The following is a 144,179-nucleotide window of genomic DNA, read 5'->3' as shown; positions in this document are numbered from 1 at the left end:
AGTGGATTTCATTGTCTCCTTTGGCACCTTGGAACCAGTGATGATGTGGGTGGCTGGTTGAGAGCAGAAGGCAATGTCTCTGTTGGGTGGAGTGGGTTTTGGTTTAGCATTTGAAAAGCTTGTCCTTTCCGATGTGAGACCAACAGCCTGTCCTCTGGTAACTGTGTTTTAAACACTGTTCTTTTCACAGCCATTTCCCCCCAACTGGGGTTTTAATCGTGGCAAATAAAGTCTTGGATTAAAAATGATAATCCTTCAGCTCGCATGCATACGTGATAGGCACATGCACATAGAGACAGAAAGAGCAGAAGAAAAATAAAGTGGAGAACTTTGAGGCAATCTCTGAACAGTTTCTTGTTACTGTGCTTCAAGCTCACTATAGAGTCCTTTTGTAGGTAGTTCTTTCTTGTAGGTAATTCTTGCTTTTCATTGGGGCCCAGTATTCTTCATAAACCTTGCTCACTGTTGGAGACATTTCTCTCTCTTGGGGTTCTTGTGTCTTCAATGGATTCCAAAGCTGGGGAGAATGAGATGAGAGCAGACAGGAGAGAGATGTTCTCAATCCAGGAGCCAGTAGCTTTCTGTCTTCAAATTCACTGTGGCGAGTTCAAAACCTGCAACAGCCAGTTAGTCATGTGACTCAAATAAAAGCACAATACTGCAGATGCTATATTATAATTATTTATTACAGTCATGTGACTAAACTAGTCTGACCACGTCTTCTGTGTGTCGGGAGCAGGGACTGGTTCCTTTGTGCCAACACTGTCTGCTAGTTTGCAAAAATATATTTTCCAGGCTAGGGGCCTGGAAATTTCTTGTAATAGGCCCTCTTTTCCCAGCAACAATTTGAAGTTTAACGTGCATGTGGTGAAATTAATGTGCCTCATTCTTGGCTGGTGGGGGCCTGCATGACAATGTATATATATATTTGTAAATGTTAGCCTTGTTTGGGAAAGAAATCTTCAAAGGATGCAGAGGGGGGACCAGATCCCTGAGATATGAATACTTTTACACTTATTTTTGTCCCCCATTTATCCTTATTTGTGTTCAATTACTTGGAACTGCCATTATCCCGTGTGGGCTAGCCTACAGTGATCTGTTAAAAGAATAAGCAATACCCTTTGTGAGTGAAAGTGCAGGCCTTGATGTTCAAGATCCTAATAAGACACTAATTCCTTGACCTCTTCATTTTAGTGCAATCACTTCACAGGTGTAGGACAGCATTGATTCTGTATGTTCACTCAATAGATTTATCCAAAACAAAATCCCTTCAAAGTAGCAAAAATGCCAAGAATGTCTTAACAGTATATGAGACCCTATCAAATTCAGTTTTGCACTATGTGTAAATTAACCAGCAGAGAAAGCAAGTGTTGAAGCACTTTAACATTTCTAGTGTCTTCCACACACACTGTTCCAGTGTCCTTTCCCAATATGAATCTATGTGCTGTGATGAGGAGGGTCTTTATGGAGCTCATTACCCTGGTTTCGGGAGGCCAATGTATTTTCTTTCCTCCTCCTATCCATCACTTGGTGCCCTGTAAAGGATTTACTAATCAGACACAATTACAGAAAGCCACTCACAATTAAAAAGGTTCAGAATCTGGGCTTTGCCAACAACAATAGACACAGATATTAAAGGAAATCATCTGAGTTATTTGTGACATTTTCTAAGTGTACATTTTTGTAAATATTTTCCATATTCCTTTTATATTATGTAATTTGTTTTAAAAAGTTACTAAAATAAATTTCATTGCATAAATGTTTCGTGATTTTATTTTGAAATGGAAGCAAAGTTCTGGTATGATGTGTGTACTTCATATATAAATAATGTTACTTCACTGCCCATAATTACTGCCATCTGCATGTTTCATGAATTGAGAGCTCACCTACTTGAATGAGACCATCTGACCTTTATTGATAGCCGTATCCTCGAAACCAAGGCCAGTGACTGGGTAACAGCAGTGTTACCATGTTTTTACAACAGCTGATCAAAACAGAGTAACAAAACCACATACACTTCAATAGCCTAGTCGCTGGTTTGCATTCTTCATATGCAAGGTCTTTGTTTTTCCTCCTGATTTGTACCAGTTTTCCCCAGTACGAATTTTTTTATTATTTTATTATTGATCATCAGCTGGAAAATGACACTGGGCATATCCACAGACTATTTGTTCTGGTCAGTATGACTTCCAACATCAGCCCACACCTCCAACCCCCACTGCCCTCCCCGCCCCGACCATCCTCCATTTCAGTGTAAGAGTCAAAAGGATATTCACCGAAATGGTGGTCTGAACAATTTGATTTACAACTTCTTGTGTGGCCACTTCCACATTCCCTATTTTATATTGTTTGCCCCATCCCATGCTGGAATGTCTGGAATTTTTTTGCTGTTGCCTATGGTATCTCCTCAGTTTTCCTTGTATCCCAGTCTTCTCTCCTTCCCAAATTCTATGTGTAATAAAAACAAGAAATGCTGGAACCACTCAGCAGGTCTCGCAGCATCTGTGGAAAGAGAAGGAGAGTTAACGTTTCGGGTCAGTGACCCTTCTATGTGTATCTATTTATCTCTATCACCACTAGCTTGAAAAAGAAAGCAGCTAAAATGGCCACCACAATTTGCATTGAAATATCTCACATACCAGTGTAGCGAGGAAGAGACGAATATCTGATGAATTTCCCACCAGAACAATGGCTTGCGAATTTTGAATGAGCTCTGCCTTACCTCCATTAACAAGACATTCAAAGCCATCTTGGAACATTAACACTGTTGGAGACTAACTTCAAAGGGTAAACACTGAAACAGTGGGGCCTTGAGAGATTGGAATCCAGACATGATCTAACGAAATTACAAAAGAGAGAAAACATTGGACAGTCATGACATGACAGTCTTTCCATCTGTGTGAAAACTGGCAGTTTCTTTTCACCACGGGAGACAAGCACCTGCTTTTGACCAGTGCAGATGCAAGTAGTGGGTCTGTCTGTCTCTCTCTCTCTCCAGGTAGCGCTGTAAATTCAAACCCTGCCTGGGGCTGTAAAACACCCAAGTTTATCATTGCTGCAGACAGAGACTTTGAACTCTGCGGGGTGCCCGCATTCAGCTGCGGCTGCAAAAGCCCCGCGATATTTCGCACAGGGGCTCATTAGCATCACTGCGATGAGCCGTCCCCTGCCCCCCATATTACGTGGGGAGAGACGGGAATCTGGCACAGTGAGGAACCTGTTGATAGCTGTGCAGCAGGTGCTGGGGCCCTATTTAAAGCGTCCTTGCACCTGCTTCCTGACAGTTGTCCAAGAAGTACTTAGCTCTCTGTTGAAGACTGGGGCTGCTGTCAATCTGGCAACAAAGCAGAAAGTGCTGGAGAAACCCAGCATGTCAGGCAGCATCTGTGGAGAGAGAAGCAGAGTTAACGTTTCAGGTCAGTGACCCTTCAGAACTGGCAAATATTAGAAATGTGAAAGGTTATAAGCAAGTAAAGCGGGGGTGGGGCAAGAGATAACCAAGGAGAAGGTGTAGATAGGACAATGTCACAGAATAGCTGACCAGAAGGTCGTGGAGCAAAGGCAAACTATATGTTAATCGTGTGTTGAAAGACAAAGCATTAGTACAGATAGGATGTTAACGGACTGAAAATTGAACAGCCACAAGTACCAACAAGAAAAAAAACGGTGGGGAAGCAAACTGAACTGAGATGAAAAAAAATAAAATGAACACAAAAAAAAAAATGTAAAAAAGAAAAAGAAAAAATAACTGAAAATAAAAGTAAAATGGGGGGCCCGTCACGCTCTGAAATTATTGAACTCAATTTTCAGGCCGGCATGCTGTCGTGTGCCTAATCATTAAATGAGATGCTGTTCCTCGAGCTTGCGTTGATGTTCACTGAAACACTGCAGCATCCCAGGACAGATGTGAGCATGAGAGCAGGGGGGAGTGTTGAAATGGCAAGCAATAAGAAGGTCGGGGTCCTGCTTGCGGACGGAGCAGAGGTGTTCCGCAAAACGGTCACCCAGTCTGCTTTCGGTCTCTCTGATGTGGAGAAGACCACACTGTGAGCAGCGAATACTACATTGAAAGAAGTACAAGTAAATCGCTGCTTCACGTGAAAGGAGGGTTTGGGGCCTTGGATAGTGAGGAGAGAGGAGATGGGCAGGTATTGCACCTCCTGCGATTGCAGGGGAGGTGCCGTGGGAAGGGGATGAGGTGGTGGGGGTAATGGAGGAGTGGACCAGGGTGTCACGGAGGAAACAATACCGTTGGAATGCTGACAGGGGAAGATGCCTTTGGTAGTGGCATCATGCTGGAGGTGGCAGAAATGGCAGAGGATGATCCTTCGGATATGGAGGGTGATGGGGTGGAAAGTGAGAACAAGGGGAACCCTGTCGCGGTTCTGGGAGGGAGGGGAAGGTGTGAGGATAGAGGTGCGGGAAATGGGCCGGATACGGTTGAGGGCCCTGTCAACCACAGGGGGGGAATCCTCGGTTGAAGAAAAAGGAAGACATATCAGAAGCGCTGTCATGGAAGGCAGCATCATCAGAGCATATGCGTCGGAGACGGAGAAACTGGGAGAATGGAATGGAGTCCTGACAGGAGGCGGCGAGTGAAGAAGTGTAGTCAAGGTAGCTGTGGATATTAGTGAATAGCCTATCCCCAGAAATAGAGATAGAGAAGTCGAGGAAGGGAAGGGAAGCGTCGGAGATGGACCATGTAAAGGTGAGAGAAGGGTGGAAATTAGAAGCAAAGTTGATAAAGTTTTCCAGTTCGGGGCGGGGGCAGGAAACAGCACCAGTACAGTCATCAATATACCGGAAAAAGAGGTGGGGGAGGGGACCTGAGTAGGACTGGAACAAGGAATGTTCGACATATCCCATAAAAAGACAGGCATAACTAGGACCCATGCGGTACCCATAGCAACACCTTTTATTTGAAGGAAGTGAGTGGAGTTGAAGGAGAAGTTGTTCAATGTGAGAACAAGTTCAGCCAGGCGGAGGAGGATGGGGACTGGTTGGGCCTGTGTTCAGGAAGAAGCGGAGACCCCTCAAACCGTCCTGGTGGGGGATGGAGGTGTAGAGAGATTGGACGTCCATAGTGAAGAGGAGGCGGTTGGGGCCAGGAAACTGGAAATTGTCAAAATGAGGTGGGGCATCAGAAGAGTCACGGATGTAGGTGGGAAGAGACTGGACCAGCGGAGAAAAGATAGTCAAGATAGGAAGAAATAAGTTCAGTGGGGCAGGAGCAGGCTGACACAATGGGTCTGCCGGTACAGTCCTGTTTGTGGATTTTGGGAAGGAGGTAGAAGCGGCCTGTCCGGGGTTGTGGTGCTTTGAGGTTGGATGCTGTAGAGGGAAGATCTCCAGAGGAGATGAGGTCAGTGACAGTCCTGTGGACAGTAGCTTGATGTTCGGTGGTGGGGTCATGGTCCAGAGGGAGGTATAAAGAACTGTCTGAGAGTTGGCGCTGAGCCTCTGCAAGGCCGAGGTCGGTATGCCACACAACAGCAGCACCACCTTTGTCTGCAGGTTTGATGACCACGTCAGGGTTAGACCTGAGAGAACGGAGTGCCTCTGGTTCAGAGGGGGACAGGTTAGAGTGAGTGAGAGGGGCAGAGAAATTGAGGTGACCAATGTCTCACCGACAGTTTTCAAAGAAAAGATCAAGAGTGGGTTTGAGGCCGCGGAGGGGTCCCGGTAGAGGGAGAATGCTGGAGGCAGATGAATGGGTCTACTGATCGGGGTAAGGATTCCTGGTCAAAGAAGTGAGCCCGGAGGCAGAGGCGACAGAAGACGAGCGCAATGTCATGCCCAATGCGAATTTCATTGAAGTGGGGGCGTAAGGGGATAAAACTGAGTCCTTGCTGAGTACAGAATGTTCAGCATCAGAGAGAGGGAGGTCAGAGAGTATAGTGACTGCACGGCAAGGGGTCAGATCAGAAGGGGTGGGGTCAGAGGGAAGTGAAGGGGAAGAAGGATCTGGAGGGGCATTAGGCCCCATAGTACAGAGTTTTAAGATGTTCTTTACACTTTTTAATCCACACTAGGGGTAGGTTGAGGTTTTTAGTCAACATTCTCACTTATTAATGATGTTGTCGGTCCTCAGTGTCCTCATAGTCCAAGGAGGAATGCTGTTGATGTCTCTCCTCATCATGCCAGACCTGGCCCCTATTGGGTGCGTAGTTGTGCAGGGCATCACCCTATCCGTACAGGCATTGGAAAAGCTCTTTCAGCATGCCAATCTCCTGCTCAATGGCAGCTCTTTTAGCTCAGTGACTGGCATTGTATCTCTCCTCTGCAGCAGTGGTGGGGTCTCTCACTGGTGTCAGGAGCCATGTCTACAAGGGATAGCCCTTATCTCCAAGAAGCCACCCCTCCATTTGAGCCAGTTCAGTGAACAGAGGCGGCAGCTGGGACTGGTGCAGGTCTCAGGTGTCATGGCAGCTGTCTGTGAAGCAGGCACAGGTTTTCATGAAGCATCTCTGGTGATCACTTACCAGCTTCACCCAGATTGAGACGATTCCTTTAATGATGACATCTGCAGGTGGTAGCCTGGCAGGAGGCCTGATGGCCACATGGGTGCAGTCTCTAAACCCTCAAACCTTTGGTTATCTGGCAATGGTGGCGAAACTGGTGACCCTCTGGGACTAGCTGTGAGAGTCTGTCCTGAAGTGGACATACTCACTGGCCCTCCAGTGCAGGGCATTGGTGACCTCCCTGATGCAGCGGTGCACTGCTGACTGTGTGACCCCACAAAGGTCTCTGGTAGGCCCCTGAAAAGCTGCAAAGGCGTCAAGCTTGAGAACCGCTGCCATGATGAGGAACAATGACATGGGATTTCCACCAAAGCCCATGGGCTGCAGATCATGCTTGATCAGGGCACAGAGACATGTCACCACCTTCTCTACACGCACAAACTCCTCTGACACTGGTACTCTGACATCTGATGGCATGTCATGTGGGGCCTGTAGATGCACGGCAATCGTAAAGGCGAGCTCCCCTTGGGGGTTGCTGCTCACGACCGGGGGCCTCTACATGGATCGCACCTGCCTGTTGATTTTGCCTCTGGTGCAAACAGATACTCAAGAGCAGAGGATCACACAATGTAAGATGAGCCATTCCTATTTCCAGGGCAGGGATTGGTGTTGACGGGTACATCAGGTGCTTTCATGGATCAACTATGTGGCATGGCATGGCATTGCCCAGCTTGGCCAACACTCAGAGTGGTACAGCTTGACCACATCAAGATTTTCCAGTTGCATTGATTGCCCCCACCATCCATATAAGCCTAATGCTCCCTACCCTTTCTGGCACCCTGCCCACACACAGGGTGACTGGAGTGCCATTGCTCCTTCACAAACAGAAACAGACGCAGTGCGTACACTGTTTACGGAGGGAGGGTCGCACTGAGGTCCCCCCACTGCTATTAAGATGCGGCGGCCTTTCTCGACGTCATGGGTCAAGGCAGGCCTCACCCCGCAGAACTTTGCCAGTCCGTGTGCCGCAACCTGTGGCATTGAGGGGCTGATAAAATTTAGCCCTTTATTCTTTTATTTGTCTGGACTCTAATCCAACCAATCTATTTTTCTTCAGTCTGTAGCCTATTCGTGTGTGTGTGTGCATGCGTGTGTCTGTATGTGTGTGAAAGTTGGAGCATAGTTTATTATTTTACTTAGATCGGGTTTTGATTTGAAGTATAATAAACTGACTCTTTCTTGTTCAAACTCAAGAAAACCTGTCCAGTTGGTTCTTTTATGATCATAGTACCTAAAAGGGTTAAACACTCATTGAATTGGGAGGCACACCTACTGCTTAAAAGAAAAACCCTGTTGCCATCAAGCAAGGAGAGGGACAAGAGGGGAGCCATTCGACCCCTCCTCACCTGATCAAAACAAGAGTTTTTTTTAAAAGTTTGATACAATCTTCCCATCTAACAAATCCAAATGAGTGACTTTCCCTCAAATAAGATTGGAAGGAAAATATTTTAAAAACGAGGAATAATTAGTAAGTAACTGAATGAATTGATTTTGCTTAGTATTTGTAACATTGTATTCTTTCTGCCATACTCTAGCTCCATCTCTCTTTCTCTCGCTCCCTCTAATTTTCAACCATTAAGAAGTGACTACGAGGCTGGTTGAGCAATGTTTCACTTTATCAGCTTCAGAACCATTTCTTTCAAAGCCAGGAAATCCTCCCATGTCCTGCAAGTGGTGGATTTCGGGATTCAAGACCTACTTGCTTGCTATGGGGATTGACAGCCAAGATGTAGCAGCGATTCACAAGAAAGCGATCCTGTACATTGTGAGCAGAAAGACAGCGCATATTCAAGCAGCTCACAGAAGGTACGTCTACGTTTGATACAGCAGTAAGTGCTCTTGAAAAATACTGCGGGCCAAAGAAAAGTGTGATGATAGAGCCAGTTACATTCCACCAGAGATCGCAGAGACATGGTGAGTCCATTAAACACTACGGGCAGCATTGCAGCAATAGGCATCTACATGTAAATTTGGCACACTAAGCAATGAACTAATTTGTGACCAATTAATTGAAAAGGCTTCAATTCCATGAATTAGGGAATGCCTCCTCATGGAGGATGATGATTTAACCTTGGAAAACACCACAACCTTGGCAGTCCAAATCGAATCTGCCATGTTAGATTCAAAGAGGTTACACAAACATGCATCCTTCGACTCAGGGTTGCAGACACAGCTTCTCCAACCAGTTTCAGTGCAGGGGTTAACACAAAGAGACTTTAACAACCTCATCAAAGGTGTCCCATCAAGGTCAGTTACCTTCAAAACTGTGCCCATATTGTGGAAATGCTCATCAAGTCACAAGACCATGTCCCACTCGAGGGAAAAAGTGTAATTCATGTTTAAAGTGGAACCATTTTGCAAAGATTTGAAGGTCGTCAAAGAAAAAGACATCATCAATTCGACACGTGGGGGGAGTCTCTTCGTGAGAGTGAGGTATAACATGTATATACCATCACAAAAAGTAAAGCACCAGGTCATTTTAAGGAGAGCTCAGTCGAGATCGCAGCCATCCCTTTGTCATTTCTTATTGATGTTGGCGTGAAAGTATTTTATTTTGAGTGACAAACTCGATAATCAGTATTTTTTGCAATTCTCTCTCACTCCTTCAACAGACACACATCAAGCTTATGACTACACCATCATTTCAGTTTTGGAAATGATCACAGTTTCAGTACGCTGTACAAATATCACCCTAGACAGGTTCATTTTCTCTGTAGCCAAAGGCCGAAACCTTATGGGGTAAACCTTTTCAATAGGCTTGGATTCAAGCTTAAAGGTCCCGCTGCAGCACACATTAACAGGATTGATGATGCAGATTATACACACCAGTATCCTTCCTTATTTACTGGATTTGGGAAGATCAAGGGGTACTGTCATGTTCCTTGCATTGACACATTCAATCAACCAGTTTCACAACATTTGAGGCAGTTGCCGTTTGCAATCCATGCTGAAGTGTCACAGGAGCTGAAACGACTAGGAACAGATGACATCATTGACTAAATCGATTCATCGCTGTGGATATCAAATCTAGTCATTCAACAAAGAAAAAATGGCAAAATTAGACTATTCATTGACCTTAAGGCGGTCAATAAAGCTATCATACCAGAAAAGTAACCACTTCCTACAATTCAAGAACTGTCAGCATCATTTCATGCCTCCACAATCCTCACAAAGCTTGATATGCAAGGGAGTTATCTTCAGATACCTCGAGCAGAACAAAGCCGATAACTTACAGCTTTTGTTACTCATGAATGTGTGTTTCAGTACTGCAGAATGCCCTACGGAGTAAGTTCAGCACTGAAGGCATTCCAGAAGATCGCTTCTTCACACTCCACTCCTCTCTGCTCCTCTCCCCACCTCTCTGTTCCTCTCCACTCCTCTCTGCTCCTCTCCCCACCTCCCTGCTGGCCTGATCTGTGTATTCAAAAACTCATGAAGAGGTGTCACCAACCTCGATCCTGAAACCATCAGGAGACATTCTTGAATTGAATGGTTTTCTCCGAGGACAAAGAAATTGATTTCCTTAACCCTTCTCAGGATGAATATCTTACAACAATAAACCAGAATGGAGCTAATAAAACAAGACCCCCCACCATATTTGGCAAAGGAGCTGTGAGAAGTCACATGGTGGGGCAACAAGATTGGTCTCCTTGGAAAGATCTTTATAATACAATCTTCAGGAAAGAAGTAGCAAGCAGACCAGGCAGTACGAACGTGCCTTAAAAGAACAGGAGACTGTAACATCTGTAAGGTCTCCAAGACTGTTTCTTTTCAAATCCACCGGTACAGAAAACCAACCTCCAAGTAATGAGAGTACAAGCAACTATCTTCATGACTTGCTGAAAATCCATCTCTGTGAGAGAATCCTGCAACAACTTCGATGTACAACATCGGCTATCGAATTCACCTCATTACATTTCAGCAGTAAAAACACCTTCTTCATTGGGCCCACAATGCATGCCTTTTCCCCAAGTCAAGACAAATCAGGTGAATTACAAACTGTTCCTTTGCTTGTAATTTGTAAAAGTGCACTATCCTCTTTAATGCCTTTCTTTCTTGAGTGTGTGTGTGGTGAGTGACCTAGTGTCAGACTTTCAGGGTGAACATGTGAATAAAAATAATCCTCTTTATTTAAACTGACGAAAAGCGTGCTGCTGCTTATTCAAATTGGCTATACACTCAGGAGTTCAGAAACACACAAATCTTCCTTTTCAAAAACACACTGATTCTGGGCAGTAAAGGGAAAAGAACTCAATTCTCTCAATTCTGTCTGTAAAACAATTGGGAACTGCATCCACGATCCAAACCAACTGGACTTAAATTAGCTGAATCTGAACTTAAAAGAATAAATTGGAAGAAAGAGGGAAAAGTATAATCGCTGAAATTGTTTCTTTCAATAAAAAGGATTACAGTAGCAGGCTTCGCGTATATTAACAGTAAAAAATAGAATGGCTGGCTTCAAGTGAAATAATTTGAAGAACAGGATGATTTAACTTGGCATAAGTGAGCTACCTTAAACATCAAACAGTTCAGAGCAGTAGCTGACCAGGTGGAACTTCGTGTGAGGGAAAGGGCAAAAAGACCCGAGGTGCTAAAAATGCTGGCTGAGCATTTCTCCCTCACCCCAGAACTGGAACAGGCAGAAGATCGAGAACCTGAAACAGACCAGGTTACCGTAGCAAAAATTCACCTGCAAGAGCAGAGGCTTGAGTTAGAATTTCAGGTGACAAATGAGGAATGAGAGGAGAAATAGAGAGAATGCTTTCCAGAGAGAAAAATTTGAGAAGGAACTACAAGCACAAAAAGATCGTGAAATGAGACAGATTGAATTGGCTAGGGGAAAATCATCTTTACATAGTGGAGAAGATGCTGATAATTCAAATGATCCTAGTCCAGAGACAAGCTTTGGCTTCTTAAAGTATTCCTGGTCAGTACTCAGATTTGAAGAAGATGATATTGAAGTCTTCTTCATATCCTTTGAGAAGTTTGTAGATCAGTTAAAGTGGTCTGAAGGAACTTGGACTCTCCTGCTACAGGGCCAGTTAACAGGAAAAGCGAGCAAGGTTTATTCCCTGTTGTCCGAGAGCTCCTCAAGCGAGGAGCAAATGAAAAATGGATTGTAACTTCTCAAGTGTAGGAGATTGAGGGGTGATGTGATTGAGGATATAAAATTTTAAAAGGATTTGATAGGACGCAACCATATAAATTAAGAGGTAGGAAAAGATCAGCTGGTGCATCAAGCATGCCCCACACCTCATGATGGCTGCAACATCACGATGACACTTTTTACCAAACGCACCTTACCCACGCACCTCCACCCACCCTCACCAAATCGTCCAAAGCCTCTGTCCCTCCACCTCCCGCCCATTCACCCTCCAATGTCTGTCTACTTGCTTTGATGGGTGCAGCTGCAACAGCACTCAAGAAGCTTGACACCATCCAGGACAAAGCAGCCCACTAGATTGGCACCCCATACACAAACATTCCCTCCCTCCACCACTAATGCACTGAAAACATCAATAAAATACAGCAGTGTGTACCATCTACAAGATGTACTGCAGCAATGCACGAAGGCTACTTAGACAGCACCTTCCAAACCTGCGACGTCTTCCACCTAGAAATACAAGGGGAGCAGATGCAAGGGAACACCACCACCTGCAAGTTCCCCTCCAAGCCACACACCATCCTGACTTGGAACTATATCGTTTCTGACTGTTGCTGGGTCAAAGTCCTGCAACTCCCTTCCTTCGGGACAGGATTTACTCCCATTTGGAAACAAATGGACTTATGAGCGAGAGGCAGCATGGTTTTGTGAAGGGGAGGTCGTGCCTCACTAATTTGATTGAGTTTTTTGAGGAAGTGACAAAGATGATTGATGAAGGAAGGGCAGTGGATGTTATCGATATGGACTTCAGTAAAGCCTTTGACAAGGTCCCTCATGGCTGACTGATACAAAAGGTGAAGTCACATGGGATCAGAGGGGAGCTGGCAAGATGGATACAGAACTGGCTTGGTCATAGAAGACAGAGGGTAGCAGTGGAAGGGTGCTTTTCTGAATGGAGGGATGTGACAATTGGTGTTCCGCAGGGATCAGTGCTGGGACCTTTGCTGTTTGCAGTATATATAAATGATTTGGAGGAAAATGTAGCTGGTCTGATTAGTAAGTTTGCAGACGGCACAAAGGTTGGTGGAGTTGCGGACAGTGATGAGGATTGTCAGAGGATACAGCAGGATATAGATCGGTTGGAGACTTGGGCGGAGAAATGGCAGATGGAGTTTAATTTGGACAAATGTGAGGTAACGCATTTTGGAAGGTCTAATGCAGGTGGGAAGTATACAGTAAATTGTAGAACCCTTAGGAGTAATGACAGGCAGAGAGATCTGGGCGTTCAGGTCCACAGGTCACTGAAAGTGGCAACGCAGGTGGATAAGGTAGTCAAAAAGGCATACAGCATGCTTGCCTTCATCGGTCGGGGCACAGAATATAAAAATAGGCAAGTCATGCTGCAGCTGTACAGAACTTTAGTTACGCCACACTTAGAATATTGCGTGCAATTCTGGTCGCCACACTACCAGAAGGACGTGGAGGCTTTGGAGAGGGTACAGAAGAGGTTTACCAGGATGTTGCCTGGTCTGGAGGGCATTAGCTATGAGGAGAGGTTGGATAAACTCGGATTGTTTTCACAGGAACGACGGAGGTGGAGGGGCGACATGATAGATGTTGACATAGTTATAAGCGGCATGGACAGAGGGAATAGTCAGAATCTTTTTCCCAGGTTGGAAGAGTCAGTTACTTGGGGACATAGGTTTAAGGTGAGAGGGGCAAAGTTTAGAGGGGATGTGCGAGGCAAGTTCTTTACACAGAGGGTGGTGAGTGCATGGAACTTGTTGCCGGGGGAGGTGGTGGAAGCAGGTACCAGAGAGACGTTTAAGAGGCATCTTGACAAATACATGAATCGGATGGGAATAGAGGGATACGGACCCCGGAAGTGCAGAAGGTGTTAGTTTAGGCAGGCATCAAGATCGGCGCAGGCTTGGAGGGCCGAATGGCCTGTTCCTGTGCTGTACTGTTCTTTGTTCTAACAGCACTGGGGGTGCACCTACTCCACATGGGCTGCAGCAGTTCAAGAAGGCAGCTCACCATCACCTTCTCAAGGCAATTAGTGATGGGCAATAAATGCTGGCCAGCCAGCGACATCCACATCCCATGAACAAAATCAAAACATTTTCTTTTTAAATATTTCTTTGTACATATTTTCGACAATGAATCATTCATGTGTGATTCTGTCAGGTAACTGTTGTGTGTGTACACCATTCAGATGTGTGGCTACAAGATCATGTTATTTATGTAAGAGTTATAATGTAACACAACATGTGATTGACTGTTGGTCAGTCTTGATGATACACGTGTACAGTTACTATCTCAATGTAATTGCTGCTCTCTCAGTAATTAACAAAGAACCCACAATACTGCATTACTGATCTCATCTTGAGTGACAGTCTTTGTGTACAGTCTCGACAGACACAGAGGTTCAAGGAACATGCGACATGTTGGCTGCGGTGAGATTTCTGAAGACTCAAAGATGAAAAAGGTGGTAAGATTATGAAGAGAGCACTTTTCTTTTACTTTTAGAAGATCAGACCATATTGCAAGCTTTTTCTCCTCTCAAATCTGCTCAGCAATGATCTGGATCTCCAACACCCCAACCCATCCAGCTTTCTGACCTTTGAAGCAGTGCAGTCAGCAGCAACTGGCTCAGCTTCTTTTCATTTTGTCTGTGAGGTCGGGTGTGGCTGCAGACTCCGGTTGACTTTACTTATCCAATAATGATTTTATCTGTATCTTTCTATTAGGTATATGGATAAAGGAGAATGATGGGGTATAGATTAAATTGTCCTCGACAGAGGACAAAGGATCGGCACAACATTGTGGGCCGAAGGGCCTGTTCTGTGCTGTATGTTCTATGTTCTATGTTCTATGTTTCCATCGGCTTGACATGGACCACAATGTTGATAACACAACAGAGATACTGTGGGAATGGTTAAAGAATGTTCAGCGGGCCGACCACGATGTGGAGTGGAGGACACTGGATAATCCCAACTGAGTCGTCTGCTTTGCACAGCCATCTCACTCAATGCTTGTTCCCTCCTTTAAATCTTTACAACCATATTTTAGATGACTTCCAAATATTTTCAGAAATCTCATTCACCAAGGCAATTGATGCAAGAAAATGTGCCTTTAAAATGGAACAAGAGAAATTAAATGTCTTCATCCGATAAAGTGTTGGCTGAGCTTTATTTTAACACTCTGAGGTAGATCACATCAGCACTGTGCCACAAGCCTGCAACATCATCATGACAAAAGTGTCTTTCCAGCCTCTTTTCCTCCTCAAATATCGATCAGGAAAGTCAAACAGCCTTTTTAATGAAGGCAGGGTAGCTGTAAGGTTTATTTTGTCAGACACTATTTGATTTTACAGCTGCCCAGCGCTTTGCTTCAGTGCTCAGCCGGTTTAAATGTTCCCACGTGACCGGCCACTAACGGTCACTTCAAGGGCCCGACCACGTGACTGAGAGGGAGGCTTCCCAGAGCCGGAGCCGCAGACGTGTTCAGTGTCAGTCGTTTAGGCTGAGCAACTGGGCACAATATTCATTCAGAATATCAGGAGGTCAGTGAGGGCTCAAAGTCCACAGTCAGATCGAATGAGAGTCAGCAGAGTGGACAGAAAAGGCCATGGCAAGTATTTTGATTGAAGTTTTCAGTGGAATCTTTGTGGGCCCGGAGGAGCAGAACCTCTGCCAAATACTAATCCGGTGATAAAATCATCGGGCCCGGAGTGAGGAGATTCCTGGCTGTCCCTCCGGTTAAACTCAGGGCTTGAAAGTTCTAGAAGGGATGTGTTGTGTGTAGGAAATGATAACATAGTCTCTGTCACAAGGCTCTCAGTAGAATTTACTTACAGCTCTTATGTCATTTACAATATTGACTCTCAATTTTTGACGCTCATCACCTCTACAGTAAGACCTTTATTCTATAGATAATGCACAACTTCACTTCCACTCCAGTGAAATGTCATGACAAGCACTGCTCCTCTGAATCCTCTATTCTATAAAGACCTATCTGACCTGGATTATATTGGAACATCAAGAAGATGTAGTAACAGTTGTCAAGCAATGGGAAAATGTCAGGGAGGGAAACAAGTTGCAAACCTGTTTAAACATTCATCTGAGTTTATTTTCAAAGAGTGACAGCTCAAAACTCTCCATATTTATAAACTAAAATGAAAGCTCATCGCTGCTAATGGATGGCACTTGGCAACTTGTGCATCGGTTCGAGGCTCCTGCTTGAAGTGAAAGAAAATAAAGATGTATTCTGCAAGTTTCACAGAACAGCTCCAGTATTTTGTACAGGCTGTTTATTCATGTTGCTTATCGTACTGTCCTCCTCATCCATGTGCTCCTGGCTCACACTGGCCAGAAATTTGGTTCCATAGTGCCTGTAGTTTTCACACTACAGGGTCTGTTTTGCTGCCAAACAAGTGACCACGACCCATGCTCACCTCTGGCACAGCCTCTTCCAGAAACCATTTTGATGAGGGCAATAGCGTGTGCGTTAGAAGCATGCACCACAAGTATGGAGAGTAGGCAGATCATGACGCCAGTCAGTGTGTGATGCTGATTTGACGCCAGCGCTGCCATTTCCAACCTCGCTGCTTGGCGGAATGCCCTGTCTTAAACACACAGCTGAATATGTATTTAGCAGCAGGAAGGAATCTCCCATCAGCTCTGTTTAAAGTGATTGTCACCTATGCTCAGGTTAGTTACTGACTGATTTCTACTGGCTCTGTCTGAGTTTGTAGAGGTGAGTTTTTACTGCCATTTAAAGTTGGTGAAGTCGACGGGGACTGGTGTTGCACGTGGTGAAGGTCTTGGTTCTGACTTCAAGGGTTCTGATCAGACCACTGGCTCCCGGTCATGGGTTCAGTAAGTTTCCATCCTCCTTGGTCTGCAGCATGACTGGGAGAATGAGCAGAGGCAACATGGAGGAAGACAAGCTGCTGCAAGAGGGCAGAGGAGGAGGGGGAAGAAGGGCTCTCAGTAGGAGGCCTTATCAACCTGGGGTCTTCTGGAAGCATTTTTCTTCCTTCAACCTCAGCCAGGATCAGTGTGTGTGATGTCTCTGCTTTACAAAGGAGGTGCTCACGGAAGTCTGCCACCTCTTGCAACCAGACCTGCAGCCTCAGAGCAGGACAAGAATGGTGCTGTTAGTGGCTTTGAAGGTGACCATGGCCCTGAATTTCATTGTGTGAGGATACTTTCAGACTGAAGCAGGCAGCATTTCTTAACATCTCCCAGTTTGGCTGTTGGTTGCTGCAGGAGTGAAGTGATGGACACTCTTTATATCAGGAGAGGGGAGTACATTACATTGTCTCTGACCAGTGAGAAGCAGCGAAGCATGCACGTAGCTTCACCAGGATAGCTGGGATCCCTATGGTGCAGGTGCCATTTATTGCACACACATTGCTTTGTGAGTGTCGTGTCGAAATGCAGAGATGAACCACAATCATAAAGGGTTCCACTTTCTGAATGTGCAGTTGGGATGCAACCATGCTCAGTAGATCATGTTGGTAAATAGCTGGTATCCTGGCAGCAGTTAAGATGTCTTTATTCTGTGCCAAACTGCTGAGCCACCATGTCAAACCAGAGGATGGCTGCTGGGCCATCAGGGCTATCCACTGACCACCTGGGTTATGCCATTGGTGTGCGTCCCATGCACACGTAAAATCATAGAAGTTTAAGGCACAGAAAGAGGCCACTTGGCCCATCGTCTTTGTGCCGGCCGAAAAACAATCCACCTATTCTAATCCCACCTTCCAACGTTTGGTCCGTAGCCCTGCAGATTACTGCACTTGAGGTGTATATCCAGACTCCTTTTGAGTCTATCCTCCTCGCTATCTACCACATGGCAAATCTTTGTGTCGTCTGCAAACTTCTTGATTATGCCCCCTATCTTCACGTTCAAATTATTAATAGACACAAAAAGCAGGGGACCCAGTACTGAGCCCTGCGGAACATCACTGGAAACAGCCCTCAGGACCTAAAACATGTCAATAATTACCCTTTGTTTCCTGCCACTGTACCAATTTGGTATCCACCTTGTTGCATTTCCCTGGATCCCATAGGACTTTATTTTTTTAACCAGTCTGCCATGTGGGACCTTGTCAAAAGCCTTGCTAAAATCCATGTAGACCACACCAGCTGCAGCACCCTTATCTATCTTCCTTGTTACTACTTCAAAAAATTTGATCAAGTTGGTCAAACAAGATCTTCCCTTAACAAATCCATGCTGATTATCCTTGGTTAATTTGTGCCCCTCTAAGTGACAGTTTATCCTGCCTCTCAGAATACATTCCAATGGTTTTCCCACTGCTGAGGTTAGACTGACTGGCTGTAAGTATTCAGTCTATCCTTGTCTCCGTTTTTAAATGGAGGTACAACGTTAGCAGTTCTCCAATTCTCCGACGCGACATCTGTATCTAGTGAGGACTGGAAAATGATGGTCAAGCCTTCTACTATTTCCTCTCTTGCTTCTTTTCACAGCCTAGAGTACATTTTATCTGGACCTGGTGATTTATCAACTTTCAAGGATGCTAATCCCATTAATTCTTACTCTCTCCCTCGGTTTATCATATCCAATACTTCACACTCCTTCTCAACTGCAATATCTGCATCGTCCCCCTCTTTTGTGAAGACAGACGCAAAGTATTCATTAAGAACCATACCAACATTTTCTGCCCCTACGCATAGGTTACCTTTTTGGTCTTTTATGGGTCCTACTCTCTCCTTAGTTATCCTCTTACCCATAATGTATTGATAAATTATCTTTGGGTTCACCTTGATTTTGCTTGCCAATATTCTTTCGTGCCCTTGCTTTGCTTTCCTAATTTCCTTTTTGATTTCACCCCTCCGCTTTCTGTACTCCTCTTACCTTTCTATAGTATTGAGTTCTCGGTGTCGGACATAAGCTTTCCTTTTCTGCCTTATTATACCCTGTAAGCCCCTTGACATCCATAGGGCTCTAGTTTTAGCCGTCTCATCCTTTTTTCTCTGTGGTAACATGTTTACTCTGAACCCCTTGAATCTCCCCTTTGAATGCTTCCCACTGTTCTGACACTAATTTACCTTCAAGTAGCTGTTTCCAGTCCACTTTCACAAAATCACTCCTCAGTTTAGTAAAATTGTCCTTTCCCCAATTGAGAACTCTAACTCCTCTTCTTTCTCTGTCCTTTTCCATAGTTATAAAACTGACTGAATTATGATCACTACCACCAAAATGCTCTCCCACTGCCATCCCTTCCACCTGCCCATCTTCATATCCCAAAACTAAGTCTAAAACTGCGCCCTCTCTTGTTGGACTTGCTACACACTGGACAAAAAAGGTTCTCCTGAATGCACCTCAAGAATTCTGCTCCCTCAATTCCTTTCACAGTAAAACTATCCCAGTTAATATTGGGGTAGTTAAAATCCCCTACTATTACTGCCCTATTGTTCTTGCATTTCTCAGAGACTTGCCTGCATATCTGCTCTTGTATCTCCCTCTGACTGTTTGGGGGTCTATAGTTCCATTCCAGCAGTATGATTGCCCTGTTTTTGTTCCTCAGCTGAATCTATATGGCTTCATTTGATGAACCTTCCAACATATCATCCCTCCTCACAGCTGTAATAGTTTCCTTGACCAAAATTGATACTTCTCTCCTTTCTTATTCCTCCTCCCCATTGCACCTGAAAATCCTGTAACCAGGCTCGTTGAAATGCCATTCCTGTCCCTCCTTAAGCCATGCTTCTGTCTTCTTTTCTCTTCTTTGGCCTCATTATCTCGAGAGACAATGGATAAGCGCCTGGAGGTGGTCAGTGGTTTGTGAAGCAGCGCCTGGAGTGGCTATAAAGGCCAATTCTAGAGTGACAGGCTCTTCCACAGGTGCTGCAGAGAAATTTGTTTGTCGGGGCTGTTACACAGTTGGCTCTCCCCTTGCACCTCTGTCTTTTTTCCTGCCAACTACTAAGTCTCTTCGACTCGCCACACTTTCGCCCCGTCTTTATGGCTGCCCGCCAGCTCTGGCGAATGCTGGCAACTGATTCCCACGACTTGTGATCAATGTCATAGGATTTCATGTCGCGTTTGCAGACGTCTTGAAAGCGGAGACATGGACGGCCGGTGGGTCTGAAACCAGTGGCGAGCTCGCTGTACAATGTGTCTTTGGGGATCCTGCCATCTTCCATGCGGCTCACATGGCCAAGCCATCTCAAGCGCCGCTGACTCAGTAGTGTGAAGAAGCTGGGGATGTTGGCCGCCTCGAGGACTTCTGTGTTGGAGATACGGTCCTGCCACCTGATGCCAAGTATTCTCCGGAGGCAGCGAAGATGGAATGAGTTGAGATGTCGCTCTTGGCTGACATACGTTGTCCAGACCTCGCTGCTGTAGAGCAAGGTACTGAGGACACAGGCCTGATACACTCGGACTTTTGTGTTCCGTGTCAGTGTGCCATTTTCCCACACTCTCTTGGCCATTCTGGACATAGCAGTGGAAGCCTTTCCCATGGGCTTGTTGATTTCTGCATCTAGAGACAGGTTACTGGTGATAGTTGAGCCTAGGTAGGTGAACTCTTGAACCACTCCCAGAGCGTGGTCGCCAATATTGATGGATGGAGCATTTCTGACGTCCTGCCCCATGATGTTCGTTTTCTTGAGGCTGATGGTTAGGCCAAATTCATTGCAGGCAGCCGCAAACCTGTCGATGAGACTCGCTCTTGGCTGACATACGTTGTCCAGACCTCGCTGCTGTAGAGCAAGGTACTGAGGACACAGGCCTGATACACTCGGACTTTTGTGTTCCGTGTCAGTGTGCCATTTTCCCACACTCTCTTGGCCATTCTGGACATAGCAGTGGAAGCCTTTCCCATGGGCTTGTTGATTTCTGCATCTAGAGACAGGTTACTGGTGATAGTTGAGCCTAGGTAGGTGAACTCTTGAACCACTCCCAGAGCGTGGTCGCCAATATTGATGGATGGAGCATTTCTGACGTCCTGCCCCATGATGTTCGTTTTCTTGAGGCTGATGGTTAGGCCAAATTCATTGCAGGCAGCCGCAAACCTGTCGATGAGACTCTGCAGGCACTCTTCAGTGTGAGATGTTAAAGCAGCATCGTCAGCAAAGAGGAGTTCCCTGATGAGGACTTTCCGTACTTTGGACTTCGCTGTTAGACAGGCAAGGTTGAACAACCTGCCCCCTGATCTTGTGTGGAGGAAAATTCCTTCTTCAAAAGACTTGAACGCATGTGAAAGCAGCAGGGAGAAGAAAATCCCAAAAAGTGTGGGTGGAAGAACGCAGCCCTGTTTCACGTCACTCAGGATAGGAAAGGGCTCTGATGAGGAGTCACCATGTTGAATTGTGCCTTTCATATTGTCATGGAATAAGGTGATGATACTTCGTAGCTTTGGTGGGCATCCAATCTTTTCTAGTAGTCTGAAGAGACCACGTCTGCTGACGAGGTCAAAGGCTTTGGTGAGATCAATGAAAGCAATGTAGAGGGGCATCTGTTGTTCACGGCATTTCTCCTGTATCTGATGAAGGGAGAACAGCATGTCAACGGTCGATCTCTCTGCACGAAAGTCACACTGTGCCTCAGGGTAGATGCGCTCGGCCAGCTTCTGGAGCCTGTTTAGAGCGACTCGAGCAAAGACTTTCCCCACTATGCTGAGCAGGGAGATTCCACGGTAGTTGCTGCAGTCACCGCGATCACCTTTGTTTTTATAGAGGGTGATGATATTGGCATCGCGCATGTCCTGGGGTACTGCTCCCTCGTCCCAGCATAGGCATAGCAGTTTCTGTAATAGCTAGGATATCTTACTACCATGTGTTTATCTGTGCCATCAGCTTTATTTTCTATACTGCTTGCATTAAAATAGATACCCCTGAGCACTGCAAAACTCTTTTTTATTTTCTCACCTTTGTTTCCTCTGTCTTCCCGACTCGTCCATTAATTTTCAGCCTTCATTTCTGATTTTGTCCCAGTTGAGTCTACCCTCAGGTCCCCATTCCCCTGCCAAACTAGTTTAAACCCACCCCAACATGACTAGCAAAACATCCCTCAAGGAACTCCGTCCCGGCTCTTTTCAGGTGCAACCCCTCCGGCATGTACAGGTCCCATCTTTCCCCAGAGCCGGTCCCAATGTCCCAGGAATCTAAAACCCTCCCTCATGCAGCATCTCTCCAGCCACACATTCATTTGTCTTATCCTTCTATTCTGTACTCACTTATGCATGGCACTGGGAGTAATCCGGAGATTATTACTTTTGCGGTCCAGTTTTCTAACTTCTTATCGAGCTCCCTAAATTCTGACTGCAGGACCACATCCCTTTTTCTACCTCTGTTGTTGGTTCCAATGTGGAGCATGACGGCTGGCTGTTCCCCCTCCCCCTTCAGGATGCCCTGCAGCCGCTCAGTGACATCCTTGACCTTGGCACAAGGGAGGCAACAACCCATCCTGGATTCACGTCTGCGGCTCCAGAAACGTCTGTCTGTTCCCCTGTCTATTGAATCACCTATCACTATGGGCAGCCTGCATATAAAGAAAAGCCATGTTTGCTATCTGAAACGTCATAAAGTGATTGGGTTGTTCAAGAAATGGCTCCGCTGCCTGGACCACTTTGGAGGAGCCCTCGTTGTAGCATGTGTCACGATTAGTCATGGTCTGCTGTATCCTGTACAACCTCAATATCATGAGGGCACAGCCCTTTCCACCAGGGATCAGGCGAGCGGCTGAGGAGGAGGAAGGCAGGAGGCAAACACATCCCCTTTCCAGTCAGGCTGTCTGTTATCACCTCATGGACTGAGGTACCAGTGAGCATAACCCCAATTCCCCATTCACCAACACTCCCACACCTTAGTGACCATCTGTGTCCTCTTGGAAGCAATGAGGAAATAAAAGCCACCACAGAACCATTGCAAACTGACCTTATCAAGCAAAACATCTAATATTCCAAACAAAAGTCAAGTGATCACCCTTGTGCATTCCCTTGGTGCCTGTATTGCAGGTGCTTAGACTGTCCTCGTGCTCCTATGCAGTGCTCCCAATGTGGCTGCAGCCTTGACTGGGGGAGACTGCAGATGGCCTTGGAGGACACTCTCGAGTATCTGAATCTAGAAGGCCCAGTTTCACACTGCACTATCTCAGTATGGGAAGTGGCAATCTGGGCTGGCTGACGGACAGGCAACAACAAGGGCACTGGTGGAGTGTCAATGGTGAAAAGACATACATACGTACAAAGGAACATACATGAAATTAGGAGCAGAAGTAGGTCATTTGATAAGATCATGGCTGATTGAATGTGGCCACACCTCTGCTTTCCTGTCTGCCCTTCATAACACTTGCCTCCTTTGTCTATCAAAAATCCATCCAACTTTATAGTGAATATATTCAATGACCCTGCCTGAACTGCTCTCTGAAGAAGTGAATTCCACGGATTAACAACCCTCAGAGAAAAAAATTCACCTCACCCCCATCTTAAATGGGAGATCCCTTATATTTTTAGCAGTTTGAGTATCTGAAGCCATGATAGGTGCTATATAAACATGGATTCTTCTTGAATAAAACCTGGGGCGGAAACCAACTAGAAGTTAAAAAAGGGCCATTATTGGAAATTGCATGACCCATGAACCATTTCGGCCTCCTGAATTCCCCAGCATCATAGATGCCAGTCTTTAACCAATTTGATTCACTCCACGGGATATGAAGAAATGGCTGCAGGCGCTGGATACTGCAAAGGCTATGGGCCCTGACAACATTCCAGCAATAGTACTGAAGACCTGAACTCCAGAACTTGCCGCGCCCCCAGCCAAACTTTTCCAGTACGGCTACAACACTGGCATCTACCTGGCAATGTGGAAAATTGCCCACGTATGTCCTATACACAAAACACAGGAGGAGGAACCCGGCCAATTACCATCTCATCAGTCAAGCGACGGAAGGTGTCGTCGGTAGTGCTTTCAAGCGGCACTTGCTTCGCAATAACCTGCTCAGTGATGCTCAGTTTGGGTTCCGCCAGGACCACTCGGCTCCAGACCTCATTACAGCCTTGGTTCAAACATGGACGAAAGAACTGAACACGAGGTGAGGTGAGAGTGACTGCCCTTGACATCAAGGCAGCATTTGACCGAGTATGGCATCAAGGAGCCCTAACAAAACTGAAGACAATGGGAATCGGGTGGGGGGAAAGCTCTTGGCTGGTTGGTGTCATACCTAGCATGAAAGAAGATGGTTATTGGATGATCATTTCATCTCAGCTCCATAACAAGACTGCAGGAGTTCCTCAGGGTAGTGCTCCAGGCCCAACCATCTTCAGCTACTTCATCAATGACCTTTCTTCCATCATAAGGTCAGAAGTGGGGATGTTCACTGATGATTGCACAGTGTTCAGTACCATTTGCATCTCCTCAGATACTGAAGCAGACCGTGTCCATATGCAGCAAGACCTGCACAACATCCAGGCTTGGACTGATGTTTAGTGCCAATGTTACTTGCCACTTAAGTGCCAGGCAATGACCATCTCCAACTATCTCCCTTTGGTGTTCAATGACATTGCCATCACTGAATCTCCCACTATTGACATCCTGGGGTTACCATTGACAAAAAACTGGATCAGCCACATAAATACTGCAGCTACAAGAGCAGGTCAGAGGCAGGGAGTTCTGCGGCGATTAACTGACCTGTCCCCCCAATGCCTGCCCACCAACTACAAGGCAGAAGTCAGGAGTGTGATGCAATACTTTCCACTTGCTTGGATGGGAGCAGCTCCAACAACACTCAAGAAGCTCGACACCATCCAGGACAAAGCAACCCACTTGACTGGCACCTCATCCACCAACAACAACATTCACCCCCTTCACCACCAACGCACAGTGTCAGCAAGATGCACTGCTGCAACTCACCAAGGCTCCTTTGACACATTCCAAAACTGCAACCTGGAAAGACAAGGGTAGCAGATGCATGGGAACACCACCACCTGCAAATTCTTCTCCAAGATACACACCATCCTGACTTGGAGCTATATCACCGTTCCTCCACTGTCACTGGGTCAAAACCCTGGAACTCCCTTCCTAACAGCACAGTGGGTGTACCTACACCCCAAAGACTGTAGCATTTCAAGAAGGAAGCTCACCACCACCTTCTCAAGGGCACTTAGGGATGGGCAATAAATGCTGGCCGAGCCAACGATGCCCACATCCCATGAACGAATAAAAAATAAGTAGAAATTTCCTTCTAACATCCACTGTTATTGGGTGCTGGAAGTTGCCAAGTTGGAACCGGCTCCTCCGTGTTCCTTGACCGTGACCGCTACCCAACCCGAACCCAACCAACCTGATGACATGTCGGGGTCGGGTTGGGTTGCTCTTCCGAATCCGGCATTCGGGCTCGGGCTGGGTCGGACACAGTGACAGCCAGGACGCCAAGGTGGGGTATGTGCATTTGGACTCCGCACTGGTCTGCAGTGTCGATCTCATCCAAGGTAGAGCACAACCTCTTTAATATAAACAACTTTATTCCGGTGGTCGGGTCGGGCGCGGGAAAAAATCGAAGGACTCAGGTTGTGCTCGGGTCAGATGTAGTTCTGTTTGGCTCGAGTCGGGTTTCATTTGCAGACACAAGCAGGCCTTTAGCGACCGCAGGCTTTCTGACGGGCCTGAAAAGGCACCAAGTATTTCATTGTGCTGAACCAACAGCCTTTGTCTGTACTCTGCCCCATCAAAGTCCTCATCTGAGTCCTCTGCAACAGAACTCGTATGTGACCTTGCCCGACAGCGCATTGGTACTTGTGCTATCCTTTCCCTTGTGGCTGGTGTCTCACCACATGCAGATCTCACCTCTGATCAATATCTGAGTTAGTGGCTGCGAATGTGATATTGAGTGACAATATTTCATTGTCATCAGTTTCTTGCTGCTCTTGGACTTGACACGCCCATAACATTGTCTGGCCAGGTGACCGTTCTTGGGTAGCTGAAAGGAGAAAGGCACAAGGGTAGGAGATTGAGAAGGAAAGCAAGTGGTGCATATTTACCCTATCTGTGACTTGTAAATCAGAAGAGATTGTGGGATGAGGGGGAAGTGGGATGTCAGAAGGTGGATTAAGTGGGAACATCTGCTATTATTTCAGCCCCATCTCTGGCCATGATATTAGTTACGGCTACTCCAATAATTGCAAGCACTGTCTCCTCCATCAAGGTGGGGACAAACAGCCGAGCCTACACCCGCCGGTTAGCTGCTGCAGTCTAGTTATACCACCACCTTGTCATGCAAGAGAGAGGGAAGTGTTTCAGTGAGTGTGGTGCAATGTACCTGTCATTGATGAATACCTGGCAGTGTGTGCAAGCTGTCAGGTGTGAATGTGAGGCTTGAAACTGTGTGTGAGGGTGAGGTGAAGTTTATGAAAGGTAGGAGTCCTTGATCGAGAATTTTGTTACGTGAGTGAAGGGTGGTGGTGAATGGAGGAGTGTGTGAGGCTTGTTTTGAACGCTGGACTTTGTAGCATGACTGTTTTAAAAACTGGTTTTAATGTTGCTTAAAATGGAATTCGAGAAATCAGGTGACCTTACATCAACTCCACTTAAAGACAAGGGTCTTGGTTACCAGGACAACAAAGAACCCAGATCAAAGACCTTTTTTTAACAAGCAGAGGCATCTTAACATACAAAGATAGATTTGTTAAAGGGATACTGGCAAGTTCCTTTAACACCCCAAGCTAAAGAAATATCAGCTTTTGTCACACCAGACGATCTTTCCCAGTGCCGAGTGATACTATTCGGGCTAAAAAATGCTTTGGCAACCTTTGAGAGACTAATGAGACAAGTGGTAGTCAGTGTTCCTAACTATAGTTAATTCTGATGATGTGCTGGTATACAGTCTATTCTTGGAAGGAACACTTAAAACAGCTAGAAACTCGGTTTAAAAAAGTTACAAGAAGCTCATTTTAGTGGTAAATTTGGCTGGAAGTGAATTCACAAAAGTGAGAGTGACCTACCTTGGGATATAGTTAGACAAAGACAAGTGTTGCCAAGAAAGGTGAAAGTACAAGCCTTGGTGGAGTTCACTACCCCTAAGTCTAAGCAAGAAACCAAGAGGTTTTTGGGGATGTGTGGTTTCTACTGGAAGTTTGTACCAAATTTCAGCACTGTAGCTGCTCCATTAATAGATTTGCTACAGAAAAAGAAAACCAAAGTAGGGTGGTCAGGGGAGTGCCAGGCATCTTTTGAAAAGCTCAAGGCCACTTTAATGAACCAGTGTTGGCTGCTCCAAATTTCACGAAGCCTTTCAAGGTAGCAATTAATGCTAGTGACCAGGGGGTTGGTGCAGTCCTGTTACAAGATGATCAATTGGGCATAGAACGACCAGTGGGATACTTTTCAAAAAAATAAATCAACATCAAAAAAGATATTCCACCATGGAAAAAGAAATGTTGGGTCTATTATTGGCTCTTAAACATTTCGAAATCTGCATTTGCCATGATTACAGAGAAACGCTGGCATGTACTGATCATAACCCACTAACCTTTGTGGAGAATTTATAACCCAGAATGTCAGAATATTCCATTGGAGTTTACTGTTGCAGCCCTATCACTTAAAGATTGTCTAAATTTCGTGCAAAAATAATGTTATTGTCGGTGCTTTATCACAAATCTAACTGAGTTATATGAGCAAAGATGGCACAAAACGTAATTGTATTAACCACAAGTAAATCGGGAATGGGGGATGTGTGTGGAAAATGTGTTTTAGAATGTTTTCAACTTCTGTTTTTTTATACATTTCAATGAAAGGCATTCAAAAATGGCATTTCATTTAGTCAAGGGTGGAGGTATTGTGAGAGTTTCTGTAGGTTTTGTTAAAACTTGGAATCTATATTTTAAAACTGAAGAGGTTGAACTATGGGTGTTTTTTTTTAAAGGTGGACCAATAAACAAGTTTTTACTGGAAAATATATGATTTCAATTCAACATTAGGGTATTTGACTTGAGAGCTATTTTTGTGTTTTGACAAGACAGAATTTAATTATCATGGGACTTGTCTGGAAAAAATTAGTTTCACTTTGAACTGTAAAAAGTCAGCTGTTTTTGGACTAAAAGGAGCAGTTGGATATCGACTTATCAGAAGATATGCCAGGATCAGAAGAAAATCCAGACCACTGTTACCTGTCTTTGAAGAATCCCTGCTCTTGAAAAGCAAAAGCCTGTGTTACGACCAGATGAGAAAGGTGTCTCGGGATCCCTCTCAGCCTTCACCTGATCTTAACGTAACAGGGTTTAATTTTAAACACACCATGTTTTTAGCTCCCCCTTGGTGAATCCATGTTCACTACTTTCCAATTATAAGGCAAAGAAACCAGCACAAACAGGTTTCTTAGGTTTAAAGGAGAAAGGTTGAAATTTATTAAATTTAAACTTTAATTTGGTTGAAGCTTACAGATACACGACGTGTCCACGCTAGCATGTATACGCGATACACACATGTAAAAAGAGAAGAAAAATAAAGTGGAAATGTTTGAGGCTATATATGAAGAGTTTTTCTTATGGTTCTTTCAGCTCACTGTAGCATCCTTGATTGTAGGTAGGTCTTGCTTTTCGTTGGGGCCCAGTACTCCTCTTAAAACTTGTGCGCTGTAGAAGACTTTTCTCTCTTGGGGGTTATGTGTCTTCAGTGGATTCAGAGACTTGTGAGAAAGAGATGGGAGCAAACAGGAGAGATCTTCTTAGTCCAGGAGCAAACGGACATTCTGAGTTTAAACTATCTGTGGTTAGTTCAAAAAACCCTGGAACAGCCAGTTAGTCATGTGATCAGCTGGTCCAACCAGTCCTGGCCCCTGTGGATTGCATCATCCCAGTAGGCCCTGGGATGCGCTTCCCCACCCCATCACTGTCTCGTGATCAACATCCATTGTGGGTTAAATGTGTCAGGAAATGGTCCTTTGTTGACACAAGCACTGTCTGTTTGTATGCAAATGTCCTTTCCAGTCACGGCTGATCTGTTCAAGTCATTTCCGCATTCCAGCAACAGTTCAAAATCAATGTATATATGACAAAACCAATGTGCCTCATTGTTGGCAGGTGGGGGCTGCCTGATACCTGTATGAAGTTGTACTCTTGCCTCCTGAAGACATCCTGGATGTTTGTAGCAAGCTTGCATCTTTAAAAGGACTTCGCATTGAATATGTTAGAACTGAACCCCCTGATACTGCACACCTGCTGAAACACCATGTAAAGCCTTGGAGAGTTGAAATTCTTTGCCTATCCAAGCAGACTGTTCATCAGCAGCACCGGGAAAGATTCCTAGTGGCAGCCACCTATTCGACTTTGGGACACCTCACCAAAACAAAGGACTTCCATCTTCGCATCTCAATCCAAGTTTTTTTTAATTCCTTCTATTTCTTTGCAACAGCTGTAAAGAGAAAGGGCCTAATTGGGCCAGTGGGTGAGTTTGCCATCCAGTTAGTGGCGCCGGAGTGGCCTGGAGGCCGGACCCAGTAACAGAGGGCCTTTTGTAAAGGCGAACGGCTTGCCATTCATTGAAGCAATGGACCAGCAGGGACCTTGAGGATCAGTGCTGGCACTGGCAGGCGTCCCCGGACATCAGCACGATTTTTAAATGCCTCCCTTGAGGTTTAACTGATGCAGTGTCCGACATGAGAGATGTTTTGTTCCTGGCATCCAGAAGAAGAAATCCACCTCGAGAAACAGAGGGCATGGATGGAGGTGGTGACTGAGGTCAGCAGCCGGGGAGTCACCAGAAGGATTAGGAGTCCAGTGCAGAAAGCGATTCAATGATTTAATAAGGTCTGGAAAGGTGAGTGGCCAGTGACACCCGGGTGACAAGTCTCTATCTGTAAGCACCAGTATTCCACATGAGCTGAGCAGACTGAGAGTCTATAGTTCTCCCTATCTTTTTCAGATCAAGTGGCCAGTTGAATATGGGATGATTGTAAAGGGGGCATCACTGAGGAGGCTGACTTCTCATGTGGATGTCATTCTGGAATAGGTGAGGGAGGGTAGCCGACTCATAAATCTTTCCCTCATTATCCTGTAGAAGAGAGCACATCATTCAAGGGAGAAGTCTTGGACAGGTGCGTGCTGTGGCTTCACAACTGCTATAATCTATGGGTTTGGTTGTGCTCAGGTCCCTGCCGACTAGCCTGAGTTCTCATCACCATCTTGTGCATCCCACAGGGCCAGTAGTGGAGGGGGAGCAGAATGTTGGCGCTGCCCCTCCTCCGGCAGGGAGAGATGTTCCAGGTGTACCGTCACATCATTCCTCTGCACCTTCGACCCACAGACACACACACACACCCTGGTGGGTTCAGTTTAGCTTAGAACATGGAGCACTGGGTGAACTGCACATCACGATGAGCAGTAGGAGGATATTGAGGCTTAGTCAGCTGTGGGCAATCCCCATCGGGGGATGGAGCACAGACACAGTCAAGCTCCGCTGGGTGAAGATGCTGGGCCTTGGGTGTTAGAAACAAGGCCGGTTTTTCTGGAGCAGATGATGGAGGAATCCATGCAGCACATTGTGTACCTATTATTACTTGGGGTTTTGAGTGCATGAGCTCCACCTGTGAGAGAGTGCCAACCTCTTGGAGAGCCATAATGCAGCACTACTCTGAGTGGGTGCAGGAGCAGGGTGCTGACATGTACAGAAGGAGTGACACACTCTGTATCATTGACTTCTCACTGTTGCTGATGGCGCAGGAAAGCTTGGCGGTGGATGCCAGCTGCGTTCACCTGGTGGCCTTATCCATCATGCAAGTGTACTGAAAGGGCTGAGGCAGTCGAAGAAGCTGATGAGGGGGCTACCTCTCAGGGGTGCTGGCATCATCCCTCACCTTCTCGTCCCTCTGACCTGAGAAACCATCCATGCTGCAAGGCCCTGTGACAGAGGCTACCCATGCAAGGATAGAGGCCCAGCAAACTATCGAGGAACCCCACAGGCATCTCCACAATGAGAACGGAAGCCACAGGCATCTCAGCCATGAGCAGAGGCAAGGGAGCAGGCTCCCCCCCACCTCACCCTCAGCCACAGCGGGAGCATCCTGTAGTGGACGAGAACGCAAGCTGCCAGACTGGAAGATGCACTTAATGGGTCACGTGAGTGATGTTTTCTCAGTTTCACAGAATTGTTACAGTGCAGAAGGAGAGCATTTGACCCATTGTGTCGGCACCGGCTCTCCGAAAGTGAAATTCACCTAGAGCCATTTCCCCATCTTCTCCCCGTAACCCTGCACATTCTTCCTTTTCATATAACAGTCTAATTCCCTTTTGAATGCTTCAATTGAACCTGCCTCCATCACACTCTTAGGCAGCGCATTCCAGATCTCAACCACTCGCTGTGTGAAAAAGTTTCTCCTCGTTGTCTTTTCTTCTCTTCCCCATTACTTTAAATCCGATCCACCTCATTCTCCATCCTTTCACAAGTAGGAACAGTTTTCCCCTATCTACCCTGTCTGGACTCCTCATGATTTTGAATACCTCTATCAAGTCTCCTCTCAGCCTTCTCTTCTCCAGGGAAAACAGTCCCAACTTCTCCAATCAGTCTTCAAAATTGAAATTCCTCATCCCAGGAATCATTCTTGTGAAACTTTTCTGTCTTCTCTCCAATGCGCTCAGAAGTGTGGCGCCCAGAAGTGGATGCAGTACTCTAGCTGAGGCCGAACTAGTGTCTTATACAAGTTCAACATAACTTCCTTGCTCTTGCACTCGGTGCCCCTATTAATAAAACCCAGGATACCGTATGGTTTATTAACCGCTCTTTCGACCTGTCCTGCCACCTTCAGTGACTTATGCACATATACACCTAGGTCCCTCTGCTCCTGCACCCCCTTTAGAATTATACCCTTTATTTTATATTGTGTCTCCATGTTCTTCCTACCAAAATGAATCATTTCACATTTCTCTGTATTGAACTTCATCTGCCACCTATCTGCCCATTCCACGAACTTGTCTATATCCTTTTGCAGTTCTACACCATCCTCTTCATAGTTCACAATGCTTCCATGATTTGTATCATCTGCAGACTTTGGAATTGTTCCCTGTACTTCAAGGCCTTGTTCATTAATATATATCAGGAAAATCAAGGGTCACAACACTGACCCCTGGGGAACTCCACTGCAAACCTTTCTCCAGCCCGAAAAACATCCCTTAACCATTACTCTTTGTTTCCTGTCACTGAGCCAATTCCATCTTTTTTAGCTCCCATCCTTTTTATTTCATGTCATATGTTCATTAACTTTTTGTTTGATAATAATTGCTTATGCCTACGATCAGACTTGCATGTTGTTATTGCTTGATGTCAAAAAGGTCATGGAGTTAAGGGACAGTGGTCAGTGGGGCTGGGTTTTCTGCAGTGCCACAGTCTGTGTAGTGGGAGATTGAAAATGGGGTCTCCATCAATAACAATCTGTTTGGGGAGCAATGGGATTATTCAGATGTGTCTGTATGTTCTATAATTTCTCTCTGATGGAAGGTGAGTTACAAAGTCATCTGGCAAAAGGCTGAGAGCAACTCAAGTGAAACATTGCTGAATTAGCATGGCCCTTGCAGCCATGCAAGCCTCCAATTGCTGTGAGACCTGGGATGGTCTTCCTCCAATGCCTGGGCGCCAGGCTCCTCTGGAGCTCCCCCTTTGTCGTTCTGCTCGTCCTCATCATCTCCACTGGGGAAGAGTGGCGTTCCAGCTTCTCTTCATCCAGCTCAGGTTTTTTTGTATTATCATATTGTCAGCGCACGGCAAATGACCACCATATGAGACCCCCCCGGCTGTTGAGGCCTGCTACCTGATCCGAACCCAACGGGACCCGACAACATGTGTGGGGTTCGGGTTGGGCCGGGCCCATCTTCAGGGTCTGTCTTTCAGACTCTGGTCGGGTAGGGCTGAGTTCAGGTCGAGTCGGGTCGGGTTGGGCCGGACACACATGGTAAATGCTCTGCTGTTAAGTACTGAAATTAAAAAACTTACCTGAACTGGGAGTCTGGGATGAAACTGAGTCTGCGCAGTGAGCGAGTGATGTCACGATGACGTCATCGCACTTGTACTGCAGCTTCTTGCAGGTTCGGTGTCAGGATGGTAAGTAAGGGGATGGTCAGGTCAGGTTCGAGTCGGGTCGGGCCTGGGGCTAAATCGGGGGGACTTGGGTTGGGTTCGGGTCGGGTTCCTTTTTCCCAATCTGAGCAGGCCTCTACCTGGCTGGTTCATACTTGAGGGCACCACCGGAGTGGTCAAGGTAACGGAAGCGCATCTTCAAGGTAACAATAGTCTGTTCAATGCAGGTTCATGCCAGGAAATGGTTTTGGTTGTAGTGCCTCTCTGCATCCATGGCTGGGTTCTGAATGGGCGCAGGAGTTGTTGCATGTTCTCTTAGCCTCTGTGCTACTGTGCTCAAAGCACTGACCACTCAAGATGGGATCAGCAGTGCAGTAACATGGATTCTTTATTTGAGGAATGTTCTGCATGTACACACAGGTCTTCACTGTCCTGTTACTTAAGTCTGTCCCAACCCAGAAGTCACATGCTGTGTTGCATCACAACTCTTATTCTGCTGGCATGATAACATAGCCACACCTCTTAAAAGTGTGCACACAATAGGCACAACCTTTTCGGAAGTTAAAACCCTTATCTCCCAGCAGCCACCCACAGAGCCTGGATGTTGGTTTGAGAGGTATGGCACCTGGGACTCTGGAAGAATGAAGGCATCACGACACCTGCCTGGGAACCAGGCGCAGACCTGAAAGATGCATTTTCTGTGGTCATAGACTATCTGGACATTCATTGAGTAGAAGACATTTCTGTTCAGGCATCTGGCTGGCTGGCTGGTTGGTGCCTTGATAGTGTTATCGGTGCAATCGATGACCCACTGGATCTGAAGAATCCATAGATGGCACAAAACCCTAATGTCCTCTTTGCCTGCGTTGGCCCATCTGTCTCAAAATGCATGTAATGTCTCTCCCACCGCCACCACTACACCAGCCCCCAGAATAGGGCATCCATGTCCTGCCTGATAGCATGATGAGATGCCTCCAGCTGCACAGCTGATCGTTTGAAAGACCCAGATGAATAATAGTTTGAGGAATTCAGGTAGGGGACTGCCATGGGGGCCGTGAAGTCTCAGGTCATTGTGGACCAGAGTGCAAACGTCCATCTCCCTGGATAGACGCAGCTTCCTACAGTACTGGCACTCTGTCATTTGCAGCCGGCTGACTCTTGCGAGGTACAGCTGATGTCTTGGGTAGTGCCTTCTTCCCACTGCAGCTCCTCTGGCCTCCTCCCGACCAGGAGGATGCATCCTGCTGAAACTCCTCCTCGTTACATTGTCCAGTGTCAGAGTAGCCTGTTCCCATCACAACTCCATCAGCTACAACTTATTCATTCACCAGGCTTCCTCTAACAACCTCTGATGCCCAGTTGATGCCAGAAACCTCACGTCCCTCTCAGAAGTCCAACCACTCTGCTCACAAATGCAAGCCCCTCGGTACCAGCGATGGCAACTCTGTGCCACTGGTTGAACAGCCAAGCATAAATCTCCATCTTAAATTTGTTGACCATTAGCACTCTATTAGCATTCGAGACTCCCCGCTGTGTTCATGACAACTGCACCCTAACATATCTCAGACCCTCAGTTTTCCCCATGCCCCCCAATTGAAAATCTAAAACAGCTGCTCAAAAGCTTGTTAATGAGCTTCACAATGAGCTCAACAGTCAGTTAATTTGAGGGTTGCCTGCTCTCCTCCAGCCCTCCCTTTGAAAATCATGTTGCGTTCCAGAGATGTTGTGATCTAGTGATGCCATCGAGCATGCTATTTTCAATGCCGCCTGCACCTGTATGTGCCTCAGAGGCAATTGAAAATTCAACACCATGTATCTGGAATTAGACAAAAATCGAGAAGATTCAGGTTTATATTCCAATTTCATCTTCCTCAGCACTGAGCTTCTAGCACATAATAAATCTGTAGCAGAATACTGCTGATCATTCATAACAATTCTGAACTCCAGTTAGAGACTGGAAAGATGTATTTTACAGTTCACAATCTTGCCTGCAGTACAGCGATCCTCGTGTTACCAATTTGGAAATCTCAAGCAGGTGAAATCTTCAGGAGTCCATCCAGTATATGAAATTTACTTGAGTCAGTTTCAGTCACAAGACTATTGGTCCTTACCATGCAATATATTTCATGACAAGCAACTGTAAATAGATGCAAAACATGTGGAATCTGTCTTAGCTGTAGTGAGTCTAATTTCCATTTCAGTCCTTCACTGAGAAATATTTGTGTTCTCAGCTCTCGCTGTTTTAGCCACCTTTTATAAATGAGGCATCTACACCGCCACATTTCTGTCCTCTTCCAGACTATTTTTGGTTCATAATTCTTCATTCCTTCGTTTCACCTAATCTCTACAAGGTCCAAACCAACTCACTGCTTTATGAACTGAATGCTCTGCCTGTTGCAAATTGCATGTATTCAAAAAAAAATTAAGGTGGTGTCATTCTAGAGAATGGTCGTTTCAATAATTAATGGCCTGCCAATGAAAGTCTGATGTTTTCTAAACCACTTCATTCCATTATTTCAATAACCAGAGAGGGTGTTTGCCAATTTTTATTGAAAAGAATTGTTCAAGTCTTTTGCAGGTCAATCGAGCCTAATTGTCTTAATATTTAATTCTGTTTATGAAATTCTACTCATCAAATGTTTAAAAGAATTTATAGCAGAGAAATATCCAATACATAGATAAAAACCTGAATACAGCCAGGCCTAGCCTGAGGATCGAAAAAATAATCTTTATCTTAATTTGTAATTGTAACTCTTGGCGAGTCCCACTATCGAACACAGATGATGGGTATGTATTCAAATACAGATTCGACTATGGAGCTTTGTCTTGGCCCTGGATATGTTCCCAGTAAAACAACGTAATCACCTACAAGTCATCAGTCACCTCAACATGAATGGGCTGGCCAGTTTTTAAAAAAGAAGTGAGATTTAATCTTTGGGTATGAAACATCATTTTAGTTTCTTTTATAAATATTATTCAAATCAAAGCCTGGTTTAGCTGATGCCATAAGCAAAGCTCAAGTAGTATATGAAAGTTATATTAAATTGGAATTGCAGTGCTAACCTTGAAGGATACTTTCTATTTTACACAAAATATTGTCTCGGGCTGCATTGAGAGGGAGTCTTGCTGAGGCATTCACTAATGAGCAGGAACTGATTGGACAGCACAAAAGGGAGCACAACCATCAATGTATTGTGACAGACTCACTCACTCACTCAATGAATGTCACAGTTCACCTTAAGGTACCTGTCACTTATGTTTTGTTCATAATATTAATGACTGCCCTATATATTTTGGAGCATCATGCTGGTATACATTCATTGTGGAAATGCTGAGAACTCACCTACATCACCTGTCATGGGTTACCTTCACTACCTAATAAATTCATTGCCTCATTTCCATATGAAGCAGGATGTGTCACATGGATTGCCACTGCAGCTATCAACTTCAATCCTCTGGATGAGGATGTCTGAGCTCAGAGGTCTGTAAATACTAATATTATGTCATATATTACTGAACAAAAACAAATTTGCATTTAATGATTCCACTTTAGGATTGTTTGGATATCTGCTAATTCTAGCACTGGAGGGTAGTAATCTCAGTTCTACTTTTAGTATTTATTGTGCTGAAGATTTTTAACGAGACAATAGTGAGTCCTTTCTAAGGGCAGTAACTTTTCTTGCATTTACTATTGTTAAATTTATTGGGATGATAGATCACAGATGAAGAGCTCAGTTTTACAAACAATGATGTTGTCTTAATGTCAGTTTGGGACTGTTGGTAGCATTTTTTTGTGGGTTGAATCCTCTGTATGGAGTTCAGCATATAATTCAAGCCGACACAAATTGACTGCCAGATCTGCTTACGTAAATGGCTGCGATTTGAAAGCAATCCATTAGTTATAAAATGTTTCAGGATGTCATGAAGCAGCAAAATCAGCCAACAATACAATTTTGTTTCTTAACACAACAGAACATGCCAAATTAATTCATTGAAAGTCTGGGAACTACTCCACCATTATAGGAACACCAACACAGAATTCCATTATTCTAGCACCAATAAAATGCCTCCATTGTATAAAACATGGAAATCTAGACCAAAGCATACCTGTTGAAGAAATTTGATTGTCGAAGAAATTCTCCGGACTCAGACCTTGAGCATTAACAAATTTTATTGCATGATATCATGGGGAGCACACCTTTCCTAATCACGGTCCGGAGCTACTCCAAAGCGCTCCAGATCTCCGTGGATTTATACAGTACAACAGATGCCGAGCTGACAGTTTCCCAATTAGTTACAAAACTACAAGATAGACACAGGACGGCGTTCGTGACTATGCACCATGTAGAATCCGAGGTCAGCTTCGCATAAGGCTGTATATGACAAGCTATTATTTTCCTTATGTTAGTTCATGCTCCAGATACCACATTCGCCCATTGATAACGTCTGTGTGGGTTGCGGTTTTGCTTAGCAGGTTGCTGCAGACAAACGAGTCATTAAAGCAAAGAGCTGTAGACCCCAAGGTCAGCAAAACTGCTACCACAATCCCTCCTTTTTGATCATAAGATCAAAGGAGCAGGTCCTGAGGGATTATCCGGCGGCGGAGGCTCGGAATCAGAAGGGTAGTCCTCAGGGTTTGATTGGGGTACTTACTGTCTTGTCATCCTCTCCTCAAGCAGTTTCTTTTTCCCCTATCTCCCTGGGAACGTTAGGCTGAGCTACCCTCGGACAAGGGGCGTGGGTTTGCCTGGTCAGTATGTTTCTCACATTAACTGTTCCTTAGGAATGTGTCATGTCTGGGTGATGAGATAAGAAGAGTGTTGCTGAAGCACAATGTCTCTCTCTGCTATTGCGCTGTACCAGCTGCAAGACCAAGTTGCCTCTGCAGCCCTGAAGTTATGAAGTCATTTCTGATAAGCTGTCCCTCCCTGCAGCACTGAAGCTAGCTTGTGAGCAATACATGATTGATTATAATTATTTCATCTTAAATGTCCCCATAAAATTCTGTTCTTAAAATTCTGTTCTCACAGTCCCCCCTTTGATTCTTCAAAACTCTTTTAAGAATCCTTCCCTTGATCCCACCTAGGTGCCTTTGATGGTCTCTATTTGTCCAGAAACAGCCTTCAACACCCGGAGGGGTCGCACTCAATACGTTGCCTGCTTGTGCCACAAGAGGGGCCTGCGGGAACTCTGTAAAGGCATAAGTTTTGCAGGGGCTTCAATTACTTGTTTACAACATAAAAGGTGGTACACTTGTACAATTACAATTTCATTTAAGCATCACTGTTACATAATCGATTGTGCAAACATAATACAATTCCATTCTTAGAGTACATTGATCATTCATTAATTCATTTTAAGTATATATGAAAAGGTTATACAATTACCCTTTTATGGCATAACTAATTGTCCCTCCTTTGACAGAGCAAGTTCGTACACTAATTGCTTTTCGGGTAGCTGTCCAACCTGTGTTCATACATCCTCTTACATCGCCTAATTAATTTCTAACGTTGCCAAATTAAGTAGGTCACATATAATACCATGATACCCAATTCTAAACCAGGGGTGTATCTGCACGACTGACCCCCAGTTCTATAATTCCTCCTGCCATTTATCTCGTCAATCTCATCTTGTAGCATCTTCGGCTGTTGTTCCAGATTGTAGTACACAACAGCAATGACTTCTAGCTGCTGTCTCTCTCTACCCAAGCCTGTGGGCAATGGCTGAATAGTATATTCATAGTCCTGTAGGTAATTTGTCAAATCCTCCTTAATACTTTCTGTCACAGTTATCGTTTCTGTCTTTTGTTTATGTATCTCTACCAACTCCATCTTCCCTACTTGGGTTGATATTTGTGGGTTGAACCAAAATGTACTGTTGCTCACCAGCCAAGTCCGTTTATGTCCATACTGGTACTTCTTCGCTGTGGTGGTTAAGCAATATATAGGCCACATGGGTTAACCCTGACAATGCTTTCCTCGTCTCCATGGTGCAATTTACAGTGGCATTAAATCCACATTTTGATTCTGCTATTTTATTTATAGGATGAGGACATATGACCACCTGGTTTTCCAGGCTACACTCAGACAATGGACAATGTTGTTCCAATTACCTCTTTTCCAATTTCCATAACATTTCCATAACATAGGGTAATACATCATAGTATTTTATGTAATCTTTTCCCCTCATCACCCCTATATTTTCTACTTTGTATAATTGCATCCCTAACTTATCTCAGAATTACAGGTATTCCCAACACTACTCCAATACTCACAGATCCTGTATTTACACTCTCCTGACCTTTCCATACCTTAAGTTTTCTGAGTTGGCACCTGGTAATTTTATCATTTGTGTGACTAGCTAAGTCCTCCAACTGGGTGTCATTGATCCAAACTGGCACCTGTCCTGCATCAATTTGCCTCCAATCTGAGATATTCAATAATACCGGTACCAACTCAAGCTTTATATTATCATATACAATTTTATTAGTTTTTATTATCGCAAATCCATTTTCTGGTCCTGCAGTTAAGGCAGGGCAAGGGAGACCAGTCACTTGTGACTTCTGGGTCGTAACCTTACTCGTCGGTAATTCGGATGTGGGGGTAATCGTGGGGGTTGGTGCTTTTTGTCTGTTTAATCTCACAACCTGGAATAGGAACTGTCCTCTTTTGTTTTAGAACTTTAATATCTTGCGCTAGGGGGAGTTCGAGGATTGTCTGCACTCACTTTTGCTCTATCTCATGCTTTCCCTGTGTTACTACTATTCCCAAATAAGAAACCTTTTCCTTCATTATCTGTGCCTTTTTCAGCTTAACTTTCACTCTGACCTTCTGGAGGAAGGTGGAATATCGATCAATTATTATAAAATCCCTGGGAGAGACACGTCCAGGTGAACTGTTGTCCCTGGAACGTAAATTTAAAGAACCCAATGCTAATATCCAACACAGTAAACCACTTAGACTGTTTTGTTTTTTTTATTTTCTAAAACTTTGATTGTCCTCTTAAATATCAGATAAATTCCCCTTTGAGTGCTTTAAATAACCACTCATATCAATTAAATTTTGTTTATTGATTCCAATTTCTTATGCCCAGACTTGGTTGTACTTTTTGTACATTAAAGACAGAAGTGCTTGCAACTATCTCTCCTTCTCAAGCACTTTGTCTCATTGATAAAGATGCTATGGCATTTGATGTCTGCAATGAAATTCTTAAATTCTCAAAGCTGCTGGATCTCTTGCTGTGGCATCAGTTCTCTCATGGCCTTGGAACCTGCCGTCACCTGCTTAAAAAAAAACACAAAGAATCCATTGTGGCTCTGCCCCTGAGCCCAATGGGTTAATTTGTACACTTGTATCTGTCAATTTAGAAATTTAAAATTTAACAATGTCCAATATGTATAAATTTTACTCTCAGCAATGCAAAAAGCTGCAGCAGGGTTAAGTTCTTTGTTTGTCTCCAAGGGGGCGGAGCAAAACATTCTCAGCTGTGTCACCTTTACGTAACCTTTCTTTTCTGATCGAAAAGAACTACTGTCCATTTTAAACTTTTTTTCTATCCTTAGGATTTGAAAACAACAAAATCATTAGTAACATTATCAACTTCGAAGGAAAACATTTCCTTCAGGAAAGACAGCATTTTAGATCAAACTGCAATTGTTTTCACATTTTTAGCATCTTTTGTAAGAGGTTTCTAATGCCAGGATTTTTTTTTTATAACAAAGATGATTCCAAATTCCAATTCACTGCAATAAATATTTAAAAACCAAAACTGCCAATGTTATATGAACGAGTCTTATGTCCAGAACTGAAGGCTCCTCCAAAACTTGACATAATAAACTTGAAAGTTCATTGTGGCCACAAATGAAATTTCCAGTTTTTCAACTTAACAGGTCAATTAACCTTAACAGTATTAATTTAATTCAGACTTATTAACTTATAATACTTATTAACTACACACAGAACAGAATAGCACGTGCTTATTTTAAAAGATAGGTAAATTACGTCATTTTTCTTGTTCTTCAGGCGCCTTTTCAAATGACTGTAATAAAACCAAAAACTAAAGAAAAAGTTATTTAACATTCTAATAACAAAAGATTTAACACCAGCTTTTTAAACAGACAGAATCTTTCCTGTATCTCATTTGTTTATCCATCTCTCTCTTAAACCAATATCCAATTCCTGACATTTGCTACTTAACAGTCAATAAAACATGTCTTTAATTTAAACTCCAGAAACTAGAACAGATTTTAAACTGGAACTCCAATTAAAGCAGGAGTTGTAAACTTCAAATTGGATTTCTGCCAAACATATTCAGACCTTCAAGGCTGAAGCTTATCTCTTAGAAAATTGTTCATTGCCTTTTCACAGTTGCAAAACCAACTTTTAAAATAATAAAACTTTAACTTAAAATATAATTCAAGTTTATATCTCATTCCTGGGTGCACAATCTTAAATCGAAATGAACACACTCAACAATCACTTTTCACACTCATTCAATTCCAAACAACTTAATAGACTGATGCTTTCAACATTAAAGCCAGACAACAAAGAGTTAACAGTCAGTTCTACAGAACACAATTTGTACAGAACACAAGCTGTACATCCCAGACATTCAATTCATTCGTGGACGCTTCCAACATTCACACATTCGAATCAAAGACACAGTAACTTGTTTTTACTCTAAAACATAGACTTTTATGTCACTCTGCCATAACCTTTGTCAATGATTTTCTTTTTTCTTCAGGCTTAGGGGGCTGATGGCCTTTCGCAATTCTTTAAATTTATCTAAACACCGGAGCATGTAAGCATTATCCCAGGTGGGGTCGCCGCACCCACTCTCAACACATGTCCTCCAGTAATCAACCTTTTCCAATTTAAAGGAGCCTCCATAAGGCCAGTTGCCGTGGGACCACTCGTATAGATCGGAGGTGAAAGGGTTAACATATCTACTGTCACCTGTCTCCTTCCAAACAATAACGGCCGGTGAACCAGGGGGTCTCCTACCTTAGTTTTACATTGCACGTAGTTACCGTGGCGCTTCTGCGTCTTCCTCGAGGGGGAAAACGGACGTGGGCTGCCCTTCTCAGCGGGACATGGTTTACTTGTCCCCTGGGGCGGCCCTTCTTTCTTACGTTTAGAACTCATCGACCCCATCGTCGGACCCTTTAATCACTTCCTCAGTTCCGAAGCGCGGATCTATGATCTGTGGAGAAATGAACAACAAACCAAACAAAGACAAACTAGCGCTGGCGCCGTTGTCAATCCCTCAAGGTCACCTTAATTGTTTTACTATTCCTGGCGTTGTACGGCAGCGGTTTTTCCAGTTCCGTCTTGTCACAGCGTCTTTCCCTAACTTGGGATCAGCCTGTGGACTCAGGTCAGGATCACGCAGCCAGCCAGTTCTATACTTTTGGTTCGCTCAGGATCCCGTAATTAAGGGTTCCTGCCGACTACGCCAAATTGTTGAAGAAATTTGATTGTCAAAGAAATTCTCCGGACTCAGACCTTGAGCATTAACAAATTTTATTGCATGATATCATGGGGAGCACACCTTTCCTAATCACGGTCCGGTGCGACTCCAAAGCGCTCCAGTTCTCCGCGGATTTATATAGTACAACAGATGCCGAGCTGACAGTTTCCCAATTAGTTACAAAACTACAAGATAGACACAGGATGGCCTTCGTGACTATACACCATGTAGAATCCGAGGTCAGCTTCGCATGAGGCTGTACATAATAAGCTATTATTTTCCTTAAGTTAGTGCGTACTCCAGATACCACATTTGCCCGTTGATAACGTCTGTGTGGGTTGCTGCAGACAAACGAGTCATTAAAGCAAAGAGCTGTAGACCCCAAGGTCAGCAAAACTGCTACCACAATTCCACATTCATAAATTTAATCAAGATAAGAGAGATACATTTTAATGGTTGAAAATTAGAGGGAGAGAGTGTGAGAGAAAGAAGACAATGTTACAAATTCAAAGCAAAATCAACTTATTCACTCATTTATTAATAATTGGTAGTATTTAAAATACTTTATTCCAATCGTAGAAAAGATCACTCATTTGGATTTCTTGAGTGGAAAGATTGTTTCAAACCTTTTGAAAAACTTTAGTTCGGTTAGAGCTTAGGGATTCGAATTACAGCAGCCTTCGGAACACCAGCTTTGAATCTGATCAAGCTAGTGGTGGTAAGAGATAGATAGATACACATAGAGTAGATGGGGAGACAAGGAAAATTGAGGAGATGCCAAAGGCAACAGCAAATTAAGCCAGACATTTCAGCATGGGCTGGGGGCAGACATTACAAAATAGGGAATGTGGAAGTTGGCCACGCAAGAAGTTTGAAATCAGATTGTTCAGATCACCACTTAGGTGAATAACTTTTGGAATCTTACACTAAAATGGAGGGGTTGGGGTGGGGGGCGGGTGGTGGTCGTGGTGCAAGAGGGTAGGGCAGGATTGAAAATCATACTGACCGCACCAGATATTCTTTGGATATGCCCACTGTCATTTTCTAGATGACGAGAAATACATTTTTAAAAAAAACTTAGTGGTGAACATTGGTACAAATCAGGAAGCTGCACAAAATGCGAGTCAGGCCACAACTGGAGTACTGTGTACAATTCTGGGCACCACACTATAGGAAGGATGTGATTGCCCTGGAGAGGGTGCAGAGGAGATTTACCAGGATGTTGCCTGGGCTGGAGCATTTCAGCTATGAAGAGAGACTGAAAAGGCTCGGGTTGTTTTCCTTAAAGCAGAGAAGGCTGAGGGGGGGACATGATTGAGGTATGCAAAATTATGAGGGGCATTGATAGGTTAGATAGGAAGAAACTTTTTTCCCTTCGCCGGGGGGGTCAATAACCAGGGGGAATAGATTTAAGGGAAGGGGCAGGAGGATTAGAGGGGACATGAGGGAAAAAAATTTCACTGATGGGGTGGTTGGAATCTGGAATGCACTGCCTGAAGAGGTGGTAGAGGCAGGAACCCTCACAACATTTAAGAAGTATTTAGATGAGCACTTGAAATGCCATAGCATTCCAGGCTGGTGCCAAGTGCTAGAAAATGGGATTGGAATAGTTTAGTGCTTGATGACCGGCACAGATACGATGGGCCAAAGGGCCTGTTTCTGTGCAGTATAACTCTGTGCCTCGAAGAAGAAAAAAAGACCTTGCAGATGAAGAATGAAAATAGTTCACAATATTTTGTAAAGAGCATCTGGACTATTGAAGTGTATGTGGCTTTGTTACTCTGTTCTGATCAGCTGATGGAAAAACATGGCAACGCTGCTGTTACCCAATCACTGGGCTTGATTTCCAGGATACGGCTATCAATAATGGTCAGGTAGTCTGGTTCAGGTAGGTGATCTCTCAATGCATGAAACATGCAGATGTGAGTGGTTATGAGCAGTGAACTCAAGCTATTTACATATGACTGGCTGGTTTGGCCATGTCTGTTTGTGTATTCACATGCTTTCCAGTAAGAACTTGTTTACTGGTCAACCTTTTGTTGAACTGCCTTTCAAAAAAAACACCCAAAGTTCAGCCCTTCAGTTTTAAAAGATAGATTCCAAGTGTAAACAATAAATATGGACTCATAACAATATACAAAATAAGAGTTCAATATAAAGCTGAACATGAATTCAAATCAAGTGCAACATCAATGGCAATGATAAACTTTTTCCTAATTTCTTGCAGTTGTCCTTCGTTGAAGGCAAGTCTGATTCAGTGCATGCAGAAGAGATTAAACCACTGGAATAATAAGAGAGAAGGCAGGAAAAGTCTGCTGAAGCATTCAAAGGCCAATCGAAACACGTTTGTTGAAGTATTCATCGTCTAGCCAGTGACTGGATGGCAGGCGGTTCACTTGTTACAAAGGACCATGGAAGAACCCGAGCCAATTCAATCGCAATTTGTCGACACAATCGTACGTAACAAAGGTTTATTTTCTCTTTCAACTGATTCACAAGCACACAGTCTTCATCAAGTCTGTGGCTAGCCTGCAGACACTGGTGACGGTTCAATCCTCCATCCTGTATAAAGCCCAGCCTTGTTTTGAAAAGGCTGATGTGCAAAACATATCAACAGCAGACAAGCATTGCATTAGAGTTTGGGGTTCGGTTAATGCTCTCCATGTTGTCTAGTAATTTAAGTAGAATTCTGCCAAGGTGATTTATTCACATATATTCCAGGGTTTTCAATACTGAATAGTCGTCACAACTGCATGAAAGGTTACTCTCCTCATAGTGTAATCTTGCTTTGTCAGTGCATTCACTGTTCCCTTTTTGGATGCTTTGGGTAGTGTCAAGCATGACTGAGTTTGCAGCTTAACCGGTTTGTCTGAGTTTTGATTTCTCAGAACAAAGCCAAAATTTGCAGGATGCCGACCATAAAACATATTGGCATTGTCCAGGATCACCAACACTGAAAAGCAGAGGAAATGTACATTGTTATTTACACGTTCGTTCTGATAGTTTTAATTGGATGAAGCATATAACTGTAATCCAGATCTAGAAATATGAATGGCTAGGAGTAATAGGACTGTAATTTGCTACAAGGTTCAGATGGTAGAACAAATCACAGGAGAAAAGTTTGTGCGTTTGCACCATTGTTGGATAGGCTGAATAGCTGAAAGAAAATGTTTTTTTCATCCATTCTCGGGATATGAGTATTGCTGGCAAGGCCAGAATTTATTCCCTGTCCCCAGTTATCCCTGAGAAGATCGGTGCTGGCCGCCTTTTTGTCACAGTTTGATAGAATTGAGTGGCTTACTAAGCTTCTTCAGAGGGCTGTTAAGGGTCAGCCCTGCATGGGCCAGGTCAGGTAAGGATGTCAGGTTTCTTTTCCTAAAGAACTTTCGTGAACCAATTGGGTTTTTACTCTGATCCAACAGCTATATGGTCACTTTTGCTGATACCAGTAGTGAAGTTTCATGCTAGGTCCCCACCTGCCAAGAATGAGGCACATTAATTTTGTCATGAACATTGAATTTAATCTGTTACTATAGTTGAGAAAGGACATGTTAAACTCATCAGCTGTGGCTGGAGAAGATATTTGCATATTAACAGACAGTGTTTCAAAGGACAAAGCAGCCACTCCCTGACACATTCAACCCACAATGGACTTTTGATCACCAGACATTGAAGGTGAGGGCGCTCACATTCCAGGTTGATTGCTAAGATGACCAAATATACAAACGGACATGGTCAAATCAGCTAGTCACATGACTAACCTGCTGGGAAACCTGAGGTTTTGAATTTAAAGTCATAGAGTCAAAGTTATACAGCACAGAAACAGGCCATTTGGTCCATCGTGTCTGTACCGGCCATCAAGCACCTATCTATTCTAATCCCATTTTCCACCACTTGGCCAGTAGCCTTGTATGCTATGGCATTTCAAGTGCTCATCTAAATACTTCTTAAATGTTGTGAGGGTTCCTGCCTCTACCACACCTCGGGCACTGTGTTCCCGATTCCAACCACCCTCTGGTTGAAAAACATTTTCCTCAAATCCCCGATAAACCTCCAGCCCCTTACCTTAAATCTATGCCCCCTGGTTATTGACCCCTCCACTAAGGGAAAAAGTTTCTTCCTCCCTATCCTATCAATGCCCCTCATAATATTGTATACCTCAGTCAGGTTCCCCCCTTAGTCTTCTCTGCTGTAAGGAAAACAACCCTAGCCTATCCAGTCTCTCTTCATAGTTGAAATGCTCCAGCCCAGGCAACATCCTTGTGAATCTCCTCTGCACCCTCGCCAGTGCAATCACATCCTTCCTACAGTGTGTTGCCCAGAACTGTACACAATACTCCAGCTGTGGCCCAGCTAGTGTTTTATACAGCTCCATCATAACCTCTCTGCTCTTATATTCTATGCCTCAGCTAATAAAGGTAAGTATCCTGTATGCCTTCCTAACCACCTTATCTACCTGTGCTGCTGCCTTCTATGGACAACTGCACCAAGGTCCCTCTGACCCTCTGTACTTCCTAGGATCCTACCATCCATTGCATATTCCCTTGCCTTGTTAGTCCTCCCAAAATGCCTCACACTTCTCAGGATTCAATTCCATTTGCCACTGCTCTGCCCATCTTACCAGCCCATCTATATTGTCACGTATTCTAAGGCCTTCCTCCTCACTATTTACGACGCCACCAATGTTTGTGTCATCTGAACTACTGATCATACTTCCTATATTCACGTCTAAATCATTAATGTACACTACAAACAGCAAGGGTCCCAGCACTGATCCCTGTAGTACACCACTGGTCACAGGCTTCCAATCGCAAAAGCAACCCTTGACCATCACCCTCTGCCTCCTGTCACTAAGCCAATTTTGTATCTAATTTGCCAAATTGCCCTGGATCCCATGGGCTCTTACCTTCTTTACCAATCTCCCAAAAGCCTTACTGAAGTCCATGTAGACTACATCAACTGCTTTATTCTCATCTACACATCTAGTCACCTCCTCGAAAAATTCAATTAAGTTTTGTCAGACATGGTCTCCCCCGACAAAGCCATGCTGACTATCCTTGATTAATCTCTGCCTCTCCAAGTGGAGATTAATCCTGTCCCTCAGAATTTTTTCCAATAGTTTGCCTATCACTGATGTTAGAATCACTGACCTGTAATTACATGGTTTATCTCTGCTACCCTTCTTGAATAATAGTACCACATTTGCTGTCCTCCAGTCCTCTGAAAATTTGAGTCAGAGCCCCTGCTATCTCCACCATTGCCTCACTTAACAGCCTGGGATACATCTCATCTGGGCCTGGGGATTTATTACTTTTAAGCATGATGAAACACCTAATACTTCCTCCCTTTCAATGCTAATTTGTTAAAGTACATCACAATCCCCCTCCCTGATCTCTACACCTACATCGTCCTTCTCCAAAGTGAACAGAGATGAAAGATAATCATTTAAAACCACAGCTGTGTCCTCCGGCTCCACACACAGATTGCCACTATGGTCCCGAATGGGCCCTACTCTTTCCCTGGTTACCCTCTTGCCCTTAATATACTTATAAAACGCCTCGGGATTTTCCTTTATCTTGCCCTCCAGTGTTTTATCATGTCCCCTTCTCGCTCTCCTAATTACTTTTTTAAGTACCCCTCTACACTTCCTATACTCCTCCAGGGCCTCCTCTGTTTTCAGCGCTCTGAATCTGCCATAAGCCTCCTTTTTTTTCCTTATCCAATCGTCTATATCCCTTGACATCCAGGGTTCCCTGGACTTGTTGGTCCTATCCTTTACCTTTGCGGGAACATGTTGGCCCTGATCTCTCACTATTTCCTTTTTGAATGACTCTCACTGGTCTGATTTATACAAATGGATTGGGCAGAAGGTCTGTTGCTCTTGGACTGAGAAGGTCTCTCTCCTGTCTGCTCCCATCTCTTTTTCACAAGCCTCTGAATCCACTGAAGACACATGAACCCCAAGGGAGAAGAGCCTCCTCCAGCAAACAAGGTTTAAGAATACTGGGTCCCAACAAAAAGCAGGATCTACCTGCAGTCAAGGATTCTGCAGTGAGCTCGAAGAACCGTAACAACAACTCGTCAGATATTGCCTCAAACTTTTCCACTTTAGTTTTCTTCTCTTTTTTGTCTCTATTTGCATGTGTGTATTGCGTATGCATGCAAGCATGCAGCATATATCTGTAGGTGTCAACCGAATTAGAGTTTAAGTTTAATAAATTTCAACTTTTCTTCTTTAAACCTAAGAAAGCCTGTTTGTGTTGGTTTCTTTGTCTTACAATTGGAAAGCAGTGAACAAGGATTCACCAAGGGTGAACTAAAATCATGGTGTGTTTAAAATTAAACCCTGTTATGTTCAGACCTGGTGAAGTCTGAAAGGGAACCCTAGACCCCTTTCTCACCTGGTCACAACAGAAGACTAAATGATGGTATTGTGTAATCACTGCAAAACATTGCCAAACACCATCCTTCCTTTATTGTTGGGTCCGAATCCTGAAATTCCCAACCCAATAATGTTGGGGGAAGCACCATCATCAAAATAACAGCAGCAGCTCAAGGATAGGGCCTGTCCCCTGCATCTTCTCAGGGCAATAAGGGATGCAAAATAAATGACAGCTTTGCCAGTGACATTTGTATCCAGAGAAAGTTTGTTTAAATTCTGACCGGAATAGCATTCCACAGGCACTGGGAGTCCTCACCAAATGAAGGATTCTGCCTAGCGGAGTCTGGACAGTGAGAGTTGACAGGATTTTCAAGCATGAGACAATCACAGCCATGATGTCTGATCCTGTCTTCAATTTTGTTTTGATATTCGCTTTTCATGAGAAAAGGTGGTGGTGAAGGTGTCACTGATTAGCACACTAGGAGCTGGAGACCCTATCCAGTTTTCCTGCTTCATCGCCAAGGTGATTTCAGTAAAAGAAAACGGTGAATGCATTTTTTGAAAAATCCTATTTGAATTACAATAAAGAAACCAGAATAATGCTGATAAATTCTGAATTATTCGATTCGTTAAGTCCACAACGAACTCCAGATTTGCACCCTTCACACAATATAGCTTTTTGGGGGATTAGCTGACTTGAGTCGCTGAACTGCATCTGACCAGAACCCACTCCATTCCTGGGCTAGGCTAAAATTGGAACTCACGTTACACTTTCAAAAATGAAATGTCACTACTTTCCACATGGTCAAATTCCTATCATGTTATTATTTTCAGGTTCTCTGCAGAATGCTGTGACATGAAATGAAATTACTACAGATATCCTCAACAGTAACCATGGCAATAAATGCATGTTTGAAAGGTTGGTACCAGCAATGTGAGAAATATGAAGGAAAAATGCCCATCACCAGTGTTAACCTAAGAGCTGCACTCCCTCTTGGAATCTCTGACATGTCATGAATGTAACTGATGTCTATCTTCTGAAGGAAAATACTGTGTGAAATATTGAGAAATTAGCCATCCACTTTCATGATTAATGAAAAACTTTCAGTCACACCTGGACATAATTAAGTAGAAATTTAATTCACGTATCAACATCGGGTGTAGGCTGTACCTGGCAGTGACTACTGGAAGGTAAATTACATCAAATTAACAACAGAAAAAGGCTATTTCCCCCATCTGGTCTGTGCCAGTGTTTATATTTCCTCCACCTTATTTCATCTGACCTTATCTGAATATCGTTCTGTTTCCTTCTCTCCCATGCACTTGTGTAGCTTCTCCTGAAAGACATCTGCGCTATTCATCGCAACTACTCCCTGCAGTAGCAAGTTCTGTACTCGAGCCATTCTCTGGGTAAAGAGGTTTCTCCTGAATTCTTAATTGGATTTATTGGGGACTATCTTATACTTATGGCCCTGAGTTTTGGTCACCTCCACCACCCAAGTGAAAAAGAAAGCCCAATAACATTTAGGGGCATGTTGTCCCCACAAACAACTTTGAAAGTTTTCCAAAATGTAGCAATTCATACTAACCCTGCATCTCTTTTCAAAGTTGATCAAAGCACCCGTAAGGAGACAAACAAGGACAAAAAAAAAATTCAATTTGTAGAAAGGTTCGATTGTGCACAAAAATGGTCACGAGTGAAATACGAGCCCTGTAAACTTGGTTGCAAATTAGTATGTGGCAAAACTCAATCATGTATACGACACCAAAGGTGTAAGACACCCACTGCCAAATCATTATTTTGTACAATAGACAAGTCCTTCTCTGCAGTCAAATTCATTAACACCAAGTTGATTACATAAGTCAGCAACTATTTGAGAATGAAATGGTGCGTGATGTCCCATTAACAGAAAATGACCTGGATACAATAAAAGTGTGCAATTTATGCAACATTTTCAGGAAACAGAAAAAATAGCGTTATATTCATGGCTAGCTGCATAGTAACTTGCATGCATCTTCATTTACAGTGTTTGATTCACAGTGCAAAGTACTAAATTACCATTGCCATGCATGTACTTTTTCACATGTATGCCTTTGATCAATCTCAGTAGTTATTTCATTGTCACTTTTTTATTCTCATCTTCAAGAAACCTGCACTGATATGGTAACTATTGCAACCATCAGCCAAGCAGGAATCCCAACATGTGGTAAAACAAATAGATTTACAACATAATCTGGAAGTGCAGTGTCCACCATCGTGAGATCTGTGAGGAATGTGCCCAGGTAAGGCACAATTCCTTGCATCACATCCTATAAAACAGAGGCAAATTTGTTCAACACATTTTGAATACGTTAATTGCCACATTTCCTAAACATACTACCCATAATTAACTTGTTCCCTTTGATATGTAACAAAATTAATCTGTAACTAGAGAACATTTAATACAGAATGATACAATGGCATACAAAACTAAAAGCAAAATACTGCGGATGCTGGAAATCTGAAATAAAAATAAGAAATGCTGGAACCACTCAGCAGGTCTGGCAGCATCTGAAGAAAGAGAAGCAGAGTTAACGTTTCGGGTCAGTGACCCTTCTTCGGAAGCCTTCTTGTTCTGGCATACAAAACTAGATCCATATAGATCAAAAAAGTTCAAAGTTCAATTCCTGGTTTATACTGTGTGAACCATCTCAATCTAAGGGGAACTTTGTCATTGAAAGTTAGGAGTTCTTCCACATGTTACTGTTATAAATAGCATTAACCATTCTTGCTTATTGTGAACACTTCAGTTATATACAAAGAGAATGCACATAAACAGCATTGGTCAAATACAATATTGTCTCTCTTTCAACCCTAAACTGCAGGCAGTTCACTTATTTGTAAATACAGGCAAAACATTATATTGTCTGCTATCCTTTTTCTTTTTTTTTTCTTTTTCTCCTCATCTCCTAAAAGATTTGACTGAATTAATCGCTGGAACTTGTTAGAACCAGAGGCCATCCTTCATTTGGTGACCTAGGTGTAGCCTATTCCATTAGAGGGCATCACCGCTGAGCTCATTTGGCTCCTCATCTGATACTCAGATATGCAACTTTCCAGCAGGAGCTAATGGACAGCTATCAGGAACTCAGCTAGTTTTGTATAATTTTACAATACAGAAGAAGGGCGTTCAGAAAAACATAAGATAACGTATCAGCCCCAGGAGCTTGCTCTGCCATTCAATAGGGTCATGGCTGATCTCAGACCTCAACTCCACTTTCCTGCCTGATCCTCACATCCCTGGATTCTCTCGGAGTCCAAAAATCTATTGATTTAATTTGATTTAGAGATACAGCACTGAAACAGGCCCTTCGGCCCACCGAGTCTGTGCCGACCATTAACCACCCATTTATACTAATTCTACACTAATCCCATATTCCTACCACATCCTCACCTGTCCCTATATTCCCCTACCACCTACCTATACTCGGGGCAATTTATAATGGTCAATTTACCTATTAACCTGCAAGTCTTTTGGCTGTGGGAGGAAACCGGAGCACCTGGAGGAAACCCACGCAGACACAGGGAGAACTTGCAAACTCCACACAGGCAGTACCCAGAATTGAACCCAGGTCACTGGAGCTGTGAGGCTGCGGTGCTAACCACTGCGCCACTTTGCCGCTATTGATCTCAGCTTTGAATATACTCAGCAACTGAACATTCACAACTTTCTGGGGTTGAGAATTCCAAAGATTCACAACATGTAGTGAAAATATTTCTCTTCATCTCAGTTCTAAATGGCTGACCCCTTATTCTGTGACTATGCCCCAGGGCATTCGACTCCCCAACCAGGGGAAAAACAGCCTCTCAGCACCTATGCTCCCAAACCCTCTCAGAATCTTGTGTTTCAATGAGATCACTTCTCATTCTTCTAAACTCAAGACAGTATAGGTCTACTCAATCTCTGCGCATAGGACAATCCTCCCATCCTAGGAACTATTTCGCCTTCTGCACCTGTGATGGCTCTCCAAATTATCTATTTCGGGTCCAGATCAGGATTGTCCAACATTTTTATTTATTTGTTAATGGGATGTAGGCTTCGCTGGCTCGGCCAGCATTTATTGCTGATCCCTAATTGCCCACTGAAGGCATTTAAGAGTCACATGTAGATCAGACCAGGTAAGGATGGCAGATTTCCTTCCCGAAAGGATATTAGTGAATAAAATGGATTTTTACAACAATTGACAATGATTTCATGGTCACCAGCAGATTAACTTTTAATTCTAGATTTATGAATTGGATTCAAATTTCCTCATCTGCCATGGTGGGATTCAAACCCATGTCCTCAGATGATTAGCCTAGGCATCTGGATTACTGGTCCAGTGACATTCCACTATGCCACCGCCTCCCCCATACGGCCCACGGGCCAGAATTGGCCCACCAAAGGTTTCCATCCAGCCTACGAATGTATTTCAGAGATACGTAATTTCCCATTGTTGTCTTAGAGTTCAGAAAAACTGAGCAACTGACAGACTAATGTTTTTAGAACTCAGATTCAAATCCTTCCAACAAAAATACTACATTCAGTCCTTTTCAAATACGGAACAAAAAGCTACATTTAAAATCAATTAGGAATTAGACAGAAAACCCATGCTTTGACTATTTTCTGCCTGTAACAATGAGCAGTGTTGTGGCAATTTGGCACAAAGATTTTTATAACTAACCAATATCAGGATTAATTAGTCACTTTGCAAATGGAGGAATGAAATAGATAAAAACGAATGGACAATGAGCATGATGAGTTCGGAGAGATGACTGAAAACTTGGTTGCAAGCTGGAGAGAAGTGGAGGCGGTCAGGAAATTAAGGAGTTTCAAAGTTGGGCTGAAGGAATTGAAGCAATGATTGGGAGTGGAAGCAGGAAGTTTCACGAAATAGGCGGAATAAGGCTGTAAAGATTTGAAAATTAGCACTTTTAAGTTTAGTGCACTCGGGGATAGGGAACCAAAAATGATGGCTTCTCGGTATCTTAGAGTGGCGATAATGATGCCAGATTCTATACCTTATGCAGAGGACTTGGTTGAGTGTTTCAGTTGCTTAATGTTTTCTAAAACTCACAAAACACACTGAACACTTGCTATAACTGGCAGAGAAGCCATTATACGAATGGAAGATTTTTCTTGATGTTCATAACGACTGTGTTGGTTATTCATCCCAATCATTCTTTATAAAATCCTATTGAACAGTTTATTCACTTGATTGATTAAAATTAACATGTTTAAAAAAGGGAAGCCTAGAGGAGGTAAAAAAAATTCTCTTCATGGAGCCAAGCACTGAACAACAGCCTGGTGGTAGCAATGACGATTGGTGGGGCAGGGGGGTGGGTGATGGCGGGTGTGAGGAAAGATTTAGGCGAATGGTTCCAGGGATGGGGGATTTCAGTTATGTGGATAGATTGGAGAATCTGGGGTTGTTCTCTTGAAAGAAGGTTGAGAAGATCTTGGAAGTCGAGACCCCCATTGCCTGGATAAAATGCTAGTTTTCAATTAAAAGGCCCTCACACCACGCAAAGCAAAAGGAAAAATCATTGGCACAAGTCCCACTTTAAACTTTGTCAAAGAGTTCAGATTTCAAAGATTAGATTCTCTTTCTGTGTTTATGACTGAGTTTGCATCATTGTCAGCATACCCAAGTTACAATATGTTTACCTAGTACACAATGCACATTTCCCCAGCTGATTGATCAGTTGACAACACCCATATGCAGTCAGCCACCAATTTAACACATTGCAGGTATTATTTTTAAACACTGAACACACGATGAATATGGATAAACTGGACCAAGTGCAACATCTTACCTCTTCACCCAGATGATAATCAATTCGATGGCAGCATTGTTCCTCAAGCTCCTCGAACAATCCCATGCTGCTGCTAATCAAGAGAATGAGACAAATTAATCATGAGAGAATAGAGGCAGATTAATCAATGGCTGTCAAAGACTCAGACATGTAACAGACAACAGAGATAATGGGGGGTGGGGAAGGGTTTAAGAATTTCTCATAACTAAATGCAATGCAGGGCATTAGCTAGCCTTTGGTAAATCTCCTGGCAGCAAGAGAAACTTCCAAGAAACCTAAAAATTCAGACAGGATCAAATTGTATGTGGCAAAGGGATTAAACTACAGGAACTTGCTTTAAAGAGTTTAGCGCTCTTCCACAGCAGATAAAAGATTGTCTCGTCTGTGCTTTTAGCATCCTATACAAACCACCATCGTACATCACTGCACACAACATATCCACAGAGAGTATTTTATGGCCAGTTACAGCAGATCAATTTTGGAACGCAATAGTTTAAAGTTTAAGTTGCTGAACAGTTTTATTATTCTATTGAAGAAAACTGCCCAGTAACCCTCATTCTTGAGCCAAATAATGACAGACTTCTGGCAATGAGCCAGTTGTTAGAGGTGCACCATAGTGTCTCTGGTAGCCCTGCCAACACATCTAGAATCTGAAGCTCACTGTGCAAGGAAGCTCAGGGTAGAATCTGCAATTCATCATCACATTTTTATGACAAACATTACATGGCTATTTAGGAAAAGGAACTTACTTTGACACAGCAGCCCAAGTCGTCTTCAATTTATAGATTGGACTGGACTGCAGGGCTGCAACAATGGCCCGGAGTGAGGAGAAATTCTTCATTATTCTGGATTTCTATTTGGAAAAGAAGAGAGTTATTTGTAAATATCAGTGACTGCTAGTTTCCTGATACCTCAGACTTTTGAACTGTTCTACCAAAAAGGTCAGCTGTGAAAATAACAGCATTAAAATCAGATTCATGGAAAAAAACATTTTCACACTTCTTGACAACTCAAAGTTTGTTCACTTATTTTGCTGCTATAACAACCTATTCAGTTCATTGTCTGTCAACTTTTGACAGATGGCCTACAGCTTTGGTGATTGACACCGAAGGGGGCTTCAAATTGAGCATGATCGAGACACACACTCTTTTGGGGAGAGATTGGTGGGTGGGGGGGAAAGAGGGGAGGGGGAAGCCTTCCTTCTCATTACATTTGGCTGCTGAATAATAAATTGTAATTTCTGGCATAAAGAGCAGACGGGCAGGACTGGCAGCACAAAATAACCATCTAATGAAAAGCATACAAAAATCAGAAAATCGAGTGCACTTTTATGAGCTACGTTTGGACTAAAATAAAACTGTTGATACTGAGTTAGCTGATATAAGCAAGGACAGCAGCAGGAGTGTCCTCCATGTCCTTGGCCAATGCAGCATCGAGAGAAATAAGTCAGTCAGAATTCCCATTCCTGACCTCTTTCCAATCATACCTGTGGGAAGGTGCATGTATTCAGATATATGACAAGGACAGACCTGGCTTCAGATGTGATTCCTCTGTCTCGTCCCCCTTTTCGCAAGTGATTAGCATGCTAACATTCAGCACAAAATGTTGGAGGGCAGTCATTTGGGCATGGGATCATACAGCAGCAAGAATTTAGACTGGAAGGGAGAAAATGGAGAATGAAATGGAAACATTAATGAATTCCAGCTGAGTTGGAGGGGGTGGGGAGGTGGTAAACAAACTACACTATGCAATAAAGACCTGCTCAGGTATAAAATTTAAACCCGACCTGGGCCCGATCCGATCTTTCTTTTTTCTTTTGGGCCTCCTTATCTCGAGAGACAATGGATACGCGCCTGGAGGTGGTCAGTGGTTTGTGAAGCAGCGCCTGGAGTGGCTATAAAGGCCAATTCTGGAGTGACAGGCTTTTCCACAGGTGCTGCAGAGAAATTTGTTTGTCGGGGCTGTTGCACAGTTGGCTCTCCCCTTGCGCCTCTGTCTTTTTTCCTGCCAACTACTAAGTCTCTTCGACTCGCCACATTTTAGCCCCGTCTTTATGGCTGCCCGCCAGCTCTGGCGAACGCTGGCAACTGACTCCCACGACTTGTGATCAATGTCACAGGATTTCATGTCGCGCTTGCAGACGTCTTTATGGCGGAGACATGGACGGCCGGTGGGTCTGATACCAGTGGCGAGCTCGCTGTACAATGTGTCTTTGGGGATCCTGCCATCTTCCATGCGGCTCACATGGCCAAGCCATCTCAAGCGCCACTGACTCAGTAGTGTGTACAAGCTGGGGATGTTGGCCGCCTCGAGGACTTCTGTGTTGGAGATACGGTCCTGCCACCTGATGCCAAGTATTCTCCGGAGGCAGTGAAGATGGAATGAATTGAGACGTCGCTCTTTGCTGACATACATTGTCCAGGCCTCGCTGCCATAGAGCAAGGTACTGAGGACACAGGCCTGATACACTCGGACTTTTGTGTTCCGTGTCAGTGCGCCATTTTCCCACACTCTCTTGGCCAGTCTGGACATAGCGGTGGAAGCCTTTCCCATGCGCTTGTTGATTTCTGCATCTAGAGACAGGTTACTGGTGATAGTTGAGCCTAGGTAGGTGAACTCTTGAACCACTTCCAGAGCGTGGTCGCCAATATTGATGGATGGAGCATTTCTGACGTCCTGCCCCATGATGTTTGTTTTCTTGAGGCTGATGGTTAGGCCAAATTCATTGCAGGCAGCCGCAAACCTGTCGAGACTCTGCAGGCACTCTTCAGTGTGAGATGTTAAAGCAGCATCGTCAGCAAAGAGGAGTTCCCTGATGAGGACTTTCCGTACTTTGGACTTCGCTCTTAGACGGGCAAGGTTGAACAACCTGCCCCCTGATCTTGTGTGGAGGAAATTTCCTTCTTCAGAGGACTTGAACTCATGTGAAAGCAGCAGGGAGAAGAAAATCCCAAAAAGTGTGGGTGCGAGAACACAGCCCTGTTTCACGCCACTCAGGATAGGAAAGGGCTCTGAGGAGGAGCCACCATGTTGAATTGTGCCTTTCATATTGTCATGGAATGAGGTGATGATACTTAGTAGCTTTGGTGGGCATCCAATCTTTTCTAGTAGTCTGAAGAGACCACGTCTGCTGACGAGGTCAAAGGCTTTGGTGAGATCAATGAAAGCAATATAGAGGGGCATCTGTTGTTCACGGCATTCCTCCTGTATCTGACGAAGGGAGAACAGCATGTCAACGGTCGATCTCTCTGCACGAAAGCCACACTGTGCCTCAGGGTAGACGCGCTCGGCCAGCTTCTGGAGCCTGTTCAGAGCGACTCGAGCAAAGACTTTCCCCACTATGCTGAGCAGGGAGATTCCACAGTAGTTGCAGTCACCACGGTCACCTTTGTTTTTATAGAGGGTATCGCGCATGTCCTGGGGTACTGCTCCCTCATCCCAGCACAGGCATAGCAGTTCATGTAGTGCTGAGAGTATAGCAGGCTTGGCACTCTTGATTATTTCAGGGGTAATGCTGTCCTTCCCAGGGGCTTTTCCACTGGCTAGAGAATCAATGGCATCACTGAGTTCTGATTTGGTTGGCTGTATGTCCAGCTCATCCATGACTGGTAGAGGCTGGGCTGCATTGAGGGCAGTCTCAGTGACAGCATTCTCCCTGGAGTACAGTTCTAGGTGTTGCTCAACCCAGCGGTCCATTTGTTTGTGTTGGTCAGTGATTATGTCCCCTGATTTAGATTTGAGGGGGGTGATCTTCTTGATGGTTGGCCCAAGAGCTCTCTTCATGCCATCATACATTCCTCTGATGTTTCCGGTGTCAGAGGCCAGCTGAATATGACTGCATAGGTGTTGCCAGTAGTCATTTGCGCGGCGCCTGGCTGTTCTTTGTGCAGTACGTCTGGCTGCTTTATGTGCTGTGGATGTTAAATCGCTGGGGGCTTTCTTGTAGTTCAACAGTGCAATGCGCTTAGCGGCTATGACAGGTTCCAGCTCTTCATTATGAGATTGAAACCAGTCTGCATCTTCGCACTTTTGCCGTAGGTGGTCAAAGCTGACTTAGAGATGGCGTCTCTGATGTGGGCCCACTTGGTCTCAGCATCCCCTGTGGGAGTGTTTTGAAGGGCTGTTACAAGTGAATTTAGAAATTTTTGTAACAGCTGTGGGTGAGAAATTCTGCTAGTGTTGATGCGCGGGTGGCCCTTCTGCTTGGAATGATGCAACTTCTTTGGTCTGAGTCTAACCTTGCTGCACACCAGGGAGTGGTCGGTGTCGCAGTCTGCACTGTGGAAGCTGCGTGTGATTTGAACACTGTTTAAGGCGGCTCGCCTTGTGACAATGAGGTCTAGCTGGTGCCAACGACGCGATCGTGGGTGCCTCCATGAAACCTGGTGACAGGGTTTAGTGTGAAAGAACGAGTTGGTGATGCAGAGGTTATGATAGGTACACAACTCAAGCAGTCTCTGCCCGTTCTCATTCATCCTTCCAACGCCATAGCGCCCAAGGCAGGAGGGCCATGAGTCATGGTCGGCCCCAACCCTGGCATTAAAGTCCCTCAGCAGGAATAGGTGTTCGGTGTTGGGGATGCTGCTAATGATGTTATGGAGTTGCTCGTAGAACTGGTCTTTAGCTTCAGGAGGGGAGCAGAGTGTTGGAGCATAGATGCTGAGTAGGTGTACTGGACCAGAGGTGGTGAGCAGTCGGATGGACAGTATGCGTTCCGAGCCATTTGAGGTAGGCTCTATCATGCTGAGCAAGGAGTTTCTGATGGCGAAGCCCACTCCATGCTGTCTTGGTTCTTCAGGATCCCTGCCCTGCCAGAAGAAGGTGTAGTCTTGCTCTGCTAGAGATCCACTTGCGGAGAGGCATGTCTCCTGAAGTGCTGCAATGTCTACATTGAGTCTACTGAGCTCGTTGTTAATGATGGCGGTCTTCCGAGAATCGTTGATTTGTGTAAGGTCTTCCGACAGGCCAGGACACACAGTTCTGACGTTCCAGCTTGCAAAGCGAAGGGCTGGTACCTTCTTTCCTTTTTTCGTGTTGTTTGGTGCTGTGTATCAGTCCACCTTTCGGGCAATGACCCTGAGCTCCAAGCACCCATTGAAGCAAGTAGACTGTGGCGGGACAGAACCTTATTGACCGGGGGCTGCCCGGTTTGAGGCGGGCGGTAGCTGTCCAGTGAGGTGCAATGACCTCTCCCACCGACAAAGGCAACCCGTGGCGCCCAGTTTCTACGCCAATTTATCTGGACTTATAACCCGTAACTGCTGCCTTCCGTGTTGTGTCAGTCGCTGTGAGGCAACTATGGAGTGACCTCTCCATGGCGCATGCCTGGGCAAGTTTATGGAGGTTGAGAGTTGCCCAGTCGTCAAAACCCCCCTCTCGGCCTTTCTGGTGGGGTCCAAAGGAGTGCAGAGCACGACGTTTGGCACCGGTATGGCTGCAGGAACTGCTGGAAACATGCCAAAGGTGACACATGACCGCCTACGGGGTTCCGCTCCGGACTATCTGTTAGGGTTTACTCCCTTTGCCTTGGTCTCTCCCGAGACGCCCACAAGGCAGTGGGGTTGTTAGGGCCCCTACACAGGTGTAGGATGGTGCCTGTGGGAGGAGGGGATGCGAGGGGGAGGGGTGGAGGGAGGGGGGTGCGAGGGGGAGCTGGGAAGGGGGCTGTAAGGGGGTGGGGGGGTGCAGGGGAAGGGGGTGTGGGGGGAAGATGGTGCGCGGGGGGGGGCGGGCTGGGACGGGGTTGTTGGGGGGTGAGCTGAGAGGGTGGAGCAGGGAAGGGGTGGGGGGAGAAAGCGGGTGCAGGTAATAAGGTCCCTAGTGCCCACCATCGACGTCTGGAAAGCTCATCCACGTCCTTCAGGACTGAAGTATCTTTTGGCATACTTACAGAGGTGATTACATTCACTAAGGGTTTTTTTCCCAGTGGTTTAAATAAAGGCATGCAGCATTGCCGACAGCGCGCTGCTGATGCTCTCCGAGCCATCTCCCGCGGGCGCTTTGAAGTTGCGGCCGGGGGGCCGTTCGTGGATTTTTTGGGTGATCGGGGCACCTTTTCTCAAGACTTCTCTTGGGTCCCGCTGCTCCTTCTTCACCTGAATGGACTTACCGCATGCCGTGGCTGCAGACACTCTGGGCGGTGAAGACAGCAGGATCGGAGATTAAAGTATCGACAGCTGTGCTCGTCAGTTTCATCAGGATCAATTTCATTGACAAAACAAAGAGCAGGTGTGGCTGGGGGAGGGCAGTGGGCCCAGGTAACATACACTAAATTAACTGTTAGCTTTTAGTTAGGGCTAAAATGAACTGATTGAAAGAGCCAGGGGAGTTTAAACAGTTTAAGAGGGTAGATTGGGGGAGAAAACATTAGGAATGGGAGCAGATGGCCATGGATATCGTTGAACAGTAAGGGAGCTTCCTAGGGAGCTTCCAGCCCAGGAGCCATCTTGTAATCATAGTTATACTATCCGATCCGATCAAAGCCAAACCAAACCCAACTGGAGCCTGTGTCCTTTAATTTTTTTTAATACCAGACAGGAATGTCGCAATAAATTTAATAATATCAGACATGTTATTAAAACAGAAAAAAAGCGCCAAGACGTAGATTAAAAAGAAGACAAATTGCCTACTCTCACCTGGCAAGAGGCAGTTAGGGAACATTTGATTTCATAGTCTCAGTTACAGATATAGCAAGTCGGTAGTCTCAGTTACAGACCGAGCAAAGAAAAAAGGTCTTATAAATTGTCATGTTAGAAAAGGATAGAGTCAACGGGGTAGAAGGCTTAAGGGCAGTCCTCCGCTGGTCAATTGTCCTTCCAACTACGCTGAAGTTCTTCTCTCTGCTGCTACTGCTCGCCGGAATGCAAAGTATACTTCTAGCCAGCATGGCCAATTTAGGGTATGCAACACTGTATTCCTTCCGCCAGCCCAACAGGTCATGCTCGTTTTTGCATCGCCAGCACAGCAGGCCTCTGTGCTGTGGACTGCTGCACTTCATCATTTGTGTTCACTTCTTCATGAACATTCTCCCACTCAGCAAATTCGGTCAGCTGTAGGTTCATCAACCACTTTCGTTTGCTTCACAGGGTCTTCTGTTTTAAAGTTGTTGATCAGTCAGCGCACTTCAGAATGAACTTCTTCCCTATCATGGCCAGCTGATTAAATTTAGTTCAGAGAAATGTTGCTCTCTTGTGCACATCATTTACTTCAACTTTCTTCAGAAGCCACTCTCTTTGCCGTTGCTTGACAACTGCTTGCATTGGAGTATCTGAAGAAAGTGGCATACAGAGTCATTTCTCAAACCACGGAATTACCAGATTCAGTGGAGGATACTGGTCTCCCTCGAGTTCCTTCTGAGCTTCATAAAATGGTTGGAGGAAATCAACCAAAAACTGCAAGACATCGGGGGTGACGTTTTCCAGCCTGTAGTTTTCCCCAGGCTGTTCCAGTTTCTCGTGCAGCTCATGATAAATATCCTGAATTGAATTCAGTGTCAGATACACAGTACTGTACCTCGTTTCTCCCATTGGATTTACTGTTTTAGACAACTGTGCAGCAAGACCAGACTGTTAAACATATATCACCAAGGCTTTGGCATGACGTATGGTTTTTAGCTTCAGAAGCTAATTCCTTTGGATCAAGTGAATGTTGAAGGACCGTGTTATATACGTGGTCCTGACAATCCAGACTTCGATATGGCCTAAGAGCAAGCACTATGTTAACACCCTGATCTGTCACCCAGACTAACTTATTTAAATTTGCTGGGTCGAATTTAAAAGTATTCACGAGCAGCTTTAAAATCTTATGCCTTATGTTTCCACCAGTTTTGACGTCCTCCAGTGGAAACATTGCTGTTGTGAAAACTTTGGCATTAAGTTTAAAATCTGCTGTGATGTAATGACTAATTAGCAACATATAATGGATTTTACAGTATTTGTCCGTCCATATGTCAGTTGTCATTCCCAAATTCACAGTCTTCAGTGTGTCAATAATCTGAGAAATTAGTTGTTTTCTCTTTTCTTTGACCACATCACAACACCTTGAAACTGCACTTGGATTTGGTAACATAGTGGTTGCTGATACTCGACTGTATGTAGCACCCACATTGATGAGCTCTTGTGCTCATTCGTTTGTCTGTAATTTCTGATTTCTTGTGAGCTTGAATGTTCAAACGAAGTTATGTACAACATAACTTGTGTCACTGCAAAGATGAATTTCCCATCTTTTTGCTGTCATATTTTAGTAAAAGTTTGCAAGATTTGCATTGAAATTCACTGGAACCTTTACGATCACGGCAAACAACAGTGTCAAAATGTTTCCAAATGGAAGATTTATCTTCTCCGGCTACAGAACTTCCCACTACTAAACATTCTCCCGTAGACAGCATTCATTTTACATCAACGGCCTCCATACTTAGTGTACTGTAGAATCACTTTTGGTTGTATTAATTACAGCATAAACGCGATGACGTAGGGATGCTCACTTGCTCACTGCAGAGTGCAGACTGCACGTTTCATGCCTTGTTAACGTTGGATGGAAGATTACTTCTGATTACTGTGGAATCCACGGTAATCGGAAGTAATTTTAGGAGTCATTTGAACATTGAGAAGTGGAAAAAATACTTGCTAAAATGTAATAATGCATTTATTTATAAAATATGGAGCCAGTACAGTCCAGCCCAACCTGACCCAAGTCCGAATGCTGGACACAGAATATAGACCCGGTTCGGGTCGGGTAGCCAGGGTTTACTATGCAATGCCTAATAGGCAAGTTCATCTTTGAAGTCCAATTAAAATCCTGAAATTAATTTACTTTTCCCCTCCACATAGAATATTAGATATGTTTGAAATGTTCATCTTCAAATGCAAGCATTATCTGAGGCATGAAATGTTAGCTATGTAATGCCAATCTATTCCTCCTCAGACATGTTGCTGCTTTATTTTCCCTCAGGGATATCAATAGTTATAAAGTCTTGGTTTAGACATGGCTTAGAGGTGTTGAACCAGAGCCCAGCCAGCAATGGCTTTGTCTTTTTTAAAATATAAGATGATCATTGAAGCATTTCAGTTAAAAAAACAGACACATCGAAGCCACATGTTTTGTATAATTAAGTGATGCCTGACTGCGATGTGACCGAGGAATTTCCAATGCATAAGAGCCAGCACAACAACTTCAGTAATAGGCTCTGAGAATTAAGAAGGGGTGTGTTATCCGGTTTACTCCATTATTTGAGGCTAAGGGATACCATTTCTAGCATATACGAGGTGCTTATTGAGAATAAACACAAATTAGATTGATTTACTCTATAAGCTCTTAGCCCAATGGAAATAGTGCCAGGATTCAACATACTATAGAAGCATTCAGACTCTTCTTCCTCATAAACCTCCCTTCCTGAGATCTTCTCTCCCCTACAATCTAATAAGATTTCAAAACCTGAGCTTAACATCTAATCACCCATTCCTGAGCTTGGTCTTGACTTACAGACTCTCTTCCACCTTGGTGGCTTCTCGTACTGTGGGCTTTGGCCTTTCACATAGGCTAATCGATAAACAATGCAGTACCACAGCAATAGTGATCCACTTCTCGATCACCCTGGCTTTCTTGTCTGGCTTCAGCTTGACGTCTTTGAGGATGGTGCTGATCATACATTTTGTGATGATATTAAATTGTATGACCATGGCCCGGATGGTAGATGCCAGGTGCTGATTTTTCTTTTTGTGCCGCTGAGACCAGATGCACCCCAGGCAGTGGTGGACCACTACTTTGTTGAACAGTTCCTGATCAAATGTGAAAAAGACAAAGATTAATGATGTTTCCAGTACCATGGACCACTTAAACACTGAAGTAAAGACAAAAATTATCCATTTAAGGGTCAATTAGCCTTGCTGCTTTGCAATGGTACAATTAAAACTGAAAGACATGGTTTGCCAGTGTCCATGGGCTGGATTTTACCAGCCCTTGCAACATCAGCAGTCGTGGCGGGAGGGCCCAGAAAATGCCTGTGGGCCTCAATGCCAGAAAGGCCCCGCCCCATATTATGCCGGTGAGGCCTCGTGGCGGCCCCCTTGCCGCTCAGCGATGGGAACAGGATTTAAATATGTTATTTAATGAATTAATTACCCACCTGCTTCTGTCGACCGTCCTGCTGTCATCTTCCGGCCGGTTTCCCGACTCCCTCTTCCAATCAACATCAGTACAACACTCGCTCCGTGATTCATTTCTAATCAACTTAGCTAAACTATAAATTCTGAAGTAATTTCAAAAATCCAAAAGGAAATACAACTGAACTTCAAAACCAGTGGACAGAGTGGCAAACTCTGCAGGAACTCATGGCTATTCAGTGGGTGTCTTGAATTAGTTTACTTCAGATTGCCATTCAAAATGAAAAGTTTTATACATCATGCCTAAATGAACGCTTGGGCGCATCACTATTCCATTCAGAATTGATTCTTTCATTTGTGCTGACAAATCCAATTCGTAATTCTGCAATACTGTGATGTTTTTTGTGAAAATTAGTACAGATGGCTAAAATGGTTCTGTCGTAGCCAAATGTATGGCACGTTGGTGATTTCCATTACACAACACTGGTCTAAAAGATCACTGGTGAACTAAGTGGCAAAACGTAATTCCACCAATTTAATTAATTCCATCACAATCCATTGCACAATTAAACCATCTTATCTTTCATAGTGATTCAAATACTCAATACCTGTGAGTTACCATTGAGCCCTGGAATTAACAGTTTAACTGGCAGCAATTCAAGCTGTTTCTAAAGATGCTTCACTTTGAAACACAGAAATTACAACACAGAAGGCAGTCAGTTGGCCAAAGTTGCCTGTGCTGGTCCTTACTCTCAACTGGATCCATCAACTGCAATCTCATTTTCCTGTCCTGCTCCCCAGATCCTGTTATATTGTTCAAATGATGATCCAATTCCCTCTTAAATGACGTTATTTGAGGTAAAGCATTCCACACTATAATAACTCGTCATTTCAAAAACTCTTCTAACTGGTTCCTTTGTCCTGCTACAATAGTTTAAATGTTACATCAAAAGCTGACTGGTGAGATTTGCAATACAGCAAAAAAACAGATTCTCTTTTGAAGGAATGGAATTTGGAGTAAGAGTGTTTCTGGCTCTTATGTTACTCTACCTGCATGGTGTAATATAACTTCTCAGTGATGAATTGAAAATAAGCTCCAGAATAGCAATTGCAGCCATCATCAAAAAAGGGGAACATATCTCCCCCAGTCCCACCCTCCACCTCCATAGCTTTTAAAATTGAAACAACTTTTTTCATTGCTACACAAAGATTAATCTTACTGTCCAGCTCCTGTTCTGCCACTTCTTGCTGCTGAAATTGTTCGAGGAGTTTCTGGGCCTGTTTCTTCAGGTCCGAGCCTGGCATCGTCTGCCTCAGGTGTTTGAGAATCTTCTGCAGGCATGTGTAATTTGGAATGTTGAAGTTTTCAGAAAACTGGTCCAGCCAGGCTTGCAGAATCGAGGCTATTGCGCTGGAAATATACATGCAAGACAGAGTCAGTAACTGTTTGTCAGGAGAAGCAAAAATGTTTAGAAATAAAATCCCAACTGGTAATTTGGAAGCTTCTAATGTTGTAATTTTAAACTCAATAAATTAAGGCTGTTTATTTGTAATTTATTCTTGGGATAAGGGTGTCACTAGCAAGGCCAGTATTTATTGCCCATTCCTAGTTGCCCTGAGAGGGTGGTGCTGAGCTACTTTCTTGAACTGCAGCAGTCCATGTGGTGAAGATACTCCCACACTGCCATCAGGTTGGGAGCTCCAGGATTTTGACCCAATGAGGCTGAAGGAACGGCAGAATATGTCCAAATCATGATGGTGTTTGACTTGGAAGGGGACTTGGAGGTGATGGCGTTCCCAAGTTTTCATCTTTGGCAGTCACATATATGAGCCTCGGCTTATATAAAATTATTTTGCATGCATTTGAAGATACTTATACAAACAGGTCTTTGTGTTCGGATTTGGCTTTTTCCAACAGTCAGGCAGAAGTGGGTTACAAAAAGATCTTTACAAACCTTCACCAAAATTCCAACAGGACGAACCAAGCAAATAAAAAATACAAGTATAAAGATGACTTGGTTGCTTGGGCTCTGAGGGCTAAATCGCCAAGGCTTGGACACTCCTATAATTTTTTTCTCAAAAATATACTTTATTCAGAAAAATCTGTAAAAAAATACATTACAAAGCAGTTCAAAGCAGCACTAAGTTGACATTCCAAAAAGTGTAAAGGAAATCAGTTTTCTTCAATATAGGAGTCAGTTGCTTCCATTCCATTTTACATGCCATGTACATTTTACAGCTCAGCCATATTCAGTGTATACAGCCTGAGCGGTTTTCCATGGGTCCAGCACCTCCGTTCACTATGGCAGGAGGACCTTCCACGGTGGTCTTTCCCCATTGATTCTTTGAGGCGGCTGCCCCAAGCTTTAGTGCGTCCCTCAGCACATAGTCCTGGACCATGGAATGTGCCAATCTGCAACATTTGGTCGTGGACAACTCTTTGCGCTGGAAGACCAGCAAGTTTCGCGCGGACCAAAGAACGCCTTTCATCGAATCGATAGTCCTCCAAAAGCAGTTGATGTTTATCTCGGCGTGTGTCCCTAGGAACAGCCTGTAGAGCTTAGAGCTGCTTGGTTTGAACCTCGACAAAAACCACTGCATCTCCGACTACATCTGCTTGCAAAGGCACATTCCAGAAAGAGCTGGGCAACAGTCTCTTCCCCACCACCACCACCTCGAGGGCAGCGTGCAGAGGAAGGATCTGACGGGGAGGGCCCTTCTCACCACCTACCAAGCTACGTCTTGGTGCTTGCTTGAAAGTTCTGGTGATGAGGGATTCTGCCAAATGACTTTGGCGGTCTGCTCGGGGAACCGTCCGACAGGATCCACCATCTCCTTATCCAGTCGGGCCTTGAGGACATTCTGTGAAGACCACTGCCTGATGGATTGGTAGTCAAAGGTGTTTTTCCGCACAACCTTTTCCACGAACGATAGGTGATACGGCACGGTCCAACTGGATGCCGCATTCTGCGGCAATGTGACCAGACCCATACTTCACAACACCGGGGACAGATAGAACCTCAGCACATAATGACACTTGGTGTTTTCATACTGGGGCTCTACACACAGCTTGATGCAGCCGCACACGAAGGCGATCATCAGGCTGAGGGCGACGTTGGGTATGTTTTTTCCGCCCTAATGCAGAGGTTTGAACATTGTGTCCCTCCGGACACGGTCCATTTAGCATCTCCAAATGAAGCGGAAAATGGCTCAGGTGACCGCCACGGTGCAGGAGTGAGGTATGGGCCAGACCTGCGCCACATACAGCAACAGCGTGAGCACCTCGGATCCGATGACCAGGTTCTTACCCACGGCGGAGAGAGATCGCTGCTCCCAGAAGCTGAGTTTATGGTGTACCCTGGCTACTCGCTCCTTCCAAGTTTTGGCGCACACCCCAGCCCTTCCGAACCATATCCCCAGCACCTTCAGGTAGGCTGACCTGACGGTGAACGGGACAAAGGATCGGTCGGCCCAGTTCCCAAAGAACATGGCCTCGCACTTGCCGCTGTTTACTTTGACTCCCGAGACCAGTTCGAACTGGACACAGATGCTCATTAATCTGCGAACGGACAGTGGATCCGAGCAGAAGACAGCAACGTCGTCCATGTACAGGGAGGTTTTGACCCGAGTGCCTCCACTGCCTGGGATTGTCATTCCTCTAATGCCCACATCCTTCCTAATGGACTCAGAAAAGGGTTCTATACAGCAAACAAAGAAGACAGAGGAGAGAGGACAGCCCTGCCTGACTTTCTGATTCCCACCCATTGATTGAGACTGCACTACTGATGTTTGTGCAGAGCAGTTTGAACTAATTGCGGATTCCCTCCCCAAGCCCCATTTTGGAGAGCACGTCCATCATATATGTGTGCAATATCCTGTTAAACGCCTTCTCCTGGTCCAAGCTGATAAGGCAGGTGTCCACCCTCCTGTCCTGTACATAGGCAATCGTATCCCTGAGTAGCAGGAGACTATCAGAGATCTTCCTGCCAGGTACAGTACAGGTCTGGTCAGGATGGATCACCAACTCCAGAGCAGACTTGACCCGACTGATGATGACTTTGGACAGGATCTTGCAGTCACCATTCAGCAGTGAGATGAGCCGCCAATTTCTGATCTCCGCCTCTACCCCTTCCACTTGTTAATGAGGGTGATAGTGCCTTTCCTCATGGATTCTGACATGCTGCTGGTCAGAAGCATACTCTCGTATACTTCCAGCAGGTCTGGGCCGATCCAGTCCCACAGAGCCCAATACAACTCAACCGGTAAGCCGTCGCTTCTGGGACTTTTACTCGTCTCGAAGGACCTGATGGCCTTTGCCAGTTTGTCCAGGCTCTCCCGCATGCTGACATCTAAGACCTCCATGATAGATGACAGGAAGGACTGGGAGGCCGTGCTGTCCCCGGGCTTCACGTCATACAGCCCAGCATAAAAGGATTTGCTAATTCTTTGTATGTCAGACTGCGAAGATGTTACCGAGCCATTCTCTTCTTTCAGGCTGCTGATCACAGAGCTCTCTGTACCTTTTGGAAGAAGAAAACGCAAGCACGTCTCATCCTGCTGAACGGAACGGATTCTGGACCGGAAGATGATCTTGGAGCCTCCGTGGCAAAGAGCGAGGCCTGCCGGCTCTTCACCTCTTGGAGATCCTCCTTGACCTCAACCCCCATCGACTGCAGCCACACCAGATTTTGCATTCTTTTTTGAAGTCAGGACATTTCCCTCTGTGTGTCTCTCGTTTTCTGAACACTTTTGAAGGTAAAGAACTTCTTGATATTCTCCTTGATCGCCTCCCGCCAATGCACTGGAGACTCAAAGAGGGGTTTCATGGTTGTCCAACGTTTGTAATTCCTTTTGAGTTCCTCAACATTTTCTGGGGTGAGCATTATAACATTGAGCTTCCATGTTCCCCTGCTAGCCTGCTGGTCGTCTTGTAAGTGACAGTCGGCCAGTAAGAGGCAGTGGTCAGAGAAGAACACAGGCTTGACGTTGGTGGATCTGACCATGAAAGCACGGGACACAAACAGGAAGTCAATTCTGGAACAGGCAGACCTGTCCGGTCTTGACCAGGTGTATCTACGCTGCACTCCATCTGCAGAGTTGCTAAAGATGTGGTGCAGCTTGGCTTCTTTTACTGTTTCCATTAGGAATCTAGACGTAGCGTCCAATTTGCTGTGGTCCTTGCTGGATCTTCCAGCTGCGTTAATAATGCAGTTGAAGCCACCACCCAGAATGACCAGTCTGGATGTTGTCAGCAGCAGTGGGAGCTGGTGGAAAATGGTCAGCCGCTCGCTGCATTGAGCCAGGGTGTAAACGTTGACCAATGGTCAGCCGCTCGCTGCATTGAGCCAGGGTGTAAACGTTGACCAATGGTCAGCCGCTCGCTGCATTGAGCCAGGGTGTAAACGTTGACCATCCAGAGCAGAGCAGTATTGTACATTATATCTGCTACAAGGAGTCGACTGCCCACCACCTCCTTAACTTCGGAGATGATGAAGTTGCTTCCCCACAGCAGAATACTAAGGCCAGAGGAACGGGAATCATTTCCCCCGACCAGATTGATGACCCTTGTGACCACTATCGCGACCATTGCCTCTAGGTGCCGAGGTGCGGTATTCCATACTCCCGCAGAAACAGCAGGTCAGCTTTGACCTTGGCGAGGTAGTCCCAAGTCGAAACACATTGTGTTAATCAAAGCAATCTTTATATCCATTTTAAAGTTGGGTGTTGCTTCCCACACCAGGTGTCCTTGTTAGTCCTTGTCCTTGGGTATGTTCCTGCATACCAATAGTGTACACAAGCTGTTTCACATTTGTCGGGCTCAGAAACCCCTCCTGGTTACACATTGTGGGGCGGGGGGGTCTTGTTCCGCTGGGGTGTCATCGGGGGGTCTTCTAGGCAGCAAGGCTTGGGCTGTCCTCTGTTGTTGGTGTTTTTCCCCTCCGTTCCTCCTCGAAGACATTGCTGCTCCTGGCTTCCTGGAGCTGCAGTGCGCCAGATGCTTCATTGCTCTCGGTGTCCCGGAGCTTGGATGCGCTGGGCATCTCGCTGGGTTTGGGGCACACTGGGCCCATCACAGCTTCCAGTACCCTGGAGCTGGGGGGCTTTATCTTCCAGCTGCTTTGAGTTCTGCCGTTTCTTTTGCAGGTGCCATCGTTCCAGCCCTTCCTCATCCAATGCGGGGGAGCTGCCATAGTCTGTCTCAGACGGTAACCTCCTCTTGTCACTGGTTTGGGTGCTGGCCTTTTCCTTTTTTGGAGGTTTCTTCTTTGTGGTTTTCCTTTGTACCATTTGCCACTGACCACTTTGTCCATCTGCTGCCTCCTCCTCTATTGATTCTGTCTGCCCGGCTTCCGGGCACGGGGTAGGTGTTGGGTCGCTGCTTGCAGCTGCCTCCCCTTTCTTCTCCTTCTCAGGTAGACTTTCCTCACTGTGGAGAGGATTGCTTGTCTCCTTCCCAGCACCAGACGTATTCACTGTTCCTTCTCCCGGTCTTTCCTTGGACCTTGCCGCCTGAGCATAACTGAGGCAATGTTTGGGGCAGGTTTTGTAGAGCTGACCTGCCCCAGAGCACAGGTTGCTGCACTTATTCTGTTTACAGTCCTTGGTCTGATGGCCTTCTTTCCTGCAGTTCTTGCAGACGACTGTGCTTTGGTTGCCATGTGACCAGATTTGCCACAGGTGTGACAAACTCCGGCTGCCCCGCATAGATCAGGAAGCCTCAACTTTCTCCAATTGCGAAGCTGTAGGGGGATGGATGATGGCTCCGTTGGCCTCGACCTTCAAGGACACTCCTATAATAGAGGACAGTCAGGTATAGTTAAGGATATCTAATGAGATGCTCCAATATAGTCAGCTTGCCACTCACTCACTTTCAGCTCCCTGTTTAGTACTGGTGACCATATAGCATTACTTACTAGGCAGTTTAATTGGTCTTGTCATAAAACATAAGCAGAACAAGCGATCAGTTGTACAGTGAAGCTATTACAATATTGAAACCCTAATCTTTAACACAATAAAACATCCCATGGCACGTCACAGGAGGTTAATCACACGAAACCTGATACCAAGACAAAGATGAAGATATTATAATAGGTGACCAAAAGCTTGGCCAGAGATTGATTTTTCATGAGCTTCTTAAAGGAGAGAGGTGGAGATGTTTGTGGGGTGGATTTTTAAGCTTGTGGCCTAGACAGCTGAAGACCACACTAATGGTGGGGCAAAGGAAGTGGGAGATGCACAACAGGCCAGAGTTGGTGGAGACCAGGAGACAATGTAGGTCGGTGAACACAGGAGTGATGGGACTTGATGCAAATTAGGATATGGACAGAGTTCTAGATGAGATGAAGTTTATGGAGGGGGTATGTTACAGGAACTTTCTATTTTGCCAAGAATAAGCTCCAAAAGCAAAAATTTTTTCACACAACAATTGAGACTTAGTGAGACTGACAGTGCTGTTCCAGCAACACATGGTTTCACTTCTACAGACCCTTGCCAATACTGGGTATAGATGAACATGCATTTTAAAAGCTGCACATATAACAAATCTAATCTTATTGCACAGCAATTCCATATTCTGTTGACCAACATGGGCTCTGTGGAGACAACCGATTCCATTCCGACTAAACTAGCTGGCAGAGGGTGTGGTGGGGTGTGGGTGTTCAGGTTGCAGTAGACTGCAGTGTCACATGCAGTAAAAGCCTCATATTCGTAGAAATATTTTGTACTGGAGGGACTGTCTTTACATCATCTGACTTCAGTGCAGCAACATTCAAGTCAGTTGGCATAGTTAAATCCAGGGATAAAAGCTATTTTATATCAGTTCCAAAACCTTGATGGCCCATATTTTTAAGGGTGCTGAATCATATTGGCTGTAAAAACATACAGCTTAAGAAATGAAGTACTATAATTTTTGCAAACATCAGTAGTTTTCAGTTCAGTGAAGATAGCTGCATTACCAAAAGCTTGGTCAAAGATGCAGGTTTTATGGAGTGTCTTTAAAAAAGGAGAGAAGCTTAGAGTGGGAATTTCAGAATTTAGGGCCCAGAGAGCTGAAGGCACGGCTGCTAATGGAAGGATAAAGGAAACTGGAGATGCACAAAAGGGTAGAATTGGAGGAACACAGAGATTCCAGTATTGGGCTTGAGGAGGCTGCAGAAACAGAAGGGCAAGGCCAAGGAAATTTTTAATTTTGTTTGGGGGGGTGGTGGGGGGTGGGGTAGTTATGTTTGTTAAAGAAAACAGCATCTCTAGGTTGAAACACAGTGGAAACATGACCTGAAGAAGAAGCCAAAGTTCATTTGTTATGTCAAGGAAGCCTCTCTTCCTTAACCATTTTCATACTGCTTAGGAGGACACATTACATAGACTTGAATAAACAGTCAACCAGTGACACTCCAGAAAAAGTTTAAAAAGAAAAATCAGTTCAAAAGATCGCCACTACGAGAAGATACCCCATTAACAAAATCTCAGGTGGGAATAAATTACTGAGTTAAAGAGGCTCTACTCCGCTGACTCACAATGCATAGAATTTAATCTGTACTGTCTAGAAAATTTGGCCCAAAGCACTCTCCTGTAGTCCCACAGAACTGAAGTCTCTATCTCCAATGCACACATACAAACATCCGAATTAGGAGCAGGAGTAGGCGATTTGGCCCCTTGAGCCTGCTCCACATTTGATAAGATCATGACTGATCTGATTTTGGTCTTAACTCTACTTGTTGATCAAGAATCTATCGAACTCTGCCTTACAAATATTCAATGACCCTGCCTCCACTGCTCTCTGGGGAAGATTTCTCATCTCCGTCTTAAATGGGAGACACCTAATTTTTAAACTGTTTCCCCTAGTTCTGGTCACTCTCATAAGGGGAAACATCCTTTCAGCATCCCTCCTGTCAAGTCCCCTCAGGATCTTATATGTTTCAATAAAATACTCAAACTTTGAAACTTCAATGGATACAATGCCAAACTGTCCAACCTTTCCTCATAAGAGAACCACTTCATCCCAGAAATCAGTCACGTGAACCTTCTCTGAACTGCTTCTAATGCAGCTTTATCCTTAAGTAAGGGGACCAAAATGTTACGCAGTACCCTCGGTGTGATCTCACCAATGCCCTGTACAACTGTAGCAAAACTTCCTGACATTTATATTCCATTCCCCTTGCAATAAATGACAACATTCCATTTTCCTTCCTGATCACTTGCTCAACGTGCATACTTTTTGTGAATCATCTACCAGGATAGACAGATCCTACTGTACCACAGAGTTCTGCAGTCTCTCTCCATTTAAATAATAATAATACTGCATTTCTATTCTACCTGCCAATGTTGACAAATCCACATTTTCCCACATTACACATCAACAAAATTATATCCCTACGGAATCATCTGAAATCTCTAATCAGCTGCACTGTACTATATTATTTACTTTCATGATTCATTATCATTCTTTCAGTCTCTGAAACCATCACTTCTTAAGTAGACACTGAAAGTACTCTTGGATGGTGGTGGCACTGGAGAAAGTGTAAGGATGTGATAGAACTGGAGAAAGTGCAATCTTGGATAGTGTAATTGTAGTATTCTGGAGTTCAGGTTAATTATGCATGGATGCACTTTGCTTACTTTCCTCCGATTGTGGCCTCTTGAGCACCTCTGATTTTAATTGTTTCACCAATGGCGGCCGGGCCTTCAGATGCCAAGACCCTGAGCTCTGGAAACTCCACCCGAAGGGGGGAATTTTATGATCTACCCTGCGGCAGGTTTGGAGGTGGGGAGAACATAAAATATGCTGTGATGGTGGTGGGGCAGGGGTTGCCGCTACCATCCCGCCTCTGTCAAAATTTAGTCCAGGGCAAGAAGGCCTGTGAACAGCCTCCCTCACCACCGCCCCCCCCCCTGCCACTGCCACCAATTGAGACCCTTAACTGGGCAGTTAACCCCCAGTTAAGGGTCTCTTCCCGTTGCAGCCGCAATTGGCCATGCGACAGGCGACCCTGTTGCTGCATGAGAAGCACGACACAGCAAACCGTGGGGGCTGCTTCCCAGATCTGGAGTGTAAAGGCACTTAGTGCCTATACAAGGGACACTACATCGGGAAAGGGCGGGGGAGTGGGGTGTGCTGAGAGCCAACCATCCCCCTCTCCCAAGCCCTTGCTACCGACCCGACTCTCCACCCACCCCCCTGCCCCGCCTCCCACTCTGACCTACCTGTGGCCTGGGTCCAGCGACCCTCCTCGGTCTCCACAGTGGTGCTGCAGTTTCTGGCATCTGATTGGCTGGCAGCTCTCCAATGTGAGATTCTCAATGACAAGGTCCTTGCTCCTGTAGAAATCCCGCCACTGTCCATGTATGTGCCTGATTGACACTACATTCAGTGAGCCTTCTGGAGCAGAGACAACGTGGGGATCACATCATCCATTTTTCTGGACATCGTGACCTCCGCCGCCACTATAAAATTCCCCTCTAAATCTCTGCCTCGCTCTCCTCCTTTAAGACTCTCCTTAAAACCTACCTCTTTGACTGTGCTTTTGGGCATCTACTCTAATGCAACCAACTGTTGCTCGGTGCCAAACTTTGTTAAATAATGCTCCTCTGAAGCTTCTTAGAACGTTTTACTACATTAAAGAAACTACATAAATACCAGTTGTTGTTGCTGTTGAGATTTGTTTGAATAAACACAATATTCACATGTTGAAAACCACTCTGCTGTTTAAAACAAAAACAGCAGCTTCAAACCTCCCTCCACCCATGAAACTTGGATTAAAGTGGAAGTTAATTTGCCAAACAACATGCCCAACTAGCACAGTATTTTAACATGAATTAGACTTTCCTCAATTAGGAAATGGTGGTATTTTGGCCCCTGTATGTACTTCATCACTACGTACCTCCCAGTACAAGAGACAGGTACCTTGTAATGTTAATTAGGACTAATGTAGTCTCCTGGACTAGCTTTGCTCATCTAAAGTGGGTGAGGGGTCAACTCCCTTATCTCTTTAAAAAATACTCAAGCTCTTTATGACCATTACGACACAATCCTTATTGCGGACACAACTCAATGTATTGTTTGATGTAGTGCACCAGTGTAGCAAGCATTTCTTATAATGCACAGCCCCCAATTTCACCGAGCTTAATTTCACATTAGCAATTATGGGATGTTTTGTTGAAAAGATGTTTTGATGCTTTATCTTTGCTTCCCCTCTGAGAGCTCCGAGTTTAGTTAAAGAGCAGCACAAAGCAGAATAATCCTGGGTTTCATCCCATATCTCTCCTGAGTTAACATGTTTGATCCAGAGCAGTAAAATGACCTCAGCATCTGGGTGGGGGGATAAACTTAACTCGGGTTCCTGTTTATCTTTGATGGCTTCCGCAGAATTGCATAGATGCGAAACTGCCTGCTCTTGAAAGCATTTATCTATCAGGATTTGACATGAATAATAACCACTTGGGGGATGTACTTGAAGCCATGAATTCAGGAGTCAGCTGGGCAAGTTAGATTGTGACACAATGCAAAACATTCAATGGCAACACAGAGTTGAATGTCTACCAAGAACAGGTCACGCTCCAGATGTATGACTGCACCTAGATGATGATTTACATTTTTCTTCAAACTTTGAAAGGAAGTTTGCTGGACCTCATAGTGAGATTGAGTGGTGGAGTGGGGCATAAAGAGAGGGGGAAGGAGGAGAGGAGCCCAATTCTTCAATATTTTACCCTGACTGCAGAGTCCAGCAATGTCAATCTAAGGTAAAAAAAATTCAAGAGCTTGATATTGAAGGAGGAGCAATTTTCCACTGAAGAGTTTTGGATGTTTGTGTTGAAACAATTTGTATGATAAAAACCTCTCTAATCTCTAGGAATGTAGGGCAAATATTAGAGAGGCAATCAATCATCTCCTTTAATGTAATTGCTATGGCCAAAAAGTTATCAGCTGAGCAGTGGTGAAAATTCTTGTGTGCCCTAACTGAGTTTTGAACAGCGACCCCAATTAACCATTCTTGAAGCACATAAACTGGCAAACAATTCCACCAACCAGCACAGAAAAGCAAAGAATGGAAAGAATGAAAAGAGGTGGAAAAGGAGGAGTTCAATGTGTATGCTTTTTTCATTTCTTTCCCAAACCACCAGATGAAGTGGTTTACCATGCTGAGCGTCTCCTTTATTGGGGGAGGGTTGGTTGAAGGGAGATGGAGTTAAAGTGGCTGACTATAACTGGCTTGCCTTGCTGCAAAGATACAACTTACCAGCTAGCTACAGGGTGTTATCTAGAGGTGTTATAGAACCGTGCAGAATGCAAATCATTGAATTCATGAGGCTGCAGGATGGTTGTGCAAAAGAAAACACTTGCTACCAAAACTGATTTGCTGCATTAAATTTCATCTGCCACAAGTCCACTGATTCCACCAGCTTGACTATGTCCTCTTGAAGTCTATCATTATCCTCCTCGAGTTCATAATACTTCCAAGTTTTGTCCCAAGTGCAAATTTTGAAAATGTGCTCTGCACACCCAAGTCAAAGTCATTAATATAGATCAAGAAAAGCAATGTCCCAATATGGATCCCTGGGGAACCTCACTATATACTTTCCTCTAGTCCAGAAAAAAACTATTCATCACTACTGTCTGTTTCCTGTCACTCAACCAACTTCAAATCCGTGCTGTCACTGTCCCTTTTCTTCCATGGCCTTCAACTTTGCTGACAAATTTGTTATGTGGAACATTATCAAATATCTTTTTGAAACCCATGTACACCATATGGACCACGTTACCCTCATCAACCCCTGACCTCATCAAAAAAATTCAAGACAAACATGATTAAACATGTGCTGGCTTTCCTAAATGAATCAACATTTGTCCAAGTGACTGTTAATTTTGCCACAGACCTTCTTTTCTAAAAGCTTTCCCACCACTGAGGTTAAACTAACTGGTCTGTAGTTGATGCGCATATCCTTACACCCTTCTCTGAACATAAGGTATAACATTTGCAATTCTCTAGTCCTCCATAACCACCCTGTATCTAAGGAGGACTGAAAGATTATGGCCAGTGCCTCTGCAATTTCGACCCTTACTTCCTTTAGTATCCTCGGATGAATCTGATCTTGTCCTGGTGACTTATCACTTTTGACTTTTGCGTCGATACAATTCTTCTTTGACCTCTCTGATCTCGAGGAATAATGCAAATATTAGAGAGGTAGTCAAGCGGCTTCTTTAATGTGATTGTTATGGTCTTGAATAGTGTTCGCCACACTACTATGGGATGCTTTTGTGGGAAAGAAGTTCCTACATAACTTTACAGGAACTGCCCGCTGTCCAACAATTTCTTTTCACATTGTTGGAATCTGCATGAAGCATAATTTAGGCACACATTAGATCGAACGTACTTTCTGAATACGGCGCTCATTTCTTGAGATCTTAGTTTTCCATGTTCTTCACAGTTTGGACTGTCCAGGTTTCCACGCCTGCAATTGGTCATAAAGCACAAATGAAGTCATTTTCAAGAAGCACTTGCATCCAGATTTGGCTATCACTCATTAAAAAATAGTTATCCTCTTCACTATCAACTACAAGGCCAATTTTTGTGCATCAGCAAATTTCCCAATCATGCCTCCCACATTTAAGTCCAAATCATTAATATATACCGCAAACAGCAATGGTCCCAACGCTGAGCCCTGTGGAACACCACTGGAAACCACTTTCCATTCGCAAAAACATCCGTTGACTACTATCCTTTGTTTCCTCTCACTGAGCCAATTTTGGATCCAACCTGCCACATTCCCCTGTATCCCATGAGCTTTCATTTTCTGACAAGTCTGCCATGCGGGACCTTGTCAAATGCCTTAATAAAACCCATGTAGACCACATCCACTGCATTACCCACATCTATCCTTTTTACTTCCAAAACCTGAATCAAGTTAGCAAGACATGACCTTCCCTCAGCAAATCCATGCTGACTATATCTGATTGATCCATGCCTTTCTAAGTGGCAGTTTATCCTATCCCTCAAAATTGATTCTAATAATTTACCCACCACTGAGGTCACACTGACCAGCCTATAATTATTTGGCCTATCCCTCGCATCCTTTTTATATAGTGGTTATAACATTCACAGACCTCCAATCCTGTGGCACCTCACCCGTATCCGGTGATGATTTGAAGATGATCCTCAGCACATCCGTTATTTCCTCCCTGGCTTCCTTTAACAACTTGCGATGCAATCCATCTGGCCCTGGTGATTTATCCACCCTCAAGGATGTCAGACCCTCTGGTACTTCCTCTCTCACTGTGCTTTTCGTATCTAATATTTCTGTTACTACAATATCTGCAATCTGTGTCCTGGATTTTATACTGACAAGTCGGTGGCCCGTTCCTCCACTATCTGCAGGAGGCTTCACGTACATGCTGAAGCCTTTCTGGTCATATGATCCATCGGGGGCTGGACAGAATGCAGCAGACTAGGAAAGGTAGGTATTTCAATGTCTGTCAAAAAACCCAATATTTCAGAGCCCTTTTGGAAGATCGTGAGTGAGGGTGTCACTTGCAATAAAATGGCGTGTGTTGCAATGTCTGGTGTCTGTGCGTGAGTTTGTGTGAGTTCATCAGGAGAAACAGCACTGTTTGGAGATCCACCAATAATTACAATGGCACAACAGAATACTTATTGCAACAAAATATTTATCTATTTACAATAATTTACAAATGTAGAAATCATGTTGAGTGGAGGATCAGTTTGATGTTAAGAGGAGGAGCTGGAGGAGGGTCGGGGCCTGGGTCTCTCTCGGCTTTATTCTGGGACTTGACAACAGCAGTTGATTGCGCAGTTCTTTCATCACCAGAACTTTCAAACAAGCACCAAGATATAGCTTGGCTGGTGGTGAGAAGATCCCTCCCGTCAGATCCTTCATACACGCCCGAAGTCTCGCCCCCTCTGCACAATGCCCCCGCGGTGGCTGTGGTGGGGAAGAGACGGTTGCCCACCTCCTCCTGGAATGTGTCTTTGCAAAGCAGGTGTGGAAAGAGATGCAGTGGTTTTTGTCGAGGTTCATCCCAAGCAGCTCTGTAACACAGGAGTCTGTGCTCGACGGGCTGTTCCCAGGGACGCATGCCGAGACAAACATCAACTGCTGCTGGAGGACTATCAATTCGGTGAAAGACGCCCTTTGGTCTGCCCGAAACTTGCTGGTCTTCCAGTGCAAAGGGTTGTCCACGACCGAATTTTGCAGACTGGCACATTCCAAGGTCCAGGACTATGTGCTGAGGGCCGCACTAAAGCTTGGGGCAGCCACAGCAAAGGCTCAATGGGGAAAGACCACAGTGTAAGGTCCCCCCCACCAAGCTGAACTGAGGGGCTGGATCCATGGGAAACCTCTCGAACTGTATCGGGAAAATTTTGTGTGCTGTAAATGTAAAAATGTATATGGCATGACAATGAAATGGAAGGGTTATAAGGCAACTCATAATTGTAAAGAAGGAAACTGATCACCTTTGCCCTGTTTGTATTTTTTGACTTGATGCTGTTTTAAACTGTTTGGGAATGTAATTTTTACAGATTTTTATGAATAAAGTATATTTTGGAAATAAAAAAAAAGTTCTTCCACCAGGTGGCCCACCGGCTGAGTCGGTAACATGCTGGCTGCCTCAGGAGGAAAGTTGAAAAGGCCTTTGTCTGATCTCAGAGCTGCTCCTGGTCATTGTTGAAAAATGATTCACAATCCATGGCGAAGACATTCACCCGTTGGGAATTCTTGAGCCAACTGGCATGACATACGTCATGAGGGAGTCCATGTAACTCCAGTTGGGGTCCTCTAGATATCTTTCAATTAAACAAGAACCCTTCGCAGATACAATAAGTCGGAAGATCATCCACAGTGTTAAACTGCATGATCAGGTGATCTCCTCAATCCATCCAAGTGCAACAACAAGTGCACCAGGTTGGAATGGACCTGCTGGGAGAAGAAAGATGTGGACCCTCCAATTCCGCACTTGGTCAAGTTCCCCAACACGTTGAATACTTCCACCCGCACTTTCTCAGACTCTGCCCTGAAGAGTGGCTGAATTCTGGTAAGATTTGGATCCACAAAGAGCTGGATGGTGTTTGCCATTGACTGGATTATGTTCTTACTCAGGCAGGACAGCACCACATGCGTTAGCAACTCCGAGTTCTGCTCATTCCCCAACAGTCTAATCATTGTGTCCATCACGCTCCAAGACCGTCTTTTAGCTCCAAAGTTAATATTTCTCAGGGCTCAGACACACAGCAACTGGGTAACAGGAGAGACATACCTTATCAAACCGTTTACCACAGTGTCCGTGAGCTGCTGCCCTGAAGCTATTAGCAGTTCTCTAAAGAATGTGATTACTGTAACTGCCTGACAGTCTTGGAGCCTCATGATGTGAGAAGCCAATTGGTTCACGATATGAGGCAGACTGTAGCCAGCATGTTCTGCCATTGCTGTGGCCAACAGAACGACCCCCTTGTCGAAGTGGCTCAGCTTCATCATTTTGCACGATCCTCCATTTGTATTCACGTTTTCAACGACGTCCCCATTTGTTGCTTTGCTTCGAAGGACCTTTCGTGTCTGTACACACTTCTTACACAAATCCCAACTTGATGATGTTTGAAATAGGGCTGCGAAATCTCTCTGCTGCGATTCAGTATCTGAATGATCGAGCAGAGAAATATTAACGCAGCTGGTTAAGGAAATAATTAGGATACTGAATATCAGTGGAAATAATGTATTCACCACCTCTGCCAACACAGGCTTAGTGATAATCTCACACAGCCCGCAGACAGCAACCAGTGATACAGCGGCTGAATACATTTTTCTGTCCCACTGATGGGGCAGGTGCTTTTCCCAAGTGTGTACACCAGCTCCTTGATAGTCCTGACTGCAGATTTTGTGTGTTCGGCCACTGATCTCCACATGTCTTTGACAAATTTCTCCGAAGGGATGGGGGAGATGAGGAGATGGGACACACTGCTGCTATATTGTGCCAGGCCAAAATGGTGAAAATACATAGAACAGAATGTTTTACATCTTTATACGGAACTGACTCCAACTTAACCCTGAGCGTGTATTTCTGAGACTTGGTCCCGTGGATCACTGCCTCGCCTTTAATCATGATTTTTACGAGCACAGTGGCTGCAAAGGAACAGCTGGGGTGTTGGTCAGACAGTCCTTTAAAGACCATGAGGAGCAAGTTGCACAGCTGGTTATGGGGAAAATTCTTGGAAATTACCTTTGCGATCTGATGGTATTTTTGCAAGAGGACTGAAAGGTCATTGTTGTCTAACTGTTCTCTGAGTGTGTTCAGATCCTCTAGCTGCTCCTGTTACTGATCCAGATCGGCACGTTCATATTATAACTGAAAGGACAGGATGGTGTACACAGAGACCAGGGCCATCTGTCACACAGGTAGCGAACTGTCTGCACAGTGCAGCATCAATCGTCCAATTAGAGTCCCCATAATATTTCCAAACGCAAGGTTACTGACGTTGAGCTTCTGCAAGTAAACTTTCAGAAGCTCTAAGGTGGTCTGCATGGCTCTCTGTCGCTCAGGGTCTTCAGTTGAAATGATCCCCTCGTCTACATGATGGATTGTATTTGATATATTCTGCTGAGAATTATCACTTTTCTCAGCGATCTCTTCAAGGACAGTTGTGAATAAATCTACTTTGATGTCCATTTTATACTCATTCCACGGCCCACTGATTGAAATCAGATTTTGTTTGATTGACCTCTTTTGAATTTCTTTCGAATAGGTGATTTTCAAAGATTTGGATGTTTTTACGCACTTGGCTTTGCCTCTGCAGACCATAGGGACATTGCAAATTCACAGCCCTTGGCAGCCATATTTGGACTGAGCAGCTGTTTGTTCTGAATAAGAGCATAAGAAATAGGAGCAGGAGTAGGCCATTCAGTCCCTCAAGCCTGCCCCGCCATTCAATAAGATCATGGCTGATCTGTTCCAGGCCTCAATCCTCTTCCGGGCCTGCTCCGCCTAACTCTTAACTCCCCAAGATTTCAAAAATCTATCTACCCCCTCCTTAAATACATTTAGTGATCTAGCCTCCACAACTCTGAGGCAGAGAATTCCAGAGATTCACCACCCTCTGAGAGAAGAAATTCCTTTGCATCTCAGTTTTAAATGTGTGCCCCGTTATTCTGTAAATATGTCCCCTCGTTCGAGATTCCCGCACTATTGGAAACATCTTCTCAACATTTACCCTGTCAAGCCCCCTTAAAATCTTATATGCTTCTATAAGATCACCTCTCATTCTCCTAAACTCCAATGAACAAAGGCCTAACCTGTTTAGCCGTTCTTGATAAGACAACCCCTTCATCCCAGGAATCAGCCTAGTGAACCTTTTCTGAAATGCCTCCAATGCTCGTATATCCTTCCTTAAATACGGGGACCAAAACTGTACACAGTACTCCAGGTGTGGTCTCACCAACACCTTGTACAGTTGTAACAAGACTTCCCGATTTTTAAACTCTAACCCCTTGCAATAAAGGCCAAAATTCTATTTGCCTTCCTAATTACTTGCTGCACCTGCATGCTAACCTTTTGTGTTTCATGCACAGGAACACCCAAATCCCTCTGCACTGCAGTATTTTGTAGTCTTTCTCCATCTAAATAATAATCTGCCTTTTTATTCTTCCTACCAAAGTGAATTACCTCACAATTTCCCACATTGAACATCATCTGCCAAGTTTTTGCCCACTCACTTAACCTATCTATATTCCTTTGCAGATTCTTTGTGTCCTCATCACAACATGTCTTCCCAGCTATTTTTGTTTCATCAGCAAATTTGGATACACTACACTCTGTCCCTTCCTCTAAGTCATTAATATAGATAGTAAATAGTTGAGGCCCTAGGTCCAATCCTTGTGGCACCCCACTAGTTACTGCTTTCCAACCTGAAAAAGACCCATTGATCCCGACTCACTGCCTTCTGGGTGTTAGCCAATCTTCAATCGATTAGAATCCAGGACCAGCATGTTCCTGTGAGGAAGAAAGACAAGTTTGGCAAGTTTTGGGAAGCTTGGATAACACGGGATATTGTGAGCCGAGTCAAAAAGAAAAAGGAAGCATTTGTAAGGGCTGGAAGGCTAGGAACAGATGAAGCACTTGAGAAATATAAAGACAGTAGGAAGGAACTTAAGCAAGGAGTTAGGAGGGCTAAAAGGGGTCATGAAAAGTCATTGGCAAACAGGATTAAGGAAAATCCCAAAGCTTTTTATACATATATAAAGAGCAAGAGGGGAACCAGGGAAATGGTTGGCCCACTCAAGGACAGAGATGGCAATCTATGCGTGGAGCCAGAGGAAATGGGTGAGGTGCTAAATGAGTACTTTGCATCAGTATTCACCAAGGAGAAGGACTTGGTGGATGATGAGCCGAGGGAAGGGAGTGCAGATAGTCTCAGTCACCTCATTATCAAAAAGGAGGTGGTGTTGGGTGTCTTGCAAAGCATTAAGGTAGATAAGTCCCCAGGGCCTGATGGGATCTACCCTAGAATACTGAGGGAGGCAAGGGAAGATATTGCTGGGGCCTTGACAGAAATCTTTGCATCCTCATTGGCTACAGGTGAGGTCCCAGAGGACTGGAGAATAGCCAATGTTGTTCCTTTGTTTAAGAAGGGTGGTAAGGATAATCCAGGAAATTATAGGCCGGTGAGCCTTACGTCAGTGGGAGGGAAACTATTAGAGAGAATTCTTCGGGACAGGATTTACTCCCATTTGGAAACAAACAAACTTATTAGCGAGAGACAGCATGGTTTTGTGAAGGGGGGGTCGTGTCTTACTAATTTGATTGAGTTTTTTGAGGAAGTGACGAAGATGATTGATGAGGGAAGGGCGGTGGATGTTGTCCATATGGACTTTAGTAAAGCCTTTGACAAGGTCCCGCATGGCAGACTGGTGCAAAAGGTGAAGTCACACGGGATCAGAGGTGAGCTGGCAAGATGGATACAGAACTGGCTCAGTCGTGGAAGACAGAGGGTAACAGTGGATGGGTGTTTTTCTGAATGGAGGGATGTGACTAGTGGTGTTCCGCAGGGATCAGTGCTGGGATCTTTGCTGTTTGTGGTATACATAAATGATTTGGAGGAAAATGTAGCTGGTCTGATTAGTAAGTTTGCGGACGACACAAAGGTTGGTGGAGTTGTGGATAATAATGAGGATTGTCAGAGGACACCGCAGGATATAGATCGGTTGGATACTTGGGCGGAGAAATGGCAGATGGAGTTTAATCCGGACAAAGGTGAGGTAATGCATTTTGGAAGGTCTAATGCAGGTGGGAGGTATACAGTAAATGGCAGAACCCTTAGGAGTATTGACAGGCAGAGAGATCTGGGTATACAGGTCCACAGGTCACTGAAAGTGGCAACGCAGGTGGATAAGGTAGTCAAGAAGGCATACGGCATGCTTGCCTTCATCGGTCGGGGCATTGAGTATAAAAATTGGCAAGTCATGTTGCAGCTGTACAGAACCTTAGTTAGGCCACACTTAGAATATTGCGTGCAATTCTGGTCACCACACTACCAGAAGGACGTAGAGGCTTTGGAGAGGGTACAGAGGAGGTTTACCAGGATTAAAAACAAGGAATGCTGGAACCACTCAGCAGGTCTGGCAGCATCTGTGGAAAGAAAAGCAGAGTTAACGTTTCGGGGCAGTGAGTTCCGATGAAGGGTCACTGACCCGAAACGTTAACTCTGCTTTTCTTTCCACAGATGCTGCCAGACCTGCTGAGTGGTTCCAGCATTTCTTGTTTTTATTTCAGATTTCCAGCACCCGCAGTATTTTGCTTTTATTTTAGGTTTACCAGGATGTTGCCTGGTCTGGAGGGCATTAGCTATGAGGAGAGGTTGGAAAAACTCGGATTGTTTTCACTGGAACGACGGAGGTGGAGGGGCGACATGATAGAGGTTTACAAAGTTATGAGCGGCATGGACAGAGTGGATAGTCAGAAGCTTTTTCCCAGGGTGGAAGAGTCAGTTACTAGGGGACATAGGTTTAAGGTGCGAGGGGCAAAGTTTAGAGGGGATGTGCGAGGCAAGTTTTTTGCACAGAGGGTGGTGAGTGCCTGGAACTTGCTGCCAGGGGAGTTGGTGGAAGCAGATACGATAGCGACGTTTAAGAGACATCTTGACAAATATATGAATAGGAAGGGAATAGAGGGAAATGGGCCCCGGAAGTGCAGAAGGTGTTAGTTTAGGCAGGCATCAAGATCGGCGCAGGCTTGGAGGGCCGAATGGCCTGTTCCTGTGCTGTACTGTTCTTTGTTCGATGCCAACACAATACCCTCAATACCCTGAGCTCTTATTTTGTGTAATAACCTTTTATGTGGCACCTTATCAAAAGGTGCCGTCTGAAAATCCAAACACACTACATCTACCGGTTCCCTTTTATCCACTCTGCTTGTTATATCCTCAAAGAACTCGAACAAATTTGTCAAACATGATTTCCCTTTCATAAAACCATGTTGACTCTGTTTGATTGCATTATGTTTTACTAAATGTCCTGCTATTTCTTCCTTAATAATGGACTCTCGCTTTTTCCCAGTGACAGATGTTAAGCTAACTGGTCTGTAGTTTCCTGCTTTCTGTCTCCCTCCTTACTTGAATCGGGGTGTCACATTAGCGGTTTTCCAATCCGCTGGTACCCTACCAGAATCCAGTGAGTTTTGGTATATTATGACCAATGCCTCCACTATCTCTGCAGCCACTTCTTTTAAAACCATTGGATGCAGGCCATCAGGTCCTGATGACTTGTCTGCCTTTAGTCCCATCAGTTTGTCCAGCACCTTTTCCCTCGTGATAGAGATTATTACAAGTTCCTCCCTCCCATTTACACCTTGTTAATCTATTACTGTTGGATGTTTATAGTGTCCTCCACCGTGAAGACCGATGCAAAATATTGGTTTAAATGATCTGTCATTTCCCTGTTATCTGTTATTAATTCCCCAGTCTCATCCTCTAAGGGTCCCACACTTGCTTTGGCTATTCTGTTCCTTTTCATATACCCGTAGAAGCTCTTACTGTTGGTTTTATATTTCTTGCCAATTTAGTCACATAATCAATTTTGTCCCCCTTTATTATTTTTTAAGTCATCCGCTGCTGGTTTCTAAAAAATTCCCAATCCTCTGGCCTACCACTCGTTTTTGCTGCATTGCACGCCTTTGTTTTTGATTTGATACTCTCCTTAACATCCTTTGTTATCCATGTGTGGTTCATCGTTCTCTTCGTGTCCTTCCTTCTGACGAGAATAAATGTTTGCTGAGTGTTATGAAATATCTGCTTAAAAGTCTGCCACTGCTCATCTACTGACTTCCCCTGTAGTTTATCTTCCCAGCCCGCTTTAGACAACTCTTTCTTCATACCTCTGTAATTGCCCTTGCTTAAGTTGAAGACACTGGTTTGAGACCTGAGTTGCTCATCTTCAAGCTGAATTTGAAATTCTACCATGTTATGATCGCTTCCCCCAAAGGATCCTTAACTACAAGATCTCTTATTAATCCTGCCTCATTACACAATACCAAATCTAAGATAGCCTGTTCCCTGGTAGGTTCTGCAACATATTGCTCGAAGTAACAATCCCGGAGGCACTCGACAAATTCGTCTTCCGTGCTACCCTTGCCAATTTGAATTGTCCAGTCTATATGCAGATTAAAATCACCCATAAAGCATCCACAACACTCAAAGTATTTATGACAAGAGATGTAGAAATGGGAGTGTTGGACAAACTGTTCTAGCAGAATTTCCTCCAAATTAAGATGTTCAAGTGTCAGATCATGGGAAACTGCCTGAATCTATCATTAGGGACATGAAAGCAGAACACTTGAAGAATCATAAAAGCAAAATACTGCAGATGCTGGAAATCTGAAATTAAAAAACAAAGTGCTGGAAATACTCAGGTCAGGCAGCAACTGTGGAGAGAGAAGCAGAATTAACATTTCAGGTCTGTGACATTTCATCAGATCAATTGTAAGGCAAAGAGGTTTAAGCGACTTCAGTGGGTCTGGACACTGTCCTGTGTGCACAATTCAAAACTCCCAACTTGGTCAGCAGGTTCATCATGTGATTAATCCCTTATTTGAGATCAACTGCTCCTGCAGTTTCTGGATTCCAAAGCTTTTGGTTCGGGGACGGGGTGTTGTGCTGTATCTTACACCAAAAAGATGTGGATCACAGTCACCCAGCCCAATCTCTGTTTATTGAATCAGTGAGCAGTTCTTTTGTCTCTCCAAGCACTGTCTCTTAGTATGCAAATGTCCTGCAGCCAAGTGTCTGGTGATCTCTTTTTAAACAAGTAATTTCTTCACTCCAGCAACACTTTAAAATTAATGTTAATATGACAAAATTAATAAGCCCCATTCTTGGCAGGTGAGGGGTCTTCATGAAAGTATATTTTCTCTTGTAGACAGCGTTGGTTGTGGCCTACACAGTGGTCCTTCACAGGCCTGTCATTAAAAGGGCAGTGGAACACCAAGTTCTGAAGCCAAACAAGCAGCTGCCCACACTTGCCAATTATCCTGATTTTGAATCCTGGAGATCCATAGTCTAATACAGTAAATGACAGCTTCCCCTTGCTTTGGACAGGAATCACCATTTATGGAACCCATTGTGAATTTGTTTGTCATTTTGGGAAAACCATTTTTTTTATTAGTGGCATCGAAATCTTTGAGAGGGAGACCTGGTGATGTGACCAAAGGGGAAACAGAAGGGGCTGAACTTTATCAGCCCTCAAGGGATGGGCAGGGAGGTGGAGGGGCCCATTAAATAGCGAGGGGATGTTTGCTGGGCGGAGGGCCCGTTGCCTTCCCAATGCCATTCAATTTTTTCAGTGGTTGGGGGGAAGGCCAAGAACAGTCTTTCCACCCAGTGACCATTGAGATCCGAAGTGGCCAATCAATGGTCACTTAAGGGCCTGCTCCTGTCACAGTTGGCATTTAACCAGCGGCTGGTGGGGGGGGGGGGGGTGGTGATTGGGGCTTCCGCCATATGGGGAGGCCATCCAGTCCTCCCTGAAGGCTGCAGGGGCCAATCTATGGCCCAGGGATGGTCCCCAGCAACAAAGGTTGTCCTGACACCAACACCCATCCTCCTTGCCTGAACAACCATCCACTCCCCTCCCACCCCTCACTGGGGCATGCCTGACTGGCCAAGGTGAGCCAGCCCCACTTACCTGCAGTCTGGGGCTCCATGGCTAATCCTGGTCCCAAGCTTCCTGCAGTACCTGCAATGGCCACCACTCCCACTGGCATTGCTGTAGTGCTGAGCTTCCACCCAATCACAGGCCGGGATCTTGTCCCTTAAAGGGGACGGCAGGAAGTTAATAACTTGCCTACCGTTGAATTCGGATGGGGGTCCAATAAAGGGCCGAGGCAGGATTGTCCCTCCCGTCTTCTGGCACGTCGCCTGCAGAAATAAAATCCAGTCCGAGGAGTCAGTTGCATGGTCAAAGTTGGAGGAGAGGGGTTGCCTAAACTCCAGATTGATCTGGTCGCCACCCTGCTGACTGTGGCTGCAGATTGACCCGCTTGCAGCATAAGTTCTTGGAGCCTAGTCGCTCGAAGGTCAGTGTGAACTCACAACATCCTGATCTTTACCATAGAGCCATTCCAGGAAGTAAGGGGTGACATCACTGAAGCTACTTCATACAGAAGGTGATGCTACACAAGGATCTCCAAGACACCAATAAAACTGGCATTGAGTGCCAGATGGTCCACCATAAACCTCCTTCACCTTTAGGTAAGATGTATATGATGTGTGATCATGTCAGTGAAAGATCTCAAAGCACATCACTTCTAGAGTACATATTTATTTATTTATTTAGAGATACAGCACTGAAACAGGCCCTTCGGCCCACCGAGTCTGTGCCGACCATCAACCACCCATTTATATTAATCCTACATTAATCCCATTACCCTCTCACATCCCCACCTTCCACCTGTACTAGGGTTAATTTATAATGGCCAATTTACCTATCAACCTGCAAGTCTTTGGCTGTGGGAGGAAACCAGAGCACCCGGCGAAAACCCGCGAGGTCACAGGGAGAACTTGCAAACTCCGCACAGGCAGTACCCAGAATCGAACCCGGGTCACTGGAGTTGTGGGGCTGCGGTGCTAACCACTGCGCCACTGTGCCGCCCATGAACATACAAAATTGATGGACAGGAAAGGACCAGCTAGTCCATCAAGCCTACCCCAAACACAGGATGCCTCGTCCATCGTGGTTAGATGCTTTGAGAGCACCCCACAGTTATATAACTTCCTGGGAGAGGCAGAAAACCATTATTCCCCGACTCCCTCAGGTAATTGAAAGCAGTCGAGGAGATCACATTGAAGCAGTGGCTGCTGTTACATAAACGAGTTGCAGCTAATCTTCCCCACCAATGTCAGACAGTGTGGTGAATGAACCAATCGCTTATTTTTTGATAGTATTTGTTGAGGGAGGAATCATAATGAGGACGATGACAAAAGCAACAATAATGCATTCATATGGTGCTTTTAATGTTGAAAAAAACATCCCAAGCTACTTCACAGAAGTGTAATCAGTCAACAATTAACATGGAGCTAAGGAAGGAGATAATAGTGTTTGTGACCTAACGAATGAGGCAGGTTTTGAGGAGGACCTTTCCCTCTGCTCCTGCATCCCCTTTAGAATTATACACTTTAGTTTATATTGTCCTTTTGAAGTTCTACACATTATCCTCCTCACAGTTCACAAAGCTTCCTAGTTTCATCTGATCTGCAGACTTTGACTTTGTGCCCTGTACACCAAGGTCTAGGTCATTATTACATATCAGGAAAAGCAAGGGTCCCAACACTGATAACCTTCCTCTCGCCAAAAAAAAATCCATTATCCACTGCTGTTTGTTTCCTGTCACTCAGCCAATTCCGTATCCATGTTACAACCTCTCTTTTATTCCAAGAGCTATAACTTTGCTCACAAGTCTGTTCTGTGGCACTGTATCAAACGCCTTATGGAAGTCCGTGTACACCACATCAACTGCATTGCCCTCATCAACCCTCTCTGTTTCCTCCTCAAAAAACACAAGAAAGTTAGTTAAATCTGATTTTCCCTTAAGAAACCCATGCTGGCTTTCCTTAATTAACCCACATTTGTTCATGTGACAATTAATTTTGTCCCGAATTATTATTTCTAGAAGTTTACCCACCGCCGAAGTGAAACTGACTGACCTATAGTTGCTGGACTTATCTTTGGAGCCTTTTTTGAACAAGGGTGAAACATTTGTAATTCTCCAGTCCTCTGAAACCGCCAATGAGTCTAAGCAAGACTGAAAAACTATGGTTAGTGCCTCCACAATTTCAACCCTCACTGCCCTTAGCACAATGAACTGTACACATGAATAGAGATCAGAGCTCAGGCTCTGGGTTGATTATCCAGAGATTTTTTCATGTCAGCTAAGTGACATATTGGATTTACCACCCTACAGGCTGGTGTAAAGATGGTTACGGTCATAAAACGTGTTCCTGTTGCAGCCTAGTGGATTATAAATCAGCCTGTAAAGCGTTATACTACCACACACTACTTTAAAAGGAAAAGTATGAAGATACAAAAACTATAATTTTAAGGATGCTGTAACTGATTTTCATGAATGCAGTTTCTTGGATTGTAGAGCTGGAAGCTTCAAGGCCCAAAGTTCAGGCGGGCCTGAGAGGGAGGAGACAGCAGCGGAGAAGTAGGGCAAATAGCGTTGGGCAACAGGCCTCATTTTTAGAAGCAGGTGTTGGTGACAACAGCAACTTGCATCTTTAAGATAGAACAGAGGGGTCAGTGTTAAATATCCCATAGCACCACATGTTTTGGAGACTGAATCCTCCCAGCTTAATCAGGGGCAAGTATCAATGTCCATCACCAAGAGCAGCTTGGTAGCAGCATTACTGGCCAAGTTCTAAAGGATATGGTTGTAAGTCTGGGCTTCACCAGGTGGTGAGAACACCGTGAGGCAAAAGTCTACTTGACCTCGTCATCATCAGTCTACCTGTCGCAGTTGCATGTGTCCATAACAGCATTGATCGGAGACCTTGTGGAGTCAAAGTCCCACCCTCCATTGTGTTATGTAGTGCTATCAATGTGCGAAATGGGATATAATAAGAACACATCTAGCAGCTCAAAACTGGGCATCCATGAAGTGCTCAGGGCCAACAGCACAATCTGTAACCTCATGGCCCAGCATATCCCTCACTTTGCCTTTACCATCAAGCCAGGAGACCAAACCTGGTTCAATGAGGAGTGTAGAAGAATATGCCAGGAGGAACACCAGGTGTACCTGAAAATGAGTTGTAACTTGTGAAGTTGCAACACAGGACTGAACAGTGGGAGCAGCATGCTTTAGACAGCAAAGCGATCGCACGATCAATGAATTCAGCCGTGAATGATGGTTGACAATTAAACAACAAGAGGAATCTCAGAGAACATTCACATCCTGAACGATGGCAGAGCCTACATGAGAGTGCAAAAGACAAGGCTGAAGATAACTGAAGCAATTACCACCATCTTCAGCCAGGAGAGCTGCGTGGATGATCCAACATGGCTTCCCCATCATCGCAGCTTTTCCAAAACTCTTTCATTCAAATCTGGTGAATCTTCATTTTTAGCACAAGAATAGTTTTTAATAATAATAATAATTCCCCTCCTTCTCAAAATTCCACCATCTCAGCCACACAGCCTTGCCATTCCCTCCATCTCATTCCATACCAATTCTATGCCATTTTATCTTTCCCATGCCTTCCCTCTCATGATTCCCATGCTATTCCCATCCCATGCCACCCTCATTCAATTCCTTCTATCCCTCTCATGCCATCTCCATCCCTCCCATCAATCCCATCTCATCCCTTATGAAAACAATCTCTCCAGCCAGGGTAACTTTGTTGTGCTCCCTTACCTTCCACTGTTTATCTTCTCCCAAACCCCAGCCTGCCATCGCTGCAGCCACCAACAGTTGCCAGCCTATGTACATCACGCACTCCAATGCTCTGCGTTCCCCATGTGCCTCTGTGTGCGACAGGCATCACCCACCAACAGAGGCCTGTGTTAAACTGAACAATCAAAATAGTCTGGATAGACAAAAAAAATGAGTATTATTGTAGGTGTACTTATATCTATGTGTTATTTGTAAATGCATTTTGTATATGTGTTTTTTTAGTTTCCAAGTGTTTGATTTTACCTGTCTGTATGTTGTTTATCAATATATTTCTCTCTGTGTTATTGCTCAGTCTCTCTATCAGTTGTAAATGTTGTTCTGTGAAGTTTGTTCCTCAATCATCCCCAGTTTAATCATTTCCCATGATTTCTGCACTGTCTTATATGCCATCTTTTCGTTCCAATTGATCTGGGCTGCTTCTCTTTTTAAATTATTGAAATTGGCCCCAGTAACGATCATTTATCATTGACCGTCCCCTTTCCTTTTCAGTTTTTGTATCAAACCTAATTAGATTGTCATCTGGCCATTGAGTCTCATGCTCTAGAGAAAGCTGCAAACTGATTCTTCTTAAGAGATTTGACACCAATGTTGTGTTTAAACACTAAGGATCCAGTAGATCCCTGTCCATAATGCACCAAATCCCAGCCTGCTGCCTCCCTCTGTCTCCCAGTCACTCACACGACCAAGCTCAGGCTGTCAACTGCAATCTTTGTCCTGGATTTAGTAGTGACAAATCTGTGGCCTATTCCCCGTGGATCTACAGGAGGTTCATGAAGCCTTTCTGGTCACATGATCAATCGGGGACAGGACAGAATGCAGCAGACTCGGAAAGGGAGGTATTTCAATGCCTGTCATAAATCCCAATATTTCAGAGCCCTTTTGTAAGATCGTGAGTGAGGGTGTCACTTGCGATAAAATGGTGTGAGTTTCAAAGTCGTGCGTGAGTGTGTGTGTGCGTGTTCATCAGGAGAAACTGCACTGTGTGAAGATCCACCAATAATTACAATGGCACAACAGAATATTTACTGCAACAAAATAATTATTTATTTACAATAATTTACAAATGTACAAATCATGTTAAGGGGAGGATCAGTTTGATGTTAAGAGGAGGAGTTGGAGGAGGATCGGGGCCTGGGTCTCTCTCGGCTTTATTCTGGCAGTTGATTGCGCAGTTCTTCCACCATGTGGCCCACCGGCTGAGTCGGTAACATGCTGGCTGCCTCAGGAGGAAAGTTGAAAAGGCCTTTGTGTGATCTCAGAGCTGCTTCTGGTCATCGTTGAAAAATGATTCACAATCCGTGGCGTAGGAATTCACCCGTTGGGAAATCTTGAACCAACAGGCATGAAATGCGTCTGAGAAAGTCCATGTAACTCCAGTTGGGCTCCTCCAAATATCTTTCTGTTAAAGAGGATCCCTTCGCAGTTCCAATGATTGGGCAGGTCATCCACAGTGTTAAACTGCATGATCAGGTGATCTCCTCAACCAATCCATCGAAGTGCAACAACAAGTGCACCAGGTTGGAATGGACCTGCTGAGAGACAGAAGAGGTGGACCCTCCAATTCCGCACTTGGTCAAGTTCCCCAACACGTTGAATACTTCCACCCGCACTTTCTCAGACTTTGCCCTGAAGAATGGCTGAATTCTGATAAGGGTTGGATCCACAAAGAGCTGGATGGTGTTTGCCATTGACTGGATTATGTTCTTACTCAGGCAGGACAGCACCACATGCGTTAGCAACTCCGAGTTCTGCTCATTCCCCAACAGGCTAATCATTGTGTCCATCACGCTCCAAGACTGTCTTTTAGCTCCAAAGTTAATATTTCTCAGGGCCCAGACACACAGCAACTTGGTAACAGGAGAGACATACAGCAAATACCTTATCAAACTGTTTACCACAGTGTCTGTGAGCTAAGGCCCTGAAACCAGTGGAGCTTTCAGAAGTTCACTGAAGAGGTGATTACTGTCACTGCCTGACAGTCTTGGAGCCTAATGATGTGAGAAGCCAGTTGATTCACAATATGAGGCAGACTGTAGCCAGCATGTTCTGCCATTGCTGTGGCCAACACAACGACCCCCTTGTCGAAGTGGCTCAGCTTCATCCTTTGGCGCCATCCTCCATTTCTGTTCATGTTTTCAACGACGTCCCCATTTGTTGCTTGGCCTGGAAGGACCTTTAGTGTCTGTACACACTTCTTATACTGATCCCAACTTGATGATGTTTGAAATAGGGCTGCAAAATCTCTCTGCTGCAATTCAGTATCTGAACGATCGAGCAGAGAAATATTAACACAGCTGGTTAAGGGAATAATTAGGATACTGAATATCAGTGGGAATAATGTATTAACTGCCTCTGCCAGCTCAGGATTAGTTGTATTCTCACACAGCTCGCAGACAGCAACCAGTGATACAGCAGTCGAATAGGGTTTTCTGTCCCACTGATGGGGCAGGTTCTTTTCCCAGGTGTGTACACCAGCTCCTTGATAGTCCTGACTGCACATTTTGTGTCTTCGGCCACTGATCTTCACACTTCTCTGACAAATTTCTCCGATGGGATGGGGGAGATGAGGAGATGGGACACAACTGCTGCTACATTGTGCCAGGCCAAAATGGTGAAAATACATAGAACTGAACGTTTTACATCTTCATAAGGAACGGACTCCAACTCAACCCTCAGCATGTCTAGTATTTCTGAGACCTAGTCCCGCGGATCGCTGCCTTGCCTTTTAATGATTTTTACGAGCACAGCGGCTGCAAAGGAACAGCTGGGGTGTTGGTCAGACAGTCCTTTAAAGACCATGAGTAGCAGTTGCACAGCTGGTTATGGGGAAAATTCTTGGAAATTACCTTTGCGATCTGATGGTATTTTTGCAAGAGGACTGAAAGGTCATTGTTGTCTAACTGTTCTCTGAATGTGTTCAGATCCTCTAGCTGCTCCTGTTGCTGATCCAGATCGGTACCTTCATATTATAACTGAATGGACAGGATGGTGCACACAGAGACCAGGGCCATCTGTCACACAGGTAGCGAACTGTCTGCACAGCACAGCATCAATCGTCCAATTAGAGTCCCCATAATATTTCCAGATGCACCGTTACTGACGTTGAGCTTCTGCAAGTAAACTTTCAGTAGCTCGAAGGTGGTCTGCATGGCTCCCTGTCGCTCATGGTCTTCAGTTGAAATGATCCCCTCGTCTACATGATGGATTGTATTTGATATATTCTGCTGAGATTTTTCTCTTTTCTCAGCGATCCCTTCAAGGACAACTGTTAATAAATCTATTTTGATGTCTATTTTGGAACACATTCCACAGCCCACTGATTGAAAACAGATTCTGTTTGGTTGACTTCTTTTGGATTTCTTTTGAATCAATGATCTTCAAAGATTTGGATGTTTTTAACGCACTTGGCTTTACCTCTTCCTTCTTTGCTGTTGCAGTCACAAGGACACAGTTTTTCTCACTTTGCTGTGTTTTATACAGTCCTGCAGTTTCTCTAGTCATGGCTCTCATGTGAAGACAGGTTACATTACACTTCAGTTGTGATGTGGCCCTGGTTCTTGCACCCACATAGGACCTGCCACTTACGCGTGGCCATTTAAGATGGGTGATGGAGATTTAAGACCCAGACCTGAGATGTAGACCATAGGGACAAGGAAAATTCACAGCCCGTGGCAGCCATATTTGGACTGTAACCACTGTTAGGGAGTATCACTAAATAGGCAGGTAAGTAAAGAGAAAGGTAAGGTTTACAGTTTTTTCTAGTAAGTAGTGATTTTTTAGGGAATCAAGATCCCAAGTGTAAATAATCTCTAATTTATGAGTAATTTAAATGAGTAAATTAAGGGTAAGTCATGGCAGGGCAGCTCGGCAGTGTGGAGTGCTTTTCCTGTGCAATGTGGGAAGTCGGGAAGACTTCCATTGTCCAGGGCGAACTTGAGTGCAGGAAGTGTCTCCAGCTGCAGCTGCTCAAAATCGGCACTTTAGTTGTGGAGCAGCGGCTGGGGACACTGTCGAGCATCCGCGAGGCTGAGATGTTTGTGGATAGCACGTACAGGGAGGTGGTCACACTGTAGGTAAAGACTGCTCAGGCAGAAAGGGAATGGGTGACCGCCAGGCAGAGTAGAAGAACTAGGTAGTGCAGGAGTCCCCTGGGTCCATCTCTCTCTCTAACAGATTTTTCGCCTGGATACAGTTGGGGGAGAGAGCTTCTCAGGGAATGCAGCAAGAGCCAAGTCTGTGGCACCACGGGTGTCTCAGCTGCACAGAAGGGGAGGAAAAAGAGCGGGAGAGCTATCATAAGGGGTAGAGACAGGTGTTTCTGTGGCCGCAAACCTGCCTCCAGGATGGTATGTTGCCTCCCTGGTGCGAGGGTCAAGGATGTCGCGGAGCAGCTGCAGGACATTCTGAAGGGGGAGGGTGAACAGTCAGAGGTCGTGGTTCACATTGGTACCAACGACATAGGTAGAAAGAGGGATGAGGTCCTGCAACAAGAATTTAGGGAGCTCGGTAGCAGATTAAAAAGCAAGACCTCAAAGGTTGTAATCTCTGGATTACTCCAAGTGGCACGTGCTGGTGAGTATAGGAATCGGAGGATAGAGCAGATGAATGCGTGGCTGAAGAGATGGTGCAGGAGATAGGACTTTAGTTTACCGGATCACTGGGTCTGTTTCTGGCGAAGGTGGGACCTGTGCAAGTCGGACGGGTTGCACCTGAACCGGAACAGGACCAACATCCTTGCAGGGAGTTTTACTAGTGCTGTTTGGGTGGGGGGGGGGGGGGGGTTGGTGGCGTGGGGCAAGAGGGGGTTTGAAACTAATTTGGCAGGAGGATGGGATACAGAGTGGAGGTACAGTAGAGGGTGATGCACAGCCAATTATAGATGAGAAAATAAGTCAGTCTGGAAGGCAGAGCAAATATAGACCTGTCAAGGCACAAGCGAATAATGCAAGGCTGAATTGCATTTATTTTAACGCAAGGAGTCTGACAAGTAAGGCAGATGAATTGAGGGCATTGGTTAACACATGGGAATATGATATTATTGCTATCACAGAGACATGGTAGAAGGAAGGGCAGGACTGGCAGCTCAGTATTCCAGGGTATAGAATCTTCAGGAGTGACAGGGGAGGGTGTAAAAGAAGAGGTGGTATTGCACCGTTGATCAAGGAGTCAATTACCGCGGTAAGGAGGTATGATATCATAGAAGGTTCCTCAACTGAGTCCATATGGGTAAAACTTAAAAACAAAAAGGGGGCAATCACTTGGCTGGGAGTGTACTACAGGCCTGCTAATAGTCAGGGAGAGATAGAGGAGCAGATATGTAGGCAAATCCCAGACAGGTGTAAAAATAATAGGGTAATAATAGTAGAGGATTTCAACTTTCCCAATATTAACTGGGATAGTCTGAGTGCTGAAGGCTTAAAAGGGGCGGAATTCTTAAAATGCATACAGGGAGCTTCTTGTGCCAGCACGTAGAAAGTCCTGCAAGAGAAGGGGCGGTATGGACCTAATCCTCGGGAATGAAGCCGGACAAGTGGTAGAATTGTCAGTGGGGCAGCATTTTGGGGATCGTGACCATAACTCTGTAAGATTTAAGGTAGTTATGGAAAAGGACAAAACCAGACCAGAAGTAAAGGCACTGAATTGGGGGAAGGCCGATTTCAGTATGATAAAACATGATCTGGCCAAAGTGGACCGGGAGCAGCTACTTGTAGGAAAATCTACATCAGACCAGTGGGAGTCATTCGAAAAGGAAATAGTGAGAGTTCAAGGCCAACATGTTCCCATAAAGCTGAAGAGTAGGACCAAGTCCAGAGAGCCCTGGATGTCAAGGAATCTAGAGGATTGGATAAGGGAAAAAAAGGAGGCTTATGGCAGATTCACAGGGATGAAAACAGAGGAGGTCCCAGAGGAGTATAGAAAGTGTAGGGGGTTACTTAAAAAACTAATCAGGAGAGTGAAGAGGGGACATGAAAAAACACTGGCGGGCAAGATAAAGGAAAATCACAAGGTGTTTTATAAGTGTATTCAGGGCAAGAGGATAACCAGGGAAAGAGTAGGGCCTATTCGGGACCAAAGTGGCAATCTGTGTGTGGAGCTGGAGAACGTAGGTGAGGTTTTAAATGATTACTTTTCATCTGTGTTCACTATGGAGAAGGATGATGTAGGTGTCGCGATACTTGAACGAATTAGCATTGAATGGGAGGAAGTATTAGGGGTTTTCGCAGGCTTAAAAGTGGATAAATTCCCAGGCCCAGATGAGATGTATCTGGGCTGTTATGTGAGGCAAGGGAGGAGATAGCAGGGGCTTTGCCACAGATTTTAAAATCCTCTCTGGCCACGGGAGAGGTACCAGAGGATTGGAGGACAACAAATGCGGTACCATTATTCAAGAAGGGTAACAGGGATAATCCAAGTAATTACAGGCCGGTGAGTCTAACATCAGTGGTTGGGAAACTGTTGGAAAAATTCTGAGGGACAGGATTAATCTCCACTTGGAGAGGCAGGGATTAATCAAGGATAGTCAGCATGGCTTTGTCAGGAGGAGATCATGTCTAACAAACTTGATTGAATTTTTCAAGGAGGTGACTAGATGTGTAGATGAGGGTAAAGCAGTTGATGTAGTCTACATGGACTTCAGTAAGGCTTTTGCTAAGGTCTTGCATGGGAGATTAGTTAAGAAGGTGAGAGCCCATGGGATCCAGGGCAGTTTGGCAAATTGGATCCAACATTGGCTTCGTGGCAGGAGGCAGAGGGTGATGGTCGAGGGTTTTTATTTATTTATTTAGAGATACAGCACTGAAACAAGCCCTTTGGCCCACCGAGTCTGTGCCGACCAACAACCACCCATTTATACTAACCCTACAGTAATCCCATATTCCCTACCACCTACCTACATTAGGCAATTTACAATGGCCAATTTACCTATCACCTACAAGTTTTTGGCTGTGGGAAGAAACCGGAGCACCCGCGAAAACCGACGCGGTCACAGGGAGAGCTTGCAAACTGCGCACAGGCAGTAACCAGAATTGAACCCGGGTTCCTGGAGCTGTGAGGCTGCGGTGCTAACCACTGCGCCACTGTGCTGCCCCCTCAGTCACTCAGATCTCAGGTTACCATTGACCAGAAGCTCAACTGGACCAGCTGTATAAATACTGCAGCTATTACAGCAGGTCAGAGGCTTGGAATTCTGTGCTGAGTAACTCACCTTCTGACTCCCCAGGGCCTAACCACCATCAACAAGGCACTAGTCAGGAATGTGATAGAATAGTCTCCCTTTGCCTGGATGAGTGCAGCAACAACAACACTCAAGAGGCTCGATGCCATCCAGGACAAAAGCAGCCCGCTTGATTGGCACCTCATCCACCATCGTAAACATTCACGACCTCTACCATCGGTGCAAGTGGCAACAGAGTGCACCATACACAAGATGCACTGCAGCAACTCGCCAAGTCCCTTCAAAGGAAAAATTCTCAATTCCTCTGGTTCATTTGCCAATTATCTTAAACTTTACAATCATAAGAAAATTTGGAAACTCTTTTCCCTGAATACTGTTTGCTCCTCTAAAATCCGAGCACATCAACTGAAGGTGATCAGCTCAGCAGTGGTGAAAATTCTTTTGTGCCCTGACTGAGTTCTAAACAGTGACCCCAATTCACCATTTGAGAAGCACATAAACTGGCAAACAAATCTACCAACATCGAGAGCACAGGAAGGTAAAGAATGCAAAGTGGTGGAAAAGGAGGGGGAGAAACCAAAGGCTCATCACTGATGGTGTTTAAAATGTTTTTCAATTCTGTTACTGCAGAATGGATTTGTCGTATCTTGCATATTTCAGTGTTAAGCAGACATTTATTTAACCAAGATCTGGACAACAGATTTCCCAGAATAGCTTCTTTTTTTGCACTCGTTTCATAAACTCTGATTGTCATTAAGCCCATTTTAAAACCCTCTTTTATTGAAAATAACCTTCCCCCTCAGACATTTACACATCCAGGGTATAATTTGTTGCAGGTAGCTCCAACCTCCACATAGAGACTCACACTGAAAGTCTCTGTCACTCTGTTAAACTTCAATACCTGATAATACCTGATCATCGTTGTAAACCATTCACTGAACATTTCAAACTTTGCATGATTTACATTAAACACTGCGTTGGCATGGGGCCAAGATCATTTAGATATTTTGTGAAAAATTAAGCAAAGATACTGCCACATGGTTGTGGATTTGAGTTCCAAGGTTCTATTCCAAACTAGCAGATGGAGTGCTTCACCATGCTGGGTATATTCATTTTGACAGGAGTGGGGCATAGTGTGGATGTAAATAAGGGGACTGGCAATAACTGCCTTCCCTTTCTGCAAAGATACAACCTACTGTCTGGTCACAGGATGTTATCAAGAGGAGTCATAAAACCATGCAGAACCTAAATCATTCAATTCATGAGGCTGCAGGAAGGTTGTGCAGCAGAAAATAATTCTACCCAAAAAGTATAATTTCATACAGTCTGTATCAAATTTCATCTGCCACATGACTGACCACCAGCCTATCTGAACATTATTCTCATTAAAGATTTGGGTGGCACAGTGGCGCAGTGGTTAGCACTGCAGTCTCACAGTTCCAGCAACCAGGGTTCAGTTCTGGGTACTGCCTGTGCGGAGTTTGCAAGTTCTCCCTGTGACCGCGTGGGTTTCCGCCGGGTGCTCCGGTTTCCTCCCACAGCCAAAGACTTGCAGGTTGATAGGTAAATTGGCCATTGTAAATTGCTCCTAGTGTAGGTAGGTGGCAGGAGAATGGTGGGGATATAGTAGGGAATATGGGATTAGTGTAGGATTAGTATAAATGGGTGTTTGTTGGTCGGCACAAACTTGGTGGGCCAAAGGGCCTGTTTCAGTGCTGTATCTCAAAATAAATAAATAAAATAACTCATTGTTGACAGGTTTTGTCTGCCAATCTTTAGTTCCAATTCAGCTGGGCCCCAGATCCATTCTCACCCTATTGAAATTTGCCCTTCCCCAATTCATTATTTTTACTCTGGATTGTTCCTTGTCTTGTTCCCTAGCTAACCCCACACTTACGTACTATGATCATTGTCTCCTGAATGTTCCCCGAATGACACTTGATCCACTTGACCCACCTCATTCCCTAGAACCAGATCCAGCAATGCCTTCTTCCTCATTGCACTGGAAATATACTGATCCAGAACATTCTCCTGAACACACTTCTGAAACTCTCTGCCCTTTTTTGTTATTACTATCACAGCCTATATTAGGATAATTGAAATCCTTCATTAAAACTACAGTATAATTCTTGCACCCCTCTGTAGTTTCCTTGCAAATGGGTTCCTCTATATCATTCCCACTGCTTGGTGGTCTGTAGGATACACCCAGCAGTGTAATGGTAGCTCAGTTGATTCTTAGTTCTAACCAAATCAATTCTGCCCTTGGCCCCTCTTGGACATCCTGTCTCTCCAGTATTGTAATATTCTCCTGAAATCAATACTGTCAGCCCTCCTCCTTTTCTTCCTTCTTTGTAGTATGGAAACAACTGGTCAGCATTTGGCAGCCTTGATGGTTGAATGGTACAGCACACAAGGTGTCCATTCTACAATTCCTTGACATCACATCCTGTGGAGAGCAGGAGTTCTTACACAATAAATCAACAATGGATCTATTCCCAATTTTTCCATCTCCATCCACAGATGCTAAGGCCCAGCTTTCATGCCGATTCAAATCAATCAGGTACAGATTAGGATCTAAATCTATGGAACAATCAGGGAGAGAGGAGGAAGCCAGCAACGACCCTTCAAACAAAATTTAAAATGGCAGCCGTATTTCACACACAGAAATTATATACAACCATTTGTTTTATGACCGTTTAAATACATTTGAGCCCTTTAACCCAAACCTTGATAAAATCTAATATGTCAGTTATCCCAGCTAATTATTTCCTTGCTGTCTCATGGGTGTATTCCTCCTCTCCAAGCTCTAATCTAGTCCAGTTCAGCATGCTTCACTTCCAGTCTTGGAATATCTACCTGACACCAAATTAAATTCAGAACCCAAATAGAACCATTCTAAGTTGAACACAACTTTAATATTTTGCTGTTTTATGTTTGCCAGGATTTATTGGCATGGGTGGTGGTGATGGTGATGGTGGGGTCGGGATGGAAAGAAGAAAGAATGAACCACTGCACAAGTACTGAAACAGATTCCCAAACTTTGGCCCGAAGTTCAACTCTCTCAACTTTCAAAAAACCTCAAACTCTTTATGAAGCACTGCCCATTCAATGCGCATCGCAGACACAACTTAACGTTTGATCGAGAACACCAATGTAGCAAGCATTTCTCATAATGCACATCCTCCAATTATCACCAAAGCTTAATACATATTTGCAATTATGGGCTGTTTCTAGGAAAGATATTTTGATGCATTTTCTTTCCTTCCTCTCTAATATTTCTGAGTTTAGTTCATAGGCTGTACACACCAGAATAATCCTGGGTTTAATCCCAAGCTTCTACTCAGATAACTGACCTGATCCAGGGCACTAAAATGACCTCAGCAATCTTGGTGAAGAGCAAAAACTTAACCAGGTTCCTGTTAATCTCTGATGATTTATGCAGAATTGCATGGATGTGATGCTGCCTGCTGTCGAATACCATTGAAAGCTTTTAACTATCACAATTTGAACATGAGTAACCATTACTTGGACAAAGTACTTGACTTCATGAATTCAGGAGCCAGATGGGCAAGTTAGATTATGGCACAATGCAAAACATTCAGTGGCAACAGAATGGGAGTTCTGCCAAAGCCAGGATACCAGGAACATGTCACAATCTGGATGTATGATTGCACTAAATGGTGATTTATTTTTTCAAACTTTCACAAGAAGTTCACAGGACACCGCAGTGAGACTGGCTTGGCAAGATCGGATGGACAAAAAGCAAGGGGGAAGGAGGAGGGAAACCCATTTCTTTTACTCTGGCTGTATAGTCCAGAATTGTCAACTTGAGGTAAACAACTCAAAACCTTGATATTGAAATTCAAGCAATTTTCTGTTGAAGAGTTTTGGATGTTTTGGGCTGATACAATTTTTTTTTAATTCTCTGATCTCTCGGAATAATGTAAGTATTAGAGAGGCAGTCAATGTTTAATGTGATTGCTATGGTCTGGCAGGGTGTTCACTGTACTGCTATGGGATGCCTTCATGAGGAAGTTCCTATATAAATTTACAGGAACTGCTGGCTCTCCAGCAATTTCCTTTCACATTATTGTATTCTGAATTTTTTTTTTATTTGCAAAATATACTTTATTCATAAAAATCTGTAAAATTACATTACCAGTTTCTAACAGCACCAAGTCAAAAAATACAAACAGTGCAAAAGAGGTCCGTTGCTTCATTACAATCATGAGTTGCCTCACAGCCCTTCCATTTCACATTTGTCATGCCAATTACATTTTGACATTTTACAGCAAATGAAAATTTTCCCGATACAGTTCGAGGGGTTTTCCATGGATCCAGCCCCTCAGTTCAGATTGGTGGGGGGACCTTACACTGTGGTCTTTCCCCATTGAGCCTTTGCTGCGGCTACCCCAAGCTTTAGTGCGTCCCTCAGCACGTAGTCCTGGACCTTGGAATGTGCCAGTCTGCAACATTCGGTCGTGGACAACTCTTTGCGCTGGAAGACCAGCAGGTTTCGGGCAGACCAAAGGGCGTCTTTCACCGAATTGATAGTCCTCCAGCAGCAGTTGATATTTGTCTCGGTTTGCGTCCCTGGGAACAGCCCATAGAGCACAGACTCCTGTGTTACAGAGCTGCTTGGGATGAACCTCGACAAAAACCACTGCATCTCTTTCCACACCTGCTTTGCAAAGACACATTCCAGGAGGAGGTGGGCGACTGTCTCTTTCCCACCACAGCCACCGCGGGGGCATTGCGCGAGGGGGCGAGATTTCGGGCGTACAGGATGGATCCAACGGGGAGGGCTCTTCTCACCACCAGCCAAGCTACATCTTAGTGCTTGTTTGAAAGTTCTGGTGATGAGGCATTCCGCCAAATGACTTTGGCAGTCTACTCATTCTGAATGAAGCATACTTTAGTCACACATTGGGCTGAACTTACTTTCTGATTTCGGCACTTGTTTCAGGAGACCTTTGTTTGCCGTATTCCTCACAGTCACACTTTCCATACCTGCAATTGGTCATAAAGGATAAATTGTCATTTTAAACAAGTATTTGATCCATAATTGGCTGTCAAACATTTTTTAAAAACCCTGACGCTGTAGATTCAGTAATTGGCTGGTTTTGTTAAAACTTTTCACTTTAACTTCTATTTAGCATGTTGCAATTCTTTTTCTTTTGGGCCTCCTTATCTCGAGAGACAATGGATACGCGCCTGGAGGTGGTCAGTGGTTTGTGAAGCAGCGCCTGGAGTGGCTATAAAGGCCAATTCTGGAGTGACAGGCTCTTCCACAGGTGCTGCAGAGAAATTTGTTTGTTGGGGCTGTTGCACAGTTGGCTCTCCCCTTGCGCCTCTGTCTTTTTTCCTGCCAACTACTAAGTCTCTTCGACTCGCCACAATTTAGCCCTGTCTTTATGGCTGCCCGCCAGCTCTGGCGAATGCTGGCAACTGACTCCCACGACTTGTGATCAATGTCACACGATTTCATGTCGCGTTTGCAGACGTCTTTATAACGGAGACATGGACGGCCGGTGGGTCTGATACCAGTGGCGAGCTCGCTGTACAATGTGTCTTTGGGGATCCTGCCATCTTCCATGCGGCTCACATGGCCAAGCCATCTCAAGCGCCGCTGACTCAGTAGTGTGTATAAGCTGGGGGTGTTGGCCGCTTCAAGGACTTCTGTGTTGGAGATATAGTCCTGCCACCTGATGCCAAGTATTCTCCGAAGGCAGCGAAGATGGAATGAATTGAGACGTCGCTCTTGGCTGGCATACGTTGTCCAGGCCTCGCTGCCGTAGAGCAAGGTACTGAGGACACAGGCCTGATACACTCGGACTTTTGTGTTCCGTGTCAGTGCGCCATTTTCCCACACTCTCTTGGCCAGTCTGGACATAGCAGTGGAAGCCTTACCCATGCGCTTGTTGATTTCTGCATCTAGAGACAGGTTACTGGTGATAGTTGAGCCTAGGTAGGTGAACTCTTGAACCACTTCCAGAGCGTGGTCGCCAATATTGATGGATGGAGCATTTCTGACATCCTGCCCCATGATGTTCGTTTTCTTGAGGCTGATGGTTAGGCCAAATTCATTGCAGGCAGACGCAAACCTGTCGATGAGACTCTGCAGGCATTCTTCAGTGTGAGATGTTAAAGCAGCATCGTCAGCAAAGAGAAGTTCTCTGATGAGGACTTTCCGTACTTTGGACTTCGCTCTTAGACGGGCAAGGTTGAACAACCTGCCCCCTGATCTTGTGTGGAGGAAAATTCCTTCTTCAGAGGATTTGAACGCATGTGAAAGCAGCAGGGAGAAGAAAATCCCAAAAAGTGTGGGTGCGAGAACACAGCCCTGTTTCACACCACTCAGGATAGGAAAGGGCTCTGATGAGGAGCCACCATGTTGAATTGTGCCTTTCATATTGTCATGGAATGAGGTGATGATACTTAGTAGCTTTGGTGGACATCCGATCTTTTCTAGTAGTCTGAAGAGACCACGTCTGCTGACGAGGTCAAAGGCTTTGGTGAGATCAATGAAAGCAATGTAGAGGGGCATCTGTTGTTCACGGCATTTCTCCTGTATCTGACGAAGGGAGAACAGCATGTCAATAGTCGATCTCTCTGCACGAAAGCCACACTGTGCCTCAGGGTAGACGCGCTCGGCCAGCTTCTGGAGCCTGTTCAGAGCGACTCGAGCAAAGACTTTCCCTACTATGCTGAGCAGGGAGATTCCACGGTAGTTGTTGCAGTCACCGCGGTCACCTTTGTTTTTATAGAGGGTGATGATGTTGGCATCGCGCATGTCCTGGGGTACTGCTCCCTCGTCCCAGCACAGGCATAGCAGTTCATGTAGTGCTGAGAGTACTATCTTGAAATGTCATTAACTTGACACAGTTTTTACATGATTATGTGCCTACTCTGCTTGCACCTGTTTGCCCAATGACACACAAATCTTCATGAAAAGATATTTGTGCAAAACCTTGTGGGGAGAGAGGAGTGGGGTGTAGCATGGATCATTTTCAATCTTAGAATTATAGAATCGTACAGTATAGGAGGAAACCATTCAGCCGACCGTACTTGTGCCCAGCTCTTTGATACAACTAACCAATTAGTCTCACTCTGTCCCACACATCTACAATGTTTTCCTTTTCAACAATGGATCCAATTCCCTTTTGGAAGTTACTGTTAGTTCTGTTTCCATCACTCTTTCAGGCAGTGCATTCCAGATCACCAGCTCGCTGCTTAAAAGAACATTTTTTATCGCTTGTGGTTCTTTTGCCAATTATCTTAAAGTATAGAATCATCAGGTTGGGAAACTCTTCCTACCTAAACACAGTTCACTCCTCGAAAGCCTGAGAAGATCAACTGAAGGTTATCAGCTCGGCAGTGGTGAACATTCTTGTGTGCCCTGAATGAGTTCTGAACCGTGACCCCAATTCACATTCGTGAAGCACATAAACTGGCAACCATTCTACAATTGAGCACAAAAAGGTAAAGAATTAAAAGGGTGGAAAAGATGAAGGAGAAACTAAAGGGCCTGATTTCACAGCGCCCCCTGACGTCGGGGGTCATGGCAGGTGGGGCCATAAAATACCTCTGGTGGAGGCTCGCCACAGGCCTCGACACCGGGAAAGCCCGGCCCAATATTGCCAGTGGCGGTGAGGCCTCGTGGCAGCAGCCCCCACCCCCACCCACCAGTCAGCAAAGGGACCAAAATTTAAATATGTTAATTTAGTAAAATTAATGAATTAAATACTTAACGCTCCCGCTGTCCGTCCATATTGGAGCCGGATTCCGGCACTCCCGCGCCATTGGATCTCCATCTGGTGATGTAAGGTGGTACACTGGTGGGGGCGGGGGAGCAGGTACATTTCTCAGTGCAGGACGGTGGGGTGGGGGGGGGGGTTGCGGAGTGGGGTAAAACTAATTTCATTGGTCTGGGGGTGACGGGAAGGGGTAAAGTTTAAAGTTGATAAACTTTGCAGGTGGGAAGGTTGGGAGCACAAGGTAAGTGTTTCGTGGGGTGGGGGAGAGGGCAGGTAATGAATTTCATGGTCATTGGCAGGGCGGTGGGAGAGGGTCGGGATAATGTTATTTAATTTTTTACAATCATTGTCCTTTGAATATTTAAATTAAATGGAAATGCAGGAAGCCCTTTAAAAATGGCGTCGGTGCCTGCACAGTGGCGCCTGATGCCATTGCCGAGGATGGAATGCCCGCCATTTAAATGACCGCTGCCTTTAATATTGCACCGGCTCTGCGTCGAGTGATCCACGCGGGCAGCCAGCCATAGTTTACGTCGGCCGCCTATCTCGGTGGCGGACATGAAAAATTCAGTCCAAAGTCTAATCACTGATGGTGTTTAAAATGTATTTGAACTGCTGCAGTTGCAGAATTGTTTGTTGTATCTTGCTATTTCAGTCATAAGCAGACTTTATTTAACCAAGATTTTGTCAACACATTTCCCATAAAAGCTTCTTTCTTTGCACTCAATTTCAGCACTTTGATCGTCTTTAAGCCCGTTTTAAAGCCCTCTTTTACTGAAAATAACCTTCCCCCCTCAGACATTTACACATCCAGGGTACAACTTGTTGCAGGTAGCTCCAACTGACACATACAGCCTCACACTGAAAGCCTCTGTTACTGTGTTAAACTTTAACACAGGTGCCAGATCATTATTCACTGCACATTTCAAATTTTGTATGATTTGCACTCAACATTGCGTTGGCATGGGACCAAGATCAATTAGATATTTTGTAAAAGATTAAGCAAAAACATTGCCACGTGGTTGTGGATTTGAGTTCTGAAGTTATACTTTATTCTATTGTACCGTAAACCACTAGATGGAGTGCCTCAGCATGCTGGGTGCCTCCTTCTTTGGGGGGAGACAGGTGTGGGGGGGATGTCGGGAGGTGGGACATGGGGGGCTGGCAATAACTGGCGTGCCTTTTTGCAAAGATACAACCTACCAGCTCGTCACAGGATGTTATCAAGAGGAGTTATAGAACCACGCAGAACTCAAATCATTGAATTCATGAGGCTGCAGGAAGGTTGTGCAACAGAAAATATTTCCTACTGGAAATGAAGGAGGAAACACTGGGCTGAATTTTAATAGCTCGGCGCTGTTCTCAGCAGCAAGCTTCGAAAAGTGCGCGGTGCATGTGTGGGACGTGCGCTGTGGAACCGCCACGATACTTTGCACGGCAGCTCATTAACATGGAGTGGGCGGACTGCCCACCCCTGATGATGTCGAGGGGGAGGGTGCTTCGTTGCCAGCAATGGTATCCGGCACCACCGTGCAGGCGCCGGCACCGGCACCATTTTTAAAGTGCAAAAATGCCTGACAGGTCATTTACATCTTTATAAAAATAAAATTGTAATCTCACTTTGAATCCTCTCTCCTACCACCCGCCCACCGACCCACCCCCCCCCCCCCGCCACCACAATGAGTACTCAATATATAAATTGCTTTGTCCCACCGCCTCCCCCCAAACAAACTTTTATTCTGATGCCGAACTTTCCCCCCTGAACTTCGTTACCTTTGAAGTTCGCTCCCTTCCCACCATCCCCTCAGCCAAGAGTAGGAGGTTTTCCCACTCGAACTCCCACCTGCCCTGAAAATTTCACTCCTCCCCTCTCCACAGCTGTGTTATGCCTCGGATCTCCGCTCCGAAGGCGCAGGACCTCCGGCATCCGGCTGGACTATTGGCATGGGACAGCCATCACGATGAGTTATAATTCTTTAATTATAATTTATTTACAGATGCAGTTTTTTTGCCGAGCGGCGGGGGCCCTGAGGCTTCGCCATTGCCAGTAAAATGGGGCAGGACCTTTCCAGGGTCGAGGCCCGTGGCGGGACTGTCTCGGAAGGATTTTCTGGCGCCCCCTGCACCCCCGCGACGACCCCTGATGTTGTGGGGCGGTGGGGGGGTGGGGGGTCAGTAAAATTCAGCTCGATGGGCCCAAAACATTCACAAATTTTCCTCTTTAAGAAGTACCTTACACAAATGCTTGAGAATATAAAAGAAAGTCACAGAATATGAGATTTTAACATTTTTCCACATTGAACACTAGAATATTCGTCACTTGATTGCGAATTTGGGTAAAAACGTAAGTACGTGCAAAGACCAACTGTAGTGGGCACAATCTTTTGTGAGCCTTCAAATAACTTCTGTCTAACTGAGTCTACAGCCTGGAATGTACCAATGTTTGTTGCAAGGCATCAGTAAGGAATGGACTGTACGTCATTTCACTAAAGAGCAATGAAAGAAGAAGTGTTTAGATGGTATTGTACCAGGAGAGCTTCCAGCAGCAAAGCATTGCCCTTCTTATCAAGAACTGGGAGGGACACCCAGCCCATGAGCAGTGAACTTGGACACTTCCAGTAGATGGTCTTCAGTAATTCCTATCCAGATTGGCAGATTCATGATATGAAAATAACCTGACTGAAGAATCCTGTCATTGCCATTAAACAAAGATTATTTGCTCTCACCTGTCCAGCAGCAGATCCAATACAGCTTCTGGAGAAGCAAATGCTCGGTACGTTAACAAAAAGATTCTGGTGTAATTAGAATCACCGTCTCCAGAAGCTGTCAACAAATTGGTTACTAGTTGTAACGTGTCGGCCTTTATTGCACGGATCTTTTTTGTTGACTGACTGCTGGTGTGACCTGGAGGAACTTGGTCTCCTTCAACCTACAGGGTGTTGAAAAACAAATTAGTGCAATGCAACAAAAGATATCGCAACAACAACTTGTATTTCTATAGCATCTCTGACATAGTAAAAACATTCCAAGGTACTTCACAGGAGTGTAAACAGGCAAAAATTGACAGCAAGCCACATGAAGAGGTAATAGGACACATCACCAAAAGCTTGGTTAAAAAGATCGATTTTGAGGAGTGTCTTACAGGAGAAGAGAGGTGGAGAGGCAGAGAGGTTTTGTGAGGGTATTCCAGGGCTTTGGGACAAGGCAGCTGAAAGCATGGTCGCCAACAATGAAATTCAGGGATGCACAAGAGGCCAGAATTGGAGGAGCATCACATACCTGTGTGTTTCAGAGCTGGAGGAGGATACAGAGATAGGAAGGAAATCCATCAGAATATGGACCCTTTCACTCTTACTGGAAAGGAACTGGTCATTTCATGTATTAGTGAAATGATCGCCTTTAACAGTTAAAGTTGAAACATTGCAGACACACGATTGGTTTGCAGGTGATTGCATTTCTTTGTACTCAAGTGCACCAACAGCTCTCGGTTAACTCCCAGTAACTGTCAACATTATCCTTTTAAAAACAAAAAACAAACAGCTCCCCTCTTGAGACAGAACAAGAATATCCCAGGCTCAAAGCTGTTCAGTTGGAGCAGGAATAGCAGTATTACAATTAACTTCAGGAATGGCGGGGGGAAGGGGAGGGGGAGAAAGAGCAGCTCGAATTCATAGTGATTGCAATCCAGCAATTCTCTCTGAAAAGTATGCATTTTCATCAGACAAGTCCAGGATTGGACCTGCTGCAATACCCCTGCGCCCCCACCTGGTTGAATGGACTGTCAATGCTGTATTCAGGCTGACACCTGGATGTGGTACCAGTGGGTAGTTTGCCTGTGGTACATCCAGGAAGGGGGAATTTAATTTCAACATTAAACTGTACGTTGAATTCCAATCATCTTCAAAATCCTATTATTGTCCTTAATTTTTTCATTGAACAGTGATTTCAAGAGAATTGATCTGCAGGGGGAGTTACTACAGGTGATAATGTGGAAATGGAATTAACATTGGAGTCAGCCAGCCATTAACCTGGGATGACTCGACTTTTCATGTTAGTTCAGCTCTCACACAGTAATGCCCACCAACATCTCCCAGCTAGCTCCTCCATGTCAGCAAGCAACAGAAAGACAGAAAATTCAAAATTTGTGATTTACTTCAAATCCATCCTTACTTTCTTGTGTTTCTTTCAACAAAATTACTGTTCTGCTACCTTGGGTCCACAGTGACAGAGAATCTGTCCCTTGATGCAGAGCTTGATACACGCATAGGGAAAGCAGCTACCACCTTTTTCCGACTTGCGAAAGGCGCATAGAGTAACACCAAGCTGACACATAGGACCAAGCTCATGGTGTATAAGGCCTGCGTTCTCAGCACCTCGCTGTATGGCTGTGAAACATGGGCAACTTACATCTACCAGGAAAAGAAGCTCGATAATTTCCATCTTCACTGTCTGTTGTGCTTTATGGATATTTCCTGGCAGGACAAAAATCAGTCCTCTCAAAGGCAGTGCTCCCAAGTGTGTTGGCACTAATCAAACAAAGGCAGCTTCGGTAGATCGAACAAGTCCGCAGGATAGAAGACGGTCGCATACCCAAGGACCTTCTGTATGATGAGGTAGCCGGGGCCAGACGACCAGTGGGGCCCCCGAAGCTCTGCTCCAAGGATACGTGCAAGCGTGAATTGAAGGCTCTAAATGTTGACTATCGCTCTTGAGTCAGTAGTTGGTGAAAGAGGGAAATGGCGACACATCCTGTGGACTGGTGTGCACTACCATGATGACTAGTTGCTATGGTAGCGTGGCAACAGGCGCCAACGTCAAAAACAACAACTCAGAGCATCACTTGACAGCTTCACCTGCAACACTTGTGGCAGAACCTGCCTCTTAAGGAATGGCCTTCAGAGCCATCAACAAAGGTGCACCAAGAGAAGACGCCCCATTTAAATGGATTGTTTGCTGTATGTCCATCATCTTTCATAGATGGAAGGATGCCAACAAGCAAAAAGAAAGGAGAACTGGTCCTGAAAACCTGAAAGCTCGAGGCAGTTTATTAAACCAGGAATTATTGTGCATTGCAGTGTAGTTCGCCCTCTGCAAAAAAAAACAGCTTTAATTAAATCATACCTCTTCCTCAAGTCAATAAATGCTTTACACCACCTGATTAATCACAGATCACTTGCCAATAGTAATACACATATTGGGCTGAATTTGTTCTGCTTCCGATGTCAGGCTCCGTGGTGGGGGTGGGGGGTGGTGTTGGGGGGTGAAAGATTGCGGCAGTAGCGGCCTGCCATGGAGCCCAATGCCGGCGGCGGCAAAGCTCCCTGGTGGCTCCTCCACCGCTCGGTGACAAGACCCTGCTTTAAATACTTAAATAAAGCTCATGTATCTATTTAAATACACTTCCCCACCATCTTACCCTTGAATCTGGATCTTCTGTGTGATGGGAGGCACTCTTCGGCCTTCACTTTCCTGAAGACGGTGCCACCAAGGTGGGAAGGGGGAACTCAGTATTTTTGATGTAGCTGGGGAGGGTTGTGGGGGTGGTTGGTGAAGGGATGACCGCTGCATTTTGTGCAGTTGCAGGGCAGGTTGGGGGGAGCTGGGAAGGGTGAAGTTAGCAATTTGTGCAGTTTGGGGGTGGGGGGGGGAAGTGGTGAACTATGAACTTTGTGCACTTGTTGGGGAAAAGGGGTCAATTGCAATTTTGGTGTGGGGGGAAAACAGGACAAACATTTATTTTTGGTGTAGAGTGGGGGGCAGGGGTTTAACTCTGCAGTCTCTGAGCAGGGCTGGCAACCCTTTAAAAATGGCGCCAGTGCCTGTGCAGAGATAGATGACGCCATACACGGTGTCGCCAAGGCTGGCTCCACCACGTGATTGGGGGGGAGGGGGGATGGCCACCTTGCATATTGTAATGAGCCACCAGGCTGAAGATCGCTTTGGTGTGGTGGCACGTGGCCCATCCATGCCAGATGCATTTTTTACACCCACCACCACTCCTGGCAGCGGGGAAACAAAATCCAGCCCATTTCTTCCTGTAACTTGCACTTTTACTCTTGAGTAATTAGTCTTGTATTTCATAGTAGACTTTCAATCAGCCTCAGTTTCTGTTTAAACTATTTCATCACACAGGGTCAGCTGAAACGCAGGATCATACAATTTTTCTTCCAGTGAACCACTTAGCTCCCAGCTGTTATTTATTCCACAGCACATGGATGTCATGTTTGACATGTCCTACACCCCCTCCTTTACCAAAATGTGAATTCCCAGTGCCTTTGCGATTCTAGTCACTTTTTCCTCAACTAAATGTGTTTTCTGCAGCTGGGTACATGACTAAAATTATACGCGGCGGGTATGGTGACAGTTCGCCTAAAGATAATGTGCAGGGGGTGATTGAAATCCCCAGGATCAACTGGAACCATCTGGGGTGTGACCCGAACACAGAATACTTCACACCCAGATCAGGAGAACCATGGATAGCTCTGGTTGCCAGAGGGAACTGTGCTTTCAAGGAGAAGAATTTAAATGCTGCAAAAAAATGGCATCTGCTGTTGTGATTTACAATTTTCTTGGGACTGGGAATGCAACAGTCACCATGAATCACATTTCGAGTAAGAACAGAAAATGCTGCAAACACACAGCGGATCAGTCAACGTCTGCGGGGTGGGTTCACACCCACGACATGAACTTGTCCATTCTCACCACAGATACACCCAAGGCCTGTTGTGTGTCTTACTGACATTTTCTGTTTCATGCACTCTTCAACAGTCCACTTTGTCAAAAATCCGTACAGGCAGAGCACACAAAGAGCAATATCATCATAAAGACAAAACATAGACTTTTTTATCATAACTGGACTTCCACCAATGACAGCAGTTTCAGTTCTTCAGCGATCCCTGTAAAATTTGGATCAAACTCGAAGAGCAATCTTTTCTTATTCAACTGAATGCACAGCTATCAAGTCTCTTGTTAAACAAAATCCAGAAGAGTCAAAATTACTAATCATAAAACAAAAAGTAGTATCAGTATCAGCATTGTGAAATCCAGTGGAGGGCGTGGCAGCGGGACCTGGCAAATGCCTCCAGGAAAGGCCCGCCTCGACGCCGGGAAGGCCCGGCCCCATATTGTTTGTGGCAGCGAAGCCTCATGGTGGCCACCACCGCCCCCCTCCACCACTTGGCGATGCGAGCAAGATTTAAATATGGTAATGAATGTAAATTAAAGACTTACCAGCTCCTGCCGGCCGTCCTACTGCAATATTTAGGTCGGTTGCCAGGACTCCTGTGCCTCCGGATTTTCGTTTGGAGATCCAAGGCAGAACATTGGTTGCCGGCGGGGGGTGGAGAGCAGGTATGTTTTCAGGGCAGGAGCAGGGTTAAATGTTTCCAGTTGATCTCGAGGGTGATGGGAAGGGGTAAAGTTCATAGTTTATTAACTTTGAGGGGACAGTGGGGGAAGGTCGGGAACACAAGGTAAGTATTTTGCAGGGAGGAAAGGGCAAGGAATAAAACGTGAGGTTATTGGGTGGGAGGGGGGAAGAAGGGCTGGGAACATTTATTTAATTGTTTTAAATAAATTTTCAAGCAATGAAGCAATGTGTGTTTAAAAATTAAAATGAAATGTAAGAGCTGAAAAGCCCTTTAAAAGTGACGCCAGCCGTCCCTTCCCACCTCATTGTTATACTACAAGCTATGTGTGGATGCTGTGAACAAATATTCATTTGAATCCTTTCTCCCTTATGTACTTATTTAGTTTCCCTTTAAATGCTTAATGTTTTGAATACTCAACATGCCTTCTATTAAATAATCAGAGCACCCTTTGCATTGTGCTATTTTCTGATTAATGACCAATGCAGAGTGTTACTGGAATCCAGACACAACCTGAGCACTCATAGAATCATAGAACGTTTATGGCACAGGAAGAGGCCACTTGGCCCATTGTGTCTACACCAGCTGAAATATGAGCCACCCAGCCTAATCCCACCTTCCAGCATTTGGTCCGTTGCCCTGAAGGTTATGGCACTTTCGGTGCATATCTAGACACCTTTTAAATGAGTTGAGGGTTTCTGCCACTACTACCCTTTCAGGCAGTGAGTTCCAGACACCCACCATTCTCTTAGTGAAAAAACATTTCCTCATCTCCCTTCTAATCTTTCTACCAATCACTTTAAATTTATGTTCTCTCGTCACTGATCTCTCTGCTAAGGTAAATAGGCCTTCATATCCACTCTATGCAGGCCCATCACAATTTTGTACATTTCAGTCAAATCTCCCCTCAGCCTTCTCTGCTCCAAGGAGAACAACCGCAGCCTTTCCAACCTTTCCTCATAACTGCAATTTTCCAGTCCTGGCAACATCCTCGTAAATCTCCTCTGTACCCTCTCTAGTGCAATTACATCCTTTCTGTAATGAGGTGACCAGAACTGCACACAGTACTCAATTGTGGCTTATCTAATATTTTATACAGTTCCAACATAACCTGCCTGCTCTTGAATTCTATACCTTAGGTTAATAAAGGAAAGGATTCCACGTGCCTTCTTTAGCACCATATTGACCTGTCCTGCTACCTTCAGGGATCTGTGGACTTTCACTCCAAGGTCATAGAGTCGTACAGCATAGAAACAGGCCCTTCAGCCCACCGCATCCATGCCGACCCATAATGCCTATCTATACTAATCCCACCTGTCTGCATTAATTCCATATCCCTCTACGCCTTGCTCATTCAAGTACCTGTCCAGATGCCTCTTAAATGTCACTACCGTTCCTACCTCCACCACCTCCTCAGGCAGCTCATTCCAGATACCCACTATTCTTTGTGTGAAACATTTACCCCTTTGATCCCCTTTAAACCTCCTCCCTCTCACCTTAAATCTACGCCCTCTAGTTTTAGTCACCCCTACCATGGGAAACAGACTCTGGCTATCTATCCTATCTATGCCTCTCATAATTTTATATACCCCTCTCAGCCTCCTTCGCTCCAGGGAAGACAGACCCAGCCTATCCAGTTTCTCTTTATAACTCAAGCCCTCCAAACCAGGGCACATCCTTGTGAATCTTTGCTGCACCTTCTCTAACTTAATCACATCTTTCCTGTAGTGCGGTGACCAGAACTGCACACAGTGCTCCAAATGCGGCCTAACCAACGTTATGTACAACTGTAACATGACGTCCCAACTCTTGTACCCAGTGCCTCGGTCGATGAAGGCAAGCATGCCATATGCCTTCTTCACCATCCTGTAAACCTGTATTGCCACTTTCAGGGAACTATGTACTTGCACCCCAAGGTCTCTCTGCGCAAGAACACTCCCCAGGGCCCTGCCATTCACTGGATATGTCCTGCCCTGGTTTAACTTCCCAAAATGCATCACTTCACACTTGTCTGCGTTAAATTCCATTTGTCACTCCCTTGCCCACTTTCCCAGTTGATCGATATCCTGTTGTAACCAAAGACAACCTTCTTCACTGTCCACTATACCACCAATTTCGGTGTCATCTGCAAACTTATTAATCATGCCCCTTACATTCACATCCAAGTCATTAATATATATGACAAACAACAGAGGGCCCAGCACCGATCCCTGCGGCACACAACTGGCCTCCAATCTGAAAAACAACCCTCCACTACCACCCTCTGCCTCCTATCACCAAGCCAATTTTGTATCCAATTTACGAGCTCACCCTGGATCCCATGTGTTCGAATCTTCTGGACCAGCCTATCTTGTCAAAGGCATTGCTAAAGGCCATGTAGACAACGTCCATTGCCCTGCTCTCGTCAATCCTCTTGGTCACCTCCTCGAAAAACTCAATCAAATTCGTGAGACATGATTTCCCACGCACAAAGCCATGCTGACTATCTATAATCAGACCATGCCTCTCCAGAGGCATATAAATCCTGTCTCTCAGAATCCCTTCCAATAACTTTCCCACCACTGATGTAAGGCTCACCGGCCTGTAGTTCCCTGGCTTATCCCTGCTGCACTTCTTAAATAAAGGCACAACATTAGCTTTCCTCCAGTCTTCCGGTACCTCACCCGTGGCTAATGATGATACAAAAATCTGTGCCAGGGCCCCAGCAATCTCCTCCCTTGCTTCCCATAGCATCCTAGGATACACCTGGTCAGGCCCTGGGGATTTATCCACCTTAATGCGCTTCAAAGCCTCCAGCACCTCCTCCTTTGTAATGTTGATATGCTCCAGGATATCGGTGTTCCCTCCCTTGAACTCACTAGCTTCCATGACCTTCTCCACGGTAAATACGGACGAGGAATATTCATTTCAGACCTCGCCCATTTTCTGTGGCTCCACACATAGATTGCCACACTGATCCTTAATGGGACCTACTCTCTCCCTAGCTACCCTTTTACTCTTAATATACTTATAGAATCTTTTAGGATTCTCCTTGATCTTATCTACCAGGGAAATCTCATGGCCCCTTTTCACCCTCCTAATTTCCTTATTAAGTGTAGTCCTACATCCCCTATACTCCTCGAGGGACTCGCTCGATCCCAGCTGCCTATACCTGACATATGCTTCCTTCTTTGTCCTGACCAGACCCTCAATATCCCTCGTCAACCAAGGTTCCCTAAAATTGCCAGCCTTGCCCTTCCATCTAACAGGAACATGCCGGCCCTGAACTCTTCCTATCTCACTTTTAAAAGCCTCCCACTTGCCAGATGTCCCTTTACCTGTAAACAGCCTCTCCCATTCAACTTTTGAGAGTTCCTGTCTGATGCCATCAAAATTAGCCTTCCCCCAATTTAGGACTTCAACCTGAGGACCAGTCCTGCCCTTTTCCATATCTATCTTGAAGCTAATAGAGTTATGGTCACTGGTCCCAAAGTGCTCCCCCACTGACACATCACCCACCTACCTGCCCATCCTCAGTTCCTAAGAGGAGGTCGTGTGCAGCCCCTTCTCTAGTAGGGCCATCCACATACTGCTTCAGAAAACTATCCTGCACACACTTAACAAATTATTCCCCATCTGATCCCTTAGCACTAAGGCAGTCCCAGTCAATATTAGGGAAGTTAAAATCACTTACTATTACAACCCTATAATTCCTACCCCTATCTGTGATTTCCCTATATATATGCTCCCCCACTTCCCTCTGACTATTGGGGGGCCTACAGTATAATCCCATCAAAGTGATCACCCCTTTCTTATTATATTAAAATCAAAATACTGCAGATGCAGATGGAAATCTGAAATAAAAACAAGAAATGCTGGAACCACTCAGCAGGTCTGGCAGCATCTGTGGAAAGAGAAGCAGAGTTAACGTTTCGGGTCAGTGACCCTTCTTCGGAACCCCTTTCTTATTTCTGAGTTCTATCCATATGGCCTCGCTGGACATTCCTCCTGGGATATCCTCCCTAAGTACTGCCGTGATGTCCTCCCTAATCAATAGTGCAACTGCCCCTCCTCTCTTACCTCCACGTCTGTCACACCAGAAGGATTGGTACTCCGGAACATTGAGCTGCCAGTCCTGCCCATCTCTCAACCACTTTTCTGTAATAGCTATAATATCACAATCCCATGTACCGATCCATTCTCTGAGTTTATCTGCCTTACCTGTAAGGTTTCTTGCATTAATGTAAATGCAGTTTAGCCTACCAGACCTTTCACGCTCCCTGTCCTGCCCCTGTCCGGCCTGCCTACTTGACTTGCTTGCTTTAACCTTTACATTTGCCTCAACTATCTTATCTGAGAGACTACTACTTTGGGTCCCACCCCCCTGCAAGACTAGTTTAAACAGTCCAGAGTAGTGCTAGCAAATCTCCCCGCAAGGATATTGGTCCCCCTCCAGTTTAGATGCAACCAGTCCTTCTTGTACAGGTCACCTCTGCACCAGAAGAGATCCCAATGATCCAAGTAGCTGAAGCCTTCCCGCCTACACCAGTTCTTCAGCCACGCATTCATTTGCCTAATCGCCCTATTCCTACCCTCACTAGCACGTGGCACAGGGAGTAATCTTGAGATTACAACCCTCGAGGTCCTGCTTTTTAACCTTCTGCCTAACTCCCTGCATTCACTTTGCAGGACCTCATCTCTTTTCCTGCCTATGTCGTTAGTACCAATTTGGACCACGACCTCTGGCTGCTCACCCTGCCGTTACAGAATGTCCTGCAGCCGCTCCGAGACATCCTTTACCCTAGCACCAGGGAGGCAACATACCATCCTGGAGTCTTGTTTGTGGCCACAGAAACGTCTATCTGCACCCCTTACGATAGAATTCCCTATCACCATAGCTCTTCCAACCCTTTTCCTCCCCTGCAGTGCAGCAGAGCCCTCCGTGGTGATGCGAGCTTGCCTGGTGCTGCTTTCCCCTGGGAGGTAATCCCCGCCCCCGCCTACAGTATCCAAAGCCGTATATCTGTTTGAGGAGGGATGGCCACAGCGAACTCCTGCACTACCTGCCTACGCCTACTACTCCGTCTGGTGATCACCCATCTCTTTTCTGCCTGTACAGCCATTACCTGCGGTGTGACCACCTCACTAAACGTGCTATCCACGACTTCCTCAGCATCACGGATGCTCCACAGTGAATCCACCCGCAGCTCCAGCTCCGCAATGCGGGTAGCCAGTAGCTGCAGCTAGATACACTTGCTGCACACAAGGTCACCAGGGACACTGGAAGCGTCCCTGATTTCCCACATAGCGCAGGAGGAGCATATCACGGGGCTGAGCTCTCCTGTCATGACTTACCCTGAGGTTAATTAGTTACTCCCTGAATTAAAAAAATACTAATTACACGAGGGGCCTTGCTCTACCCACTTCAATATAAAGTCCTTAAAAAAACACTTTAGTAGTGCTCACCTTATCACCAGAGGTTTTATTTTCAACAAAAAAAACAACTTTCCCCTTATTTTTTTAAGATATTCCAACAGCTGCTACTCACCAACCAATCATCTTGCAGCTCTCCTGTGATGTCACTGTTGGCTTTTTTTTTCAAAACTCAGGCGCGCTGGAAGAGCTCTGACTGCTCTCACACAGGTCCTCTCTGCTCCTGTCCCGGAAGGTAAGAGGACTGTTGGCTGGTCTCACTCAGTCTCCTTCTTTCCCGCTCGCTCTGCTCTCTTTAAACACCACAGGTCTCACTCAGTATCCTTCTCTCCCGCTGTCGCTGCACTTTTCAAACACCGCTGATCTTACTCAGTCTCCTTCTCTCCCGCTGTCGCTGCTCTTTTTAAACACCGCTGCTCTCACTCAGTCTCCTTCTTTCCCTCTGCCGCTGCTCTTTTTAAACACCGCTGGTCTCACTCAGTCTCCTTCTTTCCCGCTGTCGCTGTACTTTTTAAACACCACTGGTCTCACTCAGTCTCCTTCACTGCCGCTGTCGCTGCTCTTTTTAAACACCGCCGCTCTCACTCAGTCTCCTTCTTTCCTGCCGTCTCTTCTCTTTTTAAACACCGCTGCTCTCACTCAGTCTCTTTCCCGCTGCTGCTGCTCTTTTTAAACACTGCTTCCCTCACTTCCTCTACACCTTTCAGTATTCTCCCTTTAATTGTGTATTCCTTTGCCTGGTTTGACCTCCCCAAATTTTTTTTATTCATTCATGGGACGTGGGCGTCGCTAGTTAGGACAGCATTTATTGCCCATCCCTAATTACCCTTGAGAGGTGGTGGTAAGCTGCCTTCTTGAACCATTGCAGTCTATGAGGGGTCGGTACTTCCACAGTGCTGTTAGGAAGGGCATTGCCTCACACTTCTCCAGATTGAATTCCAATTGTCACTTTTGTGCCCACCTGACCAGTCCATCGATATCTTCCTGCTGTCTTCAGCTATCCTCCTCACTATCAACCACAGGCCAATTTTTGTGTCATCTGCAAACTTCTTGATCATGTCCCTACATTTCTGTCCAAATCATTAATTATTTACCACAGAAAGCAGGGGCCCTGGTACTGAGCCTTGTGGAATATCACTGGAAACAGCCTTCCAGTCACAAAAAGACCCGTCAACAATTTGTTTTACTGCCACAGCCAATTTTGGATCCAGTTTGTGATATTTCCCGGGAACCCATGGGCTTTTTTTTTAACCAGTGTGCCATGTGGGACCTTGTCAAAAGCCTTGCTAAAATAAAGATTAGAATCGTAAGGTGCTTGATGGCTGGCACAGACACGATGGGCCGAAGGGTCTGTTTCTGTGCTGTATAACTCTATGACACTATATAGACTACATCAACTGCACTACCCTCATCAATTCTCCTTGTTACATCTTCAAAAAATTCAATCAAGTTAGTCAGACAAGATGTCTTTTTGTATTCGTTCATGGAATGTGGGCATCGCTGGCTATGCCAGCATTTATTGCCCATCCCTAATTGCCCTTGAATTGAGTGGCTTGCTAGGCCATTTCAGAGAGCATTTTTTTTAGAGTCTACCACATTGCTGTGGGTCTGGGGTAGGCGGTGGCGTAGTGGTATTATCACTGGACTAGTAGCCCAGAGACCCAGGGCATTTCTCTGGGGACAAGGGTGCGAATCTCACCACAGCAGAAGGTGGAATTTGAATTAAATTAATAAATCTGGAATTAAAAGCTAGTCTAATGATGGCCATGAAACCATTGTTGATTGTTGTAAAAACCCATCTGGTTCACTAATGTCCTTTAGGGAAGGAAATCTGCTGTCCTTACCTGGTCAAGCCTACATGTGACTCCAGACCCACAGCAATGTGGTTAACTCTTACATCCCCTCTGAAATGGCCTAGCAAACCCTCAGTTGTACCTAACCGCTACAAAGTCAATAAAAAGGAATGAAACCGGGCGGACCACCCAGCATCAACCTAGGCACCGGAAACAACAACGGCAAACACAGCCCTGTTGACCCTGCAAAGTCCTCCTTACTAACATCTGAGGGCTTGTGCCAAAGTTGGGAGAGCTGTCCCACAGACGAGTCAAGGAACAGCCTGACATAGTCATACTCACGGAATCATATCTTACAGACAATGTCCCAAACACTGCCATCACCATCCCCGGGTATGTCCTGTCCCACCGGGAGGACAGACCCACCAGAGGTGGCGGGACAGTGGTATACAGTAGGGAGTAGAGTTGCCCTGGGAGTCCTCAACATCGACTCCGGACCCCATGAAGTTTCATTGCATCAGGTCAAATATGGGCAAGGTAACCTCTACTGATTACCACCTACCGCCCTCCCTCAGCTGATGACTCAGTACTCCTCCATGTTGAACACCACTTGGAGGAAGCACTGAGGGTGGCAAGGGCACAAAATGTACTCTGGGTGGGGGACTTCAATGTCCATCGCCAAGAGTGGCTCGGTAGCACCACTACTGACCGAGCTGGCGGAGTCCAAAAGGACATAGCTGCTAGACCGGGTCTGCGGCAGGTGGTGGGGGAACCAACACGAGGGAAAAACATACTTGATTTCGTCCTCACCAATCTGCCTGCTGCAAATGCTTCTGTCCATGACAGTATTGGTAGGAGTGACCACCGCACAGTCCTTGTGGAGACGACCTCCCGCCTTCACATTGAGGATACCATCCGTCGTGTTGTGTGGCACTATCACCCTGCTGAATGGGATAGATTTCGAACAGATCTAGCAATGTAAAACTGGACATCCATGAGGCGCTGTGGGCCATCAGCAGCAGCAGAATTGTACTCAACCACAATCTGTAACCTCATGGCCCGGCATATCCCCCACTCTACCATTACCATCAAGCCAGGAGACCATCCCTGGTTCAATGAAGAGTGCAGGAAGGCATGCCAGGAGCAGCACCAGGCACACCTCAAAATGAGGTGTCAACCTGGTGAAGCTGCAACACAGGACTATCTGCGTGCCAAATTGCATAAGCAGCATGCAATAGACAGAGCTAAGCGATCCCATAACCAACGGATCAGATCTAAGCTCTGCAGTCCTGCCACATCCAGCCGTGAATGGTGGTGGACAATTAAACAACTAACTGGAGGAGGTGGCTCCACAAATATCCCCATCCTCAATGATGGGGGAGCCCAGCACATCAGTGCGAAAGATAAGGCTGAAGCATTTGCAACAATCTTCAGTCAGAAGTGCTGATTTGATAATCCATCTCGGCCTCCTCCTGAAGTCCCCAGCATCACAGACGCCAGACTTCAGCCAATTCGATTCACACCGCGTGATATCAAGAAACGACTGAAGGCACTGGATACTGCAAAAGCTATGGATCCTGACAATATTCCGGCAATAGTACTGAAGACCTGTGCTCCAGAACTTGCCACGCCCCTAGCCAAGCTGTTCCAGTACAGCTGCAACACTGGCATCTACCCTGCAATATGGAAAATTGCCCAGGTATGTCCTGTACACAAAAAGCAGGACAAGTCCAACCCGGCCAATTACCGCCTCATCAGCCTACTCTCAATCATCAATAAAGTGATGGAAGGTGTCATCAACAGTGCCATCAAGCGGCACTTGCTTAGCAATAACCTGCTCAGTGACGCTCAGTTTGGGTTCCGCCAGGGCCACTCAGCTCCTGACCTCATTACAGACTTGGTTCAAACATGGACAAAAGAGCTGCACTCAAGAGGTGAGGTGAAAGTGACTGCCCTTGACATCAAGGCAGCATTTGACCGAGTATGGCATCAAGGAGCCCGAGCAAAACTGAGGTCAATGGGAATCAGGGGGGAAACCCTCCACTGGCTGGAGGCAGACCTAGCGCAAAGGAAGATGGTTGTGGTTGTTGGAGGTCAATCATCTGAGCTCCAGGACATCACTGCAGGAGTTCCTCAGGGTAGTGTCCTAGGCCCAACCATCTTCAGCTGTTTCATCAATGACCTTTCTTCAATCATAAGGTCAGAATTGGGGATGTTCGCGGATGATTGCACAATGTTCAGCACCATTCGTGACTCCTCAGATACTGAAGCAGTCCGTGTAGAAATGCAGCAAGACCTGGACAATATCCAGGCTTGGGCTGATAAGTGGCAAGTAACATTCACGCCACACAAGTGCCAGGCAATGACCATCTCCAACAAGAGAGAATCTAACCATCTCCCCTTGACATTCAACGGCATTACGATTGCTGAATCCCCCACTATCAACATCCTAGGGGCTACCATTGACCAGAAACTGAACTGGAGTAGCCATATAAATACCGTGGCTACAAGAGCAGGTCAGAGGCTAGGAATCCTGAGGCCAGTAACTCACCTCCTGACTCCCCAAAGCCTGTCCACCATCTACAAGGCACAAGTCAGGATTGTGATGGAATACTCTCCACTTGCCTGGATGGGTGCAGCTCCAAAAACACTCAAGAAGCTCGACACCATCCAAGACAAAGCAGCCCACTTGATTGGCACCCCATCTACAAACATTCATTCCCTCCACCACCAACGCACAGTGGCAGCAGTGTGTAGCATCTACAAGATGCACTGCAGCAATGCACCAAGGCTCCTTAGACAGAACCTTCCAAACCTGCGACCTCTACCAACTAGAAGGACAAGGGCAGCAAATACATGGGAACACCACCACCTGCAAGTTCCCCTCCAAGACACACACCATCCTGACTTGGAACTATATCACCATTCCTTCACTGTCGCTGGGTCAAAATCCTGGAACTCCCTTCCTAATAGCAATGTATACTTACCCCAAATGGACTGCAGCAGTTCAAGAAGGCAGCTCACCACCACCTTCTCAAGGGCAAGTGGGATGGGTAATAAATGCTGGCCAGGCCAGCGTCGCCCACATCCCATGAATGAATAAAAAAAAACATGTAGGCCAGACCAGGGAACAAATCCATGCTGACTATCCTTGGCCTTTTTAAGTGACAGTGTATCCTGTCTCTCAGAATTGATTCCAATAATTGGCCCTCCACTGAGGTTAGACTGACTAGCCTGTAATTATTTGGTCTATCGGTACAATGTTAGCAGTCCTCCAATCCTCCGGCACCACACCTGTATTCAGTGAGAACTGGAAAATGATAGATAGACCCCCCCTGGCCTCTTTTAACAGCCTGGGATACATTTCATCCGGCCCTGGTGGTTTATCCGTTTTCAAGGATACGAATCCCAGTAATGCTACCTTTTTTCCTGTGTTTATCACATCCAATAATTAACACCCATATTCCTTAACTACAATATTTGCATTGTCCCCTCTTTTGTAAAGACAGATGCAAAGTATTCATGAAGAACTATACCAACATCTTCCACCCCGACACATAGGTTACCTTTTTGATCTTTTATGGGCCCTACTCTTTCCTTATTTATCCTTTTACTCTTAATGTATTGATAAAACATCTTTGGATTCACCTTGATTTTGCTTGCCAATATTCTTTCATGCCCTCTCTTTGCTTTCCTAATTTCCTTTTTGATTTCACTCCTCCACTTTCTCGGTGTCGGACATAAGCTTTCCTTTTTTGCCTTATCTTACCCTGTAACCTCCTTGACATCCATGGGACTTTAGATCTGGCCATCACACCCTTTTTCTTTGTGGGAACATATTTACTCTGCCGCCCTTGAATCTCCCCTTTGAATACTTCACACTGCTCTGACATTGATTTACCTTCAAGTAACTGTTTCCAGTCTGCTTTAGCTAAATCACTCCTCAGCTTAGTAAAATTAGCCTTGCCCCAATTGAGAACTCATAACTAAAATAAAACCAAAATACTGCAGATGCTGGAAATCTGAAATAAAAACAGAAAGTGCTGGAAAAATTCAGCAGGTCTGGCAGCATCTGTGGAGAGAGAAGCAGAGTTAACGTTTCAGGTCAGTGACCCTTCTTCAGAACTGGCAGATATAAGAAATGTAAAAGATTTTAAGCAAGTAAAGTGGGGGTGGGGCAAGAGATAACAAAAGGGAAGGTATTGATAGAACAAGGTCACAGAATAGCTGACCAGAAGGTCATGGATCAAAGGCAAACACTATGTTAATGGTGTGCTGATAGACAAAGCATTGGTACAGATAGAGTGTTAATGGACTGAAAACCGAACAGCACAAACATGAAAAAAGTGGGTAGGCATAGTAGAAACAAACTGAACAAACTAAAATAAAATAAACTCAAAAAAAAGAAAACATAGCTAAAGATAAAAGTAAAATGGGGGGCCCGTCATGCTCTGAAATTATTGAACTCAATGTTCAGACCGGCAGGCTGTAGTGTGCCTAATCGGTAAATGAGATGCTGTTCCTCGAGATTGCATTGATGTTCACTGGAACACTGCAGCAATTCCAGGACAGAGATGTGAGCATGAGAGCAGGGGTGGGGGGGGGAGGTGTTGAAGTGGCCAGCAACCGGAAGCTCAGGGTCATGCTTTCGGACTGAGCGGAGATGTTCCGCAAAGCGGTCACCCATTCTGCGTTTGTCTCCCCTCTTAAGCTGTAGAGGAGACCACATTGTGAGCGGCGAATACAGTATACTACATTGGAAGAGGCACAAGTAAATCGCTGCTTCACCTGAAAGGAATGTTTGGGGCCTTGGATAGTGAGGAGAGAGGAGATGGGCAGGTGTTACACCTCCTGCGCTTGCAGGGGAAGTTGCCGTGGGAAGGGGACGAAGTGGTGGGAGTAATGGAGGAGGGGACCAGAGTGTCGCGGAGGGAATAATCCCTTCGGAATGCTGACAGGCGAAGGGAGGGGAAGATGCCTTTGGTAGTGGCATCATGCTGGAGGTGGTGGAAATGGCGGAGGATGATCCTTTGGATCAAGGCTGAGGCTAGAAAGTGAGGACAAGGGGAACCCTGTCATGGTTCTGGGAAGGAGGGGAAGGCATGAGGGTAGAGGTGCCGGAAATGGGCTGGACATGGTTGAGGGCCCTGTCAACCGCAGATGTGGCGGGTGGGGGGGGGGGAATCCTCAGTTGAGGAAAAAGGAAGACATATCAGAAGCGTTGTCATGGAAGGTAGCATCATCAGAGCAGATGTGTCGGAGACAGAGAAACTGGGAGAATGGAATGGAGTCCTTATAGGAGGCAGGGTGTGAAGAATTGTAGTCAAGGTAGCTGTGGGAGTCCTTGAGAACTCTTAACTCCTGTTCTATCCTTGTCCTTTTCCATAATTATGTTAAAACTGACTGAATTCTGATCACTACCACCAAAATGCTCTCCCACTGCCACTCCTTCCACCTACCCGGCATCATTTCTGAAAACTAAGTCCAAAACTGCACCCTCTTGTTGAACTTGCTACATACTGGGCAAAAAGTTCTCCTGAATGCATCCCAAGTATTCTCCCTCAATTCCTTTCACAATTAAACTATCCCAGTTAATATTGGGGAAGTTAAAATCCCCTACTATTACTCTATTACTGCACTATTGATTTTGCACCTCTCAGAGATTTGCCTACATATCTGATCTTCTATCTCCCTCTGACTGTTTGGGGGTCTATTGTACACTCCCAGTAGTGTGATTGCCCCATTTTTGTTCCTTAGCTCAATCCAGGTGGCCTCATTTGATGAACCTTCCAACGTATCATCCCTCCTCAGAGCTGTAATAGTTTCCTTAACCAAATTGCCACTCCCCCTCCTTTCTTGTCTCCCTTCCTTTTGCATCTGAAAACCCTGTAACCAGAAACATTGAGCTGCCATTCCTGACCCTCCTTTAGCCATGTTTCATTAATAGTTATGATATCATACTGCCATGTGTCTATCTGTGCCCTCAGCTCGTCTGTTTTATTGCTATACTCCTTGCATTGAAGTCGATATCCTTGAGCACTGCCAAACTCTTTTTTTAACATTGTTTCCTTTGCCTTCCAAATTCATCCACTAATTTTCTGCCTTCCATTTTCATTTCTGACTTTGTCCCAACTGAGTCTACCTTCAGGTCCCCATCCCCCTGCCAAACTAGTTTAAATTCTCTCCAACAGCACTAGCAAAACATCCCACAAGGAACTCAGTCCCAGCTCTGTTCAGGTGCAGCCCGTCCGGCCAGTACAGGTCCCATCTCCCCTAGAGCCAGTCCCAAGAATCTAAAACCTTCCTGCACCAACTTTCCAGCCACGCATTTATCTGTCTTATCTTTCTTTTCCTGTACTCACTTGCGCGTGGCACTGGGAGTAATCTGGAGATGACTACTTTTGAGGTCCTACTTTCTAATTTCTTACCTAGCTCAGTAAACTTTTTCTGCTGGACCACATCCGTCTTCCTACCCACGTTGTTGGTACCAACGTGGACCACGACTGCTGGCTGTTCAACCTCCATGCTCGGGAAGCTGTGCGGCTGCTCAGTGACGTCCTTGACCTTGGCACCAGGGAGTGACATACCATCCTAGATTCATGTCTGCGGCCACAGAAATGTCTCTCTGCTCCCCTATCAAATTGCCTATCACTAGCGCTCTTCCAGTCTTTCCTGTGCCCCCCTGTGCAACTGATCCACCTGTGATGCCATGGCCTTAGCTCTGGCTACATCCCCCAGATGAACCATCACTTTCCTCAGTATTCAGAACTGAATACCTTTTGGAGAGTGAAATACATTCAGGGGTCTCTTGCACTACCTGCCTGTTTCTTCTTGACTATCTGGTGGTCACCCATTCCCTCTCTCCCTGCATACTCTTAAGCTGTGGGGTGACCACATCTATAAACATGCTATCCATGAAGCTCTCATCCTCACAAACAGTGTCGCCAGCTGTTGCTGAAGTTCCAAAACCTGGAGCGAGAAATCACATCATATAAATTTTCCCCTTTATGACCAATTATCAATGTAATATTAACCATTTGTTCCTCAGTACCATATCATCAGGGGGAATCATATAGAAGTCACTTAAATTTGTGGAGGTCAACTATTAGTGTGAATGAAAGAAATATGGAAGAATTAACTGGTGAGGAATAACAATAAATCTAATAGGGAATTCAGGAAAAATGTCTTTACTCAAAAGTGGTTAGAATGTGGAACTCACTACTACCTGGGGTAGATCAGGCAAATAGCATAGATGGATTTAAGGGGAAGCTGGATAAGTACATGGGAGAAAGGAACAGAAGGGTATACCTGATACGGTTAGATGAAATAGGGTGGGAGGATGCTCATGTGGAGCATAAAAACACCAGCATAGACCAGTTGGGTGAATGAATTCAATGTAATATGTAAATCAGATTGGGTAACTTTTGAAAGACATGGCTTAACAGCTGGAAATCTGGGACAGGTCCAATCGTGCACTTGTTCAAGTTTCAAATACATGGAATAGAAAGGAAGGAGAAATTGCACCATAACAGTGTGATTGCTGCAAGTATTTATTTACAAAATCCATTCGATGCCCTTGCTACATTACATTAAATATTGTTTATGTTCAGATCCATTATTTCATGAAACTACTGTTCATATTTCAAGGCAGCTTCACTAGCTATGGGGAAATAAGGAATAAACCTTTGCCATCAAGCATCATTCTAGCAGTTTTCCCACTTACCTGGGCAATTGATTCTACTCCGTGCAGATACCTGAATACAAATAAAGCTACTGAGAATTTGGCAGTGGAAACTACTGTGGGAATTAAGGGGTGAATAAACTGCTATGTTAATCTGTTTTTACTGTTTAGCTTCAATTAAATTGTGCAAGTTGTAGTCTGCTGCAGAATTTATGGGTTGCTATATTTTAATATGGATGCTTTGAAGAAAATCTTACAGTAATGCTAGTTCACAGAATCACAAAATTGTGACAGCACAGAAGGAGGCCATTCGGCCTGCCGTCTGTGCTGGCTCTGCGAAAGAGCAATTTATCTAGTACCACTCTCCGGCCTTCTCCCCATACCCCTGCACATTCTTTCTTTTCCGGTAACAATCCAATTCCCTCTTGAATGCCTCAATTGAACCTGCCTCCACCACACTCTCAGGCAGTGCATTCCAGATCCGAACCACTTGCTGCGCGAAAAGGTTTTTCCTCATGTCACTTTTGCTTCTTTTGCCAATGACCTTAAATCTGTGCCCTCTTGCTCTTGATCCTTCCACCAAAGGGAACAGTTTTTCCTATCTACCCTGTCCAGACCCCTCATGATCTTGAATACCTCTATCAAATCTCCTCTCAACTTTCTCTTCTCCAAAGAAAACAGTCCCAACTTCTCCATTCTTGAGGAGCCTAAGACTAGAGGCATAGTCTAAAAATTAGGTCAGACCTTCCAGAAGTAAAACACTTCTGCACAAAAAAGATGGTAGAAGTTCGGAACTCTCTTCTGCAAACAGCAACTGATGCTAGATTAATTGTTAATTTTAAATCCAAGATTGATAGATGTTTGTTAATTGAAGGTATTAAGGGATATGTGAAGGTATATTGGGTAAAGACAGGTATATGGAGTTAAGTCACAGATCAGCCATCATCTCATTGAATGGCTGAGCATGCGTGAGGGGCTAAATGGGTGTTTGTACTAGGTGTGTCAATGCCTTACATTATGATTAAGTTGTATACCTTATATCTGAAATTATGTTTGCTAAGCTATGAAATGTATATTTGTATGCTATATTGCAAAGATTATTAAAGAGAGTATCTGCTGTAGTACGATTGCAGAAATGGCTTTGACAGTTATAGCAGAAGTAGCTTTTGAGATAAGGCAGGATGCCTAATGACAACCACAATTGTGCCCCTACTGGTAAAAATCTGATCTTTTAAACTTTTGTAAGAACTTGTTAACCATTTGTTAGTGTGTACATGCTGGCAGAGAAAGAGACACGGTATGGACAATGACATCAACTCTGAACTAATCATACAAGCTATGTTGGATTGTGGACTAATATGACTTTGAGGAAACCACAGAGAAGGATAAAAGAAGGCGGTTGAGAACCATGGAAACAAACTGATTCGAAGGAAAAAACAGACTACAATCAGCAGCACACTTGAAGAAAGGAGACTGCGCCACAGCGGCTCGGGAAGCAAGACTGAGGAAACTCTGCACTCTGCTATATAACTACTGCCATTATTAAATATTGCATTGTAAATTCTGACTGTGCTGAATAAACTCTATTTTGATTAAGAATAACACAGTCTGTACCCCCACCCCACACAAACACACAAAAAACTTACACTACTTGCATATTTGTGCTGTCGGACTTTGTAAACTTCCTATCTCTCTCAGTCCATGACAACCTCTTTCAGATTTTCTGGATCTGGAGAAAATTTAGAGGTTGACTATTCCAGTCTTTTGTAACAAAAAAAATCAGTTTCTCTGTATATTCTATTTTTTTATAGCAAATTATGGTGTTACCCCAGCCAAAGGCTTAGTGACAGCTCAGAATCCTGGGTTTAAATCAGTCCTAGGCAAGTGTTACGGAATCAAGGAAGGTAATGGAGATTAGACACAGATCAACCATGATGGAATTGTATGGAGGAATAATTCAAAGAGACTGAAAGACCTATTCCTGTTTCTCTTTAGTTCTTAGCTTACACTAACAAACTGTCTCCTGACAATGCAGAGTGATCGCAGACGTCATCCGAGTGTCAGAACACTTGCCAACATTAATCTGACATCACCACTAACCGACTGTCCGAGTGGTTGGGTGGGAGGGAAGTGTGAACGGTTGGGCAGGAGGGAGCGGGGAAGAGAAGCCATTGCGGAGTGCATGCACTTTTCTGTGTGAGACTGAGCAGCACCATCTTTATTACAGGCAGCTGACATCACTGACAGCGGCATTTCAGTCAATGATACTGTACATTTGTCAGGCATGAGTAGTACACCATCCAGTGGTTGCGTTATCAACAAACACATTCTTATGCTAATTGGTTAATGACCATTAGTTTTGTACACTGATATATTTGGGAAAAAATCAGGATATAAATGCAGCAGAGTTTGATAAACCTGAAGTTTCTGGAGGAAACAGGCCCGGAAGATTTTGTCTGGTTAAGTCTGGAGGGAACAAATATGAATGAGGGTTTTAGCGCAGTTAGACTGAGATAGGGGTGGAGGCAGTCTTTGTCATGGAGAGGATATGGAATTGAACTGGACTCTAAAGTTGTCAACAATGGTTACAGCCAGGACACTAACCTGAGAGGTTCACAGAATGGGTGATGATGGAGTGACAGGGGTCAATGACTGGCTGGAGGAATTATGGCTCGTGCAAGACTGAATGTCAGGCAAGTAGTTGGACATAATAATGGGAGTGGAGAAGTGGAGAGAGTGGTGAATAAATAGTTGCACTAATACGGAGAACAGAGGAAAGGTGATAGAGAAGGATGGTACGGTCAACTTTGTCAAAGGTTGCAGGAGTGTCAGGGAGCAGGTCAAGGAGGACTAGGAGGGAGAATGCGCTGCCACAGCACAGAGAATGTTGTTCATGGCTTTGGTTTGGGCTATTTCAGTGAGTGGAGCAGTAATCCGATTGGCGGGATTCAACAAGAAGCTGGAGTGTTAGGCAGGGTTCGGAGACAACAACACATTCAAGTCTCTGGTAGAAATGAAAGGTGAGAGATAGGGCAATTGTTAACTAGAACAGAGGGTTCAAAGGGACACTTGTTTGGGGAGTTCCATGATGATGACAAGGATAATGCTGGATGAGAGAATGATCTGCAACGCCAGCTCTGATGGGTCTGAGGAAGGTGTTCGGAGAACAGCAGCTCAATGGCAATGGCGTTAAGAGAGAAAGAAGTAGGTATTGTGGGCAAAATAAGGTTCCCAACAAACCTGAAATGACCTGCACAACACAGCCTTTCCAGTTCAACATTCAACCTCAAGCCTATGTAGTCGTGATCATCCACTATCAGAAAACTCAATATTCCTTCATCCCAGTACCCTTCTGTATCACAGCTGTAACTTGGATTTCCATGTAGAGAATTTGTTGCACATTAACTACCATGTTCAAAAGCATTAGGTATACTGTAAGGCAAGTAAACCATCAATAAATAAAATTAGATTGCCTCAACGATATTATTTTTCAAACCTTGTACTGCCCACATAACCAGCAACTTTATCAAATTCCAAAGATCTTGGCTGTGGTCCTGTGTTGATTGAGTTTTTTTTCTTTTACACTGTTAGGTTATTTGAGCTTAAAATCAGCACTGATTTGCAATGACCGACTGTAAACAGCTGGGCCAGAATCCCAGCAGATCATTTCCAACTGCAATTAGATATCAGATGTGAAACTACTTTGGTGGAAAAAATTGAAACACCAGAAAGAACAGCTCCAGGTCAAAATAATCTAAATTGAATCCAAAGGCAACAAAAAGGCCTTTCTTTGATTATGAATAAGCATCTCCAGTCCCTGTAAATGCTCAAAAATGTTTCCACAAATAATTTGTACAGGCACATTTCACGCAAGCGTCTGTGGGATCACTCGTCCGGGCAGTAGTGCTTACAGGATGTATCTGAAGTTTGCTTTAGATTAAATATGAAAACACACATGTAAACATGACCATAATTAATTATTGGTAAATAGCATCAACAAGATGAATGCAAGTACATTTACAGCATTTACCGAAGATGGCGAAGCTTCAATTTTATTGCTAACATTTGATGTTACATCTTGCTGCAACTTTCCCTTGCTTTAGTCCTCGACACCCTATTTACCAAATTTGGGTAAATGTATTCCAGATGTTATCGAATGGACAATTGTCATGTAATCTCTATATCATAACTATCTCGGTCCCAGCGTAATCCTGATATTGGCATTTATATATATGTAAATTAGTTATTGCAGAGGAGGAAAGGAAGAAGGGAGATAAAACTGTACTCACCCCCAACCATCTTGCACTCTTGTTGGGTGCTTGTTGTATCTGCACTTCCTTCAAGGTAACATTTTAAACCACTCCTTCCTTTACCTCTCTTACCCTGTCTTGGATTGAATTGCGATGTGGAAGAACCAAACCCAAAACAGAGTAAATCCCTCTGGAGAAGCTGCTGAAACTTTGCAGCTAGAATTCAAATACAGTGCTGTGTCTAATTAGAGACCCCTGGAGGGAGAATTGAAGAAACTGGGTCTACTCCATGTACTGCTCTCAAAATGGCAGGAAAGTATTCCGCAGCAAAGCTCATGGGGACTTCAAGCACTTTAGGGAGTCTTTGCGACATTAATTAAATTGACAAGAAATGCAAACTGCTCCCATTTCAAAGTTTGAGCAAAGAAACATTCAACACACTTGCCATTCCCCATTGCATGTTATTCCTGACACCCAGAACACAGAATCCCTTCACACAGTGAAACAGGTTGAAAAAGTTTCTAGTTTTAGAATCAATATAAATCCGCATATCAGTGTTTAAACTAACTGAGATAGATGATATGGAGTTAGTTACCTACGACACAGTATGCATGACATACATGAATGAATGTACAAGATGCCAATGAGAGAAAAGTGTCCTATCCTCTCCCAACTCATGACCCAGCATCTTCCTGACAACATGTTGGGAAACCCCGAGGGCTCAATCTTGATTTAATTTTGGTACCAAATGGATATTACAGAAACAGCATCATTTCGAGGACACATGTTGAAAATCTTTTGCTTCAGTTTCCCCTTTGGCTAGAAGCAAATTAAGCCGAATTGATGTTGGCACAATAGGAATCAATTAAAAATTTAATCTCAGACTTTACTAAGGATCCCATGAGATCATGAAGGATTTTTGTTGTAGCTCAAGCATGAAATAAAAACTTGTGGAATATCAATTTCATTTAAAATTTATAGTCAGCAGAAAGGACAACGTAATATTTTTCAGCCATGGCACTACACTAAGGCCAACTTATTAAGTGACAAGGAATGCTAGCCAGAAGGTGCTTTGGTACTGGTTCCCTTAGACCCAATGCTTAAATGGAACACAAAGAGAAGCATAACCAACTTTTACCATTTATGCTTCCAAGGTAACCACTTGTTATCTTCCTCTTCATGATGTTGAAGCACTCTGATCTGAAGTTTTAGCAATCCTGTTACATACACCAAAGCCAAGCAACACAGTAACTTAGTGGAACAAGTCCATTTCTGGCACAGAGTTCAGCTGCAAATCCTCCCACTGTATGTAAAGCAACGATTTTCCTGTTTGTATTCCCAAACTTAAACCTTTGTTTCCAATGTCCATTTCCACGTCCTCTGCAAAAAATTCTAACCGCTGTTCTGGCTACACAATAGCCCATCTCCTTCGCATACTCTGTTTATCGACATATAATTTCAGAAGCAAGATTAGACCCCAGTAAATTGTGAGCTGGAAAAAGACAGTTCTGTCAGCATTAGAACAAAGGGAGGGAGTGCTGGAGAGCGGCGGGTTTTCAGGCATCATTAGCTGCTTGTGTAGATTTGCATGAAAAATTAAAATCAGACCAACTCAATTGAGCTATCTACACTGCACAACCCAGTAGTCTATGAAGAAAGAAAAACATCTACGGTGGTATGGACAGGTGAAAGATGATAGGGATGATTTCCACTTTTCACCTCCCAATTGACTGCACACAAAGTGTTTTCAAAAGTATTTTCAACCCTGAGCATCTTATTGGTCAAATTAACAGTCAAATGACAGGTTTTTGCCGCAGGATTAAAAGACATAAATATTTCTGAAACAATATCCAAAAATTCGCAACTTCACCCATTCATACACGCACACACACAAGAAAAGATAGAGATTAAAGGATAGCATGCATTTTTTAAAATTCATTCATGGGATGTGGGCATCGCTGGCCAGGCCAGCATTTATTGTCCATCACTAATTGCCCTTGAGAAGGCGGTGGTGAGCTGCCTTCTTGAACCGCTGCAGTCCATTTGGGGTAGGTATACCCACAGTGCTGTTAGGAAGGGAGTTCCAGGATTTTGACCCAGCGACAGTGAAGGAACGGCGATATAGTTCCAAGTCAGGACGGTGTGTGACTTGGAAGGTAACTTGCAGGTGGTGGTGTTCCCATGCATTTGCTGCCCTTGTCCTTCTAGTTGGTAGAGATCGCAGGTTTGGAAGGTGCTGTCTGAGGAGCCTTGGTGCATTGCTGCAGTGCATCTTGTAGATGGTACACACTGCTGCCACTGTGCGTGGGTGGTGGAGGGAGTGAATGTTTGTAGATGGGGTGCCAATCAAGTGGGCTGCTTTATCTTGCATGGTGTCGAGCTTCTTGAGTGTTTTTGGAGCTGCACCCATCCAGGCAGGTGCAGAGTATTCCATCACACTACTGACTTGTGCCTTGTAGATGGTGGACATGCTTTGGGGAGTCAGGAGGTGAGTTACTTACCTCAGGATTCCTAGCCTCTGACCTGCTCTTGTAGCCACGGTATTTATATGGCTACTCCAGTTCAGTTTCTGGTCAATGTTAGCCCCTAGGATGTTGATAGTGGGAGATTCAGCGATGGTAATGGCATTGAATGTAAGGGGAGATGGTTAGATTCTCTCTTGTTGGAGATGGTCATTGCCTGGTACTTGTGTGGCGCGAATGTTACTTGCCACTTATCATCCTAAGCCTCGATAGTGTCCAGGTCTTGCTGCATTTCTACATAGACTGCTTCAGTATCTGAGGAGTCACGAATGGTGCTGAACATTGTGAAATCATCAGTGAACATCCCCACTTCTGACCTTATGATTGAAGAAAGGTCATTGATGAAGCATCTGAAGATTGTTGGGCCTAGGACACTACCCTGAGGAACTCCTGCGGTGATGTCCTGGAGCTCAGATGATTGACCTCCAACAACACAACCATCTTCCTTTGCACTAGGTATGACTCCATCCAGCGGAGGGTTTTCCCCCGATTCCCATTGACCTCAATTTTGCCAGAGCTCCTTGATGCCATACTCGGTCAAATGCTGCCTTGAAGTCAAGGGCAGTCACTCTCACCTCACCTCTTGAGTTCAGCTCTTTTGTCCATGTTTGAACCAAGGCTGTAATGAGGTCTGGAACTGAGTGGCCCTGGCGGAACCCAAACTGAGCGTCACTGAGCAGGTTATTGCTAAGCAAGTGCCGCTTGATGGCGCTGTTGATGACACCTTCCATCACTTTACTGATGAATGAGAGGAGGCTGATGGGGCAGTAATTGGCCAGGTTGGACTTGTCTTGCTTTTTGTGTACAGGAAATACCTGGGCAATTTTTCACATTGCAGGGTAGATGCCAGTGTTGTAGCTGTACTGGAACAGCTTGCTTAGGCACGTGGCAAATTCTGGAGCACAGGTCTTCAGTACTATTGCCGGACTATTATCAGGGCCTATAGCTTTTGCAGTACCCAGTGCCTTCAGTCATTGCTTGATATCACATGGAGTGAATCGAATTGGCTGAAGTCTGGCATCTGTGATGCTGGGAACTTTAGGAGGAGGCCGAAATGGATCATCAAATCGGCACTTCTGGCTGAAGATTGTTGCAAATGCTTCAGCCTTATCTTTCGCACTGATTTGCTGGGCTCCCCCATCGTTGAGGATGGGGATATTTGTGGAGCCACGTCCTCCAGTTAGTTGTTTAATTGTCCACCACCATCCATGACTGGATGTGGCAGGACTGCAGAGCTTAGATCTGATCCATTGGTTATGGGATCGCTTAGCTCTGTCTATCGCATGCTGCTTATGCAGGTTGGCATGCTGATAATCCTGTGTTGCAGCTTCACCAGGTTGACCCCTCATTTTGAGGTGTGCCTGGTGCTGCTCCTGGCATGCCCTCCTGCACTCTTCATTGAACCAGGGTTGGTCTCCTGGCTTGATGGTAATGGTAGAGTGGGGGATATGCCAGGCCATGAGGTCACAGATTGTGGTTGAGTACAATTCTGCTGTTGCTGATGGCCCACAGCGCCTCATGGATGCCCAGTTTTCATTGCTAGATCTATTCGAAATCTATCCCATTTAGCACGGTGGTAGTGCCACACAACACGATGGACGGTATCCTCAATGTGAAGGTGGGACTTCGTCTCCACAAGCACTGTGCGGTGGTCACTCCTACCAATACTGTCATGGACAGATGTATCTGCAGCAGGCAGATTGGTGAGGACAAGGTCAAGTATGTTTTCCCCTCTTTTTGATTCCCTCACCACCTGCCGCAACCCAGTCAAGCAGATATGTCCTTTAGGACTTGGCCAGCTCGGTCAGTAGTAGTGCTACCGAGCCACTTATGGCGATGGACATTGAAGTCCCCCACCCAGAATACATGTTGTGCTCTTGCCACCCTCAGTGCTTCCTCCAAGTATTGTTCAACATGGAGGAGTACTGAGTCATCAGTTGAGGGAGGGCGGTAAGTGGTAATCAGCAGGAGATTTGCTTGTCCATGTTTGATCTGATGCCATGAGACTTCATGGGATCCAGAGTCGATGTTGAGGGCTCCCAGGGCAACTCCCTTCCTACTGTATACCATTGTGCCACCACCTCTGCTGGGTCTGTCCTGCCGGTGGGACAGGACATACTAGGGGATGGTGATGGCAGTGCCTGGGACCTTGTATGTAAGGTATGATTCCATGACTATGACTATGTCAGGCCGTTGTTTGACTAGTCTGTGGGACAGCTCTCCCAACTTTGGCACAACCCGCAGATGTTAGTAAGGAGGACTTTGCAGGGTTGACAGGGCTGGGTTTGCCATTGTCGGTTCCAGTTCCGAGGTTGATGCCGGGTGGTTCGTCCGGTTTCATTCCTTTTTATTGACTTCGTAGCGGTTAGATACAACTGAGTGGCTTTCTCGGCCATTTCAGAGGGCATATAAGAGTCAACCACATTGCTGTGGGTCTGGAGTCACATGTAGGCCAGACCAGGTAAGGACAGCAGATTTCCTTCCCTGAAAGACATTAGCAAACCAGCTGGGTTTTTACAACTATCGACAATGGTTTCATAGCCATCATTAGACTAGCTTTTAATTCCTGATTTATTAATTGAATTCAAATTCCATCTTCTGTTGTGGTGGGATTTGAACCCATGTCCCCAGAGCAATACCCTGGGTCTCTGGGTTACTACTCCAGTGACAATACCACTACGCCACCGTCTCCCCCGATAAGTCCGATAGGTTAAATAGATTTCACTGTGAACCCTTGATGGTTTTCCTGGGAGGAAATGTTGAAACGTGCAGGCCAGTTTTTCCTTTTCCTGGTTACTGAAGTCGGAACATGGAAAGATTCACATTGTTGAATTCTTTACTGCCGACTCCTTTGGTTAAGATACAGTCAAAATTCATTGGTGCACAGTGGCACAGTGGTTAGCACCGCAGCCTCACAGCTCCAGCAACCCGGTTTCAGTTTTGGGTACTGCTTGTGCGGAGTTTGCAAGTTCTCCCTGTGATCGCGTTTGTTTCTGCCGGGTGCTCCAGTTTCCTCCCACAGCCAAAGACTTGCAGGTTGATAGGTAAATTGGCCATTGTAAATTGCCCCTAGTATAGGTAGGTGGTAGGAGAATGGTGGGGATGTGGAAGGGAATATGGTGTTAATGTAGGATTCGTATAAATGGGTGCTTGTTGGTCAGCACAGACTTGGTGGGCCGAAGGGCCTGTTTCAATGCTGTATCTCTAAATAAAATCCTGTTACAATTTCTTGGATGGGAAATTTTCAGGGTCACTATTCAGCCTCTGCCTCTGTTTTAAAGATCGTAATTTGGCAGGGTTCTCTTCTTGGCTAGAATTGATATCTCTCAGCCTCCTGGCTGCTGGCTTTCTGTCTCCTGCTCTCTGGCTTACTGCACATAAAAGTCCCTTTTATAATAAAGAACCTTATGAGGCTTGGTTTCTTTCAAGTGGCCAAAACTACTCTCCCCTGATATGTTCATACAATGTCTCTCAACGTGTGGCAATTGTTAGACAATGGTGTTGAATGTTGCCCATCTTGATACAGTGGTGGTATTTCACACCTATTATCTTGGCTTGGAGTTTGGAGTCTCTGTGAAGTCATGGTCAACCCAATCCTTGAAGATAGGTACCATGAACATCGAATGGACTGATTGCATTTCAAGCTTTCTCCAAGCTGGTCCAGGTGTGACGATGAGTTCAGTCTCCAGAAGTCACCAAGTATATTCTCAGTACAGGAGAGGTCACCTGGCCTCTTACTCCATTTTGTCTTGTAGCAAAAGTGTGTCCATTTTGGAATTTAATTCTTCAGTTTACTTTATAGTTCATAATTACCCCTTGTGTGAGCATGACAACAGACAAGTATAATGTAAACATTCCAGCCAAACATACAGTAATTAAATGTGAAGCGCCTCAAAACAAATAAAAAACAATTTTATGTTCACACACAGCCCCTTTTGCTCTGCACATTTTCTTGAACCAAAAACATCATTGATATGATGCTAATGAACTCAACAGGATTTAAGTCAGGCACAGAAACTTCGGGAAAATCCTTAAAATGTTTTGGATTACAACATTTTTTGCTTCAATTAATAATTTTTGATTCCTTTCCAATCACTCCCTCTCCAGTGTGACAAAGAAAAAGCCACACTAAAGATCATGACCATTTTTAGTATAGTAGCCTTTTGGAACTCCCTTTGCTTCAGCTTCATCTGGAGCCATTTGTACCACTTTACTTAACTCGAGATCGGCTTGCTGAGCCTTGTTCAGAGAAGACTTACGGAGCATTTCCTGTGGATTATCTAAATTCTTAAAGAAAGTTTCAGATATTGGGTTATCTGTGGTGCTAATTGACCTCCATCACTGGAACTTGTTTCGCTATTGCTCAGATCACTACACATGAAGGAAAAATTCCTGGAACCGTTTCCTGCAACTGTTCTGTCTCTTTGACGTCACTTGGTCTTTCCGTGACTATTCGAGAAGTTACTACTATGGACAACTCCTACGATTACTGTTCCAGACATTTGGTCACAGTCCAGGTACACCAGATACAAAGGTACAGGTACATACTCTCTGCCGATACCATTCATTAAAACCTTGGCATTCGGTGTGCTCCCTGTTGGAAATATTATGCCTTTACCCAACAAAAGAGTTTGGGTGGCTCCTGTATCCGTAAGTATTACTATAGGTCTACATGCATCACTTGAAGGATAAGGGGCTGTATTTTAAAACCCTCCTGCCGGAATCGGCAATTCCAAGCGTGGCAGCTCATTAGCATGGCCGCAGCGTCGACCCGTCCCAATGACACAGGGGGTGGGCTGAACGATGGCGTAAATGGCGTCAGTTGACGACTAATCAGGTGCTGGCGCCAGGTTTAAATGGCAGCCAGCCCTGCATTATTTACAAAGGTGAACTCTAACCATTTTGTCTGCACACTGCTGAATCCAGAGAAACATCTTGACAACAACACCCCTGCAACTTTGAAAGATGTCAGTGGTATGATTCAGGGTGGCCCCACAGTTCAGCGATGCCTCCCTGCTCAGCCTCCTCCAGGCTGTGTGAATGAGGCGTGTCGTTCTTTTCCCCAGCGATGGCAAGAAGATGGCAAGCCTCACAGCTCCAGGGTCCCGGGTTCGATTCTGGGTACTGCCTGTGTGGAGTTTGCAAGTTCTCCCTGTGTCTGCGTGGGTTTTCTCCGGGTGCTCCGGTTTCCTCCCACAAGCCAAAAGACTTGCAGGTTGGTAGGTAAATTGGCCTTTATAAATTGTCACTAGTATAGGTAGGTGGTAGGGAAATATAGGGTCAGGTGGGGATGTTGGGTAGGAATATGGGATTAGTGTAGGATTAGTATAACTGGGTGGTTGATGGTCGGCACAGACTCGGTGGGCCGAAGGGCCTGTTTCAGTGCTGTATCTCTAAAGAAAAGAGGCCCTCCCGCCTGACCAAGCAAGCCTGGATGGAGATTGCAGAGAAGGTAAACTGCTATTGGGTCACCCACCGAGACTGGATCCAGTGTCGCAAGAGGATGAACGATCTCATTCGCTCGGCAAAGGTAAGTGGCACTTTTTTCTTTGGGCCCCATCTTACCCGTGTTTGGAGTGGCAGGTGAGTGCCATTGTCGTGTCAAACACAGAGAGGCCGGGCGGGGAGGATTGATGCCACATGGGTGTATGCATATGTGAAAGAGTCAATCCCTCATTTGCGCCCCAGAGCTTGGTCCTACATGACAGGCTGAGTCTGTCTGACACACTGACTGTCACTCGCCTTTTATTGCAGCGGCCCTGTTGTGCAATGCGTCATATAGTGTAAATCAATGGTTAACATCTACATCCTTGCTCTTCCAGGCAAAGAGTGCACACAATGTGAGGGAGTCCTCCATGACTGGAGGAGCTGTGCCGGACATCTGACCACTGACCCAGCCTGAAGAAGAGATCCTCAAACTACGTGCAGGACGTCCAATGTCAGAGGTGGAGCTTGGCTTCCAGGGTGAACATTCATCTCTTTGACAAACGCAGTTATTATCAGAAATATGTCATTATTGGACACAATGCCATCATGTTAATGATATGTACACCAGTGAACCTAAAACTATGCTCTTCAATTGTATCTGGCAGAGCGATGCTCTGAGGTGGCATCGGAGGTCCCGGAGAGTGCCAGCACCTTCCACCAATGCAGAGACACTCACCTCAGTGGGAATGTATTCAGCTCTAGAGTCTGGGTCACAAGCTAGTGAGAACTCCACACATGCACCCGAGCTGTTGGCCGAAGCTGAGACAGCTGAGGCCTCTGACAGTTGGAGGACTTTGGGTGGCCAGGCTTATGCTGAGCCCCAGGTTGATGATGACCCTCTGGTGTCGACAGCACAGAGGACTCTGGAGTTGCAGGGAGAGGTAAGACAACATCTGCCAGAGATGCCACATGCCATACGCAGCCATGATCCATCCAGGCCATGACAGCTGCCACGGACGAGCAAATGAACACGTGGCTTCCTCCATGGAGAGGATGGCGACCCTCATGGAGAGTCACATCACATAGACGTGCGCTGACCTGAAAACCAGGGCCTTGGCCATAAGCTGGATGCAGCAGTGGCTAGGTGAGAGAGGGATCAGTGGCCTGGACACTGTCTCTGCACCTGGTCTTTGTCAGGAGAATAGCGAGGTTCCTACACGCCTTGAGAGGGACGAGGAGAGCCATTCATCCATATGTGGGCTCTCCCCTCAGGGCAATTCCAATGTGGACACTGACTCCTCAGCCCCTCTGCCGGTGAGTCCAGCTCCAGCAGCTACGATGTCAGAGGAGAGCCCTGCACTGGTTCAGGACGCCCTCAGCCAGCCGGGGCCCTCCAAGCCTGGTGAGCCCAGAGGATGACCGTCCTAGTCATCTAAAGCCAAAGGACGTCCTGAACAGCAGCCTGCTTCCAGTCAAGCTGCTAGTGCAGAGGTTGCACGGCGAATGGGCACCTGCAAGCGCCTAAACAAAGGCACATTTACACATATGGATTATCACGGGCGCAACGTACATGTTTTGTTAACTTCTCATTAAATGTGTTTCTACTTTTTACTGTGTTAATGACGCATGCCAGCAGGTGACAACTGTAGGATTGGAATCCCCTCCTCGAAGGGTTTGGCACTGCAGTTTTGTGAAGAAGGATGGGGACTGGTCATCTCAGATCCAGGCCGACAATCAACATTGGCAATAACCAGCATGCGGGTGATTGTAAGTTTTTCAGTCAAGTCTTCAAGCGGTTTGTACTGTGGGGGCTGCAGTCGGAAGAAGGGTCAAAGTTGGTCATCTTGACTCAGGACCTACAATCAACACCGGGACCGACCGGCCATGTAGGTGATTGTAAGTGTTTTCAGCCAGATTGTAGTGATCTTAGTCTGAGGGTTTTGGGACAAAAGCGTAGTGTTTTTGCCTGAAATTTGTAAGTTTGAGCCAAGTCGTAGTGACTTTGTTTTGGGTAACTGGGAAGTTTGAGCCAAGTAGTAGTGACTTTGTTTTGGGTAACTGGGAACAGTGGTCAAATCACTGAGGGCTTCAGCTCGGAATTGAGGTGTCAATTTTAAGTTACTGCAGAATGCTTTGTACGAAGGACAGTTTTGTTTTATTTCTGTTTTAACTAACCAGAGAGGCGTCTGTATTAGGGATATTATTGGATTCAATAAAACAACAATTCATGGTTAAGCCAAACCCTGTGTCGTGTGCAATTTTGTTCTTGTAATTCCTAAAGTCCAAGAACTGTCGTAAGGGGGTACGGGAACGGAATGTCTTAGCGACCATGGCAAGACTTTAGGTTAAGAACAAAATTAAAATTATGGACAGGGTCATAGGCAAGAAACCCTCAATGGAGGATAGGGTA

At 45.0% G+C, this 144,179-nt stretch overlaps 1 long non-coding RNA gene and 1 pseudogene across 1 annotated transcript; one reads left to right on the top strand and one right to left on the bottom strand.

Moving 5' to 3' along the window:
* Positions 1-14,934: 14,934 nt before the first annotated feature.
* On the top strand, positions 14,935-49,544 carry LOC137372603 (uncharacterized). The gene is made up of 3 exons (XR_010975459.1): positions 14,935-15,258; positions 44,353-44,581; positions 49,342-49,544. It is a non-coding gene; the product is annotated as an uncharacterized lncRNA (long non-coding RNA).
* A 15,152-nt stretch (positions 49,545-64,696) lies between these two features.
* LOC137373263 (ral guanine nucleotide dissociation stimulator-like 1) lies at positions 64,697-138,683 on the bottom strand (annotated as a pseudogene).
* Between the last annotated feature and the right edge of the window lie 5,496 nt (positions 138,684-144,179).

Source organism: Heterodontus francisci, chromosome 8 (assembly GCF_036365525.1).
Source record: "Heterodontus francisci isolate sHetFra1 chromosome 8, sHetFra1.hap1, whole genome shotgun sequence".
Classification (NCBI taxonomy): Eukaryota; Metazoa; Chordata; class Chondrichthyes; order Heterodontiformes; family Heterodontidae; genus Heterodontus; species Heterodontus francisci.
The sequence above is the reverse complement of the archived record's forward strand: the minus strand, read 5'-3'. Positions and strand labels throughout refer to the sequence as shown.